This window comes from Telmatherina bonti (genome assembly GCF_933228915.1).
Source record: "Telmatherina bonti genome assembly, chromosome: 9".
NCBI classification, from domain to species: Eukaryota; Metazoa; Chordata; class Actinopteri; order Atheriniformes; family Telmatherinidae; genus Telmatherina; species Telmatherina bonti.
In genome coordinates, this window is record NC_136627.1 from 30,325,773 (window position 1) to 30,469,951 (window position 144,179).

The 144,179-nt window shown below is 38.7% G+C and overlaps 10 protein-coding genes across 12 annotated transcripts in view; 7 read left to right on the forward strand and 3 right to left on the reverse strand.

The window, feature by feature from the left end:
• The first annotated feature begins 10,176 nt into the window (after nt 1–10,176).
• Nucleotides 10,177–40,080, forward strand: LOC306760800 (rho guanine nucleotide exchange factor TIAM1-like). Its single transcript, XM_079246793.1, has 26 exons — nt 10,177–10,204; nt 10,309–11,227; nt 12,176–12,632; nt 13,322–13,494; nt 14,224–14,448; nt 15,559–15,744; nt 16,983–17,129; nt 17,260–17,334; nt 17,705–17,875; nt 18,116–18,220; nt 18,696–18,777; nt 18,996–19,082; nt 20,251–20,463; nt 20,819–20,919; nt 32,700–32,885; nt 34,099–34,167; nt 34,409–34,534; nt 34,637–34,745; nt 35,368–35,547; nt 36,763–36,881; nt 36,969–37,077; nt 37,305–37,363; nt 37,465–37,570; nt 37,678–37,765; nt 37,874–38,046; nt 38,990–40,080. Exons 2-26 carry the CDS (start codon nt 10,319–10,321, stop codon nt 39,526–39,528), a joined length of 4,794 nt encoding a protein of 1,597 aa, XP_079102919.1. The 5' UTR covers nt 10,177–10,204; nt 10,309–10,318; the 3' UTR covers nt 39,529–40,080.
• Nucleotides 40,081–43,935: 3,855 nt separating this feature from the next.
• Nucleotides 43,936–44,625, forward strand: LOC306760246 (claudin-17-like; the record flags this gene model as incomplete). The annotated part of the gene is made up of 1 exon (XM_079246044.1): nt 43,936–44,625. One exon carries the CDS (start codon nt 43,936–43,938, stop codon nt 44,623–44,625), a length of 690 nt encoding a protein of 229 aa, XP_079102170.1.
• Nucleotides 44,626–46,805: 2,180 nt separating this feature from the next.
• Nucleotides 46,806–47,681, forward strand: LOC306760746 (claudin-8-like; the record flags this gene model as incomplete). Its single annotated transcript, XM_079246726.1, has 1 exon — nt 46,806–47,681. The coding sequence occupies one exon, from the start codon at nt 46,806–46,808 to the stop codon at nt 47,679–47,681; it is 876 nt and encodes a 291-aa protein (XP_079102852.1).
• A 1,280-nt stretch (nt 47,682–48,961) lies between these two features.
• Nucleotides 48,962–49,726, forward strand: LOC306760775 (claudin-8-like; the record flags this gene model as incomplete). Its single annotated transcript, XM_079246762.1, has 1 exon — nt 48,962–49,726. One exon carries the CDS (start codon nt 48,962–48,964, stop codon nt 49,724–49,726), a length of 765 nt encoding a protein of 254 aa, XP_079102888.1.
• A 2,082-nt stretch (nt 49,727–51,808) lies between these two features.
• On the forward strand, nt 51,809–52,888 carry LOC306760247 (claudin-4-like; the record flags this gene model as incomplete). The annotated part of the gene is made up of 1 exon (XM_079246045.1): nt 51,809–52,888. One exon carries the CDS (start codon nt 51,809–51,811, stop codon nt 52,886–52,888), a length of 1,080 nt encoding a protein of 359 aa, XP_079102171.1.
• A 3,411-nt stretch (nt 52,889–56,299) lies between these two features.
• On the forward strand, nt 56,300–74,963 carry LOC306760757 (glutamate receptor ionotropic, kainate 1; the record flags this gene model as incomplete). 3 transcript variants are annotated; one of them, XM_079246740.1, is made up of 16 exons in its annotated part: nt 56,300–56,384; nt 64,522–64,689; nt 64,765–65,022; nt 65,901–66,082; nt 66,626–66,679; nt 67,254–67,427; nt 67,967–68,110; nt 71,336–71,443; nt 71,926–71,964; nt 72,330–72,443; nt 72,533–72,736; nt 72,824–73,047; nt 73,418–73,536; nt 73,672–73,889; nt 74,352–74,577; nt 74,674–74,963. In XM_079246740.1, 16 exons carry the CDS (start codon nt 56,300–56,302, stop codon nt 74,961–74,963), a joined length of 2,607 nt encoding a protein of 868 aa, XP_079102866.1. The 3 variants fall into 3 exon arrangements, with proteins under 3 accessions (XP_079102866.1, XP_079102867.1, XP_079102868.1); XM_079246741.1 differs by lacking the exon at nt 71,926–71,964 and having other exon boundaries at nt 72,312–72,443; XM_079246742.1 differs by lacking the exon at nt 71,926–71,964.
• A 6,825-nt stretch (nt 74,964–81,788) lies between these two features.
• LOC306760655 (transcription regulator protein BACH1-like) lies at nt 81,789–87,766 on the reverse strand (the record flags this gene model as incomplete). Its single annotated transcript, XM_079246604.1, is given in 6 exon segments — nt 81,789–82,974; nt 84,512–84,718; nt 84,798–85,964; nt 86,267–86,524; nt 87,682–87,723; nt 87,725–87,766. Coding segments are annotated over 6 exon segments (2,067 nt in total). The 3' UTR covers nt 81,789–82,623.
• Nucleotides 87,767–88,491: 725 nt separating this feature from the next.
• usp16 (ubiquitin specific peptidase 16) lies at nt 88,492–93,775 on the reverse strand. Its single transcript, XM_079246350.1, has 18 exons — nt 93,674–93,775; nt 93,439–93,505; nt 93,120–93,316; nt 92,933–93,036; nt 92,727–92,839; nt 92,417–92,649; nt 92,234–92,329; nt 92,008–92,138; nt 91,808–91,895; nt 90,951–91,032; nt 90,761–90,852; nt 90,624–90,677; nt 90,351–90,518; nt 89,574–90,243; nt 89,353–89,447; nt 89,086–89,172; nt 88,862–89,009; nt 88,492–88,777 (listed from the first exon to the last, which is right to left on the reverse strand). The coding sequence occupies exons 2-18, from the start codon at nt 93,497–93,499 to the stop codon at nt 88,656–88,658; spliced, it is 2,541 nt and encodes an 846-aa protein (XP_079102476.1). The 5' UTR covers nt 93,500–93,505; nt 93,674–93,775; the 3' UTR covers nt 88,492–88,655.
• A 294-nt stretch (nt 93,776–94,069) lies between these two features.
• Nucleotides 94,070–96,597, forward strand: rwdd2b (RWD domain containing 2B). The gene is made up of 4 exons (XM_079246533.1): nt 94,070–94,446; nt 94,518–94,585; nt 95,810–96,178; nt 96,308–96,597. The coding sequence occupies exons 1-4, from the start codon at nt 94,234–94,236 to the stop codon at nt 96,558–96,560; spliced, it is 903 nt and encodes a 300-aa protein (XP_079102659.1). The 5' UTR covers nt 94,070–94,233; the 3' UTR covers nt 96,561–96,597.
• Nucleotides 96,598–109,406: 12,809 nt separating this feature from the next.
• Nucleotides 109,407–144,179, reverse strand: part of cadm2b (cell adhesion molecule 2b) — a gene marked incomplete at its 3' end in the record, with an annotated part of 135,264 nt that continues 100,491 nt past the window's right edge. Inside the window, exons 3-11 of the mRNA XM_079246995.1 lie at nt 137,603–137,752; nt 126,616–126,768; nt 125,997–126,134; nt 118,203–118,361; nt 117,819–117,909; nt 117,462–117,640; nt 111,288–111,314; nt 109,615–109,737; nt 109,407–109,525 (exon numbers count right to left, since the gene is read on the reverse strand). Coding sequence (XP_079103121.1) covers nt 109,407–109,525; nt 109,615–109,737; nt 111,288–111,314; nt 117,462–117,640; nt 117,819–117,909; nt 118,203–118,361; nt 125,997–126,134; nt 126,616–126,768; nt 137,603–137,752 — 1,139 coding nt within the window. The remainder of the gene's footprint in view (nt 109,526–109,614; nt 109,738–111,287; nt 111,315–117,461; nt 117,641–117,818; nt 117,910–118,202; nt 118,362–125,996; nt 126,135–126,615; nt 126,769–137,602; nt 137,753–144,179) is intronic.

Below are 144,179 nucleotides of genomic sequence, written 5' to 3' on the forward strand. Positions count from 1 at the left end.
TTAAATATCAATGTCACAACCTTTGAAAGCACATAATTGTACTTTGAGAATAAACCTGTTTGATCATTGAACTAAATAGTTTTGTTTTACCAAAAATCACTGGCAAGTCTAGATGGATTATTATAATTCGGATCAAGCTCAGCGCTCTTTCTCTCCTTTCTGGTTGTGTACTCTCAACTTGCTCAGGGCAAATTTTTACTGTTCAGTGTGCATGGAAACCTGTTTCTGAAGCACATGATGCCGGCTGCAGCGTGACAAACAGCTCTGTATAACTTCGCTTTTACGCACCACCCTGTCCCTTTCTCCCCTGCGTCCTTTACAATTCCATTAACTAAAAATGAATCCAGCGCTGCTTGTCGTAGTGTAGCCACACCACATCACTAGGGATCTGATGTGTCTTAGTTAGTCCAGTGGGTTGTCACTGAAGATTTTTAATTACACACTGCAACACAGTGACTGCAACCTTTAAGCTAGCTGCCTTTAATGCAAAGTCTGTCCTATTTTACTCAGTTAGTTTTACTGGAAATCATTCTTTCAAAAACATAAAAAAAACATCAAATCAGGAGTGCTTTTTGCATCAGACAAAAATGAAACAACGTTTACTGATCCATGCTGAGGAGTAAGGGCCTTACTCTGACTGTATATGTGTTTTTTCCACCAATGAAAAGGCTGCAACATTTAGTGTAAATATCATGCCTTTCATTGGGGAGTGGAGCTACAATTACTGGGGAGGGATGGAGCACAAATTCCTGCTGGCAATAGGTTTGTAGTTAAGGGGGATGGAATTATAGAATAAAGGAGTGGGCAAGGAGGGAGGGAGTAAAGAGTGTGAAAGAGTCAGCTGGAGTGTGTGTGTGTGTGTAGGGGTGTTTAGAAACAGTCACTCCCCCTTTCTTCTCTTCCTCAGTTCTCCAACTCATCCTTTACAAATAGTCGTCATTCTGCAGTGGACTTGCAGGAATATCAGTAATCCCTTCAAGTGGGTCATGAGATAGACCCTCTTCATTGATTTGTGGGATTTCTTATTGCTCCTGTGTGAAGAAAAACAGAATTAAAGCTTCCTGACTGCACAGAAAGGTAAGTCAGTGGGTTTGCTTCTGTTTGTCTTTGCAACACTATATTTAGCTGATAAGAGGCACAAATGGCTCTTCTGCTGAAAACCTCCCACTTTCCATAAGGGGTGCTAAACATCGCTGTCCACACGCTACGAGTCGCTAAAGTGTGGTCGCTAAGTACAGGTTTATATTTCACAACCAAGTTCATGTTAAGCCAGAGGATTTATGTTAACATTGGATGTGATATACTCTGAAGTTGCGTTTCAATTTTTCATTTATTGTGTCTGTTTCATATCCCGGGGTCTTCGCAGACTGTGTTTACGGTGGGGGGTATTTTACCTGTAGGGACCCCTGAGTAGAGTAGAGCTACCTACAACTGGTGTCTGCAAGCCATTGAATTGCCCACCATTCACTTCCAGACGCAAACAATATAGCTTGTGTCTGTGTCGTTGTAATGACAAAGCAGTGCTGCTGGTGGCGGTTTTGTGATGCTGAGCAAGAGAAGTGATGAATTGCAAATGTGTGAGATGGTCAAAGTCAAGGAGTATTCCCAAAACGCATCCTGCAGAGGGGGTAAAAGAGGACTTTATGATGTCTGAGTTCATTTAAAATCTGAGCATTGTGTTTGAAAACCCGCTGTGACTCTCACAGTGGGGAGAGGGGTGAGAGATGGTCATCTGGTGTCTTAGTTATGGTAATGTATCGATCGTTCAAGGCTCAGCAGGACAGGAGGTCAGACTCTGGCTTGCAGGCTTGTAAATCTTAACAATGTGCCTATTATGACTTGGGGAGAGCAAACGGTAAAACACAAACAGGTTCTTTTTTAATGCTTTGCATTAAACACATGCAGAGGAGCCTTTTTTTTTTTAAATCTAAGTTTGTCTCAACGAAAATGTGTTCAAGAGAGGAAAATGAATGTTCATATTGGTCTGCAAAGTCTTAAATCATAAGCTTTAAAGTACAATGTGCACTGAAACAAAGGATATGTTGTAGAGCTACAAGCCACAAGCATTTGTCTAGATCATGTGGTCTTTCACATACTAAACTTTCCTTTTTATAAAATTAAGACTGTAGAAAGCAGAATTGAGCACAATGGTAATTGCAGCTGTTTTTCCAGTCATTTTCTATGTGTGTGTGTGTGTGTGTGTGTGTCATACACAAGTCGACACACTGGCAATCTTTAGTGGCTTCATGCAGATTTGTTTCCACTCCAATACTCTAACCTATAAATGTGCGCCAACATGAGCAGCAAGATATTTGTTTTCCTGACAGCTACACAGCTCTTTATCATCAGGATCTGGCCTTCTATATTTAATTCTTTAAGTAAGCTGGAACAAAAATAATAAGGCATGTATAAAATATTTTCACAAATATATATACATACAGTTATTTTCCAGTGAAAATCCAATTAGAGCCTAATTTAATATTGATGTTTTTATTAGATACTGTCAGTGGATATGCCAGGAAACGGGGGATTTGGGGCCAAAATGCTGTATATTGTGATTTACATGGTCCCATGGCATGGCTTCACTGTTTTATTTAACCTCCTATTCATTGTAAATTTAAAAAGAAAAACTTGTAAATCCAGTTGAGCCTTGTGGACATACAGCATAAAAACTGCTAAAATAATAATAATAATAAAAAAGATATAACCTAAGTTGCACTAAGTGCACTTTTTAAATATATTTAACTTTCTGTGTGTTACTAAGTTTCCAAAGGAAGCAACTGGATTGAAGGCCTCTGCGTTTATCTGAAATGCGGTCCGTAAAGAGGCTTGTAATGGAAACTGTAAACAGGATTGCTTGGAGGAAATGAGATCATTTTCTACCGTGCTTTGTGTAGTCATGTGTGCCAGGATTAAACTTGGTTCTGCACTACAGCACATTGCAATGCAACAAAGAGCTGAGAGCTCCAAGGTGTTATGGGATGCCCTCATATAGTCCATATCTGTGGTAAGGATGAAGTTTCCTCTTTTATTGTAAATATTTAACATGTAAAATGACAGCTGAAAGGAGTCTTGTTCTCTTTTTATATCTGAGACCTTCTTCTGTCCATGATGAATTTGGACACCCAGAGATGCCATCTTCTCTTTCTGCTTGATGTTCCAGGAACATACAAGCTGATATTTGCAAAGCAAGCTGAAACATGTATACCCCGCTCATTAAAATTGGAATTGAAATGATGAAAATTAGTCTTGACGTTGACCCAAATGCGATTTTGAGTGGAGTGTGTGTGCTTTCAGTTTGGTATAAAAAGAAAAAAAACTCAAAGTGAAGGCTTACTTGGTTTTCTCACTTACTGACCTGGAAGTAAATGTTCGCCTGCGTGGAAAAGCTTTAGTGAATCACATGAAATCTGTTGCTAAATATTGTTCCAACATTACGATTGCCAGTATTTTACGTGGTGTCAGTGATGAGTACATGAACCCTTTGGGACAAATGTCTCCCACCAGGTCCTGTTTTGAGTCTGGATATGGAACTGTTGATGATCAGATTATAACCATAACACTACTCAGCACTTTCGTTCCCTTTGCAAAGGAAAAAATTGTTGGGTGTTTGAAGCCAGTTTGCGGAAGAGCAAATTAAGTCTGGAATGTGAAGCGTGTATAGGCAGAGACGTTTTGATGGTCCATGTAGCCAAGGGAGATCTTTACACTGTGAGTGATGGGAGCCGTTTTGTATTATGATGCCTTTTACAATCACATAGCACATTCTTTCCAAATGTACGCTTCCATCATAAACAAAGAATAAGTTAATGGTGTGATCCTGTTGTCTCTCCTTGGCAGCTAAAGTCAAACTAAGACTTACAGGTTAATAGATTTTACAGCGACTACTAAAGCAGAAAGTAACATGCAAAACTTAGAAACAGTGTGTTATATATAGTACTACATAAAATAACCTGTGTTCGTGCAGGTTGTGCAAGAAATTCCTCAGAGACAAGAGAAGCGGATTTTACTCTGCAAACTCCAATTACAGTTCAGATAATGTCAGACTATGCCCATGTATGAAAAAACGTTTAGCACATAAAACCTCTATTATAGTTTTAAAATAAGTTTTAATGTCTTTGGTAGATTTATGGTGAATACTTTAGAAAGTTAATTTATCATATTGCACATTGACCAAGCTTTAAAACGGTGTTGTCAGTTTTATTATAAACTAAAATAAAAACAAGTTTGAAATGCCTTCCAATAAAATATGTTTGTAAAGTTAAAAAAAAAAATCAAAATATCCTTTTTATAATGCTATGATACTTTAGTTGGCATGTTGTTGCCATGGGAACCAGTTGGATGCACAAACTTCTGTTTAATTTTCATTGGCAGAATCCATCTGCTCACAGACTTCTTTAAAGGAAGATTTCCACCCAGTTCTTTTCGAAGCTTGAGTCAGTCGTTCATGAAATTAGGGTTTGGTACAGAGAGACTGTAAACAAATCAGCAGTAATTACTAGTAATATAATAGCAAATAGAAAATCAAATGTGTTTCCCTGAATGAATGGGGATGTTGTAGCCTGTAGACAGAGTAGTGGAATGTAGTTTTCTTTCCCAAAACAGAACCTGCACATTAAAAAAAAAAAAAAAAAAATCATAAATCCGCTGATCACAGAGCTGAAATCACAGGAAACGCAACTCCCTCAACCTGTATGCACACCTGTGTGTGCGTGTTGGAATCAGCGTTGTGGTTTGTGTATGCATTCAGCTCGCAGCTGGAGCATCAAAGTGAAGAACAGAAGAGCTGTAAGCAGGACGTCCTTTGACAGCTCTGAAGTTGTCAACAGGCAAATTGCAGGAATTGACAAAGAATCTGGAGCTGTCAGTATTCAGAAAACTTAGAGAATAGACTGTTTTGCAAGTGAGATTGATATTATCTGTGTCCCTATTCTTAGTTTTACACATTTCTTGGAACACGGTTCCATTTAGTCCTTCAGTATTGGGATAGCGGAGTAGCTATACCGTTCTCAAGGCTTAACAAAGTATTTGTTGTCCAAAGTGAACCAACAGCATCTGTTGCACAAAACCTCCCTACATACTTCAACACTTGGAGAAGAAGTGACCTCTGCACACAGTGATGCCCCAGAGTAAACATTGAGAGGGACCAAGGTGTCGCGAGGCTCAACGACACCAGCTGCTGCTCAACAAGCTTCAACAAGAATCTAGTTTTCTTTTACCATGCACCTTGTTCACTGATGAATGCATTCTTTTTTCTTTTTTTCTGTTTCAGAGTTTATATTGTGTATTCTTGGGAAAAAAGTGCACACACCTGTGTTTTGTGAGTTTTAAATAATGTGCTGTTATTAATGTGACACAATATGCAAAATAACCAGTTTAGAGCGAGACAAAGTCTTCAGTATCTTGGGACTTAAGACCTTCATTAGTGTGAAACAAATGACATGATCTTAGTCATTTTTAAATATGTAATAGGAAAATAACAGCCTAACTTCCATGCACAATGTCACACCTCAAAGAATAAAAAGAAGGAAAAACCTCTATTTAAAAAGCCACACTTGTCCTATTGCGCAACACCCAAAAGTAAAAGAAAAATAAAGCCGACACAACAGTCTCCCCTTTACGAAAATCAAATATGGGATTTTTTATTCATACCCTCACCAGGGTTGCTGTCTTTCCAGGGTTTACACCAGCTCAATTCAGCCATTATGCTGCATGAATATGTGCTTTCATGCTTCTAGAGGCTGCCCTCTCTATAAACAATATCCCTTAACACACAGCCACCTGAGCCCCTCATGATGGGGTCAGGTGGGTTACACATAGCTGCTGCATTTGCTCATGTATTCTGAAGCACAATATTAACTATCCAGCATGTTCATGCGACATAATGGTTTATCTGTTTTCTTATTACTTTTTATTTATTTGTTTTATGTTTCTTTATGTAAAAAAAGATGTTGCAAACATTACTCTGTGAATATCATTGACAGTCATTGGTTGATCAAGTTTCCCAGCTCTATAGATACATTTATACAGAAGCTTAAAAATGATGTTTTTTATGAACCAAATGCTGACTAGCTTCCTGCATCTTGATGCATTCTGCTTGGCACAAAACAAGCTGAGCAGCTTCCATCATCCCTGCAAGCCAAGCCCCCCCCATTTGTTTTTCAAAGTCTTACATTCATATCAGAAAACATATTCTCTTGGCAATGTTACTGTTTGTTTTGGAGATATTAAAAATTGGCTGGATAAGTCTTTTGTTTGCTCGTTAACATTTCAGATAAATCTTCCCCGTATGGATGATTCTCATTGAAACGGAAGCCTTACAATGATGGATGCAATTGTTTGTGATGCAACAGTTTCTCTGTCCTCAGATAGTCCCACAATCTTGAGAGCTCATGAGAGCAGAAAATGAGTCATGAGAATAAGAGCTGCTGCTTGGGACTTACTTCCTTTCATACACAAGCATATGACTCCATCAGCTGGAAAATATGAGTCCTGAGTGCAGTCTTTCAGTGGGAAACCCTCTCCCTTCCTCCTTCCAACTACCTGTGTTATTATCTTTAGAGCCAGGAGTCTTCAGATTACAGGGTTTTGTGTTAAAGCTTGTAACTAGTCAGTGTGATGCATTCTTTCTTTTCATCAGTGCATGTTTAAATGGGAGGAATGTTGAAACAACATATAAGCCCAGTTTGTGCCTTCTTTCACTGCCCCATTTACCAAGTTTTGGTGCAACAATGATAGTGTTTGTGTTTTTGTGTCATAATGTTCAACATTAACTTCTGGAGTTTAAGAATATCAGAGCAGCTCTTTCACACTGTTGGTAGGTCAGATTTTGGCTGTGGGGCAGAAACTTTCATCATTTCTACTGGAAAATGCAGGTCGGGGTTGGAGGGTTCTTGCTTCCTGTTGCAGCAGGCCAAGGAATTTTTCAAGTTGTCCTTTCAAGTGTTCTTCAATAACAAAAGGGCCTTAAATTTACCTGTCACATAGTTCAAGAATGACACAGTCTTCCTTATCTGCATGTCACGTGGAGGTGTAGCGACCCAACCCACTTGCAGAAACCAACCTTTTTGTGAGATAGTCGTTTAGACATAAATCAAAATGCGTGACACAGATGTTCCAATATACATTAGCATTTATTAGTATAACTTTAGCTTTTTTATTAAAAGAAAAGGCAAAAGGTTTTGCAATATTAAGCTTTATTGTACAGGTGTCAAACTGCAGTCCTCGGGGGCCAGTATCCTGCAGGTGTCTCCATGCTCCAACACACCTGATCTAAATGAATTAACAGGTTGATAAGAAGTTGTTGGATCCATTTGTGTGAATTAGATGTGTTGGTGCAGGGAAACAACAAAAACCAGTCAGGTACCAGCCCTCAAGGACTGGAGTTTGACACCCATGTTTTATTGTGTTTAGCTGTCAGTGTTCTGGGTAGTAACTGCAATATGAACGTTGTAACAAAATGCTTTCTGGTATGTTTGTCACTCACCTGGAAGCAGCCCGATGCTTTTTAAGTAATATTGCCTTTCCAGCTCCCCAGAGCTGTGTCAGCTGTGGTTAAGCTGGTTTTATTTTCTTGTCTTTAGACTCAATGAAACGGTTTGTCTTTGTGAACTGTGCAGATGTAGTCTTCTGTAGTTATTTCATTCAGGACTTGTTATATAGAGGATGTGCTGGAACTCAGCCCATCTGAAACTGAGAGGTGATACATTCATGCAAGTCCCCGTCATGCCTCTAAATTTATTATGCATTTAATTATGTATGAAGAACAATAATGATGTTACAGTGCCAATGCAGGGAGAGCTACTTGTGTGTTTGCAGGTACATCTGAAGCTATGACGACGTTATGATGCTGTGGAAACCTTTCGCCTGAACATTAAGTTGTTGATCAGTGATGAGCAGGAATTTCTTCAGCCTTGGTTTTGTGTGAGAAGGAGTTCATGGTGTGGTTCTTTAGTCCTGGAGAGACTGTTTATAAGGATCTGTCACTTGTAAGCTGTTGGACAATGTTGCCCTTGTTTTTTGTTTTAAGTCAGTGAAGTGAAATGGCTAAAAATACATTCCTTTCCTCACAATCTCCCTTTACTGCAGTTTAAAATATTAGTTTAGTAAAATTAGATTTTGAAACAATAATTCTGTAATTTGGAAAATAACATGTTCTTTTATTTTTGTGTATACACAAGGCTTCTCAGGGAGGGGAAAATTTGGTGGTCTGAATATGTCTTATGTGCAGCGGGAGCAGTTTTAGAGAGAAGTGTGTTGGGAAATTTGGAGCATTTTTACTTTGTGACTGAAAGGCAACAACATATTGTAAGTTAAAATAAGATGCGTTATTTACATCTTTTCTAAAAGACTACTTATTTGTCTTTTTCTGTCTTTAAAAATTTTCGGAGGAAAGCAGCTTTTAGTAGGAGTGAAATCTTCTGCTTGCTTGTTTGTCACAGAGGAGTGGTTTCCAGCTCCAGTCCTGGAGAACCACAATCCTGCAGGCTTTCCATGCATCCCTGTTCCAGCACACCTGACTCAGATGAATCGGTCATTGTGCAGAACTTCATTTGCTGCTGAATCCAGTCTGAGTTTGGACACTTCTGTCATAGATCAATCTGAAAAAAATATTTAATACGAACTTTTCTGATTTTGAAGCAGGTTATCAAAACTGTTTATTTATGGGCTGACTAGAATATATGACTAATTTCTCTGTCGCTTCCTGTATGTTTGATTTAAATTCTTTTTTATTTACAGTTTCATGTCTCAGTTCTTTGATAAGTGTTGAATTTTGCTAGACTTTGGCACTGCAAAGAACAAAACTGTGGTTTCTAACCCAAAACTTTTTTCCTGCTTTTTCGATTTCTTATCATTGAGTTTTGATCGAACATTAATGACATACTGATGTCTAACCAACTGGACAACATAATGCACCAGTAAGAACTCCACTATAAATGACAGAACTTTCATCCAGAAAGACTGGTTTTTATATCAGGACGTAAACACATTTTCTTTTGCTCCACAAAAGTCTGCAGAGCAATTAAACTTTAACGACCATAAAAAAATGTGAAAATGTGTATTTTAGGAACAGAGCAACTCAGATGTAAACCCATGGTGTAAAGTTGGGAAATCTTGCAATCTGTAAGCGTTGTGTTTCTTCCAGCAATGAACTGTGCAGTACTTTACAATTAGATCCTATTCCGTTGGCCTTCCCTGTCCTAATAAACTGGATCAAGGAGTGGGTGAAAAACCGCTGGGTTATTTGAAAAATAAGTGGACTTCATCAGCAAACATCAAACATTGTTCACTACAGTGACAGTGAGTGGTGGTGAGAGGACAGAATGAAGATTGAATTAGAGCAACAAGGTAGAAAAACAGGGTCAGCTCCAGTTTATATAACACTCCCTTCACTGTAAGCTTGAGTGCATGCGGCAGCATACGGTTGGGCTCTCACTCATATGCGTCAGTTCCACACACATAACCCCACCCCATCTAAAATGAAGGGAAAACACATCAGGGGGAAGAAGAACAACCACATCTTGGTTGATCTAAACTCCAATCTGTTGATGGTCTCGGGGCAATGGGACAGGACCTCATTTAGAACAAGCTGTCCAGCGTAAAGGCAGGTAGATGGAGTCTAAATGTGCTTCATGGTGAAAACCTCTGCCCCCCTGTACTGCAGGAGGTAGTCCCTGAGAACAGCCGACAATAACACAACATGACGGTTCACTTTAGCTCTGAATAACTCATGTTCACTCAGCCTGTTACTATACTCATGCTCTCATTACGTTCCCTCTGCTTCACATCGCCCTGTGCATTTTGAAAAGGACTGAGTGGATTGCTTCCTCTTCCTGTCTTGGGGTAACATCTAAATTTAGTTGTTTCCACCAAAAATAGTCAACTTTTTTTAAAAGAATAAAAAGAAAAGTAAACAATTACACAAGCATTGCTATTCTGCTTTTACTATTTTATATCCTTACCCCCCTTTGTCGTGACTACAGTCAGGCAGTCGTGTAACTTTACACGATTTCTAAAGGCAAAATGTCTGCCTTTAGAAATCTGTTCCTTTAAACTCAAACTGCTATAAAAATCAACATTTCACAAAAAAAAAAAAAGTTTTTAATCCTGATGTATTTCTTCCAGAACTTCACGGATTGACCCAGCAGCTAAAGGTCTGCAGATCCAGTGACAAAATGCCAGAAAAATCTTTAAGATCCTCCAGGTGCTCCCAACATTTACATTGTTCTCTTTCTAGTCTGTTAAATAGCACATTATCATCATAAACTTCTAAATTCACTTCAAGTTTTGTGTTCTTTTGTCATCCAGGCTCTGAATCATGGGAAATGTTGAGAGCCAGTACGGGGACCGTGCCCTTTACAGTAATGGACGTGGCTATTTGTCACGTAAGCACATGTCTCGGTCACTTCGCATCTCCAGCAAACAGTCCAGACGCTCTCGCCATGCTTCATCAGGAAAAATAGAGCACAGGAACTCTGAGACGAGCACACGCTCGAGTAGCACCCCAAGCATCCCCCAGTCCCTGGCTGACAATGGCTTGGAACCTTTCAATGAGACTAATATCCTCCCAGACTTTGGAAGCCCCATTTGGGTGGATCGTGTGGCCATGAGTCTGCGGCCTGTCTCCTTTCACAATGACCTGGCCAACCCCTCTGTGCACATGAATACAATGCACATAACCCTACCTGGTCCTACTGCTGAGGAAGTGCAGGATGATGACTTATATACAAAAGAAGTGAAATACCTCCAGAAAACCAGAGATTGCTCCAAAGAGACGGTCAGCTTCAAAAAGAGGTCCAAATCTGCAGACATGTGGCGAGACGACAGCCTGGAGTTCTCCCTGTCTGATGTCAGTCAAGACCACTTGACCAGCACCGAGGAGATCATAGACATGGCCATTGAAAGGGATTTCACAGACTGCGAAGGCCACCTGCAGTGTAGCCCCACAGACTCCGCTGACAGGGCCAACTCTCTGGGTGAGCTGTACAGTAACACGAGTCCAACCCGAAGGCAGCCCCACGGTCGCTACGCCAAGTGGCATGACACCAACAGGTCTGTCAGAGAGGGCGAGGATGACAAGATGCTTTCCCCTTCAGAGGAGGATGGGAACACTTACGGTGCGTACACCCTTCCCTGCCGGCGTTCCCACTGCCTGTCCGAAGGCCTGAGCAACCACCCAGACACCATATGTGCCAGCATGCAGGGCAGGAGGGCACAAACTATCCAGGTAAGACGATCTGTAGTCATTTAATAGACTCCAGTTTTAGACCACTAATTTAAAGAGGACGAGACACAAATTATGGAAAAGTATTCGTGTCTGCTAGAGACCATCGTAGATGGTTAAATGTCGGGGAACTGAATTGTTAAAGCTTTGTAATGGCTTTTTTGTGTTCTCGCGTAGAAGATGAGAAGTTGTGCAGAATTTTAATGTAGTGAGGAGGCATCGGCAGTAGGACAGCTCACGTCATTATTTTTTAACCCCCTTAGAGCCAGAGCTTCCTCTGATGTTTTCATCTCACAGATATTAAGCTCCTAAAACCGATCAAATGTAAAAAGAAAAAGAAAGCGGCCTTTTGCCGTTCGCCGGTGAAACTGTTGTTTTTCTTGTGAGTGGAGACGAGCAGCAAGGAAAAGGGGGGTGAGCACAGCTTAAAGTCACTCCCCGTTAGAAATGCCCCAGGCTTTTGTTATGATAATGAGGAAAGGCCTGGGGAAGAGAGTAACAGTAAAACGTGTGTGGTGGGCCTGTCACGACGGGGGCACCGTCAAACCTTGGTGAATGGAGCTCTGGAGCGCATGATTTGGTCATGTGACCAGATGGAGATACCAAGCTTAGTGTAACCCCCTTCATCTCCCAGGAGCCTTTGGCCATGTGGGGAGGAGAGGGCAGACCTTGTGGTGCCACAGGAGGGGCAGGCTGTACTCAGCACAACAGCAGAGGCTTTATTGTTAGTCATTCATTTTAGGCAGATCCTCCGGATTTAGCCATTCAGGGAGGCCTCAAAAGTCCATTTTTGATGCTTCTTTGCTTTACAGCAGAGGCTCTATCCTGCTTCTACTGAGACTTCTCAGCTGTCTGCCAGGGTGCTTGTTGCCGACCACCTGTTCCTTTAGTGATGAAGCAATCCCGGTTGCCATGCCGTCTCACCTGTCTTGTGCCTCTGCCACAATTCAGGATGTTACAGCCGGGGAGAGCAGCGAGTACGAGGACAGTGGAATCGACGGGGTGATGGTGGAAGCAGAGCATCAGTCTCGCCGCTACAAAACCATGTCAGCGTCCTACTCCGTATGTTCAGTGCACGGCAGGAACATGTTTGCCGGCAGTGACAGTGGCAGTAGCGGTGGTGGCGGAGCCACAGAATGTGTGCAGGGTGTGTACGAAAACTTTCGTCAGGAGCTAGAAATGAGCTCCTGCCAGACGGAGAGCGTGGAGGAAGCAGGCTCCGCCCTGAGCGATGAGCAAAGCACTATGAGCTCCGCCTACCAGTCGGATCTGTTGCTCAGCGTTGTCCAGGGGATGGTACGCAAAGCTGGCAAACTCGCTGTCAAGAACTTCCTTGTACATAAGAAGAACAAGAAAGTGGAATCAGCCACAAGACGCAAGTGGAAGAGTTACTGGGTTTCCCTGAAAGGTGCGTTCTGTCCATAATGGGATGTGGCCATAACATAACAATTTACTGCACTTTTCATTAATGTCATTAAAATCCAATAGATATTTATTCACCATCATACATTTTTTGGAACTAACACACACACCCATATATATACATATATATATATATATATATATATATATATATATATATATATATATATATATATATATATATATATATATATATATATATATATATATATATATATATATATATATATATATATATATATATATATATATATACATATATATGTATGTATATATATACATATATATATATATATATATATATATGTATATATATATATATATATATATATATATATATATATATATATGTATATATATATATATATATATATATATATATATATATATATATATATATATATATATGTATATATATATATATATATATATATGTATATATATATATATATATATATATGTATATATATATATATATATATATATATATATATATATATATATATATACACGTTTCTGCAGCCATGCTGCACTTCTTAATCTTGGCCACTGGAGAGCAGAATTAAATAGCTTCTGAGAAGGTGTCTTAAAAGAAGTATCACTCTTATGCTTTCCTTAAGACTGCGTCCAACAAGTGTCTGTCCTTTTGAGTAATAGATTGTTTGGATTTTCCAGGATGCACTCTATTTTTTTATGAGACGGATGGTCGTTCAGGAATTGACAACAACAGTATTCCCAAGCATGCCATATGGGCAGAGAACAGCATTGTCCAAGCTGTACCGGAACATCCAAAAAAGGACTTTGTGTTCTGCCTCAGTAATTCCTTAGGAGATGCATTTCTTTTCCAGGTAAGAGAATGACTCATGAAAGAACTTGAACATAATCATAGTATCTTCATGATATGGTCTGATTTAAGTTACTTATCTGATTTGACTGACTTCAACAACCATGATAACGAGGAAAGTTCATTTGTAAAGCACATTTAACGTGCAAGACAATTCAAAGCGCTTTACATAAAGCATTAAACGTATCACAGATGGTGATAAAGCATTACAAAGTAGTAAAAGGTAGGAAAAAATAACAAAAATCACAATGAAATCATAATAAATTATATTAAACCTTTAAAAGCAAGAGAATTTAAAACTTACCATGAAAATTTCATGTATCTGTGCATGAAAACAAAATGTTCTTAGATTAAAATTGTGTCTACATTTGCTGAGTTTAATGTCCACTGGAAGTTTGTTCCACTTGTTTGCAGCTAAACAGTGATTTTCCTGAGTGTTTGGATAACAGAGCTCTGTGACATAGCTTTACACATTAATGTCATCATGAAGATAACATGGAAAAGAAATAGTTTAGGTGAACATAAAAAGTTATGATGGCAATGCACTGTGGGAAGAACTGAGCTCAACCTAAAAAAATCCAGGATTTCATTTTAAAAAATCTCACCAGATATTTAAATCCTGCTTTACAGTGCAATTTTCTTTTCTACTAATAAGTTTGCATTCTTCTATATTCCTTTGAATGTTGCATCTCATGAAGTTACTGTGCAATTTCAACATTTCTGTCCCGTGTAGACCTGCAGCCAGACAGAGCTAGAAAACTGGATCACAGCTATCCACTCAGCATGCGCGACTGCTGTTGCCCGCCACCATCACAGAGAGGACACAGTTCGGCTGCTTCGTGCTGAGATCAAAAAGCTGGAGCAGAAGATCGACATGGATGAGAAAATGAAGAAGATGGGAGACATGCAGCTGTCTGCTGTGACTGACACCAAGAAGAGGAAAACTATCTTGGATCAAGTAGGTTTCATTCCACTTTCTAATCAGTCTTCTCGTAGGCAGATACACTGTTGGAGATTTCTACGCACTTCAAATACTTCAGAAGTCTAAAACTGCGGTCTGTTTATACCCTCACCTTTTACATTTTCTAATTTTAGTCCAAGCTTTTAGAAAAATCTGTTATTTTGATCATTTTAACAGCAGAACCTAAAATCCTGCAGAACAAATATGGAAAATATGGAAAAAACAAGAAATAGGTCAGCCCACCTCCCTTAATTATGAGCTGAGAATTGGCCATTTTTCATTGTTTTTTTTAAAATACCTGCTTCCTAATTCAAGATGGAAGTTTTTCTAAAACATATTCTACATCATATTATGGTTTATTTTCAAATTGCAATTTTTAAAAAATGTATATTCATGTTATGTTGTGTTTACTTAATAAGTAAAGTGGTTTAAAAAGGACATAGAAGTGGGGAGCAGCATTAATAAAGTGTTATCCTCTAGAGGCTGCTGATGCTGCACATCTATCTGCCACCATAGTCACTCCTCTATTCCCCTTTCCTCCTTTTTTCACGGTATGCAGTTGGCACTGGTCGATGACCCTCCATTCTCTTAATTAATTGCAAAGCTCATATTGTCTTTAATAGGTTTGTTTACAGAGAGGGGTGATCAAATGGCCTTTGTTCGGCCCGTTAGGTAGTGCCCGGTTGGAGATCTTCTGTTTGGCAGTGTCAGGTTTCAAATTGTGCAGAGCTGAATGGATGTAGGACTGCTCCTTAGAAAGCTGAAACGCTCCCAGCCTCGTTCTGCCAGTGGAATGCGCCGTATTGTTTCTTCGTCTCTGGGTGACTTGGCAGTAAAACAGAACCTTCCACCACGGTGATGGCCACCAGTTCAGGACCGTGACTGAGATAGGATGGCCCAGTGAACACTCACAATGTCCTGCTCTACTTCCCCAATAAACATCAACCAACAGGCAAAGAGGGGGCAGGTTGGCACGACTTGGAGAAAACCCGCTAACAGAGCGTTTGGGGAAGAGAGGAAGCGCTCCATCTTGATCTGAACTTAATAAACAGGAGCCTTGCTTTGAACAGTTAGCGGATGTGTTGTTGTGTCTCTTTTGCCCTGCAGATCTTCTTATGGGAGCAGAACCTTGAGCAGTTTCACATGGACCTGTTTCGCTTCAGGTGCTACCTGGCTAGCCTGCAAGGGGGAGAGCTGCCCAACCCTAAACGCCTCCTGGCCTTTGCTTCTCGCCCCACCAAGCTGGCAATGGGTCGGCTGGGTATATTCTCAGTCTCCTCCTTCCACGCTCTGGTAGATATCCTCTGTTTTTCTTCTTCATGCTTTTTAATGCTTGTAGATAATTTGGGAAAGGATAGTAGTGATGTGCTTCAATAAAGTATCTATATTTACATACATGCACACTTTTTGTGTAGCTGCAGTTGTTACACGTGTACCTGGTTAGACCTGATGGACTGATGACTGTCTCAGTTATACTTTAGGAACATTAATTGTAGCTGTTGCAGAGAACAAGCCTGAAACCAACTCAATCTGTTGGTTTCCTTATAAAGGCTATTATGAATTGGCTTTAGTTATGTTTTTCTTTTCTTTTTTTCTGTCTGTAAAGCGTCTTGAGATGGCATTGCTGTGATTTGACGCGATATAAATAAGTTAAATTGAATTGAATTGAATTAACCTCTCACTTCCAAGATGATCTCTCCATTTTGTGCTACTCTTGTGTCTATCTAGATTGTTGCTCTGTAAATGTAAAAAAGACATGATTGTGTCTCTTTCATAAAACGCTGTGGCATCACTGCGTGCAACGAGTGATTCTCCAACAGGGCAGGGAAATCGATTCCAGAAACAAATGCTTTGTATGAATCCATGTCGTTGCTATTTTGGAGCTTGTGTTTCACACAGGGCACCTTTTGTGGGTTTTAGTTCCATTCTGGCCTCCTACTGCAGCAGCAGGGTTATGCTCTCCACACGTTGCAGAGAAAAACATGCTCGATTTTTAGACATCATTGAGCTACTTTTTCCTTCAACACCAACGCAGTGCAGTTGAGCTGGTGGGTGTAAAAGCTGCAAAATGGCAGTTTGAGATCTCAAACAAGAGAAGACTACTAATAGCCGCCCTGCAGTTTCAATCCTCTAATTTGTTCATCCCACATACATCGATACCTGCAACAACACCGTGCCCACTGCAGCTTTGAAACACTGATTGGCAAAAGGTGGATGATCCCTAGGTGTTCAGTTCCTCTTATTTAATGCGTTATAGGCCATGTGTTCATGCTGATGATTGACAGCTTTATGTTTAGATTTCACTTTTTTCATTGCAAAACAAATATGACTTCTACTTCTATGTATGTTATTTTTGTCTTATATCTGTTCATACCTAACCTTATATCTGCTTTATACCCCTCTTGCTCCACTTATAAAATGATTACTGTTTGCTTTACAATATTCTAACGTGTGGCGTGACTTGAGATCAAACCGCTAGCTATGTGTGCCTCATCTCGTTTATTTTGACTCTGTCTGCTCTGTTTTTGCAGGTGGCTGCTCGCACCGAGACCGGAGTGAGACGGCGAACACAGGCCGTGTCCCGTTCCTGCAGCAAGCGCAAGAGCAGGTTCTCGTCTCTCTGGGGTCTAGACACTACCTCAAAGAAGAAGACAAAAGCCCACCCTACAGTCAGTCAGGTCTGTGTGAGTCTTTAGTGTCATGTGTTTGTTGTTTTCTGCACATCAGTACCGTTAGCTTTGGCACAGGAAGTCTTTCACTATCGTGTTTGTGGTGTCACTTCTCAACCCTTTTATTTTCCCTCTGCAGGTCTTTGCTGATGGTGAAGAACCAGAGAAAAAGCCTGTTGATGGCATCTATGTTGATCCTGTAAAGGAAAACACAGTAAGTAGGAATCATTCTTTGTCTGGAAGCATGAATTATCCTGTTGGTTGAAAGAAAAACAGGAAGTGAAACTTATTCAACTACTTTTTGTCAAACATTGACATTAATTTAATTTTAGACCCGTATCTGTCCTAAGAAAACAACTTCTCAGGCGCATGACAGGATTAGAAAAAATCTTTCATAGTCTATAATCTATACGGATACTTTATGAATTCACCAACGGTAGTAATGTAGACGAAAAGTTAGTAGGAAAGAAAAGTTTACTTTAAGGAATTATTGAAACATTCAGAAAGTGGAATATAATTGAAACAAATCAGTATGTATATTGGTAGCAGTAGTGATTGCATACGTTTGGTGTTTGTGTTACAAGAAAAATGAGGAAGGAACTGTGAAAAGCTTCCCACGAGCTACCACTGAGAGTGACATCTGGGTCCCGGACCACCTCACTCCCTCCTGGGTCAGCCTGCCAAATGACCAGCCTGTGTTAACCATCATCCAGCCAGGAGAGTCTGCACTGTGTGTTCTGGAAGCAATCTGCAAGGTAACAGAGCCAAAAAGTCAGTCGCAGGACCTGAACTGGTTGTTTTAATGTGTTTTTTAAATGGTTTAAAAGAAAATGTGCCTTCTGTATGCATTCCCATATCTAGGATTCACACAGGGGACAGTTTGCTCATTTTATTAACAGTTGACCTGAGAAATGTCAGTTTTTCGGCTTCCAAATAGAAAATACATTTTTTTCTATGATATGACATAATAAATGTTTATTTCTCCAATCACACAGGCTCATGACCTTGATCCTACCAAACACTACTTGCGGCTGAAATTCCTTATTGAAAACCAAGTGCAATTCTACATTCCCAAACCAGAAGAGGATATATGTGACCTGGTAGGTGACTGCCTGTTTGAACATGGTCTTATCCCTCTTATCCAACCAGATGACTTTAACTTCCAAAGGTCAATAAATGGATTTCAGTGCTAGTAATTTCATTAGATTGTATACATTTTCACATGTATAATTTTACGGCCATACAAGAATCTGTTATTTTGAATTCTTGACATTTTTTTTCCATCTTTAATTCCATTCATTATTCCAGATGATAAGCTTTCTAGGAAGACGATGCACTTTAAACATATTTATGGAAACCCTTTTGAGAAATATCTGAAGCCACCTTTGTATTTACACAGTGTAATCATGACACAGTACACAGCATTGTTCATAAAGGCAGCTCGAGCTGCTTTGTCAGAGAACACAGAAAATGAATGCTCTCTCTTCCTGCTGTCAGTAACCCACCCACCACTCTGTGACTAAAGTCTGCGAGCGTTTCAGGATTTATATAATGCCTTCTTTTTGTTCTTCACAGCTTTACAAAGAAATCCAGCTCTGCTCTAAAATAACTAAAGTAATCCAGTTTGACAGAGATGAATCCTGTATGATTGGTTACGGTAAGAACAATTTCTGTCTCCAGTTATGAAACTGCAGTGAAAATTTCATGTGTTATGTTTGTCTTTTTCTGCACAGTGATCTCCTTGGTTTTTTGGTTTTTTGTTTTTTTTTTTACCTGCACATGACCTTTTATTCAGAGCATCTCCACAGTCTGGTGTATGCAAGTCATCCACCTCCATTGCTATCACTTCTCTTAATTTTGTCTTTTATTCCTCAGGTTTCTCCATTTCTGTGGTGGAGGAAGACGAAGTACAACAGCTCTACATCACGGATGTAAAAGCAGGGGGATTAGCCTTTGCCAAAGGTTTATTACACCACATTTTTATTAAAAGAGCTATTTCCTTCTAAACTCTTGTTTGCCTGTTAACTAACATAACATAACGGACAGCTTGCATTAGTATTTCTCTCACCAAGGTAGACAGATTTTTTTTTTTTTAAATGCATAAACCACATGCTGGAAGAGAAGGTTTAGCAAACAAGGCTTTACTACCTCTCACTGGTTTTAATGGGCAAAGATGTTGTATATACCACTAAACCACAGCTGCTTCACATTGGAAGCCCTACACAAGTTATTCCACAATGATGTAAAAATGTGGAGTTGATAATAAATATGTGCAGCAAACATTAAGATACCCACACTGCATCAGTGCAAAATGTCACGTTCCAACTGGCATATTCTCTGTAACATTTCACACTGTCTCTGATTGTTTTTAGACTTCTTTTATTTATGTGTCTGTTTATTGATTTGCTCTTGTAAGGTGACCTTTGATGTCCAGACAGGCACCATCAAACAATAATAATACATTATTATTATTATTATTATTATTATTATTATTATTATTATTATTACTACTACTACTATTGTTGTTGTTGTTAGTATTATTAATTATTATTATTATTATCATTATTATTACTACTACTATTGTTGTTGTTAGTATTATTAATTATTATTATTATTACTATTATTATTATTATTATTATTATTATTATTATTATTATTATTATTATTATTATTATTATTATTATTATGTTGAAAAGTAGGTCATGCTAGTGGGTATAAAAAGCAGAGGAAGGTGTGATAAAGTTGAATTTTTTTCTTTAGAGTGACAGCGGCGTAGTGGTTAGCACTATGGCCTCCCAGTAAGAAGGTTGCTGGTTTGAGCCTTGGACAGGAGAGGTTTGGACTGTGGAGTTTGCATGTTCTTCCCGTGTATGTGTGGGTTCTCTTCAGGCTCCTCCTGCTGTCCAAAGATGTGCATGTTAGGTTAATTGGCTACTCCCTAGGAGTGTGTGTGTGTGTGTGTGGTTGTCTGTGATGCAGTGGCAACCTGTCCAGGGTGTGCCCTGCCTCTCGCCCAGTAATTGCAGGGATAGGCTGTAAGACAGTGGATGGATGTGTTGCTTTGTTGTATAAATAAGTTTGTGTTTCATGTTGTAAAAACATGTTGAAATGTTTCCATCTGACTTTGCAGGTCTAAATGCAGGAGATGAAATCCTTCAGCTCAACGGGAAAAACTCTTACAGTCTGAATTTCTCCGACATGAAGGCCGCGTTCTCTCAGGCCTCGCTTGCTTTGACCGTCAACACCCTGCCGTCCGTTGAGCGCCGTCAGCTGTGCTACTTGCCGCCGCGTCGCTCAGATGCAGCAGAAGACCTCTACACTGACATCTTCTCCCAGAGTCAAGGTGAAAATCATCGAATTCAGACTGTTGTGCTGTTCTTATGTCCCACATTCACAAATCCAATGAAAGATTACTAAAACGTCAAACTCCTAGAAGCATTTTTTTAGTATCTGAAAGCACTTTATTTGCAAATACTCAGTTTCCAGCTTCCACATCAAAACAGCCATCACAAGGTTTCTCACCAGTATCCTTAGAGACAGCAGTTTGAATTATGCAAACACAGTGAAGGTCCTACTTTGTGGATGATCATAATGCAGTTTCACATCTTACTAAAATGACAAAGTAAAGAAGTAAATCACCCTAAACTGAACTAATAACATCCATGAAACTCAAAGTTGACGGTTATGCTTGGATGCAGAGGAAATCCTGGATGACGGGGTGGGACTGTTGCTTGAGAGCTCTGGCGACAGCCTGGATGATGATTCTGAGATCTTCAGTGAGTTTGAGGAGTGCAAAAAGGTAAGAGAACAGAAAACATGTGCATCTATCCTTTTCTTTTTTTTTTTATTTGTCCTTCGCTGCATCTCTCAGCTTTCTGTTGTTATGACAAAAAGCACTCATGGACATTTTGCTTCAGCACAGTTTGAGTCACCATCTGTTACTGGCTCATTTTATCTTGTTTATAAAAGCAGTGCAGTTTCCTTCCATATTTACATTAGTGTGTTGCTGCCTAATGCAAATCATTTTCCTTCATAACACACAGCTGTAACACAATGCAGTCATTTTTCACATGATTAAATCCATAGAGCTTTTATTAAAAGATTATTAGTCGCTTTAATTGTTGAACAAGTTTGTAGTTTGCATTTAGAGAGCAACTCTTAGATAATACATTAGTCTTTGAATAAGCTTGCTTTTAAGTGTGCATTTTAATTGCTTGATTGTGCGTGCTTATTAGGAGATGATTATGTCTGCTGTATTCAATTTAACCTTAAATTAAATAAGATGCAATCTGCAAAAAATCAACTGAGAACATAATTATCAAGATGAAAAATGGGGAAAAAAAGAGTAAAAATCACAAAATGTCATAATTTGTTTTGGCTGGTAAGACGGGGATGTTTTTTTATGCTAATAAAAGAAATTGCTTTCATTTTATTTCTGTAACTGAACATAAAATGGTTGCATGGCTCTCTTAAGTCAAACCTTTATTACTGTATTTTCTGATTGGTTGTCAGTGGAAGATCTTTGAAAATAAATGCAGCATCTTCTGCAGTTCCACTGTTCCTCTAAACTCTGGACATGTTGGATCACCGCCTGTCTGTCCACACTCTCTTTAACATTTATGCTTATTGTAGAACAATTTGAGACATTAGAAAGTCCTTGTTCGCGTTCATCTGGTCTTTTGTGCTGTTAAATTGTGTTTTTCTTCCTTTTTAACGTGATTCATTTGAGGCTAATGGTGTGCGTACATACAGCATACATTTTATGATCTATTATTGGTTTAAGACTTTCTTTATTCTCTCTGGTTTTGAAAGTAGAAGATAAATTTGTTATGACACTGAAAAATGCAAAGCTCAGTTTAGTCTGCTTTGTGACTTAGTCAGCAGATCCTAGATAGAGAATAATACAGATGTTTACCTTCGCCAAGGAGGTTACGTTTTAACTGTTGTTGATCTGTTTGTTTGTTTGTTTTGGTTCAAGATAACTCAAAAAGTAAGGGACGGATTTTCATGAAATTTTCAGGAGTTGTTGGAAATGTGAAAAAGAAGAACTCTTTTAATGTTGGTGGTGATCTGATTCACCGTTTTGATCCAGGGAACTTTTTTAAAGGCCTTGGTGGAGGTGTGCGCTCTCCGAGTGCTTTTCGAGTTAATAAATCTGATCTAAAGCTCTGCTTGGGAAGTTTCCCTTGTGGGTACAGCTCAACTTCCTGTTACCACAGATGTTTTAGTAGTTGGTCTGAACATGAACAAGAGATTGATAGGTATTGATTAACTCAGTGAAGATTCTGGATCAGATAAGAAGTTTTTTTTTTCTATTTGATCCTTTTTTATCATATAGCCAGCATTTGTCAATTTCTGGTCACTTTTACTTGTTCTGGGATCTACTTTGCTGCTCAAAGTGTGTACTTACAGGCTAGATTTAAGTATTAATTATATTAATATATTAATATCTAAAAAAAACTTGATATGATATCTTTAAAAAAAACTTGATATGAGGAGGCAGTGGTATTAATTTCTGCACATTCTTGCACTTGGTAGACACAGAGCAGCTCAACATATTTAAACATAGGCATTGTCAGTTTGAAAATTGAAGAAAAACCAATAGATTTTCAAAAACAATGATTTTCTTTGCACATAGAAAAGTCTAGAAGATAGTGTCCCTTTCGCAGCATTGATGTTTCATCTAGTGAGCTGACAAACCCTTTGACCACCTTTTAAAGTTATGTGGCCTGAGATCATAGACTCCTCAGGTGTCTGCACGTTGCTGGGACCGACTGAAAAGCAAAGCACTGATCCGCTGGTCTTTTACATGCCTAGCATAGACAGAAGAAACTTAACCAGGCACATGACAGTCATTTATTCTATGATTGTGCATCTGGGATAATGGCAGCTCAGGGCCAGGCAGGTCACACTTACAACCACTCGGCAGGATCAGTGAAACCTGTTTGTTCACCTTTCCTCATCATAAAATGTCTGCTTCCACCAGAGAAAGGCGCAACGGGCATTTATCTTTTTCATTTACTAGGCTTTAGCTTTGCCACTAAATTTTGATAAATAATGTTCTCTGATCAGCATTATAATAAATATTGTTTTAGAATGGAAATGATCATAAAGCCATCCTGTCTGAAGTGGTTATATGTTTTTCTTATGAACGGATCACAGAAGCCAGCGTATCATAAAATGTGCTACTAATTGCGTTTCCCATTTTCTTCCTGCACCTTGCTCTGTGGCCATCTCCTTTGCAGCTCCCCTCTCATTGAAACCTGCATTTATATTCTGTCGCTGTGTTGCTTACCCAGCCAGTCCTGCTCCACTGCAACCTTGAGGAGGAGACTTTCCCTCCTGCAGCTTTGCTCTCAGTCCAGTCAGGGGGATTATCAAAACTCATTTACAATGATGCCAGAGTTGGCCAGATATTCACACTCACTGTGTGTGCCTGAATATACCCAGCCTGTAGAGAGGATAGAGAGAGGCAGAGAGAGAGAAAACAGCAGAATATTAGAGGCAGGGAAACATCAGACTGTGAGGGTGCAACAGAAGAGGAGTTGGAAGGCTGTAAGTGCTGGTGGGCGGAGAGGAGGAGGCTGAGCAGCTTCACTCAGCCTTCATCACAAGCACCACAGTACCTTCTTTTACAAAACAGGGTTGACAAAAGGTCTGAAAATGTATTGGAGAGGGACAGTGTAGTCTTTTTTTTCTCCTCTTTTTTCTGCTTTAACTCACACTGTTTGTCCACCTGCACTGGGTTATGTCCGTCCTGAAGTGGAACAAGCACAGAAAGCGCTCCTCAGACTCCATCTATGATATGCTTCATCTGGTGAGATTCCATCTGTTTTTTTTTAACATGGGATGCATTTGCTGGTGCTGCTGTTGTGATTGCTGTTAGATATGGTGTGTGTGTGTGTGGCAGGAGGTATGTTCATAGCATTTGTTTCACATCCCTTCTTGGCTGCTGAATACAGGAAGCTGTGAGTCATCGTTGTGTCGCAGAGTTGCCCCATAATCACTGGAGTGTTCCACAGGATAATAAGGAAATAAAAAGCTGCATGCGAGAGCTTAATCTGCACAGACCTGACCCAGACTGGTTGGCCTTGCGTGACTTTAACAAACTACCCTGAGTGTCGTTACAGTGATTGACTGTCGGGGAGTTTCTCTCTTGCCATGTCGAGCCGTGATCTCAGGTTCCTGTCAGATTCAGAGGGCAGATGTATAATCTTCTCTCCACTTCATCACTGCTTTCATGCTTTCCAGCTAAATTTATCTATATTTCATAAGCTCTGGGATGCTATTGAGTCTGGAATCTTGCAGATGACAGCATCTGTAATTTCCATAATTTTCATATGAAGTGATACTGAAATCTTTGTTTCTTCCTACTTTGTTCTTGCTCCTCTCTGGCATGACTGTCCGTGCACTCAGAGCTGCGATGGCGTTAATTAGTCAAGACTGTGAGGAGTATGACTAGACTGTGACTGTCTTTCTAAGCTCAGTAAAACTTTATGAACACAGCTGACCAAACAAGCTGGAAAAAAAGTGTATTTTAAATATATTATTTTTATTTTATTTTTTTTCTATAGTTCTTGCTATATGGCTTTGCTAAATGCTCTTGCAGTGCGCATTTGTCTTTTTCACATCTTGCACATACAGTGTGTCTTCACATTAGTAATGTACTGTAGCAATTAATACAGACTTGTGAGGAATTACCTTTATATATATATATATATATATATATATATATATATATATATATATATATATATATATGTTGTTCATTTTAATCAGGTTATTGTGTTGAAATAACTTGACTTAATGTTCAAAGGTGTATGATATTAAAAGATGAACACAAACACAGCTCCAAGCAACTGTTGGTAGCTTCATTAAGATACTGGTGAGTGATGGCTTTCTTAATCCAGAGAGAAACCACACTAGCTGTTTAGCTTCTCTGTTCTGCGCTGTTGCAGTCAGATTGACCATACATGCATGATGCTGTATTTACATTCGGCTGTCATTACCCCCAACATTTGCTGGAAAATGAGCAATTTGATGAGAGGATGTGCAGATCTGCCGCCATTGTTACATCAACAGCTCTTAAAGGGGTGCTATTATGGTATTTGGAGTTTTCTGAGCTTTCTACAGTGTTGCAGTGTTGAATCCTCATCAGACATGTGAACGGAACCTATCACCTAAACGCATGTTTGAGTTTGATTTTGAGTTCCAGCACGCTCTCTGTTTGGTTTCCATGGCAACGAAAAATGCGTCGTTTTAGAGAGTTTTTTCTACTTGGAAATCCTTGTGACGTCCCGGGGGATAAGGTTCGGTGATTGGTTACCTTCTACTGGTTAACAAGGGCATGTACAAATACAACAGGTGGGTGGAAAACGTGGGATAAAGTTATTTCCAACGATGGCTGGTGAGTTTACCAAAGAGAGACATCCTGCTGCATTCGTTGCTGTGGGTTGCTGTTTTCCACTTCGTTTTCAGGGTCTGATTCCGGTTCCAACATGTAGGGCTGTATGCTATGTGTTGACATTGTATTTTGTTTTTTTTTATTGAGTTCATATTAGCCTAATTCTTCTGTTTATGAGATGTTACAATGACGGCGAAAGCAGGTGCGGTGCGCGCTCCCGATGTAGTGCAGTGGCGGGAGGCGGAGCTTAATGCGGAAGAGTCTCAATCCACTCGTTTTGCCTGCAGGCTGATCTGAGGGTCGGTCTGAAGTAAATACAGCGATTTGTGACAATAACTTCATCAATCCCAGCCCTTCTGGTCTCAGAAAGAAAAATAAATAAGCCTGAAATGCACATAATAGTTTCACTTTAAATATTCACAGTGACCAAAACAGTTCAGCATATTGGTTTTAATATGTCTCTGTTCATATGTACAAAATAGATATAAAAATCATGAATTCATCACATCTGCAATTATTTCAAAACGTGAAATAGCTTGTAAGGAACTGAATATGACACTTGATGTATTTTTGCATTCTGTAGGGCAGAGGTGTCCAGCTCCGGTCCTCGAGGGCCAGAATCCTGCAGGTTTTCTATGTGTCCCTGCTCAGACACACCTGATTCAAATTAATTATTAGTAGAGCTTAATCAGTTGTGCACGTCATTGGCTGTTTGATCCATTTAGTGGAAGCTAGATGTGTTGGAACAGGAGTACATGGGAAACCTGCAGGACAGCGGCCCTCGAGGACCGACTTTGGACACTCCTGCTGTAGGGTATATTTTAAAAAAATATAAGTCAAAGTAGCATTTTTCCAGATCAAGTTACATGTTAACATAAGTGTTAGTTTACAATTCTCTCATCTACTGAGCTTGGAAGTCTGTTGATAGTTTTCTGCTTTTGAGGAAACCAGAATTCGCTTCCAAAAGTTACTATTTGGAGGTACACTGCACTCCATCCACTCAGAGCTGCTTTTAAGGATCTCTACCAGTTCCTAATAGACAAGAGGTTAGGTGATGCAGTTGGACTCACTACTTTTACCTTTTTTGTACCCATAGCAACCAAAGATTCACTGGTATCTTTTGCATCATAGGATGGTGCTGTGTCTTGCATGAAAATAATTTACTGTGGACGACATGGTTTCTGAAAATGACAGAAAATGGTCACTTAGAAAGTATTTTGCAAAGATAATTCCGACACCAGAAAGTAGCATTTTTTAACGGAGTGGTTCTGCCTCTCCAGAGGGAGTTTAGAGTTTGTCAGGGGGTAATGAGAGTATTATTCCTAAGAGATGGGTGTTGACTTATTCTTTGGGGGCGTTGGCAGTCCCTTGTCTTATCAACCAACCAGAGTCAGGAGAAATGAGGGCTGGTTCTCAAAAGAAGGAAGTGAACCCAAACATAGCATGTAGCAGGAAGATACTCTAGTCTGGAAAAAAAAACATCTTTATTTAAATAACTTGGAGTGTCACAAGTCACTTCAACTAACACAGCCAAAGGAGTAGACGGCAGCATTTTTCAGCTGAAATATTAACATTGACCACCAAACAGAGGGTAAGACAGACTTAGTCTTTTTTTTTTTTTTTTTTTTTTTTTTTTTAGGTTTCCTGGTTTTAATTGAGCTTCATTTGGGTGGCAGTGCTCGATAAAGGCTTTTATCTGTGTTTCCTATGGTCATTTTGGTATGCTAAATGCTAAGATTAATGCTTCTAGTGTCCACATCAAGAATTAGCCAGGTCCTCTGGATGTAATCCAAGTGCAGCATTTTAGTAGCTGTTTTTAGCTCACCTAGTGGAGCAGGCGTGTTGCCCACAGGAGGTGCAAGTTCATTCTAAATAGAAACAAACCAAAAAATAACACTGCAATTGCAAATTGACAATTTCCGACGGCACTCTGTGGGCTGAAATAGATTCTAGTCAACATGCAGAACCACCAAACACAGAACTCACACAAAGGTAATATGAAGTTTATGTGTTTGACGATTTACAGATTTTTAGGGGATGTTTGTGATGCTGTTTGGAAAAATGACCTAATTTGATTTTCATGTTAGGCATTGGATATGTTTCCTTTTACAGTTTTAGTTTCACTGCAGAATTTATGATGTAACACAGAACTGTTATTTATTACCGGAGGACACTAATAAATACAGTCACATTGCAGATAAATAACTGAGTTTTTCTTAATGAAATAAGTGATGTAGACAATGAAAATGAATAAGTGGTGCATCTGATATTTTTCTGTTTATCTTGTCTGAACATCGCAATACATATTTTTCAAAATCACATTCAGTCCGCTTTGTGTGTCGTTTTAAATCACATTTATGTCTGATGTTTTCAGTAACCTCAGTCTGAATGGTCATAATACATTTCATCTGACTTTTATGTCAAAGAAGTAAGAAACATGTCACACTCCGCACAGGCAGATTGGGACATGTGGTGGCAAATATAAACCATTAGCAAAATTTTATGTTGTTACTTTTTCTGCACAACGGCTGCAAAACTGATGCGCACACGCGGACACATGTAGTATCCATATTTACTTCCATAAACATACCATTTTGCATGTGATGTAATTTTTTCTTCTGCACATGTGAGTCACTTTAAGGCTGTAGAGTCTAATGGTGATCGTGTTTAAATTGTGAATGACCACAAAGAAAATAAGATCTTAACAACATGTTTAAATGAAGCAAAATAGTTTTATATTACCCTAGAGAACCTGGATATTAAATAGGGGGACATTGACTCAAATGCACCATCTCACTTCCTAATATTCCAGCTCAAAACATCAGTAGGGTGAACCCTACCTTACTGATGTCACGGCTTTGTTTGGACATGGTGGCTCTCCACCAATCATCCACAACTTCGTCCAGTGTAGCACAGCATCCATCAGTAAATCAACCTGACTAAAAATGAGTCAACATGTATTTCTTAACCTATTGCAGACATTTCTCTGTGTGGGCATTGGCTAAGAGTGGCCAAAATATAACTCAATGCACAACTGCAGAAACCTTTGGAGTATCCTGCATGGAGAAACAGCAGCAACCTCTGATATCTGCAGCACATCAGTGGCTTTTTCCAGCTGCTCTCTTAAAACGACGCATTTGCACGATGGAAACATTACTTGATCTGCTTTTATGTAGTCAGATCTCTTCATACTCGGCATTGCACACAATAAACATGATGAAGTTATCATGAAATGTCCAATGTTTTCATTTCTTTTGCAAAGCATTGCACAATTTTATGCTTTTAATTTGTAAAAAATTCCATCTTTTCCCCAAACTGTCTGAAAACCGCGACTTGCTTAATCATGTGAAACCTTTTTAAGACTTTCCCCCTTTAATTAAACTCCTCAAACTAATCATCAACTAATTATCAAACCTGTCTGAGATTATCAGTGATCTAAAGAGGCTGTAGAAGCAGCACAAGCTAAATCTTACAGAAGAGCTGAAACCTTAATATTTATTATGTGGAGTCACTTAGAATGCAGTGTTCATGTGAAGCCTAACACAACACTGCCATGAACACAACTCTTATCCTAATGTAAGATTTGTATAAGATTTAAGTCTGTTATTTGGATTTTCAGCATACAGGTGGCTTTCAGGAGCAATAATCTTGTGTCTTTCAACACTAACTTTTAACACTAAATAAAGTCAGTTTATCAGCAAAAGTATGCATAAACTTATGGCTGGTCTAATATCTTTGGAGTTTAGATACAATACTGTGGTTTTATGGGTGAAGATACAAGTTTGCTGATGTCTTGGCCAGAGATGCCGAGCCAACCTTTGTGTAAAGCTCACAGTGGGCACCGTGATAACAGTGAATGGCGTCCCGAGGCTTCTGGTGGCAGCGGCCGCAGCATCCACCACATCTCCAAAGTCAGATGGAAACAATGTCATTTTTGTGGCACATTTTTTCTAGAGGAGAGGCAGCCTTTATGATAACTAATATCGTCCTCACCTACTACTACTAATAAAAAAATATTTATTGATAATCTTAAGTCTTTAATTTAAGTTCCGTTTATTAAACATACTGAGCATAAAAAAGTTGTTCAATTTAGGCAGAATAAACTGTAATTATTGAAGATCCTGAAGCCAGACATTTATTATGATTATTATTATTATTATGATTATTATTGTTATTATGATTATTATTAGTAGTAGTATTAGGCGATGAACTGACGAGCTGTCCAGGGTGTACCCTGCCTTTTGCCCAAAGCCAGCTGGGATAGGCCCCAGCTTCCCTGCGACCCTTAATTGGATTAAGCGGTTTAGAAAATGAATAAATTATTATTATGATTATTATTATTATTATGATTATTATTATTATCATCAATAGAAAGCCTGTCACTGCAGGGAATAATGTGGAACAGACACAAAATTTTAACAATAAGGTAGTTTTACCATAAACTGCACAGAAAAAGTCACTCAGTTTCTTAAAACATTTTTTTTATTTTATTCCTTACACTTTAGTCAAGAATTTCTCTATTCTGAAAACTCAACAGACTTTACTTAAAGACAATTTCAGCTTTGTATTAAAGTCCGCTTTTCATAGCCTGCAGACATGCCACTTCCAACTTTTATTATACTAAATATCAGAACTGTTCAAAAGTCATTTTTGTAAATGATGCCTGAGACTGAACTAATTAAATCCCCTATTTGGAATACATGGAATGCACTTTTATCCAAAACTAGTTACAGATAAGGAACTGCATTCAAGCTTCTGTTGCATACGTTAAAAAACTGCACAGTTTCTGTAAGTCTGTTTTGATGCAGTAGTAGTGCAGGTGTAGTCATACAGAGCGAGTGCATGTAGTACATGTAGGTCAGGCTTGTTAAAGTGTTTGAGGTGTTAAGAGAGGAGCGATGTGTCTTCAAGAGATAATTATGGTAGAGATGGATGCCCCTGCTCTGATTGTATTTAATAATTTGCTCCAGAGACTGCCTACTGTGTAGTTATGGCAGTGTTAGATGATGCTATCAGGAGGAAAGAAGAGCTTGTGTGGTGGAAATTTAAGACAAGTTTAACAGTTTGTAAACAGAGCAGCTTGTATGTAAATGATGTACATACATATGAGAGAAATAACATCATTCCAGTCTGAACTATATAACAGGGTAACAGTGAAAGCACCTTTTGAGCCACACTTTGTCTCCCTTAAAGCCATCAGGAACATGATTGCTTCCTCTTCTTATCTGAACCACTCTGCCTTTTGTGAAGCTCTCAAGGATAAAGGGCAGCCACGTCTGCTGTTAGAGCCTCATACTGGTGTCCTGTAACTCTGTGGGACTGCTCTCCTTATGCTGCAAGTTCACTGAACTCCAGTGGGATCTTCTCATCCAGAGTAAAATCATTTCCACCTCATTTGAGAGACAGAGCATAAGCCTGTTTGACTGAATTCAAATAGAAATGAGTCTCTAAACAAGTCTGGGGTTTCAAATTCAAGTCTTAAAGAGCCTCTGAATGGAAGGGATCCAGCAGCTTTTTGTCAAGTTTTGCACAGAGACCCCTTCACTTGAGACAGGCGTGTTGAAGCAGGGAAACATCTAAAACCTGCAAGACGTTGGCTCTCAAAGACTGGAGTTGGAGATCCCTGCTGTACATGTCATTGGTTCGTACTGGTGTGGTTGTGATCTCAGCAGGTCCAGTTCTTTCTTACTGGAAGATGTTTAAAAAAAAATGATTGTGCGTTTACTGATCATAACAATGCAGCTTGGAGATCATTTTATAATCATCAGTGTTTCTACTTATGTGCAACAGAGGTTGCATTAAGTGATGCAGTAGTGAGAAGAAGTACTCGGGCAAAGATTTACAGAGACTGTCCAAGATTTCCAGCTCTAGATATCATCTAAATGGCTTAATTTTTATCACTGTGGTGTTTCCACTCTGTTAATCAGTGCATATTCTCTCAAAATTGACCAATTTTTCATTGTAGATGCTTCAAATTTAGCAGAAAATATACTTTGATGTTACAGAATGATGCGTTTGCCACATCACACCGTATAACACTTCCTCGTTGATCTGGGAGCTGCCTGATCATTTTGGGAAAGATGGAAAAATGGTTGTCGCGCCTCACGTGAATATCTGCAGAATTAGATAAGAATGCTGATAATGACTGCTGTTATCAAAGCCGTACGAGCATTGCTGTCTGTACATAACACACACTTCTTGCTGCAGTTTGTCTGGACTCAACGTTTATCAATTTCTTTATCATGTTTAAGTAAAGCAGAGCCTGTTTCTGCTCCCTTCTCATTGGTGAGGAAAGTGAGTTATGCATGGGACAGCTGCGTTGCTGTTTTGGATTTGTAGACTGACAGTTCTTAGATCTTAATTAAGATTATTTTTTATCTGTGAATTATAACATTCCACCGTCTGCCGCGCTTATATTATTATTTCCCAGGGGAACTTTTAGGTGTGACAGGATAAATTGCTTTTGCCACATCCATAAAACTCCACATATTATGAGCAGGAGACACCCCCCCCTTTCTGTTGCCGCCAACTGTGTTTGTTGTATGATCTGCTCTGTGTGACTCTCCCAGTGAACGCTTCTGTATCAGACACTTTAAATAAAGTCTTTGATAACAAGACTTCATGATATTTTGAGCCCAAAAGCCATTTTGTTTCGTCTGGCGAGGCTGAAGCCCGTTGCAGACGGAGTGACTGTATTTGTTCAGCTATTAGGCTTTTTGTTGAGAGGGGTCTATTTTTGTCCAAAATAATAGTCTAATGTACATCAGGGCTGGTCACCACAGCAACCCGTCCTCTTTGCAGACAGATATTGTTGTGTCTAAACTGTGATTCTGTGAAAGCACTCGGTGGCTACGACGCTGATCCAGCAGTAGGAAGAAAGCTCCGGGGAAAACAGGGAAGTCGGTGAAAGAGAGGGAGTCGGAAAGTCATAGTTACGAAAGACTGAAAATAGACCAAATTAGTGCAAATGATTTTTTTTTAGAGCTGCCTCTCTCCCTCTTTCCAGGCTCACTCTCTGCATAGTCATGAATCAGTGCACATTTGTAGGTAGAAGGTGGCGCCAGCACCATAATATTTGAAGTCCCGATCGATTGTGTGTGTGCATACTTTTTTCAGGTTGGGATTGTAATTGAAGATATTTAACTTTTTTTTTTTTTTTTTTAATTCATTTGCAGAGTACGGAGCAGGTCGCTGCATTCTGCCGTAGTCTCCATGATATGAATCCCTTGGAGTGTGTGTCCTCTTCACCGAGCCCGGACTCGCCCTTCCCACCTACCACAACTCCCCGACAGCTGTCTGACGCTGACAAGCTGCGCAAAGTCATCTGTGAACTTGTGGAGACCGAACGCACCTATGTCAAAGTAAGTGGCAGTCATCCTACTTGTAAGGAGCAGATGGTGTTTGTGTGTGTGTGGGGGGGGGGGCATATGTTCCCCCATCCATCGATCTGAGCTTCAGCCTGTCTTAGGCTGTGCTCGCCCTGCGTATTACCTGTTCTATATCGCCAAGACTTATTTATCTCTTTGTCCTTGGAGAGACAGGAGGCACACAGCTGTGCCTTTGCATGGATATTTTTTAAATCTTCTCCTTCCCAGTATAAATACGGCTCAGTGGAATAACTGGGTTAGAGATGGGATATAATGGGATAATGTCAAGGCTGTCTAAAGCATTAAACCTCATTTTAAAGGGTCACAAATGTACTCTTAATAGAAATCCCATTATGCATGATTGATGGTGTATTATACAGCCTTCAAGCGGATGTTTTGATATTAGTGGGATTAGTTCGAAGGATTCGTAGTCAGATGTGGTTAAACAGAAATCTGACTTGCAGTTTTTACTGCTTGAAGCCACAGGCAGGTTGCTGCTGATCAGAAAGGCTGGTCTGTTGGTCTCATGATGTGTGTGCGAGTTTGGCGCACTAAACAAATTATGCAGCCAAAGTATAAACATATTTATCAAACCTTTGTATGTTTTAGCCTCATATTGATGTTCTTCAAGCACTTTATTGTTTACTTCTAATCTGTTGTGATTTTCCAATGAATAAAACATGAAAACATGTTGCGAATTTTTCTGACGTGATTATATTCTGCCAGTTTGAGCATTTTTAGGCTCTAATCTTGGACTACTTCTGATTGCCAGGCAGTGGTTTGTGTGATTAAAGCCCTTCAGATTTAGTCTAAGTGCATGTTAGCTCCTGACGGTTCATTTTAAGGCATTATTTACCTAGGCAAGGCAAGACAGGTTTATTTGTATAGCACCTTTCATGTACAAGACAATTCAAAGTGCTTTACATGAAACATTAAAATCATTACAGAAAAAAAGCATAAAAGAAAATACAATTAACAAAATCATAAATTATATTAAAATAATTAAAAGCAGAATTATTTAAAAGTTACTGTGCAGATGTTTCACACGCTGTTCCAACCTATTGATCTGATTGGAAACATGCAGAGGGGCATATACCAGCTCCTCTGGATAATATGTCTAACTGGTTTAGATGTGACGAGTTTTTGTTTTTTTTTTTAAGCCAGTACTCACCATAACAGCATAACGTATTTTTCTTTCTCTTTGCAGGATCTTAATTGCCTCATCGGGAGATACTTAACCCCACTGCAGAAAGAGATTTTCCTCACTCAGGATGAGGTTTGTAAGATGTTGCAATGTTCCAGGTGTAGTTTAGCATTTAAATGCCAACACTGGTTAAATGTTCTAATAAAAGTTGGTTACATAATCCTGTGAAGAGTAGCTGTGTAGGACTAGAGGGGAGGGATAATGAGGAGCGAAATGGAGAGCTTTGCTAAGTAAAGAGATGCTTCACACGCCGTTCCAATCATTGTGTTACATTTTGAGTTTGCTCGCTCTGACTGTTTGACCTTTCCTTTAGCTGGATGTTTTATTCGGCAACTTGCCTGAAATGGTGGAGTTCCAGGTTGAGTTTCTCAAGACCCTGGAGGATGGGACCAGATTGGTACCAGATCTGGAGAAGTTGGAGCGAGTGGATCAGTTCAAGGTACATCTCCTGGTTTTTTTTTTTGGTTTTTTTTTTTCACCCAAAATATGAGCCACCGTAAGCACTTTAAAGACCCATCAGCTTCCTTTTTTCTCACCACAGAAAATCCTCTTTTCCCTGGGAGGCTCCTTCCTGTACTATGCAGACCGGTTTAAAATCTACAGCGCTTTCTGCGCCAGCCACACCAAAGTCCCAAAGGTGCTTGTAAAGGGTGAGTAAGCGTGCTCTTGGGCCGACATTCCTCCCTGGCTGAAAGGAGAGGACGTATTTATTCGTAAACCATCTGCCATGTATTGCACGTCTTCGTAAATCTGCTCTGCAGAGCTGTCACGTGCACGGCTGTCTGTCTGACCCCTGCCTACTTTCAAGCTGGAGGCTGTCGGGGTTAAAAGCCCGGCAATATTGTATGATATAATGAGCAGTGTTGAACAGACTGTTCTGTAGCCTGCACACCCACTCCCTTTAAAACTTGAGTGGACGGCTTTGTTTGTTGCATTCATCTTAAATGAGTCAACTGTTATCTGTCATGCAGCGTTTTGAAGTGATTTTAGGATAAAGATGTCGTTTGAAGCTGCGAACAGGTTTTTTTTCTTCAACTTACTGATGATTTCCTGTTCTTTATTAGATAAAAACAACCTTTGTACAAAACGTGAAAACACTTAAGTCTGTCCTGTGTGTGTCAGGGGGATTTACAATGGAAACAATGAAATGAAGAGACACTACACACCAGTTACAACTCATGTTTATACCAGTGCAAGTTTGATGACAGAGAATTACAGACTGTAACAGGAAATACTCAAGAGTATAAAACTCAATGTTCTTTATCATTGCAGCCAAAACTGACCCTGATTTTAAGGCTTTCCTTGATGAGCGGAACCCCAAGCAGCAGCACTCTTCAACCCTTGAATCGTACCTCATCAAACCCATACAGAGGGTGCTCAAGTATCCCCTCCTGCTGAAGGAGCTGTATTCCCTCACAGACCCAGACAGCGAGGAACACTACCATCTGGATGGTAAGGTTCAGTAATATGATTCAGACTCTAAACCTGATAATCTAATGGGCTTGACACACGAGGAGGGGTGTAATTCATTCATTGAAACACATGGGATGCGACAAGCGGCAGTGTCACACATCACACCAGGATTCATTCATATTTATACCACTTAGTCCTATTGTGGGGGAAGCTGGTGCCTGTCCCACCAATCATCAGGCAAGACACAGGGTCTGTGGCTGGACAGGTCGCCAGTCCATCACAGGGCCACACAGAGGGACAAACAACCATTCAGGAAACCAACTCAATCTGTTGGTTTCCTTATTGTGAATTGGCTTTCATTATGTTTTTTTTCGTCTGTAAAGCATCTTGAGATGGCATTGCTGTATTCTATTTTATAGTCATTTAGCAGACGCTTTTATCCAAAGCGACTTACATATATGCTCATACCAGATAGGCACATTAGGGGGCAACTTAGGGTTTAGTGTCTTGCCCAAGGACACTTCGGCACATAGTCAGGGGAAGCCTGGAATTGAACTCTGAACTTCCCAGTTACAAGCCGACTGCTCTTCCACCTCTCCCATAAATAAAGTTGAATTGAATTGAACATGTATGTTTTCAGTTGATGAGAGGAAGGCCACAATCCCCTCCCAAACTGAGGCTTGAACCAGTGACGTTCTTGCTGTGAGGCCACAGTGCTAACCACTATGCCTCCGTGCAGCAGATTGGTTATGATATTAGAGAAGATTTTGCCGTTTTAAAAGCAGTACATGACAGATAAAGAATCAAGGATGAAGTATTGGGAGATTTAGCTTGAATTCACAGAAATCTTCCTGCTAAGTCTACAAAAGAAAAAGACATTTTTAAAAACAAGGAAACATCACGTTGAATATCATCATTTGATGGCAGACCTCGCTGAGACTTCGTGTTATGTTTGATCAGTCAGTAAAACACTCGCTGATGGGCTACAAACAAACAAAAACCGAACATTTTTCAACTTATTTGTGTCGCATGACAAGCCCCAGTGTGCACGGCTGGGGGGGAAATTTCACATGCACAAACACCGCCTGTCGTTTGGCTGGAGGAGGGCAGCGGTTTTCGCCTCATCATGCAGGTTTCACAGGAAACGAACGGAGAAGAAGCAGCGCTGCTCCCCGTGTGTCGAGCCCTGAACAGAAGGTAACTTAAGCAAAGGCATCCAGAGTTTTAATAATGTTGTTTTCTACTTGACTGTAGTTGCCATGAAAGCCATGAACAAGGTTGCCAGCCACATCAATGAGATGCAGAAGATCCATGAAGAGTTTGGAGCCGTGTTCGACCAGCTCATCACCGAGCAGAGCAGTGAAAAGAAAGAGGTAGGGTTGGACAGATGTGGCTCAGCTTTGCTCTGCTAGATGAAGCGTCCCTGCAGGGTGATTGCTGATAAGTTTGATATTTGCCAGGTTGCTGATCTATCAATGGGCGACCTGCTGCTCCACAACACGGTGACCTGGCTTAACCCACCTGCATCGTTGGGAAAGTGGAAGAAAGAACCACAAATGGCAACATTTGGTATGTGTGCTTTATGCTCAGTGTGTGTTTGTATTATTTGTTTACAAAAGTTATGTTTAGAATAATCAGAAGTACGATCAAGTGAACATTAAGGGTTATTATTATTATTTCTAAGTGTGTTACAGAAGCACTGCTGTTGGTGTGAGTGATTGAGATGTGTTGATTTGATGAGACGTGTTCAGTCCTCTGTGGTAACTTATGTTTTTTATTCTCTTCATGCTCTCCAGTGTTCAAAACAGCAGTGGTTTTTGTATGCAAAGAAGGGTCCAAGCAGAAGAAAAAAATGGTAGGTCATAAATAATCTCATAACAGTGTGCTAAATCCTGATTTTTATCTGCCTCTGCTTACTTTTGTGGAAGATAACTTTATATCTTTGACTGATTTTAGGGGGCTTCCCATCGAGTCTCTATGTCTTCAGAAGAAAAAGACCCCTTTCGTTTCCGTCACATGATCCCAACAGATGCCCTTCAAGTCCGATCATTGGCCAATGCAGGTAGATTACGCAACTCTAGCATTATGATTATTCTAAATCCTGAAATAATGAATCCAGAAAACGTAACCAGATTGCTCTATTAATGACGTAACGTTATTACCCCACAGATGGCGAGAATTCTGCTGTGTGTGAAATTGTTCACACAAAATCAGAGTCGGAGGGAAGGCCAGAGAGGACGTTTCAACTGTGCTGTAGGTGAGGATCTCTCCATCTTCACACTGAAGTTTTCGTGCATCTGAGAAAGTCTTGCTGGCTTTTATCAGAAAGTGGCAAACTGACAGCATGCCTTTCTATCTCCCTCAGCTCTCCAGAGAGCAGAAAAGACTTTCTGAAGACTGTCCATTCCATTTTGAGGGAAAAGCACCGCCGGCAGCTCCTTAAAACAGAGAGTTTACCCCTCAGCCAGCAGTATGTGCCATTTGGAGGGAAGCGACTCTGCGCCCTGAAGGGAGCCCGTCCAGCCATAAATAGAGCCGGTAAATGCCAGTCTGTGGCTGCACTCACCCTACAGCTCCAAGTGTCCCAATTCCTACAGAGCTGACACAGATACAATCTGTGGTTGAATCCAGGTTTTTCATTTATCATTTCAGCCAAACAAATGTGATTAAAATGTTGCAAGAAAACCTCATCCAAAGAAATCTGCAGCGTGTACGAAGGGAAGTTTGTCGATGTCAAAGCAAATTAGGATTATTTTTCTCATTTTAAGATTTGATTCATGCTTATTCTTGCTTCTAACTATTAGGATAACATGAAACAGTTTGGTTTAATCTCAGAATTGTGTGTTTTTATTGATCGCATGGTGTTACAAATCTGAGACGGAAGCATCATCTAGTACTCCTGTTCACTCTGTTTATAACCACTGTTACCTGGTTAGTTTTGGTTTTATTTGGCCAGGAACAAACAATTCTGGTGATCTGAATGGTGTGTTGATAAAAGAGAAGGAAAGATTAACGGTACCATCATTAATAGAGTTACGCTACTGATAGCAAGACTCCTGCAAAATCTGACACCGAGTTATAATGAGCTTTCTAAAGTAAACAAATAATAATATTGGTAAATAAAGAAGCACTGTGAAACTGTTAAATTGATTAAAATGTGTATTTTTTACACCCAGTCGACAGATATGTTTTGTAGTTGTTTATATTTTGGAGGCCTGTGTTATATAGTCTGAGTGCAGAAACCCTATCACGAGAAGACAGACTGGGAGCAAGTGGGAATAAACTAAACAAACCAGTTTATGGCGTCAACTTCTGTCTCTCTGTAGCTTATTGTTGGTTCATCACAATTTGATTTTATTTGATTGTTTCTTTTTTTTCTTTTTACATCAGTCTAACTTTTAGAAAATATTTTGTCATCAAATTCCAAAATAGTTCTTGGACTTTGACCGACCCATGATGTGTTTTTGTTCTTTTTCTGCAGCATCTGCTCCAACCAGGACCCTCGGTAGAAGGAAGCTAGTCCGCAACCGTTTCACCATAGATACAGATATAGTTTTTGATGGGGACCCCGAACAGCAAGACCTGGCGTCCCCGCCGGAGCCCGACCCCAAAAGGTTGCAGCAGAAGGACGAAGCAGATCAGCACCAGCAGTCGGAATTAGCAGCTGACACAGATCGTTGGGTGGAGGAGCAGTTCGACCTGGAAGAATACGAAGACCAGGAAGAGGTGAAGGAGACGGACATCCTCAGTGACGAAGACGATGACGCGTTTTGCCAGACACCCAGAGCTCCGTCCAGCGAGGCGGATCTGGAGGGCCCCATGATGGCTTTGTCTTTAGAGGGTGCAGAAACAGAGGAAAGTGAGAGCCTTAAGTCTCCGACACCAGATGATGTGAAGCTATCTGACGTAGAGAGGGAGAGCTCCGTATCAGACAGCATGGAGGATCAGAATCAAACAGAGAAAGGTGTTGTTTGGATACGAAGGGAGCTAACTGACTCGTCCCCAGACTGTGTCACATAAAAGCTGATGGCGACAGGCATGTCTTCACATGAGCTGCATAAATATCACTCATCACAAACAAAGCATGAGCATTGATGTATATTGCACAGCTCGTAGAAGAAACGGTGTATCCTTCTTTCCCTTACTCATGCTGAATGCTTTTTTTGTACAGGTGAGATCAGTTTTTTTTTCAGTGGAGCAATAAAGGAATCAAGAATTGTTTTTGGGGGAGTTCATCTCAAATCAGATGCTGTTTCTTACGTTAAATGTCAAGTGTTAGCTTTGAGAGATGAACTAACGGCACAATCATGGAGTCTAATCAGTTGCTTTGATTGGCATGGTTTGCACATATGGGCGGCATCCTATAGTCCCGCCTGCTGTTGCCAAATTTGGTTGTTGTGAGAACTTTAGTATCGGTTTTGTCTGTGCAGCTCAGAGATATTATCATAGTTAAGGGCTGTATATTATTTGTCCCGGAAAAGCTAAATTAATAAATTGCAAACAGCAGTTTCGTCTTGCATAGCTTCTAGTCCTTGTACATTTTCTCATGAATACACACAGACTTATATGATGTTTGGATTTAGTTTAACAGACTCAAATGAATTTTAGTCAGAATAATATTTTATTTTACTTGTGACATGGATTAGAAATATTGTGTTAGCCCTCAAGCCACATGCATGAGGAGGTTTTAGTTTATTTAACGTTATCCTGTTTTACTTGAATTTGTATTTGCTGATTTATGATTTTTTGACTGTGAAACTTTTTTTTTTTTTAAATATTTTACCTATTTGCTCTTCACTGTTGTCACTCATACACACTGACACTGCACATGCACACACTGTATTGTAGATAATATACACTTCAGCTTTCTTAGAAGGTCGTGTGTGCTCAGAAAGACTGTTTACTAGTAACGCATTACGGTTAAAAAGCAATGCTTTATTTATTCAAATGTAAATTTATTTGTTAGCAACAAACAATTTATCTTTTTATTCCAAATAGTCCAAATTTACTCATGCAATCAAAGTCAAATACTTGCAGTATGTCTGAACAGTGAAAGAAGTCATACTTGTAAACAAGTGGTTGTGCTACTAAGACTGCATTTTTATTACTGTGTATATATGAACTGTATTGATATCGTAATAAATACATTTGTTTCCTACTTATAATTCAATGACCTTTGTGGTGTGATTTCTTTGTTAACGTAACAGAAAAATCCAGCTGTTATTTTAGTTACGGCAAAGAAGTTAAATCTCAGAAACAGAAAAAGGTGAAGGAATGTCTTTCGGTAATGTGTCACTTTTACGACCATCCAAATTCCTTTTGTTGGAAAAGAAAATGCTAAGCAGAAATAGTTGAGTCATGTTTACATCGTGAAGGTTGTTAACATGAACCCATCTGCTGGCAGGTTTTAACTCTGCGATGCCTGACAACAGTTATTCTACATCTGCCTCGCATCCTGCCTCTTCTCTGAGCTCGCTCCAGCCAGTCAAAGCAGGTCCAAAGGTGACTTTCATCTTATCATCACTCTTATTTCCTCGCTTCCTCCAATAACGTCTTCTTGCTTTGCTTTACTGAATCAGCAGATCCAGGTATGTTGACAACCAGTTGGTGGCGTGTGATGACCATAAGACTGAAAGCAGCTGGAACACGACACTCTGATGGGGAAAAATAAAGTTGTGAAGTACAGTTTCTCAGCCTCAAGGTGCTTCGGGGCAACAGCAGTCTAGGAATGTACATTATTAGTGTCTGTATGTTATCAAAATGACTCAGTAGCTGAGAGTTTTGTGGTCCAAAATTAATGAAATATTTCTTCAAGGTGCACAAACCAAACTTTTAAAACCTTTGCTTTTACATGTGACTGGTCTCCAACCAGCTTGTTTTGGACTGTAATTGGTTTGCATCTCCCATGTCTTAAAACCTTTGTCTCTTTGTGTTGTTGTTGTTTTTTTTTTTTTTTTATCAAGGTCTGGTTGGGATTTTCTCCTTCACCAAGGATCTTTTTGTCTCTTAAATGCCATTTTCAAGAGATGAAATTCAGGTGCACATGATACAAACACTCCATAGTAATTTGACAAGCGGAAGCATAAAAGGTCAACATGGCTTTTCGTTTTCATTTTAATGGAACTGCTCTATTACATAATAATGTAGATTTTTAACAACATAGATGTAAAAGCCCATAAATTACGTGTCTCATCTTATAGTTTTTTTTTCTTTTTTTTAAGTTACTTGTGTAAATTTCTTTGTGCATACCTCCTCTCACAATTTATAAAGTTCACATGAAGGGATGAGTCAGTCCTTTGTCTAATGCTATTCTTACCCATAATGGCTGAAAATATGGATCTGAGGCTGTCAAGCTGAACACTTGTAATCCTTTTAATTTCAACATTTTTCTTCTGATAGCTTAACAACCTTGAGCTTAAGTTTCTTTTGTGTTTTAGATAACTGTCTTCATCGTCTCCAGCTTAATTTTCTGCTGCCTGATGTGACACTTTTCTGATGTGTGGAAGTTTAGCTGCTCATGCCCTAGACAGTATAATCAATGCTTATCACAGTCTTATTTCTTCTATCTCTTTTGTAGTCCTGAACCGTCTTAAACCCATCACTCCCACCACAAAAAGCTCTTTTTCAGATAAAGGGGAAACATCACTGGAAGTTAGATGGTTAATGTAATGCAGAGCAACAGTACTCAGCTCTGAGTGACCAAGCATTGTGATGATAAACAGTTTTCCTGCTGTTCTCTTGACTTGAATGGAGCACAGCATGTCCTTCCAGACATAAGCTCTAAATTCAAAACTGTATTTCTAATAATAAACACAGAATGACACATGCCAGGCCAGAAAATAAAATAAAAATGTAATTATGCCAAACGACAATATGGAAATCTCCCCCTAGTGCAGCATGCTGTAATATCTGCATACAGTAGGTGGCAGACAGTGCCTGGTGTACATTTTTTTCTTTTTCCAGCACAACACCGCTAATAACTCCCACCTCCCTGTGTACTCTGTGTGATCAAATCCAGCTCACGCCAAAACTCACATCCAAAGAAATGTATTTCAGAGCACAGACTTGATGTGTTTGAATTCCCCACTCTGGCTTCTGTGTGATCAGAAACCTTGAAGACAGATCTGTTTACATTCAAAGCAGCTGATGTGACGGTAGTATCAGTCATCAGACCTGTTTAACTGGCTTTTCAGTTTCTGTTCCTTTTTAATGACCTCACCTCAGACCTTTCTCTCTCTCTCTCTCTCTCTCTCTCTCTCTCTCTCTCTGTCTCTGTGCAGGCAAATAGTCTTTCCTACTTCTCAGAAACAAGGTGTGTTACCTTTCCTAGACCAGGTAACATTTTAAACAGGTTTAGCCATGTCAACAGTTGTGACAACCCACATCTTTATTTAGCGTGCCAAATATCTACAAACACCCTACAGTATGTACCTGAGTCTTGTTTCAAGCCTTCCTTCATTAAAGGAACTTGAAATAGCTATTTTCTTTTACAAAATAGCAGAGGCTGATGTATGGTTTCTCATAGGCGGTGATGTTAGAATATTTTATAAAGAATGGAGATGATTACATGTGGACTCCCTCATGGCTAGGAGAACGTAGGGTGGTACGTTTCTAAAGCTATCCAGCCATCCATCACAATATTAAGGAGGTCAAAACCTGCTTAAGGTTTCAGAAAAATCTATAAGAAAATACAACACAACAAATGGCAGTGTTGTAGCATCCCTACAGTATATATTTATCAAACAGAACATAATGGTCAGTGTGTGGTAGCCCACGAGAAAATGACACCAAATAAGCTGTGAGGTGTTGATGCTGGGAAACAGGATTATGTCTCATCTTGATAAGACAAGACATAAGCTTACAGTCTTTATGCCGTCTTAAAATGAAAAGAGTGAGTCTGTGTTTTCCTCAGGAGCAACAGGTTTTTCGACTTTGTTCCTGGAATCTAATGACAAAGACGAGAAGATGTGACTTGAGTTGTTGTTGTTTTGTGCTCATTTTAAAACAATTCAAATTATCTACAGTATCATTTGTCACGTGACACTCATGCACGACTGGCAATGGTGAGAAAATACACTTTCTCTCTTCCATAAATATTAAATTCACCAAAACTGAGCAGTCAAGATTCTTGCTTCATAGGTTATTCGTGCCCCCTGTGATGCATGTGTCGCATGACAAGCAGCAGGGACAGTTGTTACATACTTCTTTGGTTTTCAGAGACAGGTAAAAAATAAATTCAGTGTCGTTTTCTTGACTTGTACTAAAAAGACCAGTATGATCAAAGGTCAAGGCGATTCAAACCGGCAGGATAGCATTATATGCATGGCGATGCTATCGTGGATTTAAAGCTGTGAAACTGACTGGTTGGGTCATGTTTGCTTTAGATACAAGAAAAGAAACAAGACCGCTCTTCTTCCTCTCCAAACCATGCAGGCCAAGCTGGAAGTCTTAGCTCTGGTCCTGGGTGTCGTTGGCCTATTAGGAACCATAGCTGTCACTGCCCTGCCCAGCTGGAAGGTCTCTGCTTTCATTGGAGCCAATCTTATAGTCATGGAGGAACTCTGGGAGGGCTTGTGGATGAACTGCTATATACACACTAACATCAGGATGCAATGCAAGGTCTACGACTCACTGCTGATTCTCCCAGCAGAGCTGCAAGCAGCCAGGGGGCTCATGTGTGCCTCCGTCGCCCTTGTTTTCATCTCCTTAATCATCACAGGTTGTGGGAGCCAGAGGAGCAACTGTTCTGGAGGCAACATGAGGAGCAAGAACATCATTCTCGCTTTGGGGGGGAGTTTGTATTTGCTGTCCTTTTTGACCACACTCATCCCTGTGAGCTGGGTGGGTCATACTGTTATCAGGACCTTCTATAATCCAACACAGCTGGACGCTGAGAAACGTGAGCTCGGGCAGGCCCTGTTTATCGGCTGGGCCACCTCTGGTATTTTACTGATCACCGGGATCATCCTCCTGATCAGATACAGCAAACGTAGGTCAGAGGAAGAACAGCAGAACAATGAAAGATATCTTATGGAGGAAAAGGATGTCCAGCAAATGGACAGTGTCTACCTGGCGAGGAAACAATCCAACGCTCATAAACATCAAGAATATGTGTAAATAACTGTATTGCTGCCCTACGATGGACTGGCAAGCTTTCCAGGGTGTACCCTTCCTTTCGCCCAAAGACTGCTGGGATAGGCTCCAGCTCCCCAAGCGACCCTTCATCGGATTAAGCAGTTAGGATAATGAATGAATGAATGAATGAACTGTATTGCTGGAATGAATGTACAGAAGTCCAGGTTAATCTCTTGTGCAGATTGGAATCTTTGTATCTGCTTTAATTGCTTCTGTAATGAGCCGCCTTATGAGCCATCAGAACTTTCTAAGATCATTTGCGTCCAGATTGAGTTAAAACTAAACAAGGAGAATCAGCATTTAGTTTTTCATGTCCTTATTATCTAGATAGAAAATTACCATAAAACCTGAAATCTGCTGCAAACTTATATTCTTCCAAACTGAGTCTGAAATTTTAATTGAGATAAAAAGATTTTCCTTTCTTTTTCTCTATGAATACATCTTCTCATACATGTGCATGTACAGTAATGAAGATGGTGATGTATTTGTAATTGCAGTTTGCTTTGATGATTTCTAACCTAGTGCATGTATTCTATTGTCTCTTTCTCCTTATTTTAGGATTTTCTGTTTCTTTTGTTTTTGTTATTCTTCTTATTTAGTTTTAATGAATGTATTTTAGTGTACTTTTTAATATTTTTTTGCAACTTGCCTTTGATTTAATAGTTTGTGTTTTATGTAAAACAGTTGTATGTGTAGACTTGTACACAAAATGTGCATCACAAATAAACCTGCTTTGTCTCATTCTGTTTGTGTTGATATTGTTTACCTAAGTTGTAATAGTGGTTATAGTGATAAACTGTGTTGAAATTAATCAGTAATATTTTGTGGCTGTTTCAGTTGTAAATCCAACTGAAAATAAATTATATAATGTGGTAAATTTGGCTCTAAATCTGTAAGGTACTTACATTATGCTTTTCATATACACATCATGTCATTGCTTAGGCTTTAAATTGGGGGTGTTAGACCAGTTGGTCAAAGCTTGGTATTAAAAAAAAAAAAGGTAAGGTTCAATAATCAAATATGATTGGTCATCTAGTCATCAAAACTCTGCATAAGGAACTGCATTCATTTTCATGTATCAATGCTTCACCAAAAACATTGAATTTAGACAAAATCGACTAAACACACAACTTGAAACACAGTTCAGTCCAGATGTTAAGCTAAATTTTGTTGCACTGTTACTTTTATAAAGAGTAAAATGTAGTAAAATGTGCTTTTGGGGTTTCAGAGATAACAAATCCTTGGGTGCATCAGCGACAAGGTGAGAACTGCTGGCAAGTAGACGTGTCTGAAAACAATCCTCCTCAAGTTTCTGTGTTCACCACCTCTTCAGCAGATCAGTTTACCTTTTCAGGTGTAGACAGTTTGACATCCATGATCATCTTATCAACTTTCAGTTTTCTAAACGGCAGATTCTTTACCTACAAGCATTAAAAAATTTTGCAGCCAATGTTGCTGCTCTTGTTTTTTTTGTTTTAAATTGTAGTATACTCAGTGCTGTTTAACTTTGGCCACAAGAGATTAAATATATTTTTGTTTTGTTTTTTCAACAAGTCACAGCCAAGAATTACACTGAAATGTTATGTTCATTATTTTAACATTTATTAAAAGAACAGTTTACTTACTTAGTTTATTTTTAAATGATAGGGACAAGTCTGCTCCATGAATGATGCAACATACTCCAGCATTTTAGCCAAGGCTAATTTTCAAAGCCCGTCCCCAGTTGGACTAGTTCCATTCCTGTGTGCTGTCTATATTATAAGTTATATCTTTTTACAATAAAAAAAAAAACAAAAAAAAAAACAAAAAAGAAAAACAACTTTCATTGATACTCTGACTGTTTCTGTTGATATTTTAAAGATGTGTGTTTTAATTAGGTATGACTTTAGTTAAAGAATAAAACTGATGAGTTTTAAATCACAATAACAAGTAGTTGATTGTCAGCAATGTTAGCTTCATTGTTATTCAAAGCTGGTCACACTGTTTGGTCTCTCCCAATTTATCTGATGGCAAAGAAGTAGTTTAACCAGAAAGGTTGCATTGCTGGTGTTTCTTTTGTGGGTGTATAAGTTCCTTGACTTGTTTTTTCTCCTCAGCTTTGTTTCCGGGGCTTGTAAGAGTGCAGCTGAGGAGTGCATCTTTGGCTCTTGACACCAGCTGCAATGGACGCTTTCACTGCCTACAGTGGCTACTCCAAGCCACCTATATCTTACATGGGATCCTACTACGATGCCAAGCAAGCCCAAACCTATGCAGATTACCAAGACTCTATTTATCAGGAAAAACAGAAAAATGAGAAACGCAAAAAAAAGAGCGAAATCTGTTGTGAGGTTGTGGCCCTCATCATCGGCTTCATCGGACTGATCGGAGTGGCAGCTGTCACAGGCTTGCCCATGTGGAAGGTAACAGCCTTTATCGAGGAGAACATCATCGTGATGGAGACCCGTTGGGAAGGTTTGTGGATGAACTGCTACAGACAAGCCAACATCAGGATGCAGTGCAAGGTGTACGATTCCCTGCTGTTTCTGCCTCCGGATCTCCAGGCTGCTAGGGGCCTCATGTGCAGCTCTGTGGCCCTGACCACGTTTGCCGTCATTGTTTCAGCCGTGGGAATGAAATGTACCAAAGCGGTGGACCATCGTGCTCGTACCAAGCACGTTGTTCTTGTGACTGGTGGCTGTCTCTTTCTCCTGGGCTGTATCACCACCATCATCCCTGTGTCCTGGACTGGCCATGTCATCATCACAGATTTCTACAACCCCCTGCTGATCGATGCCCAGCGCAGGGAGCTCGGAGAAGCTCTGTACATCGGCTGGGTTACTTCTGCTTTGCTTTTTACTGCTGGAATGATCCTGCTGTGTCGTCATGCTCCCCGCACTCAGGATCCAGATGAGAGGATTATATACAACCCCAGGGGAAGTATCTACCAACCTCAATCCCAACCATACACATACACGTACCAGCCTGGCTATTCCTACCAACCTCCGTACTCTGCACCTCCACCAGGATCTGTGGCATACACACCAAGTCAGTACTAGGCATTTTGGGACTTGTTTTGTAAATGTTCTAAGATCTGGCACAAAAATAAGACTTGAGTAAGTTCAGACCAACAGGCCGTAACTGGAAATGGCCTCATGTTGTTCACTGTTTTTGCTGGAGATTGGAATTTATAATTGACTTTGTTGTGTTTTATTTACGATGAACTGTGCTAAATTGTCATAGATTTTGTTTCTGTGTGCTTTAATAACACATATTTAATCTTTGATTAAAAAAAAAAAAAAAGACCAACTGCTTTTTGTTTCCTTCTCTGCCTCTATAGGCGCTGCTGATACACTGTTTGTGTACAAAACCATGCACCAAGCCTTTTTCAGATGTTGCCAAATGATTTATCTTTATTTTGAGATTTCATTGTATGTAGAAATTCTTTCTCAAAGTTCAGTGGGACATATTTTCCAAATCACAGTGTCAAATAAAGAAGTAATGTTGACTAAAATTGTTTTGCTTTTTGCTTTTCATTTTATCGACCAATAACATCCCTCCTGCCAAAATGTCATTATTATAGAAACGGCATGAACTCTTCTGGATTGCTGTCTTCATTGTTGTCAGTGGAAATGCAGCTCAACTGGTAAAACGAGGATGTTTTCACAGATCCACCCACAATGCAAACCCACAGAGAGACTTGATCTCAGCCAAGCCGAAGCCACACCTGCCAGTAGTTTCCTGAGCTCAGAGCAACACAAGCGAGCCAGATGATGAAACCAGTGTAGACAGATAGGAACACATTACCTCAATCATTTTTAATAAATATACATAAACATGCTCAATCAGTGCTTTATGAAGTGTCTAGTTGTTGGTTTTATAATACAAATCCATTGTAATACCTGCAACAGACAAATGGTAATATATTTTTTTAATCCATACAAGTTGGGACTTTTCAACCATTAAAAAGAATCCAACTTTTAAAGACAATATGTTTCTTCTTAAACTTTTTTTTTTTTTTTTAAAAGTGAGATCCGAGAATGTAAATCGATACCTCTGAATAAACAAAGCGGCAGCTTACACAAGCTCCTGGGTTCAGTGTGCAAAGAAAAAAAATGCCCGGAGGACTCAGTTTCCTAGCAACAGGTTTATATTCCCACCACCACCCATTCTTTTGCACAATCCACAGGGAAGAGAACGCACAGGTGAGCATCAACCTGCTCCTCCTCCATCTGGATACAAAGTCCCTCCATTGAGGAAATCTTTTTTTTAAGCCAGAGCCACGTAGAGCCTGCACGCTACCAGATCAATGAGCTTGGATGATTAAAAGGACAACAGGATGGCCAATTCAGCACTGGAGATAGTGGCTCTTTTACTGACTCTGATTGGGCTGATTGGGGCAGCTGCAAGCACCGGCATGCCCATGTGGAGGGTCACAGCCTTCATCGGGGAGAACATCATTGTGTTTGAGACTCGCTATGAGGGCTTGTGGATGAACTGCTATCGGCAAGCCAACATCAGAATGCAGTGTAAGGTGTACGACTCCCTCCTGGCTCTGTCCCCTGACCTACAGGCAGCGAGGGGGCTTATGTGCTCCGCTCTGGCACTGGGTGGGCTTGGATTGCTGATCAGCTTGGTTGGAATGCAGTGCACGTCGTGTATTGTAAACAACGACCGAGCTAAGAAACTGGTCCTCATCATTGCAGGAAGCATGGTTCTGCTGGCTTGCATTTGTGTCATCATCCCTGTCTCCTGGACGGGCCATGTCATCATCAGAGACTTCTACAACCCCCTGCTGATCGATGCCCAGCGCCGGGAGCTTGGAGAGGCTCTTTACATTGGCTGGGTAGCCTCTGCTTTCTTGTTTGCAGGAGGATGCATTTTCATTTGTTGCAACATACAGTCTGAAGACAAAGGATCAGACAGGTACATCTACTCCAGGAACTCAGACTACATAGCCTATCCTCCACAGCCTCTACAGCCACAACAGCTGGTGATGCTCCCTCCACCACAACCTCAGCCAGTTTTATCAAGACAACCATCGACTAACTACAGCTACCACTCCAGGTACCCCTCTGTACGCAGTGGGGTTGCTTATCTCTGAACACTTGAAGCAATGATCCGTAATGCTCCCTGCATCTCTGTTCACTTTTCTTCATGTGTTGGTTTGGTCCTGTAATCTTTATATTTCAAGTTTTTTTTTTTTTTTTTTTTTTTTTTACTGATTACCTTTAAAGGTGGAGTATGTAAGATTTTCAATATTTAAAAAAAAAAAACCCAAAAAATCTAATAAAATAACTACAATCATAATTAGATAAAAATTACAAGTTTAATTAATGACAAATGACAAAAAGCACTTTTTTTTTTTACTGGTAGGCAAACATTTAAGAAGGATCTTTGTCATTAATTAAACTTGTAATTTAATAAAACATCAAATATTTACAGACTGGAACCTACATGTTTAAAAAAAACTATCTAATTATGATTGTAGTTATTCTTTTAGTTAATTTTTTTTTAAACATTAAAAATCTTACATACTCCACCTTTAATGTGAAAACAAATTTTATTCTGGATCATTTCAAAACAGCTTTTTATGCACTATTTTATCATATATTTAGTTAAAAAATAATCCTTTGTATCTCATCTTGTAAATATAAGATCCATTTTTACATGTTTTTCTGATTGTACACGTATCCTTTGTATGTATAAAAACAATTTAAATATGAAAACTGCATATATCAGTGATGTCATGATGAAAAACAGAATAATGTGACACATGATTGTTTATTGTTATATGACTAATTAGGGAAACTTTATAGGTCATTTGTTCAAGATAGTTGTATTTTAACTTTGTGCTCAAGATTGTTCCTAATAATCACAAATATTTAAGGTCTGAACAACCTTTTACAGGAAACAACTTCATATTTTTGTTACTGGTTTTTGTTGTTTTATCCGTTACAAAGCACAAAAAAAGTAAAGCTAAACCGGGTGTTTCACAACGACTGAACGCTGGGAGATGAAATGTTGACTGAATGTATTGGATATTTGTGTCTTCAAATCTGTACACATTTCAGATTTTTTTCAGGAACCAGTGTGTTTGTTTATTTTTGACATCATATCTTGGAACACTTTTCCAGGAACCAGAGAATAAGAGGAAATGGCAGAGTCATTTGAGATGTAGATCTAAGACTGCTTGCTAAGGGTGTGGACTCAGGGGAAACTTTTAGTCAGTGAGATTAGCGTTTAGGAGGAAGGCAGGGACACACTGACAGCATAGTCACATGGTCACATGATCCAAATTTGCAAGTTACTTTGAATAAAAACACAGATAGCTTTCGACTAAAACTAGTTATTTTTCTTCATTTCTACCCCTTAGAAATAAAAAATGTATCAGTTTATCTGTTAGACCGAGTTAATATCCTCAGAAACACAAAATCACAGAATGTACAGATAATTTAATCAGGATAATAATAATAGTATTAATACAGCTTATCTGCTTCTAAGCAACATGTAAATACATTTGGGCTGTGAAGTGACCTCATCATTTCATCACCCATCCATCATCCATCCATTTTCTAAACCGCTTAATCCAATTCAGGGTCGCGGGGAAGCAGGAGCCTATCCCAGCTGGTTTAGGGCGACAGGCAGGGTACACCCTGGACAGCTCGCCAGTCCATCGCAGGTCATTTCATCACTTTACAGCTAATCTCTGCCCCCCTGTGGACAGCAGAAGAATTACAGCAGCTGCACACACTTCATGTTCATGTTTGCATCTTTATACAGGAAATTAATAAAGAAAATTATAAAATGGCAAATTTTGCAAAGCTTTCTGAGACTGAATTTTTTTTATTTATTTACTTTCTGGCGTTGCCTGTTTTGTGTCTTCAGTGCTGGAAAAGCTAAGCTAAACTGAGACACCAGCATTGTCTGAAAAACCATAAACACAAAATAAGCACAAATACCTGCATGTCTATGAGCCAGTCAGGTGACCGCAAAGCATCTTTCCCATAACAAACTGCCTCCTCCAGCACACAAACTCTGTCAGACGAGCTCCTTGCTGCATTGGACACATTTCTGATGCAATCGTAAGTTTTCTGTCTGTTCTCATTTGTTAAGTTTCAGAACTCTCCTGGAAATCACATTTTCTGAATTTACATCCATCTGCAGGACTCGTGGACACTGAACCATGATACAAGGTGTTTCTGAGATAGCTGCGGTGTGTGTTGGCCTGGTCGGGCTGATCGGGGCAGCAACCACCACCGGGTTGCCCATGTGGAAGGTAACAGCCTTTATCGAGGAGAACATCATCGTGATGGAGACCCGCTGGGAAGGCTTATGGATGAACTGCTACAGACAAGCAAACATCAGGATGCAATGTAAAGTCTATGACTCCCTGTTGTATCTGCCCCCAGAGCTGCAGGCTTCCAGGGGTCTCATGTGCTGTTCGGTGGCCTTGTCAGGACTGGGGCTCTTGGTGGCTCTTGGAGGAATGAAATGCACCTCCTGTTTCAGTGGTAACAGATGGGCCAAAACCATCATCCTCATGACAGCAGGTGCTATGCAGTTCTTGGCGTGCATATGTGTCTTCATCCCTGTTTCATGGACAGGTCATGTCATCATTAGGGATTTTTATAATCCTTTGCTTATTGATGCCCAAAGGAGGGAGCTCGGGGAGGCGCTGTACATCGGTTGGGTTACTGGTGCTCTCCTTTTTGCCTCAGCTTTGTTGTTTGTCTGCCGCCGTATGCCCCCAGATACAGGCTCATTTGATGCATACCACCCTGTTAGCCCACTCAGCTACAAGGCAGCAAGACCAACTCTGACGAGGTATCATCCCATGGCAAGTGTTTCCAGCCTCTCATCTTCTGCACATCAGAATTCCCTTCAGTACAATGGTTCGGTTCTGCAACAAGCTGCCATGCCACTACAAAATGCTCCTCAGCTGATGACAGCTAATGCACCTGTGATCCACCCTTCTGTCATTTATAACTCTGGTTATCCTGAAAATGCCTCCTCATACCATCAAGGTAGTCTGGCTCCCCGTTCCTCGATGCAAAGTTCCTTCCATGATAGCAGCCTTCCAGGAAACTCCCTGTTCCTAAGCAAAAATACCACTCCGTATTCAGCATCTTATATTGGCAACACCACTGGATCCTACCAGTCCAGCTTTCATCCAGTTCCACAAGGTCCTGTGTTCATCACATATCAACAGTCAAGGATTCATCCAGAGACTCATAGTGGAAGCAGCACTGGGATGTACATCTAGAAAAAAAACGTGAGTTTTTGCAGAAAAACATGCGTTGCAAATACAAAGCACTATGCTGTTTTTTTTTCACCTTAAGCTCCATCATTCCAGTTTCTTGACCACTTAGTCCAGTTAAGGGTTGCAGGTAAGCAGGAGCCTATCCCAGCAATCATTGGGAGGTAGAGTACACCCTGGACAGATCGCTAGTCCATCGCTGTGTCACCTTAAGCTGATTGTGAATATTAAATCATTATTTCTGATGTGTTGTTATTTATATTGTTAAACAAGTTTGTTCAACTGGTAACACTTTACAATACACAAAATTAGCTTTGTTACTAGGGAATGCTAAAGGGTCATAAACCAGTACAAAAAAAGAGCAGGTTTGATAACTAACTACTGGTTAGTTATCAGGGAAACCAATAAGGAACGAATCCCAGACTATACTTAACAATTACTTACTGGTGACCATGAAGACCAGTCGTTCCTTAATAAGCCTGGTCTTTGTGGTCACCAGTAAGTACTGGTTAATTACCCATTATTTCCTGATTAACCCCCGAAGCAAGTAAGGAAGCTAATTTTGTGTGCAGTAAAGTGTTACTGCATGATGTGTAATGTGATCAGGTTAAACATAACAGCTGTTGTATAAACAAGGTTGAGTTCACCTTGTTGTCATGAAGAGTTGGAATGGGGTTACTCTGGAATAAAAATAAAAAAAAAAACAGTAAGAGGACTGTATGTCTTGATACACCATAGACTCATATTTATTGTCTTTATGAGCATGTTTTCAGTTCATTGCCACATTTTCTTCAGGTTATTGTGTTGGTATGTAGATAACTTGGCACTATTATTATAGTCATTTCATTGGAGTAACTTTGATCATGTATATTATTACTATTAAATCTATATTCTATTTTACTGTATGTTATTTCATATTATCTGTATTAACAATGATCATGTCAAGGAACTTTGGAGTTACAGTTGCTTTATTGGTAGTTTTCTGTATTTTGTAGGATAAAGAGGCTCAACAAACATCTTTTTCCTGAGTGGCGTCAGTTTTTTTATGATAAGGTATCTGAAATAAGGTTGAAAAATAAATAAGTTAAAAAAGGATATTTTCTCCAAGCTTTGTTTAGGAGACTAGTTTTGTGTCATGATATAACTGAAATGGAAATTAAGTCATTTTTTTTTATTCTAGTTGTGTTTCAGCATGAACACATTATATATTTAGTAAAGTAATTAATTATTTACAAATGCAGGAACATACTGGTAGGACAAACCTGAAAATAGTCACCATGGACGTCTGAAGCAGTTCCTCAATCACACTTTTCACCACTAGATGACATCAGAGAACAGGAGGAGGGTCCTCACACCTGAACACAACCTCCACTACCTACATAATGTAGATGTCAAATCAAAACGGACAAATAAAGTCTCTTTCCACGGGTGTTCTTTCTTTTTATTCATAAAAAAAAAAATCAGAGACAGATTAGTATGAAAAATGTATATTTCAAATTAATTAGAGGAATAAATGGAAAACATTTAAACATTATTTACCTCTTTTTTTTTAAAAGTGCAAATCATGGACTTTTTTCAAGAACATTTTTACTTTAAAAAACACCACATGGTTGATCGGAGTGCTGCACAACAGGTACTACACAGGACAGATATAAAAAGCAAAAAAGGCCCAAACGTAGTTTTGTGGCAGAAGATTCTTCAGTCTGGAATTTCAGATTGATCAGCTCAGGAAACATAAGATTATTGTTCCACTTTAGACGCCATATAAATGTATGTTAAAATCTTTCTATACCAGCCTCTACTTGAACAAAACCTCTGGAGAATCAAACAGTAAGATTACACTAATCCCAAGAAATCCATCAAGACAGTGATGGTTTTGGACCATCATAGCCAGTTGCCCACTGGTGCAGCTGAACAGCAGAGACAACTTCTAACTTCCGCCCTAATCTGCTCTGTTTGAAGGAATGAAGTAAATTTGGGTTAATGTTACAGGAACACGTTTTATTTCACTACAGTAGCTACTGTTAGAAAAACTGGCTGAGATCGTTAATCTTCAAGGGAGCACCAGTTTGTAGACTTAATCTGCGTTTCCATCAGCACTGGAGCAAAGATTTAATCATTCCTCGGTGTACCAAAGCAAAGACGTTGTAGAGGTCGAATGTTGCCAGATTTGAAGTTAATCTTCAGGACGTATCCATTTTTGCGGATCAACAGCTTGGCTTTGCCCTCAATTGAGCGTTTGTACGGAGAGCTTGTTCAACTGCGTTAAGCCAGACAACAGTACAGCTGGCAGCACCGGAAACGAGCAAGGCTGGTTTCAAAATAAAAGCATTTACTTTATAGTAACTTGAGGAAGCAGAATTTAAACCAGGGATGTCCAGCTCATGGCTGTCAAGTATCTCGTTTTGGTCAGGAAACTACCATATTTTCCCCCGTTTCCTGTATTTTTACTTTCCCGTAATTTCCCTGTATTTTCATATAGAGAGAAAATACACTGATAAAGGAGAGGAAACCCCATCAAGTGAGGAATAAGAAAGCAGCAGCAACTATAGCAGCAACTATAACCACCTTTTCCACACAAAAAGACCTGCCCTGATACTTGACTCAAATGAATAAGTCTTTAAGCAGAAATTCAATCCTGTGTTGAATCAATTTAATTTGAGTCTGGTGTGTTAACGCAGGACACAATGCAAAACACTCAGGACAACCACCCTCGATTATCCACTTTAGACATCCATGATTTAATAGTTTATATTCTTACAGGACTTTGTCTTTAGGGTTATGGGACAAATACAACCTCGTTGGATATGGAAACTGACTTTATGTTTAAATGTGAGCAGCCAAACAAAAGGTTAACACATTTGTATGGGTAGTGTGTGTGTCATTTATGCAACAAACAAAAAACAAGTTAACAAAAACATACAGTTAAAGCACGAAATACAATTATCATCCCTAAACACGCTTGTTTTTGTCTATGTTGTTGCCTCCTGGATTGTAATTCAACTTTTATTCTGACAGCTGTTGCCAGAGGAAGTTACTTGTTATTGCAGACTTGACAGAAGTGGCACAGCGCACGGTCCTCCTCAATTGCAACCTACAATTTAAGTATCCACCGGGAAAATATGAAGAAGGATGTCTGGAGACTGAATATGGGTAACAAAACATTAATAGCACACAAAGGATCTTAGAATGGAAAAACTGGATGCCTTTTGATCAGTGGCAACAGCAAGTGGACTGCTTGTTTTTGTTTTTTTGTTTTGTTTTTCAACACAATGTGTGAAGCACGGATGTGGTTGGCATGCCAGTTTGTTTTCTCAACAGAAACAAGGACTGGCAAGTTATCAGCATGAATTATTGAGGGCGAGAGCAAAAAAAAATATTGATGTCAATGTTGAATTCGACTCAGGAGGAACGACCATGGTGAAAAGGAAGGGACTGTTATTTTCACTGCTGTACTTCATGGCAGAGTTTTGGCTCACTTCACAGCAAGTCCTGAGAATAGGTAAGAACCCAGACTTTTATTTATTTATTTGTTTTGACAGAACCTGTCATTTCTGTATCATTTTAGCAGCTCACTATGTGATCTTATGTCACAATGAGACTAAAAATGCCCTGACTTTCAATTTAAATAAGCGAAAAGTAAATGACTTTGTGGAATCAACATAACATTTTTGTATTTAAAAGCAGGCACAGATAACTATTCATAAATACAACTTAGTTGTTATAAACAGTGTAACTATCGGTATTTGCTGTCAAATGTCCTTACAGTTGCTATAAAGAGTCAACAAACATGTAACTCAGTAGACACAAGGTACATGGTGTATCAGGTGATATGTTACATATTTTTAACGGTGTTGCCACAAGATTTAGATGCTGCTTGAAATTACATCTGTTTGGTGTAACATGCAGTAAGGAATTGTACATAATATTTCTCATTATTAAACTCTGCTATTGTTTTATGGAGATTGACTCAATTATCTTTGTCCAGATACCAGTTTTTCTTATTTCTATTATTACATTCAAACTTTTAATAATCTACTTTGGTCAGCCAGTATCTGAGTCTCCATCTCATGTCCTTCTATTCCTTCCTTCCTTAGCAGAAACCCTACATGTATATATTGTTAAATAATGAATAATTTCTGTAAAACCTGGTGATTTTTGGCTTCCTTTTGGCTCTGACATAATCAAGACTTTTAGAATTAAGGATCGTTGACGGCCTCTAACATATGCAAGTGTAAATTACACAGCTCTTGCTCCAACTATCCCCCTTTGATCTCTGATGTAATTTTGTAACAATGAGCCAGTGGTTGCAAGTGAATTAATGTTCTACAGCTCTTTGTTCCTCTCCTATTCGTTATGTGTTCCTCCCATGGGTGAGAAGATTGCATCACAAAAATGGCTACTTTAAATGTAGACCTGAGGACTCTGTGCTTATGCTTAATGCCCACGGCATATCTGTAGTTCTTATTTACTTCTAAAGTTTTAAATATCTTTTACAAATGTGACGTTACATAACATTGAAGGCTAATAGGCCAGTGCCACCTTCTTCTCTCAGCAGATTACATCTGAGCGCTATATTGTTAATCCCTTTCAATCATCTATCGCTCTCAAATGTCACCTAATCTTTGTCATTCTATCTATGACCCCCCCTCATACACATCATAATCTCTTCCATATGGTGTGCGGTTTGGCTCAATTAACATTTCTCTGTCTTGGCAAGTGCTGGTATCAGATTGTGACTAGCTTTCACCCCTTCTACTTGGGTTGGTAATAATGGTAAATCTTCTCCCCCAAGCCTTAAACAACTAACACTAATCTTCTTTATGCAGAAAGTCTCTTCCCCAAATATGGTACTTAGGCAGCGATCAAATCTCATCACTGGGGAGAGCACAGAGGCAACAGCTTGCTGCCTCTGCTGTATTTTCCACTTTGTTAAAGTCCCTTTTCTCTCTGTGGTTCCTATATCTGATGGTATATTTAGTTGGAAACTATTTGACCATTATTTTGAGCCACGTGATGAAAAATGTGCAACTTTTCCTCATGGTTATGGATAATTAAATGGAAGCAACCAATGTTTTTATTAACTGGTTTGGCCTGAAATGGTTTTGTGAACCAGCTGACTTTTAAGTCACTTTTAATATTTTGGTGCTGGGTTGCAAGCATTTATTGTGTAAACAGAGAAACCTCAGTGCTCCACATCAAACGAGCATAGTAGACTGTTCAGGACCTTCTCATTCATTCACAGTCTGGCATGGGCCCAGGTTGGAGTGGTGTTGCTGGGGTGTGGGTGGGGGGTTTAATTGGGTTCTGGCCCAGGATGGGGAGAGAAAAGAAAGAACACTACGTCATTGTGTTCCTCTGCTTTAAAAGGCTGCCCTTCATGTGATCATTTTGAGAAATAAAAATGATGAAAATGCATTAAAACCACGATCTCAAGATCCGCTTCATAACCATTCAGCTTGTGGAGTATGAAAACCTGTCCTTGCCTTGGACTAAACCGTGGTCTTCCTGCGATGAATAAAGGAACTTAAGTTTATAAAAAGCACAGGTTAAAGATTTTTTCTCCACATTTGCCTTCAGCAGGAGAATGTTGTTTGGTTTTAGTGACCGGCTGCAGCGCATCATCCCTCTGTACTGTGGCCGTGCAAACTCAGTGATCCTGAAAATTATATTAGTAATTAATTAACGATAACTGTAGCAAGAATTCCCATTAGCTTTTTCTCAATCATGTTAATTACGGTAGAGTGATACAAGATGGAAAGCTCTGTGAAGATGAAAGAAGTTTTGCTTGCGGAGGAAGTGTGGCATTTATAAACAAGCATTGACAGAATATGAAACGTTCGTTTTAAGGACTCGCATTTGTTTGCATTTACAAATTTTTAATAAGGTTGCTCTAATAAAAAGCAAGCAATTTCAGCTTTAGTTTATTAAACTTTAACTGAATCTGAATAGATTCAACTTAAAATGACAAAAGCATAAATCATCCTTGGCAGCTCTGACCTTTTTCTGTCGTTGTGTATTTTCTTGCTCGTAGTCTGCAGAGGGAGTTGATGCGTAATCTGTAAGCGCAGTGAGATATGTATTGCTCTGCTCTGGGATTGGAAATGGCTCCTACATCAAACACAAAATGATCTCAACACTGAAATGATACAGGGACATACACATGATGAATAACTCCCAGTATGTCTTCTACAACATGATTTCTAAAAAAAAAATCTGCCAAAATTCAGCCATGTCATGGGGAGTTCCTCCTAAACTGAGTCATGGCTCATTACAGCTTCCTATCCTGCATGTCTCCTTAATAGATCATGACAAAACAACAATGATATCGAAACATGATGCCATGTTATTTACTCTATCTCATGTTTGGCTTGTAACAGAGTAATAACAGAGTTATAGCATGAAAGCTTTTTTTATGCACCGATGTTTGGGTGCTGAACAATGAGAAGAGCTGCACTGCTCTGAGCTACAAAGAAAAAGATGATTTCCCACAAATTGTAGAAAATGTGAAAAATTGTTTGCACAAAGCAAAGAATTCTCTTCAGAAGGCAGAAGCAATCGTCACATGCAACTGTAGATAATGTTTACTCGTTCTTGCTGGACTACAGCTGCTGGAGCCGCGGGCAGAGACAAGCTTAATTATTTTTCTGGTGATATAAAGGATTTCCCATTGAAAAGGGCTGCCTGAGTTTTCAGCCACATGTATGTGTAATATCATTTGAACCAGTTCTTCACATATAGGATGCTGCTGCTTTATGCCATGCATCTGGATGGTTCATTGAGGTCAAGAGGAATAATAATAACAGTGACCACAGCAGAGCAAATTCTCTGCCGAAAAGTCAGCTGATGGATCAGCTGCATACTGATAATGAGTACAGCCATCTTGGGAGTCTTTGAATTGTTTGTTGTTTTAAAGAGATTGGATTTTTTAAACAGTAGGGATATTTTCCAGTTGTGATTTCTTGGCCCAATGCTCTTCATAGTCAGGATGTTCAGCTGTCCTTCTCAGTCCTCCCATCTGCTCTCAGGAAATCAAGAAACTCATTACACTTTACACACAATTTCCAGAGCTTATTTCAAGTGGAAACCAAGGGAGAAATAATGAGTTTTTCTTCTCAGTGTTCTTATATCGAGCCTAAAGACGAAGCAAATGACACTAAACTATATAGTAAATCTTAAGCTGACAATAGGAGTCGTGCTGTAGCAGAGCATTTAAAATAGACAAGCTCTTTAAAGTATATTGTTGTTTTTTTTAATCTTTTAAAATTAATTAACGCTATTTTATAAATATACAGATACGGTTTTGTATGGATTAAAGGGCATTTGTTTAGAGGTCCACAACAATGAATATAATTTGACATTTTAAAAAGTAAGGGGAAATTTTTGCCTCTTGGACATGCAGTGTAATCTGTTTTCAAAGTCTTCCTCAAGTATTGTATGAAAAAGCAACATGTCTAATTAGAAATGGTGTGTTGTTGCAACTTGGATTGTTTTGTTTCTGGAGCAGCAGCACTGACACTCAAAAGCAAAACAAATTGGATCAGATGATCTGAAACCGACTTATTTCCCATTTCATATCAAAACATCCTGTAAGACGATATATATGTCTTCATCAGAGTTAAAGTCAGAGAAGCCAGTTATCATGCTTCTTCAAAGAATTTAATATTTGAGTGGACAGAAGGAAGGACTTCAACAGACCCCAGTAGCCGCTCACTGAGGCTCGGCACCATAATTAGGATTGGCACTTTCAAGCATGCTTTTATTGACCAGGCAGTCCAGACAAGGCTCTCTCAGTTTGGGGTGTGAGGCTATGCTACACTAAAGAAAAAGGTCATTCACAATCAAGGTCTCAAGGGGAGCTTTTTAAAGGACCTCGCTTTCAAATCAATTACAATTTCACAGGCAATTCTTCAAAGGCTGTTAGAAAATGCAGTGACCTATTGCCATCAGTAGCATCAGCGTTGCAGTAAGGTCATTTGCAAACTCTTGCAACATTTAAATGTCATGTTTATGATTTCTATTTGTGGTCAATATAATCATTTATGAACAATTTTGAAAATGTCAGAGCTTTTAAAAGGCTGTCTTCCTTTGTTTTTGTTCATGTGAAAGTGGCGAGTGACTTGGAGATGACATGTGCTGAGCAGATAAAGGTAGATCTGTCTACGCTTGGAGATGGGAAGTTGCAAATCAACATTTAACCTTGACCGTATCAGCACAAAAGAAAATCCTATCTTTGAAGTCACAGATGTTTTAAATGAGTTATATTTGTCAGGCTAACTGAGAAGTCGGGGCCGTCTCTATGCACAGGTGGTGACAATCCAGAGACAATCCAGCATTTTTCTAGCCTTAATCCTAATGTTTTTTTTATGTGCTTTATGTGAAAGATTGGATGCAGGACTCATGCCAGGCAGGGGTTATATATGTCCATATTGCCAGCTGTGGCAGACCAGCAATCTTTCTGGGGCAGCAGGCTGGATTAAGATTTGGATGGCGTTCAGCAAGTCTGAAACGACCCCCTCCTTTCTGCAGGCCTGGTGCACACTATCGTAGCTCTGAGGACGATGAATGGAAAATATATATCTCACAATGAAAAGCTGGAAGTGGTGGTCTCGCTTCGGCTGGAAGGGGTGGTCTCATCTCAGCTGGAAGTGGTGGTCTCACTTCGGCTGGAAGTGGTGGTCTCGCCTCAGCTGGAAGTGGTGGTCTCGCCTCAGCTGGAAGTGGTGGTCTCATCTCAGCTGGAAGTGGTGGTCTCCCTTCGGCTGGAAGGGGTGGTCTCATCTCAGCTGGAAGTGGTGGTCTCACTTCGGCTGGAAGTGGTGGTCTCGCCTCAGCTGGAAGTGGTGGTCTCGCCTCAGCTGGAAGTGGTGGTCTCATCTCAGCTGGAAGTGGTGGTCTCATCTCAGCTGGAAGTGGTGGTCTCGCCTCAGCTGGAAGTGGTGGTCTCATCTCAGCTGGAAGTGGTGGTCTCGCCTCAGCTGGAAGTGGTGGTCTCATCTCAGCTGGAAGTGGTGGTCTCGCCTCAGCTGGAAGTGGTGGTCTCGCCTCAGCTGGAAGTGGTGGTCTCGCCTCAGCTGGAAGGGGGTGGTCTCACCTCAGCTGGAAGTGGTGGTCTCGCTTCGGCTGGAAGGGGTGGTCTCATCTCAGCTGGAAGTGGTGGTCTCATCTCAGCTGGAAGGGGGTGGTCTCACCTCAGCTGGAAGTGGTGGTCTCGCTTCGGCTGGAAGGGGTGGTCTCATCTCAGCTGGAAGTGGTGGTCTCGCTTCGGCTGGAAGGGGTGGTCTCATCTCAGCTGGAAGTGGTGGTCTCGCTTCGGCTGGAAGGGGTGGTCTCATCTCAGCTGGAAGTGGTGGTCTCGCCTCAGCTGGAAGTGGTGGTCTCATCTCAGCTGGAAGTGGTGGTCTCGCCTCAGCTGGAAGTGGTGGTCTCGCCTCAGCTGGAAGTGGTGGTCTCATCTCAGCTGGAAGTGGTGGTCTCATCTCAGCTGGAAGTGGTGGTCTCCCCTCAGCTGGAAGTGGTGGTCTCATCTCAGCTGGAAGTGGTGGTCTCACCTCAGCTGGAAGTGGTGGTCTCATCTCAGCTGGAAGTGGTGGTCTCCCCTCTGCTGGAAAGCATCCGCCAGTGTTTATCTCATAGATAATTGTGGAGTCAGATGTGGTTGTGATGGCGCACAAACTCAGTGTTACATGTTTGATTAAAACCATGTGCATTAATCTCATTCCCTCAAAGTAAAGTAAAGTAAAGTAAAGTAAAGTAAAGTAAAGTAAAGTAAAGTAAAGTAAAGTAAAGTAAAGTAAAGTAAATCTTATTCTTTCAGGTGCCTAGATGGTCCTTTTTTAATGATCTCTATATAATTAAAAGTGATGAGTTCTAAATCATTCTTACTACATTGCAGGAGCCTGCAAAAGGGCAGGAATAGATGTGCACAGAATACAACGTTATCACTCCAAAAGGACCAAAACGCTTAAATATTGGTTTTTAGTGCAAAAACATCCTCACTGTAAAGTGAGTTAGGTAACAGTTACTTCATTGTCTCACTGCTTTTAAATACGTAGAGAGCTGGATGAAGGTTTGATGTGCTTTTCCATTAAAATTGAGCAGAGGTGTGTACAAGCTTTTGACTGGTATTGTATCTAATATGTGTGTATTTGGGTGTGTATGCATGTGCATTGGTATGTTTGAATGCTAACTTTAATTCTACTATCTTTAATTTGTGAACCACTTTGTGCTGTAATTAATTGAAAGAAAAGTACTACGTCGATAAAGTTTTGATTTACTGATGTGAACAAATTGAGTCACAAGCTAGTTTACAGGTACAGCACTTGATTTTTCACACTGTGTAAGACTTGAATAAAGCTGAGATGTTAGTTCATCACATTAGAGCAAGTAATTACTCTCTAAAACTTTGCAACATTGAATTGAATTGAATTGAATTGAATTGAATTTAATTGTGTCTTATTTTATTTTATTTTATTTTATTTAAAAAATAGATTTAAATTGATTAACCTTAAGAACTTATTTCGCAGCCAGTCTCTATGCTCTCTGCCTGACAAATGTGAAGATTTTCTGTGGGATCTGTCCCTGTAAAATAACAGTCTAAAATGCTTGATAAAACTGTGTATATGAAGTTGTCATCTTTGGCAATGAAAAATCTGTAGGAAGTTTCTGAAAAGCTGTGACAAATGAAAAAAATGTCAGGCCAGTTATAAAGCTGTTGAACTAAATGCAAAGAAAAAACGAAAAAGAAACAAAGAACATTCATGCAGTGAATTAGAAAAGTTTCTGTTGCCTGTTGTTAATCTGATATAGCAGCATTTAGCATCTGCACATTCAGTACTCAGTGAAGGAGATCTCCTACGAGTTAGACCTCAGAGGTTTGTTTTGTGGTTGCTTTGTTGTTTTTCTGTGTTGCCCTGCTGCTTTGATTTCCACACATTGTATCTTACACTTGATGCAGTGCTCGAGTAAGACAGAATTACTCATACATATAACATTACAAATATTCTTTGAAGATGACAAGCATCTCAGTACTTGAAATCACAAAAGTTAGCACAAGATGTTGTGAAACCGCCACGTTTTCTCTGAGCATTCACAGGAAAGTCAGAAAAATTTCACGTCAAGGTATTTATTTCTCACAAACTGCTGCACAATAAGATTTATATATTAAAAGGTGATTAAAAAAGAATTGAAGTAAAGGAATCCTTTAATACATGTAATGATAATATATTCCTGGATATGTTTACCTCATGTGTTTTAGCTAGCTTGTAATGAAATAGATATTTTTTTTGCTCTGAACCAAACTTTTCCACACTTTTGAAAGCTGTTTTCTCACCTTGGGGAAATTCAGGTCATGTAAATAAGCTCAAATCTACAAAAAAAAGTCAAACTTTTTGCTGAATGAAACTAAATCCTGTCATTTCAACCAAGTCTCTTGGTTTGTTGCAAAGTACACTGGAAATTGGGCCACGTTACGCAACTGTGAGAATTAAATTATGATAATCTTCCAACTTTGGAGGAAAAAAAAAAACCCCAAAAACAAACCAACTGCACTACATGTGAATGTAGCTGCTGGTGAAAATAACCATTAATCATTCATTTGTCTGCTTTTCTCCTTGTGTGATGGTTATTTCCTCTTGCAGGGGGCATCTTTGAGACACTTGAAAATGAACCCATTAGTGTTGAAGAACTGGCCTTTAAATTTGCTGTAACCAACATAAATAGGAACCGGACCTTGATGCCAAACACCACGCTGACCTACGACATCCAGAGAATAAATTTATTTGACAGTTTTGAGGCCTCAAGAAGAGGTAAATAAAGATGCATATTTTCCTGTAAACCTTTTAAACATGAATAAAACAGATGGACTGTTTGCATTATTCCAGCCTGTGACCAGTTGGGACTGGGAGTCGGAGCTGTCTTTGGTCCCTCCCACAGCTCATCAGTCAGTGCCGTCCAGTCTATCTGTAACGCCCTGGAAGTCCCTCACATTCAGACACGCTGGAAACACCCTTCGGTGGACAACAAAGACAGTTTCTACATCAACCTCCATCCGGAATATGCCTCAATAAGCAGAGCAGTGCTGGACATCGTGCAGTTCTATAAGTGGAAAGCAGTCACTGTGGTGTATGAGGACGCTACTGGTGAGTCAATACTGGTTTTAATTAAAACATGTGTGGGAAATGTACCATGTTTTTCAGTTATTTGCTAGGCCTACCAGTGTTTTATTCTCTGGTTGTTCACCCCTTACCAATAGTCAATTGTGGACTTGAACCACATAAATTTCAATGAGTTGAGTCAAGCAACCCAACCAATGCAGTTTTGCAACCTAACTAACTAACTAATTAGAACTAGAACTAGAACTAGAACTAGAACTAGAAATAGAACTAGAACTGGAAATATAACTAAAACTAGAACTAGTCTAAATAAAGACATTTGTGAGCATGACGGTTCTCTGCTTCCATACTAAGTTTACTGATCCAGTCTGTGAAGATTCTCATTCATCCAAGTCAATCATAGACTGTATACATGTGTCTAGTGTAGCCTGTGTGTCACAGGACTGGGGCTGCTGGTGGTAGTATTATTACATACTGGTATTATTTATATATAATTTCACAAATTACAACTATGTAATGACTTACAAACTAAATACTGTAACTATAAGTTGGTAAATTGTCTAACTATGCAAATAACCAGAAAAACAAAGCTTTTACTTCACCTGATTAACAAGTCATTCAGCTCTGGACTATAACGGGGAGGGGGGTTGAAGAGGGGGCCTTTTTCTCATGTATGTGTGGGTTTTCTGTGGGTACTCCGACTTTCTCCCACCAGCCGAAGTCATGCGTGTTAGGTAATTTAGGTTAAATGATGTTTCTAAATTCTTTCTAGGAGCGAATGTGAGTGGTTGTTGGTCTCCTTGCTGGCTCTGGGATGGACTGTTGGCCTCTCGCCTTCTAGCTGTTGGGATAAACAAGTTTAAACAAGTCATTATAATAATATCCTTGTGCTGTTTAAATTTAAGGACTGATCCGTTTACAAGAGTTGATCAAAGCTCCATCAAGATACAGCATTAAAATCAAGATCCGTCAGCTTCCGTCAGGAAGCAAAGACGCCCGTCCTCTTCTGAAAGAGATGAAGAAAGGGAAAGAGTTCTACGTCATCTTTGACTGCTCTTACCAAACATCAGCTGATGTTCTCAAACAGGTGAATAATGCAAACAGTCAGCTTGCGGCTACATTCGGCACATTCTGTGCCTTTCAACTTCAGAATTCATTTACAATTTCCCACCTGAGATATGGGGTCTGCCAGAAATCCCAATTTGGACGATTCAGTGTGGAACAGTCTCGGTGATGTGTGTTATTTTAGCTGTCTGCATTGCCTTTGGTTTAATATTCACTACAAGCAAGATTAGTCAAATTCTATCCCCTTTAGAAATCCTATGTTCATCTCCAAATCCAGGCAGAGCCTATTTCTGAGCCATACATACACATTTCTAACCGCACACTGCGCTGAAGATTCACTGGAGACGCAGCGCTAACACGAGCAAAATGTGACATGTTTTTAATTTCATTCTCGTTAATGCACAACATACAAATAATCCAGTTTGAGCTTATTCAGAAAAGGATGGGGTTTAAGATGCAGTCGGTTGGTCTTAGTGGATGAGAGGATTAATTAGTTTGGCTGAAGCAAAACCCTAAAGCACAGTTGAGGTGAAAACTCTGAGTTAATCATTTTCTTTCTGTTTAGATCTTGTCCATGGGAATGATGACTGAATACTATCATTACTTCTTCACAACGCTGGTAAGAAAATCATCACTGTTCTCAAGAATGACAAAAAAAGCATTTTATTAAGGATAAATTCTCGTTGAAAAAGTGATGGAAAAATATATGTAGGTAATTTGCTCCTTAATTACACATTTTTCATTGCCACAATTAACCCTTTATAGGGAACTCAATAAATACCTTGAAATTTTAAATTTTAACCAAAAATTGTCCTTCTGGGATGTACCAAGACCTCCTGTTATGTTTTTTTAAAAATTTGTTTTATGCTGAAAATGCTGTTTTATGCTGTTTTATGATCAAAATAGTCACTTGCCTGATAAAGGGTTAAAGTTTAAACTTTATCCAGCGCATGTTTATGCCCGTGTTCACCTGGAGATTATGTTTAGCAAATATTATGTAGACATCTGTGGTTTGTATTTTAGTAAAACTGTTGGATGTTTTCTGTGCTGTTGACATGGTTGCGTGGTAGGACATTGTCTCGTTCCACTGTATAACAAAGCATCCCTTTCTGGTGAACTCAGGTCTACATTGAGATCTGATGAACAGAAATTCTTTATTTTTTCACTGATAATCTTGTGGTTGATTTGAACAGGACTTGTTTGCCCTTGACCTGGAGCCATACCGCTACAGTGGGGTCAACATGACAGGGTTTAGGCTGCTCAATGTGGACAATCCTAAAGTGGCCTCAGTGTTGGAGAGGTGGGCCATGGAACGACTGCAAGCTCCCTCCAAGGTTGAGACTGGAATGATGGAGGGGATGATGACAGTGAGTCTAATTTCACCACTTTAAGGTCTGCTTTGGAAATTAAAGGGGTCACCAGCTCCGCTCCTCGAGGGCTACCACCCTGCAGGTTTTAGTGTCTCCCTGCTCCAACACATGGGATTCAAATGAAAAGGTTCTGCAGCAGTTTGTGCACCTGCTTGTTAATGAGCCATTCATTTGGGCCAGATGTGTTATACCAGGGAAACAATAAAAACTGCAGGGTGGTAGCCCTCAAGGACCAGAGTTGAAACCCCCTGGTGTTTTTATATATATTTGTCTCTTGGCTTTACAATGTAGACTGCATGTGAAACCTTTAGTCCTTCAAACCTTTATTTTGATAATGATAAGTTTTGGGATACAACAATCCACGAAGGGTCTTCTAAACACCAAATAGTTGTTAACTGTGTGTTGGGTTGTGTGGATTTGCAAAACCTGAGCTGTGCATTTGGTCAGACTTGAGGATCCACATGGTCCTGAACATACATGACTAGTCCTGATGTTGATATGATTCCTGTAATTAGATAGCTGTGCCTCTCTTATAGACTGAAGCAGCTCTGATGTATGATGCCGTTTACATGGTGGCTGCTGCCTCACAACGCACCTCCCAGATCACCGTCAGCTCCCTTCAGTGCCACCGACACAAACCCTGGCGCTTCGGATCACGCTTCATGAACATGCTCAAAGACGTGAGTTACATTCTGAATGTATGAAACCTAGCATACATCCGTCCATCCATCCATCCATCCATCCATCCATCCGCCCATCCATCCATCCATCCATCTATCCATCCATCCATTTGTTTTTGCCTGCTTCCTCTTTATCACTGCAAGAACAGAAATAATAGTTTTGGAGCATCCATTTCAGAAGATGGATTCATTTGCGTCACAATGAAGGGTACTTATCCTGAAGTATAATACTTCCATCATTTAAAATAGATTAAAAAAAGAATCCTGCAAGAAATAAAAAGGTGATGACACAAACAGTGCCAACAAACATCCTCTCTGTTCTGTGTTAATTGTCCCAGTTTAATTGTAGAAACAAATTTTCTCATCTCTGCTAAGAAGTATGCGATTAGATTTAATAGGTTTTCTTCTTTTATTGCAGTGTCTAATTAGATGTTGCTTCTCAGTTGCAAATGGGAACAAAATATTGACAGATGCTCCAAAACCAAAGATCCCACAAGACAATGGTGTAAACAGTTTAATTTTTATCTGTACAGACTGCAGATGTTATCTGTAATGAGGCTTCTTAGTGGTATATTAAGTAAACACACTAGTTTTAAATGATTTTCTTCCCCATCAATCATTGAAAACATAATTTTCTAATAACATGTTTCCTCAGTTACTAGTTAAGTGTCAACATTCAATAAGAGCAGAAAAGACAGTCAGGACAGTGCTGATGAAATATGGCAGGCACGCATCAGTCACCTTAAAACCACCGACTTACTGCTGTGTCAGTTCTGACCTTCCAGTTCAAACCGGAGTTTTCTGATCCTGTTGTGTATCAGGTAGCAATTTGCTCCAGCAAATCCTTTCAGAAATTATGATGTGGGGCCTTCATAGATCTGCCTTGTTTTATCATCACCTCCTCCAGGTGCTCAGTTGTGGAAGTCCACTTAGTGTGGGAATGTAACACCTAAAGTAATTGCTTATTACATCAGGGTTTCAAGTGACCATTTAACTATTATTACTATATTATCAGTTGACTCATATTAGTAAGAGTGAATGAAAAAAAATCTAAAAAATAATTCTATAGCTTTTATTCTTTGTGTGAAAATTAAAAGAATAAATAGATGAGAACTATCAGCAGTAGCATCCACATGTATTACATGAAAGTTTCCACAGGATCCCACAGCCACTGCTTAGATCCTACACATCTGCTTTCTGATCTCCTGACATGACATCTCCTGACTAAACTGTTCTGCTTCTTGACAGGTGCCATTCTAACACATTTATAGGAATTTACTACAGTAGTTTTTAAATAGTCCTGCTGATATGTGTATAAACTGAAGAATCTGATTACATACAGGAGGTGCAAGTGTTTTAGCAGGGCGAGATAAAAGACTGAAGAATTGCTGCAAAATGAAAAGGTGGATTAAAATAGTCTGAAAAATTGGAAAACAGCTGGATGATAATTTATAATTAACAAACAGTGATTTTTATATCTTTATTTTGCAATGGTTTTCACATATTTTTTAAATCTGTCTCCCTGATTTAATTGTATATAATATAAAATTCACTCTGAGATGTCAGATGACGATATGTTTTTGTCATCAAACAAATCTGACTTGATTTTTGCAGAGCTGGATCCCGAGCAAATAACTCACCAAGCTCATGAAGATTAGTTTGATACTTGTCAAATCAATGATCTTTTAGGCAAATAAGCATCAGTAACTAACTGACAACAAATAGCTTTGAATATTAATACTGTTAATGCAAACATCTGACAAACACACAATCTTTTGGCTGCCTATGAGCAGCTATATACTAACTGCGCCTTTGCAGTGCCCTTGAGCAAGACATTGAATTTGTGTCACATATTTAGCATAAAAATAGTTTTATTAAAAAATTTTCAGTTCAGGAAAATTGTGTACACTTTGTTTTCCATAAAGCAGTGGTCTCTCGGTGGTGTGTTAAAATCTGGTTAAAATCTGTGTCATCTTTGCATGAACAGCAATGATTCAAACACACGGTCAAGACTGAGACCCTTTTTGATTGGCGAGGACTGAAAACAAGAATTAATGACAACAATAAATCTGGACCTTGGTGTCAAGCAAGTCTCACAGGCGTGAGCGATAAATCTGTGTGAAATGGACTAATCAGAGAACCGCTGCTTTCGATGAGACCCGGCGACGTTCTACTGGCAGTAAAACGAATTAGGCAATGATGTTTCATTTTATGGGATCAGGTTCAACCTTGAATCTTTGCGTGTGATTTTCATTTTGTTTGGTTTCAGGTCAGGTAATGTTAGATTAAATTCTTTGCTAATCTTGTTTTTGTTTGTTGTAGATATTCATATTTCAGCATTTATTTGTTTGGCTTGCCCAACTGAAAAGACTTATTTTTCCTCAAAACCTGACTGATATCACAAAATGCAAACCTCAGTGCTGTTTCGCATCACTTTGCACTTTGGTGCCTTTTTCTCTATGTATTTTATTCAAAGTACTGAGTAATTATATACATATTTGTCAACTTTTTAGCATTACATACCCAGTGCTATGATACTAAAACAGCTTCCTTGTATATTAATCAGATCAAATCCAAGAGTTTCTGTATGATGATTTGCAGCATTTCCTTTTCAGGTCAAATTGTAACTTAATATTTTATTCAAATAATCTTAAGAAGTTCTAGTTTTGAGAAGTATTACAGAAGCAGTTACAAGTTTTACATTTGGCCTCTGTGCTATTAATTCAAACAAACTATAATTTACATGCAGAGTTAATAAAACAAGATTTGTAGATTTGCAACAGATATTTGTAGAAACCCGACTTTTACATGCAGAAGCTGTCCTCTGAGCTTCCTTTGTCCGGGTAGAACAGAGCTGAAGCTCATTTCCCTCATTTCCTCTGTAATAAATATTTTACTTTGCTGTTGTTCATCTGAGCTTATTTAATTATCAACTGATTTAAAGTATCTCTTGGCTACGCTGCCCACCCACTGCCCTTCAGACTGTCTGCCTGCTCCGTTCACATCAATGTTACAGACTCAAACATTTCATATTTCCGCTGTACAAAAATATCTATTAAAATGCATTTAGTCTTTTCTAGTTTTCGTTGCTTTATAGAACATTCAGAAGTTATTAATTTTTTTTAGGATGTGTTGCATTTTTTAGGCCTCTTCGTGTTTGATTCTGTTTTCATTTGTGAAATAAACAGAGTGTTGTTTATGTTTTTGGTTCTGTCTTTTCCACAGGCACAATGGAATGGTTTGACGGGACAAATACTTATAAACAAGACAGACGGCCTGCGGAAAGAATTTGATTTAGATGTCATCAGCCTAAAGGAGGATGGCTTGGAGAAGGTGAACTATCTGACTTGTACATGTCATTAAGCAGGCCTGAACAGAGAACTATGTGTAGACTAAGAAGGCAGTTCCTAGTTAAAGTAGATTTGGAAAAGTTGCACTTGATTCGCCAAAAAAGCAGAAATCTTGACAGCTGGTGTCCAAATAAAGAACATTGTGAACATAACGATGCAACCGGTTCTAGTTTTCATTTAAAGCTCAGAGGTTTGCGGATGTTCCTTTCATCACATTGTCAATGCTGCTCTGCATGTTGACAAGTCATTAGGGAGGCTGTTCGCTGGTAAAGCTATCATCACTATGAAGGAATTGAAATCACTTTAATGCAGCTGGAAGTGAAAGCTGAAAATAAAATTCCATCATAGTTTCTACCAGAGAAATTATGTTCTACGTTTGCCTGAAAGCCAGAATTCACTCATTTCTGTATTACATTTAAGCTCAGGGCTCTGATTAAAATGCTTTCTCTTTATTGTTTTTGCAAGTCAATGACGGGCAACCGCCTGAATAAAGTGTGGAAAAAGGTCTGTACTTTAGCTGCCCCGGCAGACTAAAGAATATTGTTATTTACTACTCTACCCGATGCTCCCTGTGATGTCTCCCCTTTTAATAAAAATAAGGTTCAGGTATTGGTGGAAGAAATGTTCAGCATTTCTGTACTGGGTGTTTCATTCCAAGCTTCATGAAATTTATTTAATGTTCTTTATCCCCTTCATGCCTTTTGTTTTAATCCTTCCATGACAATCACATCTCTGTTTGCTCTTCTGTTCTAATTTCTTTCCAACTATCTGTTTCTATCCCTTTTTTGGTTTTATTATTATTCCTTATCATTTGAGCATACCTCAGGCAACAGATCAGTGTGGTTATTTAGATACTTTATCCTTTACAGATTGGTGTCTGGAATTCCCAGATGGGACTTAACTTAACAGAAACCAACAAAGACTCTTCCACAAATATCACAGACTCGATGGCCAATAGGACTCTTATCGTAACTACAATTCTGGTATGAACAAAAGTGAATCATGACCACACATAATTATTCAAACACACACATAACATAATAAACCAAACGAATGTATCTTCTTTTACCAGGAAAATCCTTATGTCATGTACAAGAAATCAGATAAACCACTATATGGGAATGACCGCTTTGAGGGTTACTGTCTTGACTTACTCAAAGAGCTTTCCAACATTTTGGGCTTCTCCTACGAGGTAAAGTTGGTGTCAGATGGCAAATATGGCGCTCAGAATGACAAGGGGGAGTGGAATGGCATGGTGCGAGAGCTCATTGATCATGTGAGTACTGATCAGTCTTATTATTAGACAGGAGAACAATGATGTCATTTGGCAACATCAAGTAAATGAAGTTTTTTTCTGCCTCAGGTGGCTGACCTTGCTGTGGCCCCTCTCACAATCACATATGTGAGAGAGAAAGTGATAGATTTCTCCAAGCCCTTTATGACCCTGGGAATCAGCATCCTGTACCACAAACCAAACGGCACCAATCCAGGAGTGTTCTCTTTCCTCAACCCACTCTCTCCAGATATCTGGATGTATGTGTTGCTGGCATGCCTAGGTGTCAGCTGTGTGCTGTTTGTCATTGCCAGGTAAGCTTCTGTGGAAATGGGAAGCAAATGAAATGATTTATTTTGGCTTAGCGATGTCGAATGTTTTTGCTATTTAAGGCTGACTGACTTGGCATCTTAGTGGCAAAAGACTAAAATAGGATGAATGGCTAAAGCATTTATTTTAACTGCAACAAGCATTTATAGATTTGTCACACAATCTTGCATAAAGTGACCATTGTGTACTTGTAGCAATGGCAGTGCAGTTATAATTCAGCTAAGGAATGAACTTCTTTATGTTTGCATTTATGCCATTAAAAAAGTTGGAAAAAGCGCCCAAAAGTAAATAAATAAGTGCAAACTGTTTCTGCACATTTACTGTATTCTTTATTTCATGGTTGTTTCTTTTTAGATTCACTCCATATGAGTGGTACAACCCTCACCCCTGCAATCCAGACTCAGATGTGGTTGAAAACAACTTCACCTTAATCAACAGTGTCTGGTTTGGAGTTGGAGCACTTATGCAGCAAGGTATATTATACTGCAAAGTTTATGCAGCGTTTTGAAAAAGCACCATCAATCATTGCATAATGTCCAAGTGAGCTTGTAAACTACATGTTTTATGATGTGTGTGATTTAGAATGGATCATGCATCTTCTTTTACAGGGTCTGAACTGATGCCTAAGGCCCTCTCAACCAGGATAGTTGGTGGAATATGGTGGTTCTTTACGCTGATCATAATCTCCTCATACACTGCCAATCTGGCTGCCTTCCTCACCGTGGAGAGAATGGACTCACCGATTGACTCTGCAGATGACTTAGCCAAGCAAACCAAAATAGAGTACGGTGCTGTGAGAGACGGCTCCACTATGACCTTTTTTAAGGTAACCCTCTTTATTTAACAGGGAATTTAATTAAAGATACACCAGTTGGAAGAATGCAAACAAGACCACCACTTTTGATTTCAGTTAGCCTGACAAGCTTTACCCAGGAGCTAACATCAGCCATGTGCAGCTTGATTGGTTTGGTAGGAAAGTGAGTTATATTAAAACAGAGTGGGGTTAAAGGTTACTTCTTCAGAAATTTCCACATACATCAACTTAATAATAGCCTGTGGGTAATTTATTGGCCCGTCTGAAGGGTTTTGTGGACTTTATTTATATGCACAGTGAAATTTCAGTGAATTTGTGCAGATTTGTGCTTGCTGGTCTCGCGCCATCTGCCGCCATGCATGTGCTCCAGTTGTTTACAGATATTTCATTCTTCAAAGAAATGTGTTTAAAACAATGTTTATTGAATTAGCTAGTTATTTTTAACTTTTGTAAACTCTGATTTTGTTTCAACAGAAATCAAAAATCTCAACTTATGAGAAAATGTGGGCATTTATGAGCAGCAGGAAAAACACAGCACTGGTGAAAAACAACCGAGAAGGAATTCAGAGAGTCCTCACCACAGATTATGCTCTTCTCATGGAGTCTACCAGCATTGAGTACATCAGCCAGCGCAACTGCAACCTCACACAGATTGGAGGCTTAATAGATTCCAAAGGCTATGGTGTGGGAACTCCAATTGGTAAGCCAGATGGCTAATAGATTACACAATAAGGATATAAGCAGCTTTCTGTACTACTTGAACATTTTGCTACAGTAATAATGGCGTTTCTTTTAGGTTCCCCTTACAGAGACAAAGTCACCATTGCCATCCTGCAACTTCAGGAGGAAGGGAAGCTACACATGATGAAGGAGAAATGGTGGAGAGGGAATGGCTGCCCAGAAGAAGACAGCAAAGAGGCCAGTGCCCTGGGCGTTGAGAACATTGGTGGAATCTTCATTGTGTTGGCAGCTGGACTAGTTCTGTCAGTCTTTGTAGCAATTGGAGAATTTATTTACAAATCCAAAAAGAACTTGGACATTGAGGAGGTGAGTGTCGGTCAGTGCGAATGGCACAACAAGTATTAACACGTTAGGCCACTCTAAGACTTTTATATGCACCTACCCAGGCATTTGTGTTGTCATTGTCTTCACTGGACTACAGTCATCGGAGGGCAAATAAAAATTTCAAGTCTGAATGTGTTAAACTGCATTGTTACAATCAAAACATGTTTTGTGTTTTTAGTAGTGTTTAGAGCACACAAACTTGTTAGCTATGATTGGATCAGTACATTAGAATCCCTTCGTCCAATAACAGATGGTCGTTCACTTTTGACATGACACCATCTGGGCCTTGTTTTTCTTTTATAGAAGTTACATTGTTATGAGAGAAATGTCATCATCATGACATGGCATGACAGGCAAGTGATGGTCTGGTATCATTTCAGACTTTATTGCCATATTCATTTCAATAACTGCGGGATGTTTGACAGCCTTTTACTTCAAATACCACATTGCATAGAAACTTGGATTTATTGATTGACAGTTGTTTCCATGTTGTGTATGGGTGAGTGTTCCCTCAACATATTGTTCATTGAATTGCTTATGTTTTTGCTTTTTTTTTTCTTCTGTTTTTGCTTTGAATTTATAAAGATGCATGTGTACTTTTTTTCAAGTTGGAATTGTTACAGAATGACTAAAGTTATATGACAAAGTGACATCTTTTCACCTGTGCTCTTTGGTTGTTTTGGTTTTGATCTTTCCTACTTACATTCTCAGCGAGATCCTTTAATGGACTGAAATGTTGTTAATGCTAAAAAAAAAAAAAATGTTGGCCTGCAACCATAACTTACATTTGTTCAGCTGTTTATGGGCGAATAAGTTTCAAGAAATGCAGCACGTAATGGAAGATGGGGAGGGCTCTGTGCTTGTCACCTCAGATTTTCTTCTCATAGTTTGACTGCGTTATTGACAACCTCGTTTACTACATATATTATTTTTATATGCTTATGTACTTAACTGTTTATCTCCAAGGTTGTATTTTTGGCAAACATATGTGTTGCTTGAATTGTGATTTTATTTCATACTAACACACTATTTTACATCTGCAGAAGCAGCTCCTTCTGTCTCTGCGCCGCACTTCTTTTCACCTGCTTTCAGCTCTGATCGAAACTTTACTCACCTTGTGCATTCTTAGTCTTTTACATAATGTCCCCATAAGGCAGTGGATAACCAACTTCTATTAGGAAGCCCTGATGTAAAATATATTACAAAAACCTGCAAATGGAATGGGACTCTTCTTGCCACGATCAAACAGGTAAAAGTGAGCCTTTGCTTCTGTATATGTATGATTTGTGCCACATTCAGGATGATGTTAGGTTTGAAATCCTAAAGGCTATGGCAAAAGACTGTTGAATCAATCATTACCTCAATGTAAAATACCTACAAGATTTTTGACCCAAGGACAGCACAAATTATTAAGCACACTATCAGAAGAGTTTTGCATCAAATAATAAGCCGACAGTAAAATCACAAACATTTAGTGATAGTACTGTGCTCTCATAGTACTCACTTTCTAAAGAGTGACCCGTAGACCGGCAGGTGACTGCGGTTCTGACATATTTATCATATTCTGTCATATTTCTCTTTGATTGTCGCGGAGAAGGGGCTTTTTATGTTTCAAAGTTATGGTGACTAAATGAAATATTTTCCACCAATCACAAAAAGAGACATCTGAAGCATTTTTATATGAATGTTTGCTATATTTACCATGATTACCAGCTTTTGAGTTATCTCCTGTGTAATACAACAGATTATGGTTTATAATTCCCTGCACAGACTTGTCTGTCTCATTGAAACCTGATTACAGCATCTCACATTTAACTGATAACCTACATGAAGAATGAGGGTATTTTTTTAAAACCCCAGAATTATTTGATTTTGACAAAGTAACACCCCCCCACCCCTTTTTTTTTAATTTTTTTTTTAGAAAAATAGTTTTAAATAATTTTAAAGCTGTACCATTAACTTGTCAACATGTCTGATCAAGTTTAGCTAAAACTGATGCTCATGCAGTTCATGATTATGAACAAACTCACATATTTTAGTTTTAAATTGTTGCACCAAAACAAAGAAAATGTTATCTATGTTATGTTATATGTTCTCAAATAGTTTAAATGAAGACAAGAGGATCAACAGCTGAATATATAATAATAATATTCGTGGATATGAGAGATGCTAGCTCTTTTGCTATCAGCTATTACACACTAATATATCTTTTACAATGCACTCAACACACACAAGCAAAATACATGAATAATCCATACTGTGAGACTATATTTGATGGACAATGACTTTCTTTAATCATAGATTAATTTTTTTCTGGTAAGATGAAAAGAAATAATACTGATTGCTGAACCTAAATCTCCGTGTGGTGATGTTAATTGGAAAAAAACAGAATGGCAGGCAACATTTTTGCTTCTTTTACAGTCAGCTTTTAACACTGATAAATTCCATCAACTTGACCGCGACTTGTTAAATAATCCAGCTCTCATAAAGTATGACTTTTCTGAAAGATTGTGTCCTGAGACACTTTTCCCTGTTCATCTACTGTTCAAATGCAATACAGAGAGGATTGTTAAGACGAGAAAACAAGTGAGTGTAATCTGTCACTGTTCAACCAGCTGTTAATCTGACTGTTGTAGATCAGGGTCCTAGTGAGCTGGGGTCGGCGTGTCCCCTATTTTCTCTCATTTCTCTTGGAGATTACAGTATTATGGTCCTCATTTATATAATCCTGTCAATGGGATACAGCCTCCTTCTCAGTACTCGCCCCAAACTGAAGTTCACACTTACTTCAGCGTGTAATCAGTTGGGAGGCAGGAGCTCAGCAGCTTAAGACTTTGGAAAGAGGTCATGGACCTTGTGCTGAGATTGATTATGAGTATTGTGTCATTCTCTTGACTTTTGACTTATGCTAAAGAAACGTCCATGCTGTATGGCTCTTCAGTCCATTCAGTAATTCAGTACGCTTGCGTAGGAACCCCCTTGTGCCACTATTACGATTTCTATTTTAATAAGATCTTTTTTTCAGTTCATTGGAAGAAATCCATTCACTAATTGCACCATCGGCTGTAATCTGTGGTTCACTATAATAAAGACTGACATATCAAAAATTTTAGTTTATATTGTTCTGATGCTTCAGAACAATTGTGTGGACTGTATGAATTGTTCTTTGTCCTGAAGTGAAAATAAATACTGCACCAAAATGTACTTTTAAATATTATCAATTTTGTCACCACTTTAACAAAAACAATATGGGCATGTGTGTCATTGTAAAAAGAAAGACAAATGTTGCAGGAATAGTCAGGTTATATGTCGCAAAGTTTTAATAATGGCATTTTGACAGCAAATTGCCTTCCAGATGTCCATCTAATCATGTTTCCCCTTCGCCTTCAGCTCTTTAATCCCTCCTACCTAAGTGAAGTTGAGCCTGTCTGCCTGAAGGAAACTTTTTTAGAATAATTACACAAAAAAGACATTGTTTGTTCAGTTAAAAGCCATTAATTAAACAAATTTATGTGAGAAACATTCATTAAAAAAATGAATGTAAATTAACTCCCATCTAATAAAAAAAGAAAAATGACCTTTAACTTTTTTTTATATTTTTGATAAAAAAGGAAAATTTGTAGACACACAAGATGTAAGACAGATACAGTGGGCTTTGCATTAATCTCACATTATGACTGTTCAAGGTTTTGGTATTCTGATGAATTCCAGGATTGGGCTTTAACTGCTTTCATTTTGTTTGCTGGTCTTTAATCTTCTAACCCTGCGTTCTTAATCAGAACTCAGAGCAGGTTTTTAATCTTGCATGAATGAGGCCGCGGATTACGGGCATCTGACCTTGCCATGCTGCACAGCTGCTTCCGCCTCAAATCAAGTCTCTCGTTCTGTCTAGCATGCAGAAGAGGATAATCTTACTTCTGCACTACAATGCTCCAAGATCTGAACTGTGTACTAAAGACAAACACTTGGAGCAAAAATCCAATTTTTAAAAAAAAGTGTTTCATAGTGCTGGGTTTTTGAGGGTAATATAATTTCTAACAAAGGCTGACTTGAAGATTTACTTTTCCTTTTTTAGCTATGTCAAAGCAGCACAAGGTGATCATATCGAGTAGCTGTGATACTATTATGTGGATCTAATCCTAGTGATTTTTAGATGCAGTTTAGAGTCGAAGCTTTGTGAATCATGTGGTTCAATCCACCTCTCAGACGGGTACAAACTTCTTTTAGTTGTTTTATAGTTCCCAGTGTAATTACTACTTTAACCTTGAGAAGTGTGTGTAAACACACAGGTATTGCTTTTTTTTTTTTCTCTCAATGTTCTAAGTCCCAGTCGGAGCTCCACAGCTCAGGAATAGATACCACAACTTGCCAGCTAGGCAACAAAGCGATGGATTCAGCTTTAAGCAGGAGATGTGGATATGATGTGGTCTTGGTATCTATTTTGAATTGAAATATAATTTTTTGTTTAAAAGAAACAATAATATAGTTGAATGTGTGGCTAATATGATACTCATTTACTGACAAATTTTACAGGAGAAATGTATTCAAGAAGCAGGAATGAAGTTACGTTGCAGTTATGATTATTATTACCTGAACTACCATGATAGTAAGCATCAGATTCAATAACATTTAGCTACATTCTGGTGCCAATTGACAGCCAATGACATTCATTCATTCATTCATTATCCTAACCGCTTAATCCAATGAAGGGAAGCTGGAGCCTATCTTAGCAGTCTTTGGGTGAAAGCCAGGGTACACCCTGGTAAGCTCGCCTGTCCATCGCAGGCAGCCAATGACGTTATTTGGTTATTCTTCTACCGTGATCACTTGGGAATGCTTGAATATGTAGCTTTAGTTGTCAAAGGCAAGTTTATTTGTGAATCATCTTTCATGTACAAGACAATTCAAAGTGCTTTACATGAAACATTCAAAGCATTACAGAAGGTGTAAAGAAGCATAAAAGACAACAAATAGCAAAAATCACAATAAAATCATAAATTTAAATAATTAAATTAAGAAGTTAAAGGTTTACCGTGCAGATTTCATGCCGGTTGAGAAAAAGAAGTATTTTTAACTTGGATTTAAATGTGTGTGTATTTGGTGAGAGTTTAATCTCCACTAACAGGTTGTTTGACTTGTTTACAGCATAACAACTAAATGCTGCTTCTCCATGTTTAGTCTGGACTCTGGTCTGGATTCTGATCTGGACTAGTTGACCTAGTTGAGTCTTTGACTCTAAGAGCTCTTCTTGGTTTCATCAAATTTAATCATACCTCTCATTAAAGAAGAAAAAACAGCTGCCTGTGAAAAAAGCTGAAATTGACAAAAGTAATAATAAATTGTAATGTTATAAAAAATCATCACATTATTTTTTCTAATTCTGATTCAATAGAGATATTTTTAAAGGAAACAAATATAATATATGTTTTATCACTCTTAAACTAATAATTTGTTGAACAATCCTTGAATGTTTCCACTACAGTCAGGTGTTTTCTGTTCCTCTCAGTCAGACTTCTGCATCTGCTGGCAGGTATTTTGTCCCACTGTTCAACAGAAAAGTGCTCTAATTTGTTCAGGACCGATTTGTTTGTTTGTTTGTTTTTCCATCACAATTAAATAAAAAAACAGTGTCTTAAATCACTAAATTATAATTTAGCATATTTTTACTGTTCCTTCTTTGAGTCTCCAGTTATTGGAGTGACTGTTGTAAATTCAGCCTTTTCTTTAATGAAAATGTATGAATAAATATGAGGACAACTCTCATTCTCATGACATATCACAGATGAATTTTGGGCCTAAATGGTTCTGGGAATGGGGTTTAAAAATGTACCCTGTGCCTAACTGGAAACCAGTGTATAGATGTAAAACTGGTGTGATGTGTTCAGATCTCTCATTCAGAGTTGAAGCTCCAGCAGCAGCATTCTGGATAAACTTTTCTAAGAAATTACATTGTTCTGCACACAGGTGACTTTTTTGTGTATGTCAACAGCAAGCCAAACTGTTGGCAGAGAGATACTTTACATCTGTCTGGTTGTTATTTCAGTTCTATCTTGAAATATTCTTGCTGTATTTTATCTTGTAATCAGATTACTGAACAAGAGATCTCAGTGTTAAAAGACAACTTCTTCATAAGAACTTGGCATGTGCCGTACAAGAATGTCTCAAAGTGATATTAGAAAAGAACAAACATGGGAACCCAGATAGTTATTAAACTATTTAGCGTATTTCAAAAATATATTCCTGATCTTCACCATGACTTATGGCTGCCTGCCAGCCAAGCCGACACGTGCAGACATGGAGTAACCATTGGCCTGCTCATGCTTAAATAAGACAAAAACGACCACTTAAGGCCTTTGCTAAGATTATCTGATGCAGTGGCTTATTATTGATTTCTTGAGAAACTGTTTTGATCAATTTACAGACTGTGGACGAGTAAAATAAGAAATAAGTCAACTTCAGTAGAATTACAAGGTTGCAGGATTGTCACTTTCATATGTTTTTCCTTGTCTAATTTCCTGTCTGTAAAGCATCTGGTTACCTTAGCATAACTTAAGTAATTTATCTTTACCTTTTAAAAATGCATTTTATTCTGTTGTGCACATCTATGCAGCTAGTTACACTGAAATGATCTGGTGTAGAGGAGGAAGAGGAGGGGAGGAACTGTACTTCCATCTATTGGCCAAAGTCTAAAACTGTTAAAGAAATATATGCAAGAAGAGATGAGTCAAAACTAAATACAGAATGGTAACAAAATGTTTATTTAAATTTGTTATTTATGAAAGCAGTTTATGATAATAAAAAAAGATTCCACATGCAGACAGACAGGGTAATGTCATCAGTATTAGCTCTGGGTTAATGTGCAACAGTGCTTGAGACAGAAGTATTCATAAATGACCTATCTTTTAGGATTCATATTGCACTGTGTTGCAGTATAAGGCACATTTAATATCAAACAGTTTATGTTATCCTTAACATTTTTACACTGTTGAACCATTTTTCAAATTTTAAGGGAAAATCATCCAACTATACATGTGCATTCAAATAAAGTTAAAATGTTGCGTTTCTCTCTGGAAAATTAGAAACTTAAGAAGTACTGCATGAATTTTCTGTTGGTTCTGTGCAAATACATCAAGATAAAAGCAAAATGGTGAAATGATTCTGATTTAGCAAAGATAATATTACACTTTCATGTGTAAATAACAGGAAATGTTCTGTGTTTGTGTGTGTGGGTGTGTGTTTGGAGACGAGTGGGATCGGTGTACAGTGAAGCTTATAAGTACAGTTAGATTATTAGTTTCCTTGAGAAAAACTAATTTACTTTTTGGAAACAACTCAAAATCCTACTTTGTGAATGGGAGGTTTTAAAAACTACCTAACCAAAAATTGCCTGCACTTTCAAATGAACAAATACTGGATTCTGTTTACTTCAGCAAAATACAGATGAATGTTATGAGAAAAAAAAGCACTTTATTGTTCGCTGAAGGGAAGAAATAATCCTAAAAAAATGCTAAATGCATCAAAATATATTTTTGTGTTAATTCAAGATATCACATTCCGTCTGAAAATTATTCAGTAAAGTACACAAGAAAGCAAGGCTATCCAAAAAGAGGATTACAGTAGAAAAGAAACGTTAACCATTTGGTTCGTGGTTCTGCAGATTGGAAGTGGAAACGGAGTCGTATTATAAAGTGTTGGTCATGATAAAACCGGCAGTAAGCAAAGATGCAGGAAGAGAGCATCCTGCGTCCTCTGTACAGGCCTGAAGAGCAGCACTTTGAACTGAATCTGGAGGTGGTCCACTTCGACTGGCCTCTGAAGAGGAACTTACCACTTCAATGGTGGTCTGTGACTCCTCGTTTTGTTCGACACGGCTGGGGGAAGAGAAAGGAAAGTCTGGTGTAGAGAGCTTGGCGAAAAGTTGCAAGTGATCCTGATCGGAGCTCTTACAAAGCCCGCGCAGGCTCTGCTGCATCTCTCCAAGGTTTTGCTGTAGCTCTGTTTGCTCCTGCAGCAACCGCTCTTTCTCACTTTTCTGCAGAGAGAGGAACAAGAAACTCAACCCTGCTGCATATGCCTCCTTCTACACCCAACTTGATGCTTTTTCACATGACTCAGCTGTTTTACTCCTTCATTCTAAGAAGTAATTTAGTCCTGATTTTATTTTTCTATTCTTTTCTAGTCATTTAGCAGACACTTTTAACCAAAGCGACTACATATTAGTGAGAACAACACAAGCACAAAATCAAACAGTAGAGGACATCGTAGGAAGGTGCTAGTGGACTGTCCAGTTGGACGCAGATCCTTACATGAAGTGCTACAGGCTGTTTTTTTCTCCCTTCCCACCCCATAATATCACCTATTTTAAAATATAAAGAATTAATACCATATTGTTTGTTGCAAAGAACTGGGATAAGTTCTCCAACTTTCTGACAAATACAGCTATACTTATCTCTGATCCATTAAAAAAAAACAATGACAGCAATGACTGGAAAAAAAAATTTTCTTCGATGTCACCATTCCCTACACTTCTGAATATATAAATTCAGAAAAGTGGTGAGCAGATGAATAAAAATAAACAAAACACACGTAACAGTTGGACTCCGTTGTCAGCGTCTGCAATGACAAGTTTCTTTGCATTCACAAATTAAATAGTTTAAAACTATTTTTAAAAAAATGGTGACAAACACAAATGCTTTTTTCATCTTTTTTCTGCGGTATCCTGCTTTTCACTCACTCCTCGCTTCTGAGGAGATGTTCAGGTACATGCAGTACTGACATCACCACAAGAAGCCCCATAATGAAACCACAGTGATTTACACCATTTCTTTCTCAAGCAGAATTTCTGCACGCGTGAAAGCAAAAGCAAATGGACCAAACTTCCCTCAAATCCTCCTGAAAATGTCAAGCTAGATTACGAGCCACAGGAAAAGTTTACACTGAACAATTCACCTGTGAAATAGTCTTTTCACAGTTTTGCTTGAGTACTTTTGCTTTGATAAAACATGTTCCACCCCCTGACAACGCTGACTGTCTGAACGTCTCCGGTGACGCTGCTTTCTGGCCAGTATCTGCAACTTTTTAGTTTTTGTTAGTTGGAACCATAAAATGTCGAAAGCAATGACGCTAGTTAGAAAAAAACAAAACAAAAAACAACAACAACAACAAAAAAACAGAGTCACTATTATTTGCACATTAAGGAAGAGCTCAGACGTTCTGCATGGCGGCATGACTCGGCAAAATTACGTCACACCTAATTAATTTCTGCAACAATAACTAAGAAAAAACTTTTCATTTCAGAGGTTTGTGTTTTCCAGTTGTTAAATCATTGATGTGCCCCTGCCTGTGGTCATAAAAGGTTCTATAAGTACTAGGACATAGAAACGAACTTATATGCCACATCATATTGAACATATAAAATTCATTCATTCATTCATTCATTTTCCGAACCGCTTATTCCAATTCAGGGTCGCGGGGAAGCTGGAGCCTATCCCAGCTGGCTTTGGGCGACAGGCAGGGTACACCCTGGACAGCTCGCCAGTCCATCGCAGAACATATAAAATTCAACTTACTAATTTTTTTATTTCACATTCCAGCTGATGGATGCCATCTAGCTTCCTCTTTCGGCAGCGTTGTGCAGCAACGCGGTTTTTACTTCGTCGGCGGACGTCGTGAACAAACTCAAGCTGATCTTGGGTCAGCTGATGGTTCCTCAGAAGCTGCTGGAATGCACTCCGGCTCAATTCGGAGATCTGCTCCACTGGGAATGGGAGCTGGATCTGTGGAAAACATTTGTATAAGTTATATTTTAATCTTATTAAATGATCAGAGCAAAAGCAGGTTGTGTATAAAAATGACCTCTGCAGCTCTTTTGTTGTTGGCCTCAGTATCTCCATCTGTGTCCATTTCCGACTCATCCCCTGAGTTGAGTGAGGAGGATATGTAGGGACTCTTGTCTGCTTGGGACATGCTGTCAGTCTGCGTACCAGGATCATCACCTGTTCCAAAGTCCCTGAGAAAGGGACAGTCTCCTACACTGGAACTCAGATCCAGCTGCTTAAGCCAGTGGAAGTCTGATGCTTTGGACAAACTGTTTTGCTTCACTGAATCAAGGGACTGCGGTGGAGCCTGAGAGGGACACAGGTCAGGCCAAAACCCCTTTGCAAGATGTTCAGCGACCTCCCTCTCCACACGACTCCGGTCCTCATATCCCTCTTGACCGGTAAGAACAGATAAGGTTGGCACAGAGACCTTACCTGCCATTTCCTGTTCAAGTCCATCGTCACTCTGCTCAATGACTGTAACATTAATTTCAGCTCCGGATGTCTTCGGTGGACATGAGCATACACTGCTGTTAGTTTCAGCACCAAGTGTCTCAACAGTCTGTTCATCATCTCTGCCAGTTATCTCAACCATTTCAGGCGGATTCACTTTTCCTGGTGTCGACAGCTCGCAGTGTGTGCTGCAGTCTGCCAAACTCAACTCACTTTGACTCCATACAGCTCCCATCTGTAAAATATGGCTTTCACAAAATTCAGAGGGGTGATCTGCTTTGCCGGTGCCTGGACACGGCAGAGATAACATGGGGCACACGCTATTGGTTGCTAACTCTAGAGATGTGGGAGCCATTTGTGGCCCACAGTTCTGCAAACAGAAGTGTTCCCCCTCCCTGTTTGTCTGACCCTGTCTGCTCTGTGGGCACTGTGACGATAAGACTATTTGCTCATCACCTCCTGAAGGCTCTGAGCTGTGTGACTCAAATGACTCTGCCTGACTGCTGTCGGCCCTGGAGCCAAAACCGGCACCGTGCTCCCAGCTCTGACAACAGGCTCTATGTCTGACCTCCTGTGAGGGTTTTTCACTTTCAGAAAATTTTGGGATGAGGAAATCAAAGCAAGCTGATTCCAAGTTGTGAAATCCTAAATATGCAGCACTGGTGTGAATGGCATGAATGTTTTCTTTGGTGAAAAGCAGCTTTGACGTGTAGGCAAATTGAAGCAAAGGTTCAAAACCTTCAGCAGTCACCTGCGGAGAAAGGAAACGCAGACAATTCAAATGTAGTAAAACTAAGTAAAACTTAGCCTTTAAATTGATACAACAAAGTTTTGCCATCACACAAACAGGCAGAGGATGGCAACTTCAGCATGTTACATTATGTTCTTAAATGACTGTATTCCACTATTAGTTTTATAATAAAGTCTTAACACACATTTCCAAATCTGATAAACTGCAAGAAAAAGGTGTATGTTTTAATAACAGTATAATTAATACATTCAGGAAAAACAAAAACAAACAAACATTATTTAATCAAACAGAGGGACACCTACCTCCTCAGGTAGAGTGATGATGGGATTCTGTCTGGTAACACTGGTAACCCTACTGTAAAAGTATTCGCTGCATGAGGCCAAGACAGAACAATGGGCCCGAAAACTCCTGTTTTCTACCATCACCGTCACATCGCACAAGATGTCCTGCTGTCTCTGCTCATTCAAACACTGGAGGACATGAGTGCTGTGCACTGCACACTGAAAGGTGAACGCTGACATGCGAGGAGCTTGAGACATCATGGTGGTCAAAAGCTCAACCTGTTTGACAAGGGGAGCAGGATGAAATCAGAACAGCATGACATTTTTCTTATTAAACCTAACGACCGTGTAAACTTTTAATAGTTCATTTATAGTCATTTAATGTCTACGTTAAAAAGTCATTTAAAATTGACAGAATAATAAGGCTAATTAATGCAAAAAAGACAAAAGAAATTGTTTTTGCAATCTGATTGTCTCTTTAATTCTACATCTGCATTTTGCATTGTTAAACACAAGAGTGACTGATGCACAAATGTATGATTTTTATGGCTAAACATTTGCTGCAGATTCCCTGAATCATGTTTTGAGCAAGAGGTGAAATGTTGCAATGTAACACCATCTAACCAGCTCTCAGGCACACATTTGTAGTATAGTTGATCCATTAAAAGAACACAAAAAAAAAATCATTAATCATAGAGCTAGTATGTGTTTTCTTCCTGACATCAGAAAATAACCTAATAACGAGAGGAAATGGTATGATTATAGAGGCTTTTTAGCTTTTTAAACAATATTAGACAGACTGATTCAGCAATATCTTCATCAGACTGTTGGGCTGTAAAGCAGGGTACTTGGTAATCCTTTGTTTCCTAAAATGGTAGTAATAATTGGTGAGAAAACAACAACATGACACTTCAGTGAGTTTCTGTACTGGTAGTAGTCGTAAGAGGCTGATCTGGGAACAGCATACATGTTGTTGTTTCAGCCTAATAAAGAAAGCTGGATCGTGTTTTTGTAAACACTTTCTTGATAGGAAATAAAACATGGTGTTCAAATTTAATGAGCTAATTTGACAATCGACACGATTCACCGGCGACTAGAAAAGGTAAAGATTGCACGTGAACGCCTCAACTGGTACATCAGGCTGAACGCTGAAATGCTGACTCATGATTAGCAGAGTTACTTAACACGGCCTGGCCGCGAAACGCAACGAAAACACCCAAAGCTTGGACTAACACGTTATACGACCCAAAATTAATAAGAAGCTCATTAAGATGTTAAGGTGTCGTAAATGTTAATAAAACAGATAATCTTTACGCCAGGCCAGACCGTTAGCCGCACTGGCAACAACACACATAGTCGTGTTTGCGAGGATTAAAAGCTCTTGAAAATTATATTACTTTAAAATCTTTATTCTAAAAGGCCAAATATTCACTGACCTGCCATGTTAGCTGAATGACACTGACATAAGTAAATTTTGGGTGAAGCTTTTGGCCGTCCGGAGCTGGACTTTCCTCTTGTCATGTGACAACACCAGGAAAAAGCTAACTGCACTCACTGCGCATGCCCAGTCTACTGGCAAGCTTGTATGATATGAAATTAAATGAATGAAAAATACTTTAATCCCCAAAGGGAAATTCAATATTGTAGTATATAATTAACTTGAGGAGGTCTTGTTCCAGAGGCTGATGTTCTGTATCTTTCAGTCTTACATCAGACCTGAAGAAGCCTCTCACTGAACACACTTTGTTTCTTCACTGTGTTGTGGAGAGGGTGTGAAGAATCCTCCATCATCTTGTGCAGTATTCTTCTTTGGACAATCAGCTCCAGCGGCTCCAGAGTTACTCCAAGCACAAAACCAGGTTTCTTGATCAGTTTGTTGATTCTCTTCAGGTCTCTGGTTCTGATGCTACTACCCCAGCAGATGCTGCAAAGCTGAATGCACTATCCACAAAAGACTTATAGAAGATATGCAACATCTTGGTGCAGACATTAAACGATCTCAGCTTCCTTAAGAAGTAGAGTCTGCTCTGACCTTTCATGGAGGAAAGCAATGATTTTCAATTGCATAAAAATTGATTTATTCCAGAAAAAAATCAAGTCATACACATATGTGGATATAATGTATAAATACACATATTTTTGCTCCCATGTCATTTATATTCTACACCCTAGCTAGTACAATAACCTTGAGTACAATTAAGCCATGCTGCATGATTCTGAAGATTCACACAGATGTTTAAACCTTGCATGACACCATTAAGACCAAAATGTTAATACTATCAAATACTCCCTATGTAAAATCAACATAGTTTCATCCCATCCATAGTAGAGATCCCTTGTGCACTGGAGGTGAAGCGGCAGGCTCGTTTGTATATATATGTATTTCCTGAGTATTTTAGTCACAGTTCAATCAGAGGATTCTTTCATAGAAGAGGAGGTAGGCTTGGCAGCCCATGACTTTGCTCTCACTCACAGGCTGAACACTTGTATCGCTGATATGGAACCAAGATCCTCTGGGAGGATCTGTATCTCCTGAAATTAAATGATGGGCTGATGGAGATAAACTGGTTTGATGAAGTTTTTATTCTCATGATTATAATATCCAAATACACCTACCTTCTATTGTAAGTCCTTTAGATGAGGCCAGAGGACCCTCGGGTCGAACTTTTACATATGCTGTGTAATGACCAGATCTCATCGTTCCACTGTGCTCTACAATACCATACAAACTGTATAAAATCTGAGCATCTCCCTCCGAGATATTCTGTGGAAAAGAATAAGTTGAGAACTCAGGTGTTAATTTTATTAAAAAGCTTTAAGTCTTTCCTTCCCATACCAACCTTGCATTTTAATGCACAATATGGAGCAAGATCCAGAATCAGGGGGAAGTGGACATGTCTATTCACTTTACAAATGCTATATCCATTCTATTAGGAAAGAAGAAGAAAAACAATAATAATCAACAATTCAATTACTGTCATTCGTCTTATAAGAAAATTGAGACCAAACATTTAGAAACAGTAGTTGCATAGCTTTGTGTATATAAACAGCCTTAGTGATAGTGAACAAAAATGAGGAAAAAAATAAAGTTTCTTAAACTTCTTTACTTGCTGAAATCTTTTTAAATGAAGAGTAAGGATGGCTGGTGGAGAGGAGATCAGCATCTGCTTCAAGGCATCAGTGTAAACATTCTTCCTGGATCCTAAACAGGGTACAAAGACAGAACGTGACTGTCCCTGATCCTAAATTATAACATTAAGATAATTTAGGAATATTAAGACATGTTTTAGAGAGGTAAATTATTAGTTTTGTGAGTAACTTTTCACACCTCCAGCTTTGTCCTCCTTCAGCTGCCGTTTGGTGCAAGCGACACAAAGCAAGCTGTTGTTCTGCGTCAGTGTTTCCACCTCTGTGAACTGAAAAAGACATGACTGCACTGAGCTCTCCTGTTTCTCTGGAGTTGCCCTGGTAGCCAGAGTGTGGAAGGCCAGCTCTGGGTCTTGGTTTATCACTGTATATTCTTTAGCCTCCAGCACTTCATCTTTACACTCCATGCTTTGCTCTACAGCGTCAGAGCCTTGAATAAAAGCATCATCCAGGTTGACTTTCTCCATTTTATCCACCAGTTGCGTGTCCTCCTCGTCCTCTCCTTCCTGATCCATGTTGGACATTTCGTCACATAGGCTGTCCTGTGAGTCCTGCTCTGCCGACAACGCAGTGAAGCGGTTGCTGACTGATGATGCAGCTAATGAGTCACAGTCAGTCTCTAAATCTCCATCCTCCTCTTTTTCCAGCTCAATGCTCTGACCCTGTTCAGACACGCTGACTAGTGTGGGGTTTTCCTCACCCAGCGAGGCTTTCTCATGTGCTTCATTGTTAGTGTTTTCCCCATCCACTGTATCTGCAGCAGCATCTGTTTGTTGGGTCTCTGCGGGGCTTGGAAATGTCAAACTGTCCAAAGTAACTTTGCCCTCAATCTTCTGCTGCCTCTTTTGATGCTGTAAGGTTAAAGCAAACAAGCAGATTAGACTACTTAATCTAGCTTTATTCACCAAAACAATTCAAGCAAAACACAAAACTCTTTAATATTAATTAAATAAAATACCTTTGCCTGTTTCTTTGCCTGCTTCTTTGCCTTTTTCTGCTGGTATTTGCTGCCAGCTCCGGTAGGAATGTCATCATTTCCACTGTTCAGAACGGGACTGTTTCGGCCTTCCTGGCTTGATTCACTGGCCTTTTGAACTCCCTTCTTTTGATTTTTTTTTCTGTATGCCTGCGTGAGGTTGTCACAAAAGGGATCGGACATGTAAACATGAAAATGACTTGCCAAAAAAAGAAAAAGAAGAAGAATACAAATCCACAAAAAGCATTCCTTTACCTCCTCAGCAACAGGAAGGGAAAGATCCAAAAACATCTCCATCACAACAGACACCTGTAAGAGTGATGTTATGATGTTATGACAGCTATAAAAGCGAAGACAGGCTCTTTTCTGTGTTTGAAGCTTATGCTATGTACCGTTTTGCACTGCTGACACATTATAGTGCTGGTCATTTCCCCACCAAAAACTTGGTCAACAAAGTTTTTCAAGTATCCATTTTTCTCATACTCTAAAAGACAGATCATGCTATCAGGGGACTGTCTTTTAGACCAAAAGCACCAAAATATATGACATATAATGACGCAGTCTAAATGTTTAATGACTTACCTTTTGCTAGTGTTTTCAGCTGTTCTCCATCTGTGCATTTACCTGATTGTTTCAATGTGTCCATTATCCCTGTATTTACTCTCTGCAGAAACAAACACACCAAAATTACAATGATATTCCCCTCTAATACATAGTAAGGTAATCATTAAAAAATGAGACTTACAGCATTGTGACAAGCCCTCAAATTCAGCTTCTTAGCAAAATGATTGTGCTCTTTAAAACTTCTATGCCATGACAATGAACCGACATTTCAAACAACATACTCTCTAAGCTCATTACATAAGAGGAAAAGGGTTATTAACACCTCATACACAACTTGTGTGATCAATCTTTAACTACATTTTTGTTTGAAATTTTTTTACTCATAAGCAGGATGTTGGAGTCAAATTCATTATTTTACATATAAGTTAACTTAAAGGAAAGATAAAAATATTTAAAAGGATTTTGAGGTCTGAAAGTTTATATTTGCTAAAATGTATAATTTTACATTTCTGAAGTTACTATACATCACTGGGAAGCTGCTAATTAGTCAGATTGAAGCCAGAGACATTAGAAACAACATAGTTTTTTGACCGTGTGATCCTGTTCATATTTTGTTATATTGTTCTTATTAAAACTAAAAGAAAGAGGAACTGGTCTACTCACATTTCCAATACAAAGTTGCTAGACTGACTTCAAAGTGGTGGTAAAGAAGAAAAACAAAGTGCCACTACACAGGAATTGTTTCATTGTGCACAATAATTTGCTGCTGGTTATACATAGCCATTTGGACAACCACTGTGTCTAATTTAGAACAGCTTTCTATGGAAACTAAATTAAAAAAAAAAGAAAACATTTTTTGATAACTCCATACTCACTTTTAACTCCTCAGCTCGCATCCCATCCAGCAGGTAGCGCAGCAGCTCCTGGCTATCTTGCTGCTGAAAGCCTTTGAACCTGGCGGCCCTGCAGGGATCAGAAGCAATGATGAGCTACTTCTGATGCCTCTGATGCACCAGCAAAAGGTAAGACATACTAAACACATCTTGGCTCCAACTGGAACACTAGCTGGACTCACTTTTTACACACTTGTGTGAATAATTCGCGTGGTGTTACCACCCCCTTCTTGGTTTCCTGGATTTCATTGAGTAGTTGACACATTGCCAAAGTCAAGGATCCAGGCTTGTCTAATTCCACGACTATCGGCTCCTGTGATCATTAGAAATTCAAGTCCATCAGTAATAAAAAAAAAAAAAAAAAAAGCAACAAACAGGTCAGAAATAAACTAAAGTATGACAACACACCAGCTTCAAAGAGGCATCAGGTTTAATGTCAACACTGATCTTTTCTTCTGTCACTTTGTTGAGAGTCTCTCTTAAGAGGAGTGTTTGGGAAAGATTCTGTGAAACATAATGTAAATTGTGATTAATATCAGGTTTCATTTTTCTGCTTTTCACTAAATTGGCATGTTTTAAAAACAACCCTACCTGAATGACTGCATTAAAGAAACAGGTGTTTCCAAGGTTGCTCAGTCCTTTTACTGGAACACCCTGGTTTTCTTCAGCTTGGTTTAGGTTCTGTGATTTCCCAACACTCTCTTTCTTGATGTTCTTCCTTTGAGGACTCCTGCTTACCCTGTTTTCCTTGTCCTCCCTCACTGCTGTGTATACAGTCTCTGACTTCTGGACAGTTTCTGATGCTTCCTCTTCATCCTTCACTTCTACATAAGCAAACATGGTGGAATATTAATAGAGAAGCGTGTTACTACAATGCATTAGTCTACCAACTGGAACCTACTTTTCTGTGGTATCTTTATGGGGTCTGCAGATGTTTGCTTTTTCAGGTTGGTCACAAGCTGTGCCAAATGACCAGTTGTTGAGTACTGGACTTCATCATCACACATGTAACACCTGAAAGGATGTTAACGTATAAAACAAATAAAAAGGGTGACTTCTCTTCCTTTCTAATACAGTATATGAGTCACAACACAGCGACATACTCACCACACACTCCAGTTGTCCAAGCTGAGCACAAGGCAATGTGGATCTGAATGAGGAGTTTCATAATGTTTGATAGCATGCTTGTTTTCAGAATTCCTTCCACAGCCCTTGGAGAAAAGGGATACATGTTAATTTAAAAAGCAACTACACACAGTCAAAATAATAAAAAGCAAGGTAGGAATAAACTCACTCTATGGCCACATTTCAAGCACATCCACACTGCTTCTGTTTGCTTCTCTTCTTCTGAATCTTGGGCCAAGGATGAGTTGATATTTTCTTTATTTTCTTCTTGCTTACAGTCCTGACAGCTCATCCAATCAGAAATACCCAGAAGTTTCTTTGCAAGAGTTTGGTCTGTTCCTCTCTTAATATGTCTGCAGGATGGAACTATAAATATAATACTTAAAAAGGCAATCTTATCAGGCTTTTTTTTTTTTTTTTTTTAAATCAGAAAATGCAAAATATTAAATCTAAATATATATGAAATATTTGTATATATTTCCTTGTACCCGTCAGGTCACTGTCATCGTCCTCTCTGGAGCTCTTGACCTTCCCTCTCTTCTTTCCCATTTTCACCTAAAATAGAGGAAAAACAGACACAGCAGTCACCTAAAATAACACAAGCTTCAGCCAATAATTACATCCCATTTTGACATTGCAAACACGGGTTAATTTCTCTGTATTTTCTGGAGGAAAAAAAAAAACACAAGAACTATAACTTCAAGCTCAATACAGACAACTTACTGTCAGAAACGGAGGCTAAATCAGTCACCGTTTTAGTTTCGTTTACTTTGGCTGGACGAACTCTCCGATATGGACATAATTCATTTATTGCATTTATCGGAACTAGAAAATTAAAGTTTAATAATTAAATTAATACAGTTACACGGCTGAAAATATAAAAAAGCTGTTTGCTGTTGTGCCACAAAAAAACAGCGGATGACACATGCAGACCACGGAGGAACCAATTGTGACGGTGCAACGTTTTCTATTGCTCGGCTTCTTCCTGCGTGCATCGTTCAGAAGAGTCCGAGTGGAAACAAACCAGTCTTATAGACATGTGCAGTGGACTTGGTAAACTAGACCACGTACTCGTTTTTGATGCACTCTTTATTTAAATGTATGTTACATTTTGCAGGACTTTGTCAGATAGATACCTTATTAATTAATAGAAACTATTCTAAATATGTGTTAGCATGAGGATGATAGCATGCGTGGGAGGAACTACGAAAGCTTTCCCTGAGTAATTAAGCCTTAGTTTATGAACACTAAAAAGGTCGACACATTAGTTATGCTTAGTAGACATGTCTTATTTGGAGTATGCCGAGTCTCAGCTCGCAGAAATAGAGCTGCTAACCAGCATGTTCCCCACTGTGGACGAACTGGAGTTTACTGACCAGGTGGCTCTTGCTGAGCTCAGAAGCTACGTGGAGGACTCTGCTTCAGCAGACAAACCTCCTCCCTCCAGACCCCAGTTCCTCATCAAACAGAAGGTGGACCCTACAGTCATGGAGGAGGTAACTAGTTATCGTCACTCGGATTATTATAAGTGGATTATTGATGTATTTGACTTTGGTGTGTCACCCAGACAGAGGTCATCCTGTCCTGTGCCTATCCATCTGATTATCCCAATGTGTTGCCAGACATAACAGTGAGGTAAGCCCTGATCCAATCCATGCTGTGATTTCCATCTCAGTCATTTCAGTTTTTCATTTGTACCTGTGCAAGAGGATTTCCTTCATATTTTCCTTCTCTAAATCTTTTAATTATGATCAAATTTGTGAGTTCACATAAAGGTTAAATATACAATATTATATAGATACAGAGAAAATCCTGAAGGTAGTAGTTTTTTTATTTTGGCCTAAAGGGCCAGGGGAAGGGTTGGGTTGTGTGTTTGGACTGCGTGTGGGGTTGCATGCCTGTGTGTGCAAGTGTGAAACTGTTTATATGTTGTTAAGCATTTTGATATGCATCTGTATGAAAAGTGCTATATAAATAAAGTTGGATTTGAATTTAAAAACTACGTGCTACGTAAAGGTACAGCAGTGTTGTGTCTAATCAGGGTACATGACCGTCCAATGTTCTCAAGTGTTGTGTCAGCGAAAGAGAAGAGATTTAAGATCAGAGTCCATGTTGTTTCAGCTATGGAGCCTTGCTTGTATGAACTGCCTGAAAGATGAGAAGTTTCACTTTTTATGTGTGTGAAGAACTAATTCGTTCCTGCACAGTCCTTTGGAAGATGGCATATTACCTGATTATATTACACCAAGGGGCATCCTTTATTTAATTTGTTTTGGTTTAGCTGCAGTTCTACTTACTTACAAACACCACAGACTTGGACAGCATTGTACTTACATATTAATAATAGAATAGAATGATTGGGGGGCCTTTGATGGGGAATGAATCAACCATATTAAAAGAACTGTGACACTCTAGCTCTAAAGGACATCCATTTACATAAAAATAAGTCACCATCATTAAATTTCACTCACTACACATTATGAGGTCATTTGCTAACATCATCCATCATTTCTACAGTCTCTGAGGGAACTAGGGCAGGTGATGCGTTCGCCTGCGAGCTCAAATTGTTTTGATTTGTGACTAGTTGATGCAGGAATGTGTTACAATTTCCACATACAGTTTTGTTGTGTTAGATACTGAATATATTTCTCCATGGTTTGCATTTTTATTGTTTATGGTTTAAATTAGAAAGACCACAAATATGGAATCTGTGGTATAGATAGTGCAAAATACTAAATACTTTAAACATAGCAAGGACGTTTCCTTTTGCTGTCCATGAAAAAGTTACATGTTTCCAGTTCCTTGTAGCCTTTAATCTTCTCCTAAGCCTCCTCACAACATGTTTTATTTGCACTCTAGGTGTTCTGGTCTTAGCAGGGCCCAGCAGACACAGCTCCAGGCGCATCTCAATAAATACCTCATGGAAAACTGCCAAGGGGAAGTCTGCGTTCTTGCTGCTGTGGACTGGGTGAAAGACAACCTGCAGTCTTTCATTGATGAGAGCTTATATGCAGCCCCTGCTCCCAAGAAAGAGCCTCCTTCTTCACAATCACACGAAGTGTTCAGCCGGCTGTGGATCTACAGCCACCATATCTACAACAAGTCAAAGAGGAAGAACATCTTAGAGTGGTCCAAGGAGTTGGGTCTGTCAGGGTTCAGCATGCCTGGAAAGCCTGGTATTGTGTGTGTGGAAGGTCCTCAGTCTGCCTGTGAGGAGTTTTGGTCCAGGTACCTTCTGTGTTATTAATTCAGTTAATATCACTGCCATAAGCCTGCTGACGTGCTTTTTTTTTTTTTTTTTTAATGTTTTCTGAAATTATATCTGACATTATTTCTCCTAACTCTTTCCCTTCTCAGAGTGAAGGTTCTGACATGGAAAAAGATCATGATCCGGCACAGAGAAGATACAGCTGTTGAACATCAAGGTGAGGGCAGCAAGAATGTTGAGAGTATGGATTCCCTGCGCAAATTCACAGGCTTTGAGGAGGCGATGTTTGACCCACATGGGAACAGAGGGAACCACATGGACCTTGGACAGCTCTACCAGTTCCTGAATGAGAAAGGCTGTTGTGATGTGTTTCAGATTTATTTCGGCATTGAAGGCAGGTAGTAGTGAGAGTGGCACAACAGATGTCACTTTTCCTGAAAGCATTGACTTAAAGCACTCAGATGGAAGATGAAGACGTGTTTATCTGACAAATGCAAATAAGGTCAAAACCATTTGTTCGATGATGTTCAACTGGTTTTTCTTTGACTTCACTTCTTTAACTGTCAGTAAAAAATGTTTTATCTTGAGATAAACTTTGTCCTTTCAGCTGACATGTTCAAAAAGAAACATTTAAGTGTTAACAGAGGTTTACAGAGGTTTTCAGGATTTTAAGTCCCACATTATAATAGTTGATAAAAGATGATCAGCAAACTTTTATGTTGAGTTTATTGGTTGCATTTCTCAGAATTACAGATGAAGCATCTTTGGAATCCCTCTATTTTGATTATTTGCTATAATCCACATCAGTGTGATTTACGCTTGAGGAGTTAAGAATTTTTTTTTTTTTTTAAATGAACATGAATTTTAATTTTAGCTCACAAAAACGGATGGAAATTGAGGTTATGAATGTTTAAACAATTCGATGATGATTTTATTCCTTTGGGATCACATTAAATTAATTTTATTCATGATTATGTTGCCTTTGAGTTCATACTTACAATGATCATACAATAAATACTCTGTATAATAGAAGGATGGAACGGGAGATTGACAGGTGAATCTGTGCAGGGTTTGCAGTAACGTGGACTGTGCACTGGTTTATCGTGGTGAAGAAAAATCTGAGCCAGAAGGGGAAGATCTCGATTTACCAGTCGATCTATGTATTTCATCAAGGTCATGAGCTGTGGGTAGTGACCAAAAGAACAAGTGTGCAAATACAGGCGACAGAAATGTGTTTCCTCTGCAGGGTGGCCGGGTAAGAAGCTCAGAGTAAAGCCGCTGCTCCTCCGTATAGAGAGGAGCCAGTTGAGGTGGGGGCATCTGGTTAGGATGCCTCCTGGACCCCTCCTTGGTAGGTGTTCCAGGCAAGTCCCTGTTGGAGTAGACCCCGGGGAAGACCCAGGACACGCTGGAGGGATTATATCTCTCAGCTGGCTTGAGAATGCTTCTGGGTCACCCCCCTGCTGGCTGGGGAGAGAAGTTTATGCCTCCCTGCTTAGGCTGTTGCCCCCACAACCTGACCCAAAATAAGCGGCTGAAAATGGATGCATGGACCCACATAATGTGTCTATACGGTGTCTTTTTAAAAGGTAATAAATGTGTCATGCATAATTTCTTAATAGTTTGAGAGATGTTCAAAATACTTTGTACTGTTAAAATCCTGCAGTAAATGATCTTGAATGAGTTTGAGGCCTGAGTGAGCATCTTACAGTTCAGGCCGTTACAAAATAAAGTGAAAAACCAAACTGTCCTTTTTAGCACTCTTTTCTTAAAATGACTGATGCCTCAGCTATTCCAGAATATTTGGTGATTTTGAAAGCAGTTCCACAAAGTTGTTTGACAAGGAGATATTAAATGAATGCTGAAACTGAATGCAGAGAACTGGATCTCCTTGCAACTAGCCTGAGCTTCACTGTCCAGCAGATGGCAACATAACCCAATCTAAATCGGCAAACACGTCTATATTTACTGGTACGAGTAATGAATTGGTTGGTCATAAGTCAGATGTTCATTTTCCCTACATATTTACATAAAGTATTTCATTTTTTAAAAAGAAAACTACTTTACATGTGTTGGGAATTTGTTTCTTCGATTCACAGCAGCAGCCATGAAAGCTTATTTTAAGGTGAAACTGGTGCTGTACTGGGAGATGCATGTCTGATGATCTCAGGCTGGGTGACTTGCCCTGTTCTGCTTCTGCTGACGTTAAAATATTCACACTTTACTATAATAATTCTGAAACTGACACCAGTCAGAGGTCTAATGGACCTTGAACAAAGACATCTGCCTTCTCATAACTCTTGTCTGTTTAATGAAAAGATTGACTTCAGTATGTGGCCATAGCGCTTGTGCCTGATACCTAAATGGTACGTGACCTGTTCCAACCCTTCATTCATTCATTCTGGTCTGATAACACAGTTCTGTCAGAAAAGTGTTTGAGCCTGAATAATTACTGTTCTGTTAAGTTAAAACTAAACAATGCAGCAGCTTAAACTGGCTCCATTTTTATGTGTGTGGGCAGAGAACTGACTTCCACAGTGATGAACATCATATCATTAGATCTATAAAGCAATCGTCCACACAGTAAGAATTACTTGCCTTTGTAAGGAACTCATTCAGAAGGTTCTTTTAATAAATAAAGGTTTCCCTCCCGAGCCTTAATCTATTTCATTCCTTGCAAGGATGAGTTTCAGAATTCTGCATTGATTTTCTTTTGGATTCTTTCTGGTGATTTCCTTCTGGCGCCATTTGGGTAATCATCAACGATTCACCATTAGACTTTTAAATATGGAAAGAAGGAATGATAGCCTATATGTCCCAGTTGTCAAATTGTCAATTTTTTTTTTATTTGTTTTATAACTAGACTAATTTTAGAAGACAAGTCTTTAACATATATCTTTTTTTCTGGGTCTATGTTTCCTAAGTTTTGTTTTCCACACTCAGCGTTTTTACTTGTGAAAGATAAACAAAGTTAATAGAAGCACATTTTTGTCCTGCAATTTGGGAGCTTCAGTAATTCTTAGAAAACTCTGCAAATCAGATATTTGTGTAGTATTTAACCTCAATGTGTTTTTATCAATTTAAAAGATGAGAATTTTAGAATTGATATTAATATATATTTAGATGACATTGTAGCAGTTTATGACTAAAATCTTTGCTGCTGAGAGGCAGTTTCCCCTGATGAAGCACTTTCAGATTTTACTGAAGCGGGACCTTCATCATCTATTAATCTCAAGGTTCAATCTTCAGCTTTTCCAGTCTACATGCCAACACGTTTGAGCATATGTTCATGAAATGAGACAAAACTGAATTCAGGAACAGCTATGAATGTGCTATTCTGGCTTGCCAAGTATTTTGATTAATTAAGATTTAAGTAGCTACCATCTCCAAATCTCTACTATCTCGACTCCATTTATATTTAGTTAAAGAAAACTTATTATTCCAAGTTCATAGATCCTCCTCCTCTTTTAGCTTTGTCCCTTTCTCAAGGGGTCACCACAGTGAAACAGCTGTTCCCAGTTACCAACCCAGTACAAAAGCTGTGTTTGCATGTTTTCATTGGGACAGGTTTTACACAGTTTTCTGTCACAACCCTACATTTATCCAGCTTCAGGACCGGCCCTCAGAGAACACTGGCTGTAGTATGACGGGCTTGAACCTTCAGCCAGTGGACAACCGGTTCTACCTCCTGAGTCACTGCCACCCCTTTTTCCAAGCTCATAGAACAAGACAATTAATTCCAATACTGCTCAGCAAACAGATGAAATGCCATTCCTGCTTGCTTGGACAATATCAGCTTGATATTTATGACTCTGAAATAGTTCAGTAGATGTGGAAATTTATGGGCTTCTTTCTTTTCTCATTACAATCACAGAACAGACGTTGATATATAGATACTGAGAGTTGAACCCCTGGCTCCATTCATTTTAATCCACTTACCTCACAGTGTTTCATTGTTCTATGACATTCATATTTTCATATTGAATAAAAATGGAAAACTGGGGTTGGGTTTTTTTTTTTTTTTTTGTTTGTTTTTTTTTTTTTTTCCAAAAGCTGAGATTGTCAGTGAGACTGTTTTATGGTCTTCGTATTAACAACCATAATCATGAAAAGAACTTTAGGTTTCTAAATCAATTAACTTTGCTTTGTAACACTGTTGACCTCAAACAACACCCCTGGAATCCCCTGATTATTACCACAAAGCTCACCTTGCATATAAAAACACCACAGATGTATTCACATCCCACGCTGGATGCAGCAAACTATCAATGAGATGCTAAACACACAGTCTTAATTTAATTAACAAGATGCCCTGTATTGTACATATATATGGAATATTTCTTCCTTTAGTGCAGAATGTGGTGCATAGTTATCAGAACTGCATGTATATGGTAAATATTTTAGTTTTTACAGTTTTGGTTTTTGCTCTTTGTCCTGCTTTTCACAGTTTTTCTCCATTGTATCAATGATAAAATACAATACCTTTTCAAGAATCATATTAAATAGCATCCCCAGTTGGTCGGAGAATCAATAGCTTGGAAGATGCCTGCATAAATAATTATTTATCCCGTCTTTCTTAGACACATTTTTGTAACTCTTTGTGAAAATCATTTTCACATTACATTTCATTCACTCATGATTTGCTAGTATTTTCCATTTTTCCCCTTTCTTTTTTTTTTTTTAAATATCAGACAATAATCCAATTTTTTTATGTTTATTGAACTAGTCATGCATATAATTGAATTAGTGTTGAATGTGTTGGTGAGGTAACACAGGGATTTCATCATGTCTCTATAGCTGCCGTACATTCACACAGCCAAGGTAATAATGTTGTTTTGAATTACCTGAAGCTGAAAATACCGAACAGAGGTTTGGATGAACAGCATGCTTTATTACATGAAAAAAATGTCATGTTTTTATTTCTACATTTTTCCAAGCCCAACCTGAATCATATTAATTGTGTTGCAAATGATAAAAAACAGTCCACAGTTTTATTTTTGACTTGCTTATCCTTTTCTTCTTTGCTTTTTTTTAATATATTTATTTTTTTAGATTTATCCCAAATGTCCTCTTCTTAAATTATTCTACAGGATTCGTTGCCCCATTATATTCCAAATGAACTAACATAAGCAGTTAATTATGGTAATAATAAAATTTCGTCATGTAATTTATCATGTGCACAGTCTTTCCCCGTGTTTATGTAGGACACGCTGTAATGCCATAACATGTGTATGTGAGCACATTTCAGTTGACTGCAATGATGAAGAAGATTGAATGAGTGAGGAATAGATTCATTTATATTCCCGGCTTGAGATTCTGTATTGATTATTGTGGTAAATCTATCACAATGTCACCGCAGTCATACAACAGAACTTTTTTTTTTTTTTAAAGGCATATCAGTCTTTCAATTCTCTGCGTGTTTCATTACCATTTTCAATTCAGCAGGAGTAAACTTGATAATCAAAGCAATTAACAACACAATCAGATGGCTCTCCAAGTCTTATGTGGAAACTCAGTTTAGCTGCTCTTTGGGATTCTGGACTTTTTCTCCCAGTGACCCCTCAAGGTGAACTCTTGTATGGTTTGTCACCCCATGAATACTAACTATGACTGAATTAAACATTTTCTCTCGTTTCACTACTATTTAATCAGTTTTCTTTCTGAGCTGTCTGTCTGGTGCAATCCCTTGGGCCCACCCTCACACTGACTGGCATCATAAAGACAACAACCAGGCTGCTCTGGTAGTATTTAAACTTCCCATCCCACTGCTTGTTCCTACATTTATTATTGCCCTTGTGCATTCTGGTCGCTACAGCCTTATAAATCAAGTGAAACTCTGTTACATATCTAATGCGCTTTGAGGAGGTCTCAACTATGGCTTGGTCTTTTCCCAGTCTGACTCTGTAAGCAGCAGGAGCACATTTTAGTTCTACATATTTTCACAGAACTCACAGAGTTCCTGTTATGCCTTATTTTGAACAATGTAATTAATTAATTACCACTTGGACATGGAAAGCAAAATGTAAAATCATAACAACGAAACTTGTGGTATCACTATGATAATGAAGCTAACGCCAGGCCCTGATGTCTTTTCACAAAAAACAGCTGACAACCTGCTGGCACATGAGCCGTTTGCTTTTGACACCGTGTTTACACATTAAAATTCTGTTAGCGACCAAAAGTAATAGTGAAAAATAGAGAGAAGTGTCAGAATTTTGTTCTTCAAATGACACCGTATCATTAAAATATGTGGTTATATTTGTTTTAGTTCATAAATTCTTCACCCCTATCTCTGCACTTTCTTCCATACAAGAAATGAGTGACTTTCCTCACCACAGATGGCCATTTGATGGCCTGCTGTTTACTTTTGATGTACAAACAAATTCATCTAACCCATGAACCCCATAATTATCATCTTGTAATGTCAACGAGCCAATCAGCGGGAAAAAAAAGAGTCTTCAACCACAGCAGAGCAGATATGCTTACAGCTGCAGATGATTATGAAAACTAGCTACAAATGACTGACCTCCAGGTGATTTCCTGTAAAGACCTTTTTCACAGCAGACATTTTAGCATAAAATGGGAAAAACTCTGGAGTATTATCGAAGGATCCACTTCCGCGCCTTTACACGTTGTTCTGTGTAGATCATGCACAAGAACAAAATACCCTACATGGAATGCAGCCCTCATTAATACACATGCGCTTGTTCTGCTATTTCAGGTCATAATGTCTGCTGTGAAAGAAGCCTAATGGATGTGCATATTATCATCAAAAGGGCACATTAAAATAGAAACATAAAAAACAAATCTTGTATGATAATATATGAGGAGAAATACTTTAAAACAGGGCAGCTTTATGGTTTTACTTTGTTTAAAAAAAAAAAAAAAACTGATGAACTCTAAGATTTCCTCAAATTGTAATTATATTGGAAGAACATCACTCTCCCACTCACTAATACTCTAACTTTAATTAAGTCTCTGGTGAGATCCTTGGAAGAATCTCAAGTGCTCATATTCAAACAGATGGCAAGCTATTTATTGCGTACCTTATGCCACAGGTACAGTACTAGAGGCTCCCCCCAACAACCACCACAACCAAAAAGAATTATGACCAGGCTTACCTTTGTGTACTCTCTTGGGTTTGTATGTATCTCAACTCACCCAAACAAATCTGAAAAGTCTTCTTTAATCAGACCTAAAAATATAATATAGAATATATCAACTGGCAGACGCTGTTCTCTGCCAGGCTATTTAAATATGTACCAGGAAGAAAGTCAGTCAGTGTGGATGAATTATTTTAAAGTGCAGTGGGTAGCCCTGTTTAAGTCATCAATCCACAGGCCTGCACGTGCCCCGATTCAAACAGTGAGGCTGCTGCCTCACAACGTGGAAGCCCTCATGCAGCAAACAAGGGAATTGTATCTGACTGTACACATTCATCTAGACTAATGGCGTGGTGATGCATCTAGAGGGATACACAAGCTCATGTTCTTTGTTCCAGATCATTTGACTCCTTCTAACTTCCAATCGGCCCTGTCACAAGGAGAAGTGTGAGCGATCTGTATAATCTCATCAAATATGATTAACCAAAGCGCATCTCAAGATAATATCTACATTGTGTTCCAGCTGAGATACAGATGAGGTGGGAATGTTGGAGCTATTCATCAAATTGGGGCTGCATAAGGCTTCTTCTGTGGTTTCGGTTGACCAGTATTGTTTTGCATGAAAATTGACTTATTTGAAAGTCACTAAATATTTCCCCGAAATTTGTTTAAGATCAAGCCACGATGTTGAAGGATATTAACTTCTATTTCTTTTCTGCAAAGAGTATTTGCTGTAAGGCAGCAAACGTCTTATCCAACCGGATTCTCAGTTATTATAAAAGACATAAACGCAGCATGAATTTAAATAAAATGACGATGCGCTACACAAAGTTCTGCAAATAAAGAGGATATTATAAAATAATGTGTATTATTGTTTACAATGTGCTCTTTGCAATAAACCTTCAGGTAAAGTGTGTGTCTCATAAAATGTTTGCCCGAGCCACTACAAACACCCCCACACACACATTATAACCAGTGATAAGTAAAGTAACACTTCCAATCCTGTTAGAAAGCGATGCTCTGCTTGTGAATCCGGTATTCACATGTTGCCATGTACTTGAACATTTTATATGCAAATACCTCATCCTTGTTTCTCTCTCTCTCCCTCTCTCCCTGTCCATATGGTTACAGCACAGCCCTGCTTGAACAGCGATGGATTGAATGACCAGACATATTGTGCATATTTATGTTCTGACTGAAACCTTGCAAGAATTTCAGGGTCACTCTGCAGAATTACCGATACCTAATAAATCTGTAATTGAAATCACGAGGACAAATATTTCTTCATTATTTCTGTTAAGCCTCATTCATTCCACCTTACCTTTGAAATCTCGTTACCCTTTTTGTGTCCTACACAAATCTCTGAGTGAATTACACAAGAAGAAATATGTATGTATGGAAAGTGAAAACAGGTTGAATTACTGCTTTTACTATTTTTTCTTTCTCTCGTGCTAGTAGTCCAAAAGAGGGACAGCTATTTATGTAAGCATCTTGCACAGAGTTGCTTATATGGCTCCACCAGCTGTCACTAATCTGCTGCAGAAATGTCAGGAAAAAAAAAATACAAAAAAGCAGACTGGGCTGTCAACAAACTGGTTTTTTGTTATTGTATAACTTGACTCTTCACCAGAGCCTTGATGCTCATAAAGAGAATGCATCCTTTTAGTGCTGGAGACATTTCAGAAGGATTATTTATTCAAGAATTACTGTTTAACTTCTGAATCAGAATAGTGTTGTAGACCTAATATATACAAGTGTTTATGTTTCTTTTCGTGATATCAATTTGTCACAGAAGAATTTAGTTCGAGACTTCTGTTCTGCCGTGATAAGAGTTTATTTACGACTGGAGAACTGTTATGGACCCTGCCTACAGGGTACAGTGGGGATCTGGTTCCTTAGTTTAGTAATACTTAAGCTCTCCTCAGAGGTCATGTTGTGATTGTTACATTGCCCAGGGTATGGTTCATCCATTTCAAGGGTAAGGAGAAAACCCATTTCCCAGCTCACTATTTGTGATTGCACATAAATGTTCCCTCTCTTGATATCCAATTACTAAATTATGATGGATTTTCAGCATTATTTTCTGCCAGGCTTTCTTCAAGACAGTCTATCTCAATTTACATAGCTTTAACAAAAGACTGAGCTTTTAATAATGTGAATGAGTGCAATAGTGGTAGCTGATGTTTATTTGAACTGGCTGGGCTTTCAGCGGTAATGATTATGAAGTGAGCAATGGGAACAGAGAGGAGAGAGGGAGTTGGGTGCTGTGTGAAGCAAGCAGATGGTTGGCCGGACAGTGTGTTGATAATGGCAACATTAGTCTACTGGGAAGCAACATTATGCTCAAGGTCAAAGGGAGCTGAAGAATGGAGGAGCATAATGACTTGCGTTCTGTGTCCTGGAACAAGATCTCCCCTTAAGGATGCTGATGGATTTAATATGAGTTTAACTAATCTGCAGAAGGCTATTATGTTGATCCTCAAATTCAAAAGGTTCACTTCTGTCACTAACGTGCTGATAATGGACTATAGAAGGCACCTTTGTTGATTTTCTGCATTGATATGTATCTAATATCCTGCTAATATCCACACTGGTACAAAATGTCACATACTTTGATTTATTCATTTATTTATCTTATTTAGATATTGTTACTTTTACCCTGTTTTTAAATTTTTTTTTTGTAAATTTCATCCACAACAATCATTCATTTAGACTCAAATGACGTAGCTTTAATCCACATTTACACTATAATTTACAGTGAACACTGTTGCAAGGCTTTTGACTGGGACACACAAACAGACCCTTTTACACAGGTTTTATCCTCCATTCAAGGGGTCCCAGTGAATTTTAAAATGCATTTTAAAATATTTACCCCTATTCTAACGTGATCAAGCCTCTTCTCATGTGACCTGTTTTAGATTTATTCCCTGACGTGTACTTTAAGGTCAGAAGGCCAAATGCAACTTGCGATTGCAACTTTGTCTCAGGACTCCAGGTGGTCACTCTTTTGGAGTGACGGCATTTAGGATGTGGAACGCTGGGTTCAAACTTGTTTTCAAAAAGACAAATCGGTTTTTTGTACAGTTTTACTGTTTTTTATTGTGGTTTTGCTTAGAATGTTTATTCAATCTTTTTTATCATCATTTCTGCATTTTTGATGTTTTACTGATATTGATCTGTGAAGATCTTTGTGACTATCTGTGAAAAGTGAAATTATTCATTCATTCATTTTCTGAACCGCTTAATCCAATTCAGGGTCGCGGGGAAGCTGGAGCCTATCCCAGCTGGCTTTGGGCGACGGGCAGGGTACACCTTGGACAGCTCGCCAGTCCATCGCAGGGCGATATAGAAATTAATTTATTATAATTATTATGTATCCACTGACTACAATATGTTGGATTAGTGTTAATGTGTTTTGAAATTTATGGGAACAAAAAGGTTCAAAATATAATCATGAGAAAATTGTAGTAGTAGCAGTCCTGGTGCAGATCCCCTGGGTGTCACAAAGAAGATCTCTGCTCCAAAGTTATCATGATTTTCGTTCCCTTTGTTTAAAAGTCAATCTCACACAGACAGCCAAAATTTCACTTGACAATGTTGGCCCACTATGAAAAATCAAGCAGATGACATTGAAGACTCAAAGGTTGCAGAACTGCTGCACCATCTAGGCGAAACTTTATACGTCTCCTTCTGCTCTCATGCTTACGGTTTCTTGTCTGGCACGCTCACTCATAGAAAAATTCCTGGACTTGTACAAAACAACATACATTGCAAAATAACAATCTCACAGTTTCTTCACCTTTAATGTGACTCTACCTTCTGGACAGGCAGAAAAATGAGCATACTACACACTTTCTTTTGTAATTTGTCTCCAGTTTTCTTCACCCAAGTCTTTGTGTACTTATCAAAACATTTGAAACCGTAGCCTCCTGCGCTGTCATCTGCAGGACTTTTCATAAAGCTACTTCAAACATATCAAACTCAGTTCTGAGGAGAAGGTGAGGAACTTGAAAGGAAACTTGAACCTTCCCTTTGTTATCTTATATTAATGGACAAATCATGAGTGGAGCTGAGAGCCTCAGGCAGTCTTCCAGAGGAGGTTCATAGTTTTATAATTTTCTACAGGTGGGACGCTTTGCATACATCATTATTAATAAAGACTGAGAAATACTTCTCATTTTCTTGTAATAACACAGTTCATGTTTGGTCATAGTGCTGTCAATCAAAATAATACTCCAGTCACCTTAACTGCTGCGCACGTATGAGAGCTGATTCCACGACTGCTGGTAAAAGTGTTAAAATCAAGCACGTTGCTTGATCTCGAGTTCATCATACAGCACAAATCTTGGCACAACAATTGGCAGTTTTCAAGTTGTTCATATTTTAATCCGCTCTTTCTCTCTTTTTTTTCTCTCTTACAGTGGCATAGTTGAAAAATGAATATTCAATACTGAGGGAAAAAAAGCAAACCTCACACATCCTTCATAGAAAGCAAATTAATTACAGCAATCAGGTTTTTGTACAAAATGAGTTGTTTTTATAGCATCAAACGGAACTAACAAAATAACATGTATGAGCATTGGCAATGTGGCTCAATGTCTTTGATACAGTGATTATGTACAGTAAGAGGATGTCTGATTCACCAATGCCTCAACATGTCGATACGGTTCGCAGCAAACTTAAAGGCCATAACGGTGATCTTTGTTCATTTTTTTCCTGTTTTTTCATGATAAATAACTGAATCAAAATATGGAAAGTCAATGTCAGATAACTACCTTAGTATTAACAGCACTATTGATCAATATAGTATATAATAAATGTCAATTAGTCATAATAATAAATACATATATTTAATTTTTTTTTCTATTTTACGCAATTCATTAGAATCCCTGTTTGAAAAAATCTTCAAAAAGTGTGAAAACACTCATCAAAATGACAGAAACTGATATGACTTTAAATAAAAAGCTATTACAAGTTTTTATTCTTCCTTTTACTTCAAATCAAATACTTACATGCCTTGTGGCAAAACAGGCTCTTTTAAGGTAAATGATAAAAAAAAAAAAAGACTTGTGGAATCCGTTAAATACTGTATATGCTAATATACAAAATGTAATGTGTCAGGGATTCCAAGATTCAACAATATTGTTCACCAATATTCACGTTAGCAAAGTATTTTACAGCAATATCCACACAGTAAGCATAGTTGTTCAATGAAATTCAACATAAATAATGAACCAAAGCAAAGGTTCCATTCATTCATTCAGTTTGGACTTTACATCAAATGGCCAAGTAAAATGAAAGTTCCTCATCCATGGCGATAGCTAAATCCTCATCATGTGTTGGATTCAGTATCTCCATCTAGACTCATATTGAATCCTGAGACAAGAAACAGTGGATGTGTTTTCCCTCTTTGTTAGTCCTCAGACTTTGTGCTTTAATTTTCTAACTTCTCTGTCGGTATAAAACAACAGTGTAAGCAAAAAAGGCAAAAAAAAAACAAAACAAGAAGAGGAAATAAGTCAGTGCAGTATTATACAGACGGTGCTAAGATGGAGCTGAACTGATCTGACAATCGCAGAGATTGTGCTTCTACATTTTGCTCTATCAAAATCTTTTTGTTTTTTTTATGACATTATCAACATGTGCGTCATGGCTGTGGTGGGATAAATTCCAGGCAACAGCAAAAACAAAAGTTTAAACCAGAAAAAGATTCCTTTGATGTTAATGTTTGCTAAACTGATGTTTCATATGACTTCTGCTTTGCAAAGCTGTCTCGACTGTTGATATGAAGCGCGTTTGTTGTTCCTTGTGAATTTTAAAAAATCTGCAAAAAAGTTGTGCATCACCTTAAGTAAAAGAGGGAAGCGATAAATAAATGCAGAAACATGTACAGCATTTAGGCACCAGAAAACCAAAAACAAAAACAACCCATCTAATTCAGTTTCACATGGTTTGTATTAATTACAAAACGAGAAAGCTATTTTGTCAGTGACTGCTTGGAAAACAAGCGTGTCCAAGCACGAGCGTTCGGGAAAAGAAAAGAGGAAAAACAAGGAAAATAAAACAGATCATGTGGTGGTGCTGAGGCAGCTTAAAATTGCATGTCTACTGTTGAAAAATGAAACAAAGGAGAAGGATAAAAAGTCTAAATGAAGTACTCTTTCTTTTCCTCTGCATGCACATGGTTTCCTTCTGCGTTGATGATTGCTGTGTCGGCGTCAGGGGCGTCCTCTGCTCCTTTGGCCTCATGTGTTAGATATGTTCCTGCAGAAATATACGGAGACAAATGCAGCAGCTGAAAAACACAAAGCCTATTCATTAACACAAAAGGCAATTCAAGTGATCCCTTTTACCTTTATGTCTAGCCAGATATCGTCCAAGAACTATTATCAAACACAAGGTGATGAAGACCACGACTGCAACAACGCCACCGATTAAAGCGTGGTCAGGTCCGTGTTGCCCTAATGCATTAGGATCTGAGAGAAGACAGAGAGAAAGTAGAAGGGGAAAGAGGAGGAATAAAATTAGCTGCAAGATGTTGCGCCACCGTTTGATGCAACTGTAGGAATTTATTAATATATATCACTACTGCAAATAGGTTGGATGCATTACAGAAATATTGAGCGATGTTTTAGGTATTCTTTTGTTTCTTGTTGCTAAACGTCTCCTCCTGCAGCACAGGATAATGTAAAAGATAAATAATTAAATGAACATGAGGGAACCTCAGGACTGAGGCAGAGGTTTCTCAGGAGCACGCCTAGTGTCTGTTCTGTAATAAACTGTGAGCAGTTGTCTTTACGCTGCACCTCTTGTGCTCTCATTACCTCAAGCTGATGAATGACTATGGCTTGTGTTGGGTTTTGCAAAGTGACCTGGGGAAATGATGATGGGGATGTAACAAACCTTGTTTGACCACTCCATTAACAAAACGTAACCCTCATTTCTAGCACCTCAACATGTGAGACTTAAAATACATCAAAACAAAACAAAACAAAAGAACAGAAAAAGATGAGAAAAGAATAATGAAGTAGTGTATCATGCAAGTTATTTTACTCCATGCACACTAGAACCACTAAGACTGCTTATCAGAAGCTGGCAAGCAGGCACATAAGGCTTTGAGACGATGATGGTTTTGTAAACTTTTGCATTAACCTGGTTTTGGCAGCATGTTGATGGGTATAATGATCTGTGCAGGTGAGTCCACTGTCAGCAAGAAGCATAAGCAAATTTCAAATCACACTTGATGCATTAGGCCGCAGGAATAATCGTATCTTTTTGTGACTCAGTAAAGACAAAAAAGCAACAACTCAAAGGATAAAGAGCATTAAATATTTATACCTGTCCAACAAGGCGATAACACTCATATGTAAGAACAGTAACTATCCTTATTTCAGACCCGTTGCAAAACAACGTGCAGCAACTCCTTACTTCAGTTGTTGATAAAAAAAAAAAAAAAGAACCTCTGTCTAAAAAAAACAAGATAACGTTTGAGATACAGCAGCCACAAACAAATAAAACGCCACTGTAATTTCTGCAGCACAGGGGGGCATCAGTGATTCAGTTTACCATAGTTTGGCTCATCTTATGTTCATAATAACAGTATGAGCTGATGATCTGATTTCTCCCTTTCCTCCAGCTCACATAACCTCATACATAAACAGGTGCATCTTTACATGTGTAAAAAGCTGCAACCTCACACCACAAAAAGTCCAGTTTTCACAAAGGACTTTTGCCTTTCTTTCGTTTGCCTGTACCACAAGTTCCATCTTTAGCCCAGCTCCAAACACAAACAACGATCTCTCTCACTGGGCAAAGACAAACAAAAACAGAAACATATTGTGTGATAACTTATGCAGCCTGTGACATGGCTGGAGAGACAGCGTCTGGTGTCAGCAGAGCGAGCACCCATGCATGGTGATTATTTGGCTCATGCTGGATGAGGCCATGATGTGCCCTGACCCAGAGCCAGATCCAGCATCACATACTCTCAATCTGGCTTGCAATGATCATCTGCTGCGATATTTACCTGTTGTAGACCCTGGAAAGTCTTTGGCTGTGGCCATGGTTGTAGACAGTGACAGCATTAAGGGAAGACGAGGGGAACAACACCAGGATGAAAGAGGTGACCACAAAAATTCAAAGCAAAACACAAAAGATCTTAGTTTTAACTTTGACTGGGCACAGTAAGAGACAGAAAGCAGAGCCTGCTGTCAGAGCCACATGCTTTACTGCACATGCAGCAACATATTCAGTGGGAGTTAAACACTGTTTGATCTGCTGTCATCCCTTTCTCTCTGCTTTTCATTTAGATCAATTCTATCTCTATGGAACCATTGTCTCTGCCATGCCTGTTTCTGTGTTTGTTTTTGTGCATAACTTTGTGACATTGTATCAAAATTTACTTTATTGATAAAGTAATTATTATCATTGTATTACACAGACAAACAATTTAAGTGGGACTCAGAAGAGATGGGAGCTTAAAGGAAGAATGAGAGGTTACTGCAACAGTATATTCCTGCAATATTTGTCTTTCCCACATTAGTTTTCCATCCCGAGGCACAGATTTCAGTTATAGATATGGGTTCTGCACATCTGCGCCTATGCACTCCTGCTTGTCTTAAGCCATTCATTGTTATGCTTGAAGGGAGGTTTTACTGCATAAAACCACAAACTCTGTGGGCCCAAGTTTTTTTTTTTTCACATCTATGAATTATAAAATGTGTGAAGGATGAAAGTAGCAGAATGAACTCACGCACACTAACTGTAAAAAATAACTTATGAGCTAATTTGGGTGCTAAACTATCATCAGGCAAAATATTAATGGCGGTTTCACACTATGACATCACAAATATTTATATTTTACTTATTTAGTTATCCATTTTCTTTCTTCAGTTAGTGCATGCTATACAAATGCTACTTTGGACACACTGGCTGCAGGAAAAATGCTATTTTCAATGATTACTTAAAACCAGATTTGCAAATATTTTATGAGGATGAAAACACATTTCACATGTTTGCACACATTTCACTATTCATTTTAGTGAAAAACAGCTTCAACAGCTTAAACAAAACCATTCACATGGTATCCAAAATGTCCATGATGCAAGTATTAAAATGGAGTAATCTTTGTGTTTTCTCTATCATAAGGTCAAAGCTATTTAAGACAACCATTGTTCATTTTTTGCCAAGAGCGTGCTCTTGTAGCTCAATACTACACAGAGGCACACAAACACTGCAAAGTTTACAACATTCAGAGAGATGAACCGAAGCATGCACGCATGTCAATTTGGTCAAAAAAAAAAAAAAATCAAATACAGGTACATGATGTGCTCGCATCATTTCGTTACTAGTGGAAACCAATCTGCATAAAACTGAACATAAATAATGTATGGTTTTCAATTCTCTGCTTCTGCAAATACATTTCTATTTGTGCAGTGGTTTACAAACAGTAAATGGATGATGTGGTAACTTACTCAAGAAAAAAAAAAAAAAAGAGAAAGAAAGTGGAAAGGAGTGAACACTGAATTTATCAAGTAAAACAATGCCATTTTCTAGCTCAGAGCTTGGTTGTTAGCTCATCAATCATCATCAGTGTGTTCGGTGTCATGTTTGTGAGTGCAAGGAGGATGGAGGCGGGGCCACAAAGAGGTTGCGAGTGTACCTGCCAGGGAGGCTGTGACTAAGCCTGATGTGGGAATATCTGCATTAGAGGACTGGAAGAATGGGGGAGGAGATGGAGGCATAGGGAGCTGGAGGCAGGAAGGTGATGACGTCTGCTAAATTAAAATAGGAACAATAGAGCAAAAACAAGCCTCTCTGTGGGGAGCAGGCTCAACACAAGAAAACTTACGGGGAAATTAAACAGCGAAAATAAATTACTGTGTATGGCTGGTGCGCGTTGATTCTCGTCTTTCACCTCAGTGAATACAAGCAAAAATACTAAAAAATGCATAGATGATAAAATACAATAGCTGCACAAGTGAGTCGAGCCCTGGATGAATAAATCATTACAACGCTATCTTTAGGGAAAAGATGAGCTGTGCATTGAGAATTTATCTTTTACATCTATTCATTTTTAAGGGATTGATGATTGGTTGGCAAATAGGCCCACATGCAGAGAAAATGGGAAATGTGTCATGCTTGTTGAGGTGAAAATGTACAATCAATGACAGGAAAATGTGAGGGGAAGAAGTAGAACGTGGGGCTGCAGCTTGCTAGATGAGTGTGGCCTTCTGGCAGCTGGATTTAAATAAGCTTGTATTTGTCACTGCTTTCTTCAACATTTCATACATTGTCTTTCCTCCCTGTGTTTAAAGCAGTTTGTTAAGGAGGATAATTTCGAATGGTGATTAATGTTGGCAGACGGATGACATTTATGGTTTCTCAGCTCTCCTGTCATTAGCAAATTAGATTTAGAGGCTGAGATGATCCAAAAAGACCTGGCAAGTACTCCGCTAGACACAATGCTGCTCTGAAGAATGAGTGTCATCATCAGTGGAAATGAGTCTGTCTCACACATTCATTTTACATCCTCAACTTAATTTTTCATCTTCCCTCGAAACCAGGACCTTTGTGTTTCGAATGAGAAGGCTGCTGAGAACTGGAAGTTTTGTTATTTTTCCTAGTTGATCTAACAAAGAAGAGGAGGCGGCTTCTAGGCACGCATGAATCTCACAGCTCTGGCGAATTCAACAAGTTTCTTTTTAATTTGAAGTAATAGAAAAGTCTCAGGCAGCAGCTTGGTGGTAAATGTGATGAATGGAGCCTTGAACCAGCACACTGTAGCCAGATATGACAGGATGATATAGACTGGCCTGACATTGCTGCCTACCCGTATTCAGTGAGCATGCTGAAAGAGGACACTGAGATAACATAAGCTGAAAGGACGAATGTGTCATCTTCCTCTTCCTTCACTTTTCCCACAGAATGGCTTTCTCTCCCCAAAGCCTCCGCCTTTCAAATCACACAAAGAGGCTGCTGTGCATCGAGTGACTGCTTGTAAGTAGAATAACTCCTCTGTGCCGTTATAAGTCGCTCCCAGACAGACTGCACTCTCATGTGGCACTGTTTAATTGACAAATATGGAAACAAATAAATCGACGTTGAATTTTAATCCTCTGTCCTTGTTTCTGTGTTTTATTTTGTGTTCTAGGCTGCATGTGATTAATGCTACACACATGGACTGCAGAGGCCTTAATGGTCTATTTCCTACAACAAGTTGTCTTTATTCTCTCAACCCATCCACTGTACTGGGATTAATTTATTTCTCCTCCAGGCAAATTTTGCTTCCAAACTCTGCTTCATCAAACCATTTTTGTTTGTTTGCTTTTTTCTTTTATTTTAAAGATTTTTTTTTATCATTCATCATTTTGCGTCCTCACAGGAGGAGTCCAGAAGTTCCCATCTTGTATTGTCCTGGCTATGCGATGTTTGAAAGTGGATTCTTGAACACAAATTCTGCTAATCTGAAGGACAAAAGATCTTATTGATGACTGTAAGTGATTGTCTTCACTTGTAAACATGTAATTTAAGAATCTGAACCCCATTGCTTTGCTATTTTATGCTGATAAAAACATCATTTTTACTTTAAACTGAACAAAATTTCATCTGTTGCTTCACACATATTTGTGTGGATTTTTATTTAGTTAATAACAAAAGTAAAAAATTACAAAGAAATCATTATGTGTTATCAAGTTCTTCTTTTATTTTTCCAAGCATAAACATGAGCTGCATTACCCTCTTAAAAAATTGAGTATAGCTTTATAGAAATATTCAGTATTATGACTTTAGTTGGTGAATGATCTGCAATTATATCACATCTTTTTTATTTAGGTTCTGCAGATTTATTCTTGAGGTTTTCATGCTCACAGACCAAATAGCAGCAAAGCTGTCATCCAAGGTGTTCATGTGCCATCTGGAGCAACTTGGGATATGTGTCTTGCCCAAGGACAACTTATTATGTGGAGATCAAACTGTCAACTTTGCAAATGGTGAACAAACTGCTCCAGCAACTGAGCCACTCTTCGGCGTGACCTTACCATCAGTGATGTGTGATACCACAAATTTCCTCCCTGGACCAATCCCAAAACACTGCAGGCTGCTATCAACACTTGTTTCAAAGTAGACAAAACTGAATGTGTTCTGAAAAATATAATTGCTAATGCTCACATTTTCTGTGTGAGACGGCCATTTTTAGTGCATATCTCAGACTAATAATGGTTAAACAATCATATCAAATCATAAGCCCCACATTAGTGAAAGCAGGGAAACAAAAAAAGACCCCAACAATTTCACTTTGGTGATAGTGCACCTAAGGCAAGGATTAAACATCAGGAATTCTTTTTCTTGCTTCCCACCAACACTGAGCCATAAACCCCACAGTGAGTGCAAAACACAATGTTTGAAGCTATAAAGTTGCAACATGTATGCATACACACACTTCTCCTAACACCATCATGTTCTCACACTCATTACAACAAACCCTTTTCAGAAGCGAAACATCGCCCACATTGGAAGGTTGACAGAATAAAACCGAAAACTTTAACTAAGAGACCCCCACTGCTTATTTCACATAATTTAACTGGACAGTTTAAGGAGAGGATCAGGTCACGGGATAAAATATCGCTTAAAGTGGAACTATTATGTGCATTTCAGGCTAATTTATTTTTATTTCTGAGACCAGAAGGGCTGGGATTGGTTGAGTTATTGTCACAAATCTCTTTATTTACTTCAGACCGACCCTCTCCGTAGGCTGTCAGATCAGCCTGTGGGGAAAACGAGTGGATTGAGACTCTTCCGCATTAAGCCCCGCCTCCCGCCACCGCACTACATCGGGAGCGCGCACCGCACCTGCTTTCGCCGTCATTGTAACATCTCATAAACAGAAGGATTAGGCTGATATGAACTCAATAAAAAAACAAAATACAATGTCAACACATAGCATACAGCCCTGCATGTTGGAACCTGAATCAGACCCTGAAAACGAAGTGGAAAACAGCAACCCACAGCAACAAATGCAGCAGGATGTCTCTCTTTGGTAAACTCACCAGCCATCGTTGGAAATAACTTTATCCCACGTTTTCCACCCACCTGATGTATTTGTACATGCCCTTGTTAACCAGTAGAAGGTAACCAATCACCGAACCTTATCCCCCAGGACGTCACAAGGATTTCCAAGTAGAAAAAAATCTCTAAAACGACACGTTTTTCGTCACCATGGAAACCGAATGGAGAGCGTGCTGGAACTCAAACTCAAACTCAAACATGCGTTTAGGTGATAAAAAACAGTGTCGTTCACATGTCTGATGAGGATTCAACACTGTAACACTGTAGAAAGCTCAGAAAACTCCAAATACCATCATAGCACCCCTTTAACAAAATTAACCACATGCTTAGAGTTTAGTTTAGTCAGTCTTGCCTCGATCCCCACATTGCCATTACCCACTAAGATCATTTGTTTTTTGTCTTGTGGTTTTAGTTGTGCAGGAACCTCCACTGAAGTCTGAAATAACACTTTAGGTATACATTTACATCTGATACACTTTACCAAAGTTTCATCACCACCCTATAGCTGATTCTCAGGTCCCTTTAGAACTAGTAATACATTTTGACTTTGCCAATGATAAAAGTCTGATGCTAATAATGACTGCAGGGGACTGAAGTAGCCACTGCATAGTCCCACTCTTCACCTGCCTGCAAGTCCCAGAAGTTTAACTAGGTTAGCAGTGTTGCTGCCTCACAGTCTTCTGACATGTTTTAAAGCTGCTGAAGAGGCAGTTAAAATGGCAACATATGACTTAATTTACAATCAGTTCTGGAACAATTAGTGTTGGATGAATTAATATGTTTTTATTAGTGTAAACTTATTGATTTGTTTGATGTGACAAAGCCATATTTCCTTAAGAAATACTGCAAAACAGGAATTTCTTGAAGGTAATTTCTCGAGTTCAAACAAAATTTCATTTTAAGTTTTTGTTTTTTAATATGGTTGGATTTTTTTTAATAGTTTCAATAACTTCACAGTGTGACAGTTTAGCTGACAAGTGATCAGGCAGGAATTACTGCTTTGCACTCATGCATTTCAATTAAAATATTAGTTTTTATTTAAATGTCTAACAGCATAATAATACTTACCACACAGTGGATGTTAAAACATCAGCGAATCTGATTATACAATATAAGCCATTACTGACGTACTCACCATATACAAATAATACATATTCAGCAAAGCTGGTTCCCACATGGTTGCTGGCTTCACAGCGGTATGTGCCGTTGTCTGTTTTGTTTAGTGTGGTGATGGTAAGTTCTCTGCCCTCAACAATCATACGTTCAATGTCTGGCAGCTCTCCTCCATCTTTAGACCACAGCACTGGTTCAGGTCTGGGAAAGAAAATGCACAATGTGGACACTTTTTTTAAAAAAAATATGGCTTCTAATAATTTGTTATGCGAAATGACACAAATGTAAAGTGAAGACAGATTGTACATTATGCCATTTTTACCCATTTTTATGCTGGCAACAACCTACTAATGGAAGTTGCAACTAAGCTCCCACTTACCTTGGGTTGCCTTTGGAAACACACTCCAGTTTGAAGTATTGTCCTTCCTGTGGAATAATCAGTGAATGTGCGATCTCAACATGGGGAGCATCTACAAACAAGAAACAAACAAACAAACCAAAAAAAATCCATTATTGCAATTGTACTGTATATTACAGGCCTTAACTCCAGCAGTAAGAAAGTACACCATGTTTTAGTTCCTCACCCTCTGGGCAGCTTTTAGCTGCCCATATCCCTGTTGTGCTTTACTACTAATCCCTCACCTGGAAACTAATCCGACACTAATCCAGAACAAATGCAAAGCTAAACTTCCAGACATAATTGTAATCTCAACCCCTGTATTTTTTTCTTGGTACTAATCCAGCTTTGTGGCGTTGCACTCACAGTGGACCTCCAGGACCTCAGTTGCCATGTAGGGTTTGGATAGAGACACATGGTCAATGCTGCAGGTGTAAGCGACACCGTCATCCCGTTTGTCCACCTGGAACTGGAGACTGCTCCTTACTGTAAATGACTTTCCTGTAACGTTGACCTCCTTAGTGCCTGCAGAGTACAAGAAAACATTTGAAGGTAAAATGCATTTTTGAAATATTAATGTTTTTTTTTTTTACATATCTGACTTTTCAATACACTTGCAGTTTTTTTTTTTCCTTTTTTTTTTTTAAATGAAGCAAGAAAAAGAAAATCTGCCTGTAAATGTGAACTAAATTGGAGAAACATTAAAAAATTATTTGAAGATGTTGCTTTTCTGACACAGAAAGCTGTGGTGTTGTTATTTTCCTCTGCACCTCCTTTGAGGGTGGGAATCTTTGGCCTTTGAAAGTCAAGTCAAAGCAGAGTGAATAGTGAAAGAAAAGCAATGTGAGTGTTGACTCGGTTGGTTGGGTGTGTTTGCTCCTACAGGACCATCTCTCAAACATCCCACTCAAACAAACAGACACACTCTCCTCCAGCAGTGTGATGTGAGTGTGGCTGGTTTTCATAGCTGTCATATTTTCTTCTTCCCTTCCTTCACTTTCTCTTTGTTTCATACCTGAGAATCCACCTTTAATAGCTCCAGTTCTTCATTTGTGTTTGTTTTCTACCAGCCATATGCTAATGTCTTTATCAATAAATGGATCCTAACTCATAATTTGAAGCTTTTCCTTTGTTTTTTTCCTGTTCTACTTACAACTTTTGTCTACAAAAAGCTGTACAACAATCAAAACGTCAAGACGTAACCTAAAAACGGCCTCAGAAAACAGGTTTATGGATACAGTTCTTCACATCTTCACAACATCCTGCTCAAATTGTATCCCGTCAAAAGGAACTCTCAAGTTAATGTATGAATCTATATACTCATCCCACTCATTATGGAACAAGTACAAACATACAACGGGACTGCTTTTTGATTGGATAAGTGTAAATACTATTACTACAATGATTACAACACTATATTTAAATTATATTATGTAATTATTTGTAGCTACCATCTGATTTTTTTTTCTCAATTTGCAAATGTCCAGAGAACTGGTATGAAATATTGTGACAGTGGTTTATATTCTAACTGGTTTCAGTACAGATGAGGCCTGTGACATCATCTGCTCAGTCGTTGCTAAGCTAACAACAAAACATCCTAATGCATTCATGGCAATCTCTGGAGATTTTAACTACGTCTCCCTCTGTGCCACACTTCCAAAATTCTAGCAGTTTGTCAGCTGCTCCACCAGAGAAAAAAAGTGGCATTTATTTTAGGCGAATGTAAGACCTACATACTGCTTCTCTGTCCTGCTTCCTTTTGGAATATCAGACCATATCCTGGTTCTTCTATCCTCCACTTTTAGCAGTAACTAGTTATGATATGGACAATCACACCTGATTTAACAATGCTGAGGACTTAGAGGACTGTGTTCTTTGATTTCTAGGGTGCTTTTAACACAATTCAGCCTGCATTGTTATGTGAAAAGGTACAACGATGCAGGTGGACACCCCCACAGCCACCTGGATTTATGACTACACTAAAATGTTGTGTGGCCGGAAGCGCCACAGGAGACCATTTCTCTTCACAATGTACCCCTCAGACTTCCATTAAAACTCTGAGTCCTGTCATCTGCTAAGACACTCAGATGACGGTGTGGTAGTGGGGTGCTCCAGTGATGGGCAAGAAACTGAGTGCAGGGAACTGGTCAGTCGCTGTGAGGTGGTGTAGAAACAATCACTTTGGCTTGCATGAGCAAAGCAAAAGAAATGATGGTGGATTTTATGAGTAGCAGGAGAAAGGGAAGCACATCTTGGGAGGAGAGGTGGAGGAATACAAATACGTGGGATTTCAGCAGGACAACAGACCAGTCAAAGGTGTCTTCATTAAAACTAACTTCGTTCAGATATTTACAGACATATTAAGTTATAGATACGTAGAACGACGCAGCAGCATTCCCACAGAAGACAGGTGTGAGAAACTGATGAAAAACTGATGAAAAAAACAAAACGTTTCAGAGGACAGCCATGAAGGGCTAAAAATAAAGAGCGATCCCAGATAAGGGACTCTGTGATTTAATGAATCCTTGTGTTGAGCAGAAAGTCTGAACATAAAGATGTATGAACAAAAGCCAAATAAAAATATTCAGCTATACTCCATTGTTTTTGTACTAGGCACTGCTGTTAAGTATGACTTTCTATCTGTTGTGCTTCTGCCATCCTTTTTTACTTTCTTGCAGGTCAATGACCTCTTGCTATTGATAGATGTTTTGAAGCCAGTTGGTTTTAGGTGGTTTGATAAGATTTCCGACTCCTCCTTCAACTTTGTTTTAGAACTAACTGAGGCGTTGCTGCTGGGGAAGTTTTTATTTCATACTTTTGGTTTTTTTAGGGGCTACTGCTGGGGGTCAGGCCTATTTTTTTAAGGCTTTTTAAACTTGTGTTTCTGAAAAGGAAAGTCATTTCTGTTTTAATAAATGCTTAATAAATACTGATGCTATGCCTCCTGCTTGTATTTAACCCTATAAAGCCAAACGTATCATATTTAATACACATAGTTTGCATCACTTTATGGTAGAAACCCTGTTATACACCGTATAATACTGGTCCCCTGCCCCCTGATGGACACCAGAGAGCAGGAGAATTACCTACAATAGTTTTGACCTGACATGGTAATAAATGGTGAAAATACCAAAAATTAATTTGTAGTTTTCTTTTTTGTATTTTGTTAAATGGTCAGATAAAGAATTAAGAAAGAAAAAAAAAAGACTTTTCTGCCCAGTAGTTCTAAGGATGGACTTTAAAAGTTAAACACTGAAGTACTTGAAATACTTTGGTTACACACCTGCAGCTGATGTTACCTAATGTAAATTTAACATTAATGATGAGACTGAAACGTTGGTCGCTGGGCTTCTGCTGCTAATGTGTGAAAATTATCACAGGCTAAAAAGTAGAATTCTCTATTTTAATAATAACTAAAACAACTGCAGCTGGAGTTTGAGTTTCTTGACTGATAATTATAAAACAGCTTAATGCAGAGAAGTGGATGCATCTGCTCAGATGGCTGAATGGCTTTTGCTCAAACACCTCATAGCTCTCTATAAAACTATCCATATGAGGAGGATTCAGAGAAGGTCATAAAAATGTGAGAAATGAAGAAGTAGTTCATTAAAGGAACTGTGAGCTTAGTTCCAAATTTTAAATAATGAAGTGTGAACAAGAACTACTTCAGTTTAAAACTATGTGAGATGAACTTTGAGCTAGTTCTTGCAAAATGTGAACTTGCACCACACAGCATATCAGTTACATCATTTGATCAAACAACCAAGTCGCAGGTCTTGTATTTGAGACTCAAATGCCTAGAATTTTTCTCTAAAGTACAAAGAGGAATAGGAAGTATCTCTGTGGCATTAAACACAAATCTCTCCTGCTTTTCCTCTCATTTGTCAAGCTCCCTGCAGCATTGGAGCTAAAACACAGAAGCTGTCAGCCTGTTTCAAGGCAGCTGCTGGCACCGCCAGAAAGCATGCAGCGCCAGCTTTTGGAAGAATGGGAATGCGCCCAGGTGCATCTGCTTTGAACCAGTTCCCCAAGAGGCCAGCAGATCTACCTTCAGGCAAGTGGGAGCCCTTCTGTAACCACCACTTCAGCATCTGTCTTAACACAGAGATGACTCAGGGAATAGATTTGATTTCTCTGAGTTATGATGCCTTATGAATATAAAGCCAGAATTCTTATTGGTCTATCCTAGAAAACATGTTTCACCTTAATTACTGTCTCATGTTAAGTTTGTTTAGTCCAACACTGACCCCGACCTGCCTCAATGTGGGTGCTGGGTGGTTGCTGTGCTTGCAGGCCCCTATGAACATAGGAGAACTGGCTCCTGGTGTGGATGGATCCAAAAGATATCATTCCCTCACATCAGTATCATATCAGATGTTTTTGATTAATTTTAGATTCTATTTTGTTTATTTATTTGTTGGAACCTAATTCAGTTAAAGAGACAGTAGTTAGGGGGTCATGTTTGTGCGGGGTATGACTGAAGAGTGTATGACTGTGGGAAAGAGAACATCAGTGTTAAATTGTTATGTCAATTTTAGTGTGTGAAGGCTTGCTTTATTTTAATCTGCATGGCTTGGTTTTATCATGTAGAGCCCTTTGTGTTGCCTCTGGCATTAGAAGCACTTTAGAAAGAAAGTTTGATTTGATTTGATATTTACTGCATTGGCGAGGAACAAGAGGGAGGGAGAGTATCGCTGTGTGTATGTTTGTCTATAGATGAAATTCAATATATTTGCAAAGACATATTTAATACCAAATTAATTCAATATTTATTATAGTGTAATATTCTCAGCTAGTACAGAATAGTAACTTGACACACCAGATGGTTTGTTACATAGAACCATCTGGGATTTTGTCAATGGAAAGTTTGAAAACAGCAAGCGCTTTGGAAAGACACTTATCAGGTGACTGGATGAACCATCTGTCTGTCACCACCGTCTAGTCTCAACCAAATTAAATCAGCCAACCTCTTGGTAAAAATCAGATGTGCTGACAGAGTTAGGGAACAGAGTAAAACAGTTCCTCTGTCAGTTTATTTGCTGTTCATTTGATGACAGCCTTGTCTTAAAATAAAACATGTAAAACACTAATTAAAGCCTATAAAAAAAGTAGGGCCCAAAGGAACTGGAAAAACAGTGTTTCATTCTAACTTTTTCTAGTAGTTTAGCCTGTTTTTCTTTCATTTGTGTATTGCATTTTAGGAGCAAAATCTTTTCAAACTTAAACATATCTGACGTCCTGTGTTCTGGAGGCAAGAAAATGTTTCATAATTAAGATTCATGCCGCTTTGTCCTAACGACATAATTTTTCTCAGAATTTGAAGATCCAAAGTACCAAGTATGCAAAGACTGATGGGAAATAAATATTCAGCAGCAATTTCACCTTTTTGGATTGACAGACTAAAGTTGTAGAAATCTCATAATTCCACGATGTCTGACCATAAAAGATTGCAAATCATGGCTGATTCTCATGATAATTATTGAATAAATTATATATGTATATATATATATATATATATATATATATATATATATATATATATATATATATATATATATATATATATATATACATATATACATACATACATATATATATATTTATATATATATATATATAAAAATGGTATTCTTTCTGTAACTGCTGCAAAGTCTAAATGACATGAATCTGTATGAATGAAGCACTTTGTTATGCTTTTTCACTCATTTAGATACAGTTACTGCAGATGTTAACTTATATTTTGACAGGGACAAATACATAACAGCGGACACATTGTATAAAGTCCTGATAACATAGTTCCTGACTGTCTGGGTTTTATTGCCTTACCACTGTGCCTAGTACTGAATTTACAGAAATTGTGTCACTGAAAGGAAAACTGTGTATGCAAAGTGACAGTGGTTGGGTTTTTCATCAATAGATTACAGTTTGATGCCTAGCTGTCATTCAGCAATGCAATTAATTTGTATGCCTCTATACTCTGTAAACAAATTACTTGACACAATATGACAGTTGCATTTTGAGGTTTGTAATGCTGTGTGCTTCTAAAAGTTGAAAAACAAATCATAAGAGCATGAAATAAATATGACACATTCTTGCTATTACACCTGCTACCGTCTTGCAGCTGGTCTCCCAGTGGGGTTAGATTTGACTGACAGCAGACACTGGTGGCAATGATCTTCCAGAGAAGAACCAATGGCAAAACATGCAGCTCCCAGCACATGCTCGCTGGAGAAAGCTTTTAATCTGAACCTACAAAAGATTTGGATCCCAAGCACTGATTGACGTTCCCCATCTATGACACTTTGACATGGAAATGAAGTTTTAAAGTCAAGCCCTCCAGTGTCTGCAATGTTCTTTATCTCTCTTTGACTTGGAGATGTATCAGAAAGGTCTGTTTGCCCACGTGGCATAATAAAATCCACAGCATGCGAGCGAAACTGATAGAAGCACATCTATAGAAAAGACGCTAGTTCGGAGCAGACCCTGATTTTCAGAGATATAGCATTCATACATCACACATATGCCATTTCCAGGATCAGATACAAATGTAGCAAAACCAACTTATATGTGCTTAGGGTGGGCTGCATGGTGGAATGGTGGTTAGCCCTGTGGCATCACAGCAAAAAGATCATTGGTTCGATCCTCAACTGGGGCGAGATTTGGAAAGTGGGCTTTCTGTGTGGAGTTTGCATGTTCTCCCCATGTAGATGTAGATTCTCTATGGGTACTCCGGCTTCCTCCCACCATCCAAAGACACACACTTTTAGGTCAAATGACTCTAAAATCTAAACTCTAAACTGCCCATAGGAGTGAGTGTGAGCATGAGTGGTTGTTTGCCTGTGTGTGGACTGGTGAGCTGTCCGGGGTGTGCCCTGCCTTTTGCCTGGGGAGTGCTGGGATGGGCTCCGGCTTCCCCATGTAATGAATGAATGAATGTGTTTGGTTTAGGTTGTTTAATTTTAAATATTTATCTTAAAGTGGATTTTTTTTTTTTAAAAAAAGGCAACACAAAAGAGATCACCTCAGGCTCTCTTGAGATGGACAGCAAATCTGGTTGTGATGCTATGTGTCAGCTTTCCACTGGCCTTTCAGAGAGCTACGTGCATGTCATTTCAACAAGAAAACTTCATATCCAAGCCCCTCTCCCATCAATCATTGTGCCATGTTCGGCAGACACAGACAGAACCACCAAGAAAAAGCTCTCTGGTGCAAATCTTCAATAAAGAGCAACTGTCACACTGAGCCTTCACAGCAGGCTCCACTACATTAAAGAGCTCCATACAGCATACCTCTGTCATCAAGCTGGGGAAAAACATTCCAGAGCTATTTTTCCAATGTCTTTGTCTTTTTTAAAAGCAGAAACAAGATTATGATAAAAGCTTTAGAAATAAAAAAAAAAATGGAGTTCTTCAGACAGTTGTCGAAAAGGGGATGTAAGACAGTGAAAGCTTGTGGAGCACGCCATCTAATCATGGAAAACTTGTGCTGGTTTATTGTGGTTAGTGCAGATTACGGTTCACCAAGAACTGCCTGATGCATTGTTTTCAGTACAACCGGAACGAGTCATCAGTCCTTTCTCAGTTTATATGCATGTGGGCTGTTGTGTCCTTCTTGGCTGACACGTTCACTACAGATAGAAAAGGAGAAGAACTAAAGCTGACAAAAATACGTGGGATGAATTCATTGTAAAACTCTACCCAGAAATAACAACAGCACTTTGAATTAACACCTGTATCATGTTTTGCAAGCTTTTAAGGTTTGTGTTCATATTTCTGTCATGAATTATGACTTAAAATCTCCACCATAATGAACTACTTGTAACAAATTCAAGAGGAAACTTTAAATTTAACTTTAATTTCTATCTTTTTAAAACAATTTAACCAGCTGTGCAGACTGTTATTATTGTACTAATAATGGTTATTATTTGCAATTAACTTCAAAATGAGAATCCCTCCTTGGGTCTTTGATTAAAGTTATCAGTCCTGTGAGATTTGGCAGCTTCTAAGGACATCAGTGATGCTTGGGGCCAGTGGAACAATGCATGAATTGGATCACAAAGGAGTGCAGCAGCTGTATGACTTGACAGTAAGGATGTTTCCCAAAGGGCACCAGCTGCAGCAGAGGATACAATGCTCATTTGAATCCACACCATATGTTTACCTTGGACCTCCTTGTCATTTCGGAACCATCGAATGTTGGCAGCAGGTTTGCTGCCTGATGTGATGCATGTCAGGGTGATTTCTTCACCCTCCATGGCTGGTTTAGTAAATCCTGTGATCTCTGGACGTCCTGGCATTCCTGTGGTTCAAGGAGATATAAAAACAAATACCATACTTGATATATGAATAATATGCAAATGAATGAACAACAAATCAAACCTTCCAACATCAAATGCATTTTTTATTTTCTTTTTCTAAAATTTGTTTCTTTGGCAGGTCAAAAAGAGACGCAAGGCAGAAATCCCAACATCACAATAATAACAACAGTGAGAGCAAATATGGTTTGAGAGGATAATGGCTCATAATAAGGGTGAAAGAAATATGTGACAGTAACTATCATGATCATTTTTTTCAGTTATGTTCTATAAGATGCGACACGAGTGTGAGTCTAAATCTGGGTTACATTTTTGTTTCCTTCATCTTTCAGCACACATGTTTATATCGCTCCTACTACAACTGTGCTTTTAAAATGTGCAGGTATTTATGTTATAAAAATGTAAAGCTTTAGACAAAAGTATCTGGAAGGGGGACTGAGACTGACTCCAAATGAAAACGCGCACCTAAGACAGTGAGGAATGCCTTCGTGGTCTTAACGGGCATGGTGAAGAGAGAGCATGTGTACTGGCCCTCATCAAACAGGCTGACGTCACTGATCCTGATGGTGAGCTCCTGTGTTGATGCTCGCACCAGCTCAATTCTGTGATCCCTCAGAGCTACAAGGAAGAAAACAGAAAGCAGAGGGAAAAAAAAGAGTATATTAATGAGTAAATTCACCATGAATTCTGTCATGGCAGAAAACCTGTGGAGATACCATACGTGATTTTGGTGACCTTTCCCAGAACAAGGCTGAATACAATATGCTTGCAAACATAATAGCTGTCAAATGCAGCAAATGTGCACTGTAGCCAGTGGTTTGAAACATTTGCTTTGTACTTGCAATCTAGCATGCTGGACTTCTTCTCAGCCAGCAGGGAGACAGAATTCATCACAGGGACACTTTAAAGGGAAGCAGCAGGAAAAACTTGCAGACCTGGATTCAAATATTTATTTTGGAAATCACTTACTTTCCAGGTATTGATTTACTCTTTAACACATTTAGCAGCAGACTCGGCTCGTGACATTTTTCACTCACAGTTTTCCTACGCAGTCCACAGTTAATGCCACGGAGATATATTAATTTAATAAGCACTAGTATCGGTATCACCTGAGCAATCATTCTTTACTGTGTATGAAAAAATAAATAAAAAAACAAACTATTACAGCTATTTCTTTGCTTCATATCTTCACAGCTTTGCAATAAAAAGTGAGGAATCTCTTAAGTGAACGGGGTAATCTTGTACCTTTCATTTTTCACACAGTTTTAAATTCAGAACCAGCTGCTTCTGCAAGTACAAGTGACCAACCACAAAGTGCAGGAAGGAAAGCGCTCCTCATTGTATAAAATAACACATTCTTAATCCTCTGTCCCTTTAGGCCTGGCCAGCTCTCTCCTGAGACCTGCTTTCATCTGAGGTAATTTGAGCTCCATTGAATTGTACTACACAGGGAAAATGTGGCAAAATGCAGCACGGAGGATTTAACCGTTGGCTATCGTAAAGTGGTGTCGTATCAGATGAAGACTGGCATTTGATTTTTGTGATAAACATCCACAGCAGACATGTAATACACATTTACATTAGACTGGCTAAAATAGTTATTAGGTTTTCCACACATAGGTCATTATCAGTAACGTTGCTCCTCATCTTCAATTACACCGTATCATTTGATGATCATTATCATATAATCATGCACATGCTGAAAAGGAAAAAAGGAAGAAAAAAAAAGACTGATGCCTGCAAGAAGTTTCTTATTAAAGACATTTTGCTCTTGAAGAATAAAGAGTAGAGTAAATAAAAACAATCTTCACGCCAGAATTAAAATTTAATAACAAGCCGTGCCACCAGGCAACCAGCTTATTATGTGCTACAGGGCTTAATACAAACATTTGATAGTCTTACTGTAGCAAACAGCACCCTGAAACAAAGCTGCCTGATGTTCTTTGTAGTTAAGCATCCTCACTACAGAGCTTTGAAAATGCCCAGAGGCTGCAGCAGAAAACAGCAAAGCCTTTGCTGGATGGTTGCATTAGAAAGGTGATAGGTCTAAGCAAACATCGCATAGGAACTCAAAAGATATGGAAGTACAGCCTGGGAGGATCAAAGTTGTGAACAAGATGACAAAAAAATGATTCTTATGGCCTGATATCCCTCTATCTCTGCAATGCATGGAGGAAAAACAACAAGAAAGAGGCCAACTTCTCTGCTTAACCCCTTGTTCCTCAAAGCACAAACACCTTTGAGACGCCGATAAATGTTCTGCTTTTGTTCAGTGGAAGGGATTTGCTGATAAAAAGCTGCTGTCCTTTCATCTCGGTGACAATCTATGGGCATTAACTCTGAAACATTTGTAATTTATTTCAGCAGTTATGATGAGCTTGAAATATTTTATGACATGTTTAGTGTTGTCAAGAAAGACTACGAAGGGTACGGTTACAAGATGTTTTCTAATTCGGAATTAATAATTCAGAATTAATAATTCGGAATTAAATCATTCGGAATTAACACATTCTCCTATGAGTTTACATGATAATAATAATTCCGAATGGAGGTTCACGTGAAACACGTCCTTACTTAATTCCTCTTTAGAGCGGCGGGTTGGGAAGGGTTCTGATTGGACAAAGGGTGCACGTGACGTATGACGTATACTGGAAATAAACAAAGAAAGACTTCCTGCTTCTCGTCTTTTTAGTCATAACTTGTAAAAACTACATCATAAGTACCAGTTCAGCCACTATTTATAATAATTTTAAAAGTAGCAGCTCAACACGAGCATACTACTTCACTTTTTGCCGCAACGGAGAAGGAGAAGAAAGACAGACCACCGAACACAGGAGGCAAAACAACGCGTGTCATCGGGACAGGACAAGGTAACGAGCATGCTCAGAATGACCGGAATTAACTTAGAGAGGAATTAAGGTTTGCATAACAGAGGAATTAAATAGTTTATAACTAAAATGCGAATAAACCAGCCACTTACATCGAAATTAAGTTTAATTCTGAATAGAAATTTGCATTAGGAATTAAGTGTTTACATCGTTGTTTTTCATCAGTTTAAAGCAGAATTAACTTTTATTCGGAATTAAACTGGAATTAAAACTCCCATGTAAACGAAGCCACTGAAATTAAACTTCCCATCATACTCCAGCATAATGCAACCTGCTTAGTCTGTTGCTCTTATTAAAACGCCTCTTACTTTGGAAAACTACAGGCACATCTTTCATGTTGCATCGTTACGCTTGCTGACGTGGCATATTTCCATATATTTCAACAGGAGTGACCTTTTTGTTACTTACATGGCAGAATGTTTATTGGATTATGATGCAGTGGTGAGTGATTGGGGATATTCTTCTGTTTTTCCTTACATCTCTTTGGGAAAGCATACTGCCATTAGAGTCCATTGAGAAGGACCTCAAGACTGCTTTTCTCTAAAATAACTAAGTTAAAAAGGCCTTTTCACAATGTCTGTTACTCAATCAATGTAAGGTCCCATTTTAAATACCAAACAGTGACCCAATGCAATACAGACCACTGATAATTTCAAGTGACATTTAAAACAGCAAGTATTCAGCTCATTTTCAGTAAGACCTGAACATCACATTACCATGAAAAAAGCTACATCTAAATGTCAGTAGCTGAAATTCTGATTCTGGTGGACTGAATCCAAGAAGCAGCAGAGAAACAAACACGGTTAAACAAAAGATGGTCCTGACTGATGTGTTGTTTTTAGGCAGCCACTGGCATTACAGAGCAAATGGGTCAACGACATATTGATGGAAATAGATGGACAATGGTTTAACTAAGCCAGGGACAAGTGTTATCTATTACTCCAGCGTCACATGGCCGGGAAACCGTACTGCCATAATCCAGTCCAGTCTGGAGGCCCAGAATGCGTGCAGATCTGTCACAATCAGGCCCAAATGCCGTGCCTGACAAAGCTTTTTTCCAGGTGCTTTAGGAAATCAATGTGATGAAAAGCTTCATTTCCCCCAAACCCCAGATAGCTCTGGTGCTGTTCATTCTGCTTAGGTGGAAACATAAATCTGCACCCTGACCTTGTGTATGCTGCAGCCTTGCAGCATGGCAGCTTAACGGCATGGCAGCAGTACATCTCTCGTGATGGAGGCCTTTCCAAGGCTCTCTCAAATCAGTAAAACTGACGCCCTGCTTCTACTCCCAGCCAAAGAATACTGTTGCCACGGTCCTGTGATGCAAAGTCACGTTTACCTTATTTTCCCCTCGGGCCTTTGAATCATCAACGACTAACATTTACAGTCTTCCTAGAAACTATTTTAACCGTGTATGCCACTTTTGCTTGACGTCCTTGGAATTCTCAGAGTCCAAAACCATGTGAAGCACATAAAACTACCTTTAAATCGATTTACTATAAAATGAAGTGTTTTTTTTTTTTTTTTTTTTTTTTTTTACATTTACAAGAAGAGCTGACAGTCAGATTAGAGCTCTCTGAAACTTACAAAAAGTCGAGGATTTAGAAGTGCAATTATCTCATGACATTTACTTTTTCACTTCACTGAGCAACAAACAGATGTTAACAAATGTTTCTAATCCAGAACGGTAAATTATCTTCTGACAGCCCTGATAGAAAAGGACGTTTTACATCTATCCATTACACTTGGAAACAAGCTGATGACTCTCGGGTTCAGCCAAAATATGTTATGTCTGCAACATTCCCATTTGGCCATTTTTGCATGGCATATAACCACTTTGAACTAGTCATGAAATGTGAAAGCACTAGCTGTCCTTCAGCTAGAACACAGAATCCTGGCATACACCCCCCGCTTGCTCTCCAGCCAGGGGCTCCACTCTTTGCAATTAGAGAGTGTTTGCTGCTGGCTGTGCTCACTCAGTGACTGTGTGGGCGATTCTGGACGTGTTCCAGGTCTATAGTGGTGCAAGCAGGGGGCTTTTTCCCACCACACATGTAGCTGCAATTAAGAGAAGGAGAGAGCCTTGTTCCAGTGGATCATTGTCACTTTCTGCACTCTCAGAGATCCCACAGTGCAGACGCTACTCAAATTGGACTAATGTTGAGATCTAGAAGTGGGGAAGAAAAGAATAAGGAAATCTCTCCAAGGCTATATTACATACCTACTTCGTGCAGCAAAAAAACCGACACTGAATATATGTTAGCCCATGTATTTCTCAGCTCATATAAGCTTGTATGCTGTTGAATTTTTCTTTTTTGTCTTTTCTTTTTAGTCCTTTTTATCAGATTGCATAATTCTGTTTACAATCAAGTGTTAGTATTTGGTCTCTAAGCAAAGCACGCAGCACTAACATGATGTAAACAGAACCAGCCAATACACAGGTGGACATAAAAACTCAAGGAATTTACATAGAACATAGTCTCCTCTATTCCAAAGACATAATATAAATAAAACATGAGAGTACAATGTGGCATTGAGCTGAGTGAGTACATGCAAGAGTACCTCTTCACATTAGCAATAATAGCAGAGTGTTTCGTTCCATAATGGTAGATTCACATTTCAGTGACACTAGAAATAAAGCATTACACTTAAAAGCCCATTAGTCCCTGCAGAAAGACATTAGCTTTGACCATGAGACTCTCTCTGTGATTTGTCACTGGAGAAAACAGTCACTGAAAAGTAAACAATATTTTAAAGAACAATCTTGCAGCTTGTCACCTGTAAAAAGTTTCCTTTTCTCTTCTGAAGAAACCAAGAGCAAGTGTTACAGCTGATAATCTTGTTTATAAAAAAATCCTTTTTTTTCAATATCTTTTCATGCCTTCTTAATATCGTACAAAATAATATATAAAAAATTTTGAGTAGTCATAATAACTATCCTGATAGTCTTAACAGTCATAACATTATTAATACTAATACCAACAGTAAATGAAACAACCTGTTCACACTGACCATCACAGATGAGGCATTTACCAGAATGGAGTTTTAACTGTGCTCTCATTGGTGTTCCCTTCAGTAACTGAATTCTTTGTAATTATCTCTCATTCTCTCAAGCTAATGAATGTTTTAATGCTCACATTAGAGCATTCATTTAGCACATAACAGCATTTTGATTACAACAAGTCAATTAAGATCAATTTTGCTTTGTGGCCTTTATGACTCAGACCGAATTCTCCAATAAAATGTCACAAATGATGAACCATGAACCATGGCTGAAACGGGGAAAAAGGGAACTAAACCTACAGGAGCATATTAATGTATATGTTTCTATGTTGCTGTACATGCTGAAGATCAAACAAGTTGTCTGACAAGCAACCTGCAGTAGACATCCATTAATTGCATTATTCATATTCACCATATCTGATAAAAGATTCCGTATGCCTCTATGAATGTCATTACCATTCTCAGCAGCCTCGCTACTTACGTTTTATCCTTTTTCCACAGAAAGCCAAAAGTGAAATAAATCATAATAAAGACAGCAAAGGACAGCTCTGCTCTCATTTGTCCTGCTCAGTAATAATAATTCATAACAGAGGCGACATATAAAAGGGATAATTCTACAAAAGACATATGGTCTAAATCAATTTTTTCATCATGGCAGCCCACCAGAGCACCAGTCCCTCGCAGTGACTGCTAATTGGCTTAATGTATGAGGGAAGAATTGGTGCAGCTATTGAAGCAATGTTTTCTCAGGTTTATGGAGGTTTAAGAATCCGTTATTTGCTATAGTGTAGACTGAATCCTATAAGGTGGCAACAGTTAGCCAAGATTCAGGTATGGATGAGGGGGACCATGCCAATATGCCAGCTGACAGCTTTAAATGCACGAGAGTTCAACACATATGTGATGGACGTGACAAGAAAGCAGGGTGAATAATATTTTAGAGATCCATAAAGTTAAATGAGCTTCTTTGGGCAACATGCTAATTTTTCATGGCTGCTTTTGTTGCAGGAAGTGATGTTTTCTGTCCCCCAAATCTGTATTGTGGGACACCTGAAGCTCTGCTCTAACCACCATGTGCCATTCTGCAATAAACATACAATGGAAGGGGCCAAATACTGTGTTGGTTTTAATAGGCTATTTTCATAACGGAAACATGCAAAATAGTGCATTCAGCCAAAATGTACTGCTCACTGGCAGCAGGAGAGGTTACAGATACTCACATTCACAATCAATTTGGAATCAGCAATCAATTCAGCAAGATTGTTTTTTGATTATGGGAGGAGCCAGAGAACGATCACAAGCATGGGGACAGTAAGCGTCACCCACAAAAGTTCCAGTTGAGGTTTGAATCAGGAACAATCTTCCTGTAAGGCAATGGTGCAATATATATATATATATATATATATATATATATATATGTATATATATATATATATATATATATATATATATATATATATATATATATATATATATATATATATATGTATATAAAAAATATTATATTATATATATATATATGTGCATTTTCAATTGTGTAAATATGTCATTGGCTTGATCAAATCATCACCAAAAGTGATCAGAAACCCAGCATCTGTAAACCTTAGTAGTTTTGATATCACATGCAATTTAAGAAAATATAAAATTAGAATTAATTTTATTACCATTTTCCCAGTCTCCCTATTTCATATCAAACTCCAAACACATCAAGACAAACGGCCTTATCTTTAACACAAGGCCAAAGGGACTGAGCAGTCGTAGAATTCAAAAAGGGCTTCACAGAATCATTTGTATTTGTTGAGCATACCAGATAACACATAAAAGGTGTAAAGAGCTGAAATTTTTCGGGGGATTTCACATACAAGATGAGAAATTGCTTTCACTCTCTGAAGAAAGAGAACAGGGGAGGGACAGGGGAGGGCTGGGCTGCATGTGCATCAAATAGCCATGCTGACATGGGCTCCCAAGACAACAGCAGTACGCTGAGAGGTAGAACACAGCAGCAGCAGAGAAAGACAGAAGCCAGAGAGACAATGAGATATTTATCTATAAGGTGGGGAAAGAAATCTAAACATATTAACACTGAGAATAAGGCAATGCAATGTTCCTGCTATAATCGAATCTTTCCAGTAGCTCTAAAATCCAGTTGATATTATATGGAAAGACTGTCTCAAAGGAATTTAAAAGGTCATTTTAATACTCTTCCAGTCACCCTATTTTATATCAAACCCCAAACGCATCAAGACAAATGCCCTTATCTTTAATTCTAAGCTGGAGGGAAAGAGCAGAAATGGATTTCAAAAAATGTTCCACAGAATAGATACACATATTAGATGAGCATACAGAAACACACATAAAAGGTAGAAAAAGATGAATCTCCTTTGGATTACACATGCACAATGAGAAACTGTGAGATTGTGTTAAGGAAACCTGCATCAGCATGAAAAGACCATACTGACATGCAAGACAACTGCAGAACGCTGAAATCTGGACAACAACAGCAACCAAGACAACAAGCACAGAGAAGAAAAAAAATCAGGAAGAAAAAAAAGAGTCTAAAAAATTCTAACACTGAAAAAAAGGCAATGTAAAATTATTATAATTAAATTAGTGACAAACGTCAAAGACCAGCTGCTTGTCAGAGGAAGTTAACTGGCCTACCTCGAGCTCAGCTCCCTGAAAGTTAGCATAAGGCTGAATCTCAAATTTTTCATTGGCTCTACAAGGCGCCCCAACAAACCGAAGAAGAATGAAAGATGCAGCGCTGTGCCAAGCAATTAACTGGTGATTTGGCACAGCAGTGATTTCCTTCCAGGTGTCCCTCCCTGTTCTATGCATGAAGCTGGTGTTGTTCATTCTCCCCATTTCACCTGGTAGCCTCACAGGCATCTTACTGGTTGTGCCAGAAAAGCTTTTCATTTAGCTGGAAGAGATTGAGAGGAAATATTTCCACACTTAGCCCAAGCAACCTCAACCGCGTGGACAACATTCATTCTGTCCCTCTTATTGCTCATGAAAGAGATTCTATCATGCAAACTAAATGGTTTCTCGAGATAGACAAAGGAGTTCTGTGCATTGTGTCCTCCAACTTTAGAATTAGAAGCATGTTTTCATTTGGTTGGGATTTATGAAAAAATCATAACATGAAGAAAATAAAACCTTGTTTTAAAGAGAGCACATGACATATTACAGCATTTATTTACTAAATAACATAATTAAACAGTATTTAAAAATCAGAACAAATCCTGGCTATTTTCAGTGGATATGCCACATGTAGTTACTGCTTCTGAAATTCTTTTGATATATTGATCATCAGCAGGTGAGACCACCTATAAAAAAAAAAAAGGGAAACATTTAGCCATGTGAATGCCAAGGAGGAAAGACATCAGCAATGATCTCTGCGTGGAAATTGTGGAACTGTATGTAAAACTGTCTGTTGGGCCTTAAAGTTATTTCCAAACTATTTGGAGTGCATATTTCCATAATGAGAAAGAATTAAAAAAACCCCAACATATTCAAGAGAATTGCCAATCTGACCGTGACAAGGTTAGCAGACTTATTTGATCACACCACAAGACTTCTGGTCAGACACGTCCAGTCAAATCAACTTTATTTATAAAGGACGTCGACACACTTGAGGTTTTCCAGAGTGCTTTACAATATAAAACATTTAATAAAACTGAAAAATGACAGAAATAAATGCAGACATATGAGTACAAGCACAAAAAGTTACACAGAGGACCATAATAATACTAACATAATGAAACACCAAGAGAACATGAAATCATGCACAAACATGGACCTATCTTAGTACCACATTAAGTTGAGAACAAAGAGCTGTTTGGCTGAAATGCACACCACGTTGTTAGGTAAGAACCAAACACAACCTGTCAGCACAAACACCTCATGTTAACTATCCAACACGGTGGTGGATGGATGATGATTTGGGCTTGTTTTGCAGCCACAGGGCCTGGGCATCTTGCTTTCATTGAGTGTACCATGAACTCCTTTGTGGACTAAAGTATTCTGAAGTGAAAACGATCAGTTCAACAGCTAAAGCTTAGCTAAAGTTGCCACATGCACACAGCAGCTAATCTGTAACAGAAAAAGAAAAGAAAGAATCTGTTCTAAAGATAAAAAAAAAAAAACAGACATAAAACTGAATAAAATATCATTGAACCAACGACTTTGTTCTCAAACAAATGCTGCGTGGTTGCAAAATAGTGAAGACGAGTCGACTAAAACTCCTCCATAATCAGCAGAGATTATTTTTGTCATTTTCTTTATTTTCTCCCTGTCAAATAAAAACTTTGTGGATGTATGTTTCTGACATGACTTTAATAAAGGCTTTAGTATTGAAACAATTTTTTTTTTTTTTTTTTTAAATGTACAAAGTATTGTGTTTTTAATAACGGGAAATGTGAAAAAAAGATAGTTGACAGGCTGTATCTATGCCAGATGACATAAACAGACATAATTCAGTTTGTGCAATGTTTTTATGCACAAAAAATGGATAGTTTTGACGGCTTCTTTATGATAGGAGTTTGTCATTAAACAGACTCTTCAAACACAAACATTAAAATGTTACATAGAATTTATTGTACAATAGAAAATATAGAAATGAAATCATGAAAAGGACGTCTTTGCTTCAATGGCTTCTGCTTGAATTAACACCCACAGCATTCGGACCAGAGTGTCTGTTTAAAATTCAGTTAACATTCATTTAATTGTATTTTGGAAGTAATTTCATCTAATAAAACACCTTAGACCTCATTACTAAATCCAATCAGTTGTGAGTGAGAAAGTATTTCTTCAAACCAGATTGTGACTTTCTTTCTGCTGGCATCTCTCTCCTTTCAAATGTAATTCAATGGAAAAGTTCATCTTCAATCACAGAAGCAATTGTATTGTATTAGCAGCTACAGCATAAATGAAATGGGTAATATGCTGTGAGAAACACTGATAGATGAGCATCCCAATCCTTACAAGACCGGTCCACTGTTATATCCCCCCTTTCACCCCAACTCCAATTTATCAGATCCAGACTTTTGTCACCTTCAAATTGGATTTGGCGGGCGAGATCACAATATTATTCATTCCAATCGAGGCCTTGTTTCACTAAGTTGCAACAGTCTATTTCCAAAGTAGGGTGACAGCCAAACAGCAATACAAATGTAGGGCAGCAAAGTTACTAATTAGACCCAATCATCTCACAATCCACAGGCATTATACTGTTGTAAACAATGTTGCATGATTACAAAAGTACAATATGAAAACAGTCTATTTCTGGTTAGTTTGTGCCCTGGGATATCAACGGAGACGTAAATTCATTAGAAGTCTGCTTCAACATCATGGGTAATAAATATACCACTCTCTTATCATGTGTTGTTCGTGTGTTCAGTCAAACCTTGCGCTTGCAGGCAGGAAAGCAGGGACAGGCATGAACAGTGGAAAATGTGAAAAATGAATGAAAATGCTGATGTAATGCAGCTGCCTCAGACATGTTTATCATATCTTAACGTTTCATCAGTGGGGTTCTTAACACTGGGAGTGTTCCTTACCTTTTTTGTCCCCAAAGAACAGAGTTTGTTGTGCAGGGTTTGACCACTGGAGGGAAGTGTTATCATTGTGATCCACACGACAGGTCATGTTGGCTGAGCCCCCCTCCACCACCGTCACATTCTGAGTGATGGGAAACTGACCTTGGCTACCTGTGGGATTATAAAACAAATTTTGAGGTTATAGTCATTACATAATTGTTTCAGATTGGTTGAGTTTGGTTTTCATGTACTTGTTTTGTGTTGTTTTAATCAAATGAATGATTTGTTCAGATTTGATTTGTGTTAAAAATAAAGTATAGTTTCATCATTTTCCCCAGATACGGGGACGCATTTATTAATCCCTCCGAAACAATGGTAGCTTAATGAGAGCCTGGTTGACGTGGTCTGTAGCTTTTAGCAGCCATTGGATTGAGAAGACTGCGGTTTCTTTTTCTGGAAGCAACAACAGTAGGTTTTACTCTCCCAGACTGCCTTTCTTGTTGCCTTATTGCAGGGCCCTAATTGGTAGCACGGCCTAATTAGAGGTAGTCATGTTCTGCTGAAGAGTGTAGAGCTGCAGCTGGGTGGTAAATTGACACATAATCCCAGACACTGTGGGCCTTCGATCCGAGCGACATCCATGCCCTAAAACAGCCGCTCATCACGGTCTGCAGAAGACATCCAAATGAGGCCTAATCACCCAGTCTTGCTGGATTTTACCTTCTTATTCCACATTTGTACTTGTCGTCTCAGCAAAGTCCTCTAATTGCATTGCAGAAGCATTTTTATCCTCCCCGTGTGTTATTGAACTCTGCCAAGCTTCAGAAACATGTCTAAAACCAATACTGCTTTGAAGAGAATTGTGATTAGACAAAGTCCCTTAATGTGAGCCAGACCAGATCAGCCCCTTTAAAGATGACAGTAAGTAACAACTCTATTACAGCGCCAGAGTTCGTGTTTGAAGCTGTACTCGCCTGTAAAAATTTCACTCTGTCCACAAGCCCACATGCTCCACGTTTTCTCCTGATTTCACAGCTTTGATATGGTGTCCATTTGTACACTTATCTGCCTGAGTTTGAAGGTGACATTGTCTCTGCTTTCTCTCAGGTATAGTTCACTGCAGGGACATTTCCACTAAGGGAGCAGCTGTCTGCCTCATTAGTCCCACTCACACATGGGTGCAGAGAAGGGTAGGACAGCCAAAGGTCTGTGGACCTTCCTTGACCTAGAATTGTCCTAATGGAGCCCATTGTCAGCTACAGGGTGAAGGAGAGGCTGACTATAGGTAGTGATTGAAAATCATTCCATCAGAGCACTTTCTGTACTGAATGTGCTCATTACTTCTCCGCTTTGTGCCCAGTCAGTGACATCATCTCAGGCACATGGAAAATAAAGAAATATTTTATGATTTGATCATCAACAGCATAATAATAATAGTAATAATAATACTACTACTATTACTACTAATAATAAAATAATGTAATTTAACTGTTCAAACAACTTGTGTGTATCATGTGAAGAGAATAAATTAAATTCAACATCCACATCTTTTCATATCAGCCGTCCATCTGCGTATACATCGTTCTGTATTTCTGCAGCATATTTGCTGTCTGTTTCCGACGCCTTCTGTTCACTTCTCACCGAAAGACTTGACAAATAGATTCAATTAAAACTAAATTCATCAGCTTTGTATGATGTGATTAAATTTGTCAGGTGTTGCTCAGATTGCAGCATAAAAATGGTCTCTGAAATGTCTTCAGATGATGCACACATGACCAATGAAAGCTGACAATATAATGAGAAGCAGGGCGGCATTGTGAACATTGCTGCATGCTGGGTTCGACTGGAACAGCAGCTGCCCGCGTTCACCAAATGCTTTCATGAATTTCCACTGTCTTGAAATTCTGTAACAGTCTTGAGTGAGAAAATGCTATTTTTGAGTAAACACAACCCTCCTCAGCTCCAGCTGTAGTATTTTTTTCTTGCTTTTTTTTTCCTTGGGAGAGCAATAAGAGGTTGGCTTGCTTTGCTTCTTGAGCCAACCAATATTATAGGAAGTTAAAAAGTCACAAACTGCTTTGAGGATAAAACACTGATCTGTAAAACCCCGTACCCTAACCTTACTGAGGTTATTCTACAGCAGAATAAATGTCATATAGGGGGTAAGGCTATCCATTACTCCTCAGAAAATGGTTGATATCTTATAAAAACATGGCAATAAAGCAAGCCCTTTTTAATAACAAAAAGGCTTCAAATCTGCACAGAACTTGCATGGATTTAATTAATATTTGATCTCCAGTTTAATTTCAGTTAAATAAAATGTATTTGTGGAAATATTTCAGCTCATCCTAACTATTATGGTTATTGAAAATACATTTTATTTTTCTACATTCTACAAGGCTTCACCAGTACTGACACCTTTTTAAGGACATAAATTCACATAAAACAAGAGGAGATGGTGAGGCTGCTGAAACTTTAGCAGCATAGTGTGCTGGATTCCCTGCTAAGGCTAGCTACCTGTTTTCCATAATGCTCAGTGTTCTTGAAGCAGCTGTCATTACCTGTATTAGCCACACAAAGACATGGAACAAATTAAAGGAAAATCTGAACCATTGATATGTACAGCGAGTGAATCTCTGCAGTGGAGACATATTGCTTGGCACAGTTTAGGCCCACTTGTCCTCCACGAGGAGAGGGTCAGCACTGATCAATACAAAGTTTTTCTGAATGATCACCTTTATCCTGTGATGAAACATTTCCATCCAGATGGAAGTGGTCTCTTCCAGGATGAAAATGACCCCATCCAAAAGGGCGCACGGGGTCACTGAATGATTTGATGAGCGTGAAAAAATGCGAAGCGCGCTCTTTGGCCTTTGCAGTCACCAGATCTAAACCCAGTTGTACACCTTATGAGAGGATTCAGACCGAGTTGTGAAAAACACTATTGGTAATAAAAAAAAACCCAACAAATAATACTTTTTTTTTTTTTTTTTTACAATTTAGACATGCATGTTAGGTTAATTAGTTACACAAAATTGTCCCTAGGAGTGAGTGTGAGTGATGGAAACACTTTTAATAACAAATATATTTAATACAGTGAACAGTATGCATGTGTAAACGTGAATTTATTTAAATGTGTGGTTAAGTTTTGTTATCTGAACTTTGGTTGGATGCAAGTATATGGATATCAGTCCAGAACATTTAGCAAAAAATTGCAATTTTTGCAGAATGTTGAGGAATATAGAGATATATCTAACTACAAAAATAACAAAACCACTTATAAGAAAAACAACGTTTTGTGAAAAACCTCAATGAAAATCACTTTGTGTGATTTTAACATCAACAAAAAATACCCCTGAAAATGACAACTAAAGTGTGACTTTAACATGAAACAAACAGCCTCAAAAATAAAGTGTGAAATACAAAAAAATAAAAAAAATAACAACTTTATTTATAAAGCACTTTCATAAACCACAAGGTATCTTAGGCGCTGTACAGGTTAATAAAATAAATCCAGTAACAGTAAGTTAGATAAAAGTGAGCTGAGTTGAGTCATGCTGGAGTTTTCCTGTAAAAGACGTGCAAGTTATAAAAGTTACAGAGGTATGAAGACGGTCTTCACTGATGATTCCAGACAAGCTCAGTGATGAAATGAGGAATAAAGCTGCACTTGTGCAACGTGCCTCCGAGATGGGCCATCCCACAGTTCTGGGAATTACAGTATGTTTTTGAGTGTTTCTTATTGAAAAGAAGGGTTTGTCAGGAGATGGGGGGGGGGGACTTATTTCCAAGCAGCTGCTGCTGAATGTCGACATTTTGCTTTTTCCTTAACCATGACGCCTAGTTTCCTGTCATTTATAAACATATAACAAAGTGACAACAGTAAAATAGACTTTTAAAAAGTCCATCTGATGCCCTTTGTTCCCAACCCAACCTTCCCTCAGCTTTTCATGCTTTAAAGCATAAGATGATGAAATCTGAGCTGAAAATGACCCAGTTTTCGCTTTTAAATTAATCAGTTATCTTAAAATTAAATCAAGTCAAGTCAAATGGTTTGTTTTTTGTGCCCGTTGGTTTGAATCAAAACATTTCCAATTTCTCTCTGCTTATGAGTCAAACTCTTAAAGCTGTAATTGGTCTCTGAGCAGCAATCTCCGCTTTGACAAGCTCCACCCCTCCTTTTTATTATGACAATCTCATGGATCTGAGGGTACAGAGTTTTTTTTTCTTTTTTTTTTTTATCTTTAAGAGGACTCCAGTAAAAGCTGAACCTGGCAATATCACCCTGAGCCGAGAGATTACGGTCCACACTCAGGTGGGCCACCAGCACTCTGATCATCAGTCACAATGTCAGCACACATGAGATTAGTCAAGTTGTTTGCTGTGCTTCACACATTCAGAATGCTGCTGACACATCTCTCCACGGTGGCATTAACTTTCATATGGAATCAGGTGACACTGCATCATGAATCAAATATTTACCTGCACAGCTAAAATTAGGTAGAAATGTAAATGCAGTAACAGGATAGCATCTTTATTGTAAACACAAATATTTGATGATTACAAAGAGGAAGCATTGAAACAGATGTCTGCACACACAGACTGGATGCGAATGCTTCTGCTCGGTATGGGGGGGGATGAAGTGTGTGCAGCGGGTGTTGAGCACATATGAATACAGATGTTAAAAATGCCTGGCTGTTGAGTGTACATTAGCAATAAACTATTTCATTTCATTTCATCTTGACTGGTTTCATGCTGTTATCTGAATGCAGCTCAGACCACAGCCTGATGGAATCTGAGCTCTGACAATATTAGAAGTAAAGAAGATGATACTTAGGCTATTGATTTTTGCTTGCCTTGTGGGCTGGGTGGTTATGTAGAAAATGTGAAGATTATAAAGAAAGAACCATACGACTGTACTGAAAGTGAGAAGTAAGAAAGTTGGTAATGAATAAAACTGAAAGCTTTATTGCTGTTGCTTATATAAAGGCTTTTAGTTGCGTTTTGATGTGATGCTCATGCAAAAACATGTGAGCCTGGGAAACCAAGCAACAAAATATTATGAAACACAGTTCCTGTACTCTATATAACTTGCAGATTAATCTAATGATCACTAATCTCTCAGCCTGATAGGAATTACAGACGGAAGTTCTCTGTTTAGGAGAACAGGGAGTTATTGGAGGAAGAATGAGGCACACCACCCCCCAAAATCTTTTACAGTTTCAGCTGACTGCACAAAATAATGGAAAGCAGTACCTTGATAAATGGTTGGAGAGCGCTCAAGCAACCCACTGCAGAATAAACTGTAAACTGTAAGCAGGGTAAAAGATAACAACTCCACATATGATCCCAGAAATGCTTTCCTTCTTTAAGGAATTCATTTTCATATTAAATTATCAAACCACAAGTTCACCTCTGGAGCTTGATTTTTACAAGAGGTTTTTAGCAAGTGCAGGTGAAGGAGGTTTTAGGACCCTTACTACAATGCCTGTCAGCATAAAATCATATATGAGAAGCACATATATACTTGCAATACAAACATGCAACTACTTAAAAGTCTGAATGGCAATGTGCCTCTAGGTTTTAGTTCTTCGTTGGCATAATCAAAGCAGTCCACAACACAGTACATCATACAATGTGTGAAGGGAAAAAAATAACCTATTTCAATCGATCAATCAAACTGTATTTATGAAACACTTATACAAACAAATTGCAACACAAAGTGCTTTACAAAGCATAATGAACAACAAGAAGATGAAAACATCTTTGCCCATTAAGTCCCCACAGACCACAAACCCAGGCAACCTATGCACACACATGCATGGCATTTATCTGCGTACATTTAAATACATGCATACACATGCATAAAAGATGTTCTCTACAAGCGCTGTCCAAAAACTCACCATCCACATAGGGTAAACTTAAATACTAGGAATTTAAATTAAAATGGTTAAGCTGAAAAAAGAATGAAAATCAAATAAAATACACAAATAAATAGAATAAGACAAAATAAAATACAATAAGTTGGAATAGGATGTCTAAAAATGGAAAGGAAAATGGTTTAATGGCATGAGTTAAATAATAAAGCATGTACATTAATAATGTAAAACTGATAGATGTGTTAAAGTAATTACTACATAAATTGGTAAAACACAATCACAAAGACTCAGAGAAAAGTAAATGTAACTAAAATACCAATTATGGACAATAAAAAGATATTTAATAAAAAGCTTTTCTAAAAAGATGAGTGCTGAACTTTCTTTTGAAAATATCAACGCTTCCTGATGTGCTAACATAGTCTGAAGACTTTTCCACAGATGACAACCATAAAAAGTTCAATTAAATGCTTCTCCATACGTTTTAGGAATATAAAAAAGGAGAAGACAAAGACTGAAGCTTAAAAATGTTTAATACTGGAGGGATATGAACTGGTTTCGGCAACACAAATGATTTGGGTTGGGTTCAAATTAAACTAAACGAAAAAATTTTACTTAAAATTTACAACTTAAAGGTACTTATAAATGCAATAAATACACAACAAAGTTCTACATGCCCTGTGATGGATTGGTGACCTGTCAAGGGTGTATCTCACCCAAAG

Coding starts and splice junctions, on each gene's coding strand:
- LOC306760800 (XM_079246793.1), top strand. CDS start 10,319: ATGGGAAATGTTGAGAGCCAGTACGGGGACCGTGCCCTTTACAGTAAT. Junction 12,633..13,321: donor TTACTGGGTTTCCCTGAAAG/GTGCGTTCTGTC, acceptor TGGATTTTCCAG/GATGCACTCTATTTTTTTAT. Junction 38,047..38,989: donor TCCAGCCATAAATAGAGCCG/GTAAATGCCAGT, acceptor CTTTTTCTGCAG/CATCTGCTCCAACCAGGACC.
- usp16 (XM_079246350.1), bottom strand. CDS start 93,499: ATGGGAAAGAAGAGAGGGAAGGTCAAGAGCTCCAGAGAGGACGATGAC. Junction 93,037..93,119: donor GCTTGAAATGTGGCCATAGA/GTGAGTTTATTC, acceptor CTTTTCTCCAAG/GGCTGTGGAAGGAATTCTGA. Junction 91,896..92,007: donor TTCACACAAGTGTGTAAAAA/GTGAGTCCAGCT, acceptor TGATCCCTGCAG/GGCCGCCAGGTTCAAAGGCT.
- rwdd2b (XM_079246533.1), top strand. CDS start 94,234: ATGTCTTATTTGGAGTATGCCGAGTCTCAGCTCGCAGAAATAGAGCTG. Junction 94,447..94,517: donor ACCCTACAGTCATGGAGGAG/GTAACTAGTTAT, acceptor TGTGTCACCCAG/ACAGAGGTCATCCTGTCCTG. Junction 96,179..96,307: donor TGTGAGGAGTTTTGGTCCAG/GTACCTTCTGTG, acceptor TTCCCTTCTCAG/AGTGAAGGTTCTGACATGGA.